The sequence below is a fragment of the Pteronotus mesoamericanus genome, unplaced genomic scaffold (genome assembly GCF_021234165.1).
Source record: "Pteronotus mesoamericanus isolate MK-2021 breed Mesoamerican mustached bat unplaced genomic scaffold, CSHL_Meso_final contig_438, whole genome shotgun sequence".
Lineage (NCBI taxonomy): Eukaryota > Metazoa > Chordata > Mammalia > Chiroptera > Mormoopidae > Pteronotus > Pteronotus mesoamericanus.
In genome coordinates this window covers 1,456,578-1,565,884 of record NW_026555165.1, presented here as the reverse complement: position 1 = coordinate 1,565,884, position 109,307 = coordinate 1,456,578, and the positions used below count along the sequence as shown (strand labels likewise).

The following is a 109,307-nucleotide window of genomic DNA, read 5'->3' as shown; positions in this document are numbered from 1 at the left end:
AAGGAATGGCAGTTCCCGAGCCAATGGGAGGGGAGGCCGCCGCGGCTGCTTCCGGTGGGGCAGCGGTCCGGCAAGTCGAGGCAGGGTGGTGCGGGCCGCGGGCCTGTGGGGTCGCTGCTCGGCCCCCCTTTACCTCGGCTCCCCAGGGAGGGGCCCGCAGAGTCCGGAACCCTCTGGTTCCCCTCTGCCGCGGACCCACGCCCGACGAGGGTTTGTTCACGGACCACCAGGGGCCGCAGCGGCACCGCGTCGGCCTCGGCACCCGCTCCGCGGAACCCAGACTGGACCGCCTGCCGTGCCGCCGCGGGGACCGCGGTACCGAGGTGAGCCCCGCCCTCCTGCCGCCGGTCCCTCCCTCGCCAGCGATTGGCCCCGGGCGGCTGCGGCAGCCAATGGGCGCCTCACCCAAGGCGCCAACTTTCCCATCTGTCCCGCCGGGCGCGAGACTCCCCTCCTGGGAGGTGTCTGAGGGGGCGGGGGGCACGGGGTCAAGATCAAAGTCAGTGACCTTGAGTTGGGATTGCACACAGAAGGGCTTAGGAATCCAGGTCCAGACAAGCTTTGTTCCTGATTTCAGAGGCTTGAACGTGCCCGTGGGACTCTGACCCGGCTGCACACGCTGCGCTGGGAAAGCGGTGTTGCTGCTGTAACCTCTAGAGTGTCTCTGTTCCCCATTAGTGTGTGAGTCGTCAGGGCGGGCAGCCGTCCTCTTCCGCCCGAAGTGAAGGGTCAGTAAATGCTTGCGGAATGGATAAATGACTAGATGGGGTCCAGTTGAAAACCCACAGATACCCACGGTCATTTTTATCAACTCGAAGTACTGGCTGTAGGGAGCTCGTACCATGTGCTTATGATGGCAGGTGCCAGCCCTTGAACCTTTTACGTGCGTCTATTCCGAACAATTCCACAAGATGGGTACGGACACCCCCCTCCCCTCCTTCCACCTTTGTAAAACTGAAGAAACTGCCGTGAAATTAAGTGAGTTAGGTAAGGACCGAAGGCCCCGTCAGCTGCAGAAACAAACGTGAGCCGGAGGACAGGGAAACCGCCCCACTCGGGACAGCCCCGGATTCTCCTGAGTCTGGAAGGGCTTTAGCCAAGGCTCCCGCTCAGCGAACGTTGTGGAAGGATATCGCTGGGCTTTCTGGTTAAGAGGGTGGTACTTTCCCCATCTTACAGGCGAGGCGGCCGTACTGTTGGGTTCCAGCCCCGTCGCGCGCCCCGCCGGGAGGCGGCCGGCAGAGAGCGCTGCGAGGGCATGGCCGCGGAGCGCCGCGGCTCCTGGTTCGGCTTCGGTTTCTGCGGCTTCGGGCAGGCGCTGGGCGCGGGCCACGGGCGGCAGGTGCACAGCCCCGAGCCGCTGTGCGCGCCGAGCGCGGGCGCAGACGTCTGCGGCGTGAGCGCCAGCTGGAGCTACACCGCGTTCTTGTGCCGTGAGTGCCGCCCCCTCCCAGCCCCGCCCCCGGCCACGTGTCCCCGCCTCCTGCTCAGCTGGCTCCCGGCTCCCTCAGGTGCCGGCCAGGTGCAGCTGTCCGGCTCAGTTGGTGGCACGGCAGACGGCTGCCGAGACGCGTGGGCCTCAGAGACGCTCCTCGTGGTGCTGCGCGACGGGCGGGGACCTGGGCCTGGGGCCGAGCTGCAGGCTTGGGCGCCCGGCTCGGCGCTGCGCGGGGAGCCCCTCTGGACCCAGACCGTGGTGTCGGAGGCCCAGCGGGAAGACCGAACGGGCGACGATACCCGTGCCCGGCCGCTGCCCCTGCTGCCCGGCGCCCGCGCCTACGTGAGCCCGCTGCCTCCCCTGTACCGGCCTCTGGCCCCGGAGCTGCGGGCGCGTCGGTTGGCGCTGGGCACAGAGCACGTGTTGCTGCTGGATGAGGCTGGCCAGGTGTACTCCTGGGGTGGGGGCAGGTGAGTGCGACTGCGGGAGGGACAGGAAGACACGCTGATGTGACTGGGACCGACCACGGGTTCCCTCGCTCAGGCATGGACAGCTGGGCCACGGGACTCTGGAGGCGGAGCGGGAGCCCCGGCTGTTGGAGGCGCTGCAGGGCCTGCGCATGGCTGAGGTGGCCGCCGGTGGCTGGCACTCCGTGTGTGTGAGCGGTGAGTGGCAGGTGCTTCTCCAAAGAAGCTCGGGTCTTGTAGGCTCCAAACCCTCCTCCTCTTCCAGTTCTGGTAGGTGTCTAGGTGGCCATGACCCGTGGTGCACAGTGGACACCCTGCTGGTGGGTAACCTGAGACCAGGGTGAGGAACTTCACTTTGAATTGTGAGCCTGGCAGGCAACCCAGGCGCCTGTGATTCCCGGCTCCGAGCCGGTGATTCTCAAGGATCTGCACCTGGGCCTCTGGCTGCTGCTTAGGTCCCTGGCGGCTGTTAAAACTACCTACGCACAGCGCTGCTCCTCCCCCCATGGAATGGGCAGACAGGCTGAAGAACGACAGGGCTGCGGGGCAGAGAGAAGACGGTGGAAACAGCCCAGTTAGCAAGCCCCACACTTAGGGTCTGGAAAGAATTTGAGGCCTTAAGTTTGGTGTCGTGGCTGGAGCCCAGATGCCTCAAACCCGACTTCCCAGGTTCAGATCGGCACCGTGCGCCTTGCGAGCTTGGGCAGAGCACTTATCCTCTCTATGCCTCAAGTTTTCTTGGGACTAAAACTGGAACATTGTAAAATGGGTCATGTTTGAGAGGTGCTTAAAACACTGGCACAGATGAAAACAGTTGATGATGATTAGCTGTTACTGTTAGTGAATTTTTAGCGTTGTAGCCATTGCTCCAACAGCGAACTGTAGTGCAGTGGAGGCGAGAAAGGTGGGCGCTTCAGGATGAGGCCTCCTTCCACGGGACCAGGGGCGGATGGGGCTGAAGAAGCGGGCAGGGCTCGGGGTCTGAGTGGAGACCACGGGAGGACTTCCAGGGACACACTTCCGAAGTGTGTGCGTGCGTGTGTGTGGTGGGAGCGGGGAGGGCAATTTAGCAACAAAGGGCAAAGGAGAGGAAAGCCCAGCAAGAGACTTCCTGTAAAGACAAAGGAGCCCTGGCTGGCGATCCTCAGTGGATGGAACACTGGCCTGTGAACCAAAGGGCCGCAGGTTCGATTCGCAGTCAGGGTACCTACCTGGGTTGGGGGCAAAGTCCCCAGCAGGGGGCACATGAGAGGGAACCACACATTGGTTTCTCTCCCTCTCTTTCTCCCCCGCCCCCTCACCTCTAAAAATAAAAAGTTTAAAAATGTTAAAAAAAAAAAAAGACCAGGGTGACCCAAAGGCACTTTAGGGGGAAGAGCACTTGGTAAGACAAGGACGCTGCTGGGTGCTGGGGGAGGCACTCTGTCCCCAGAGCGCTGACTTGGGCAGGACTGGCTTCAGTTGCCCAGGGTGCTAGTGGGGTGTAGGGGAGTTTGGAGACATGCAAGGGGCTTAGGAGTGGAGGGGTCACAGTCTGTTTACTGGGCCTCCTTTATGTCTCTTTCAGAGACGGGGGACATTTATATCTGGGGCTGGAATGAATCAGGGCAGCTGGCCCTGCCCGCCAGGAGCCTGGCCGGGGACAGCCAGCCCGCCCCAGGGCAAGGTGAGTCTCTACTCTTGACTTTCACACTTCTCCTTCCTGACTTCGGGCTGTAGCTTGGCCTGAGAGCTTACAGTGCTTAGAAGGGACATGTGACATTCTTGGGACCCCAGGACACACCACAGGAGCCCCTTCCGGGAGGGAGCGCGGCAGGGCCGATGCCCACACACCTGTCCACTCCAGCGCTTCCCGGGGACGGAGAGGTTGGGAGCAACATTTCGGGAGGCGGAGGGGATTGTCCTTCACAGAGCCGTTGTGTCAGTCCGCGTGTCAGGCTCGGGGAGCATGCGTCATTGTTACCGACACTCTTACTGCTTCTCTGAAGCCACAGGACGGAGTGAACCTGGTTCTGACGCGACAGGTGCCGCCGGGGCCGAGGGTGGAGCCCCTGCCCCTTTCATCGCCGTGCAGCCCTTCCCCGCGTTGCTGGATCTCCCCCTGGGTTCGGAGGCGGTCAAGGCCAGCTGCGGGTCCCGGCACACAGCCGTGGTGACCAGTGAGTGGGGCTGGGGTGGGTCCGGGATGGAGCAGGCAGTCTGCCGCTCAGTGGTGGGTGGCTGCTGCAGGCCTGGGACGTCCGTGTCTGGGATGTCAGCCGGGTAGCTGCCTCGCCCAGAAACAGGGCCCCATCCTCCCTGTGTCCCAGCAGCCGTCGGGCCCCAAAGGGACTTCTGGAGGCGGGCCAGCGCGGCCCAGCCTCTGCACAGGCACCGCCGTGTCCCGGGCCAGGCCCCTCCTCCAACAGCGAGCCTGTCCTGTCCAGCTGCTAAGACTCTTGAACTTAGTAGCTGTGAGATGCAGCTGGCAGATGGGAAGGCGACCTTTTCGAGCCTGGACCCGTTACCACCCCAGATGTGGTCGGACAGTTGTCAGAAAGAGACAGAGGGACGGTTGAGCTCTGCCAGGCAATTCACACGGTTTGCAGGTTGCGGGCCCTGGCTCAGGGCCAGCCACGCCCGACAGCAGCCTTGTCGGACAGTCGTGACGGCCCCTTGCTGTCCTTTTGGTTGCAGGAACCGGGGAGCTGTACACCTGGGGCTGGGGTAAGTCCCAGCCTCGCCTCTGGGAGGCCGAAACCAGGGGCAGGAAAGCCCGGGGAGGGCAGGGCAGGGCAGGTGACGGAGCCACGATGACCCATGGGAGGACCAAAGAGCTGCGTGTTCTCTCCCTTCTCTAGAACAGATCTAGGCACACTCAGGTCCCATATACCTTTCTGAAGAACAGTTTGTCTTAAGGGAATATCCAGCCGGCATTGATGAAACACCTTTTGGTGTGGCACAGGGTAGAGAAAAAAACAAAAATCCCTGGGGTGATCGTCTGGGCCTAGGAACGGGGAGCCCGAGAGGCTGCTTGTCTGGAGTGACTGGTGGCTGCCCCCTCTGGCATCCCCGCGGACTCGCCTGGCCTGGAGGTCCCAGCAGACCCTGCAGCGTGGCGGTGGCTTAAGCCCAGCACAGGGGTAGTTGTCCTGCCTGGAGGGGACAAGGCCCGGGGTCCAGGGGAAGGAGGGCTGAGGGCCCGCTTTCGCTCTAGGTAAATACGGCCAGCTCGGCCACAAGGACACCACCAGCTGGGATCGACCCTGCCGCGTGGAGTACTTTGTCGATCAGCAACTCCAAGTAACGGCCGTGAGCTGCGGGCCCTGGAACACCTACGTGTATGCTGTGGGGAGGGCGAAGAGCGGAGGTGTATGGACAAAGGCATGAAGCATGTGCAGTGTAGTAAAAATTTGTAAAGGTAACTAACACCTGTGAAACTCCCACCTGTTCAAGAAACACCGTTACCAAGCCCCCTAAAGGCCCTGTGTTGGCCCCTCCCCCCTCCCGACTTTGGATAATTTTTTCTTTTAAAGATTTTATTTATATTTAGAGAGGGGAAGGGAGGGAGAAAGAGAAACAGCAATGTGTGGTTGCCTCTCATGCACCCCCTACTGGGGACCTGGCCCACGAGCCAGGCCGGTGCCCTGACTGGGAATCGAACCGGCGACTTGTCGGTTCACAGGCTGGTGCTCAAGCCACTGAGTGACAGCAGCCAGGGCAGATTTTGTCTGCTTCTGTGTGGCTTCTGCGAGTCCTCTAATATCAGGTCACTACTCCACTTCTCTAGGAGATCACTTCCTACGTTACAGGAATGTCTAGTATATTGTACACCTGTAACAATTTTCAATGTCAAGTATAATTGAAACACACAATTTAAATAAATATACATTTAAAAAAACTTTATAAACTCATTTTAAAATACAAGTCATAAACTATTTATTTTTAAAATAAAGTCAGTTTCCTTCTGTAAGACCTAGTCATCTATTTGTGAGAAATACCAATGAAGCCACAAGTTTCGTAATGTTAACTCACCTCTTTATACATCAAGACTTAGGCCTTTGTTTCCTCTCAAAATCTTTTTTATCGTATTTACAGATGATCTTCATTTATTTACACATGTACAAAACAACATAAAAAATTCACACTCCCAAGCAGAAATTTACCTTTACTAATAGACCAAACCAAAACCTTATTTGGGAAAATTTGAAGACAACAGGCTTTGTTTTTTAACGTACATACACACATTTTAATTTATTCTTAACAATATATTTATAGTTAAAAAACAGGACATGTACACAGGACTGACCAGCGGGTGCGTGTGCAGGCCGAGCCGCCCCAGCGGCCGGGAGCCGTGTAGTGCCAGCGGCAGCACAGGCGGAGCAGGAATAAATAAGAGTGCTTCCGGGGGAGCGTAGTGACCGACAGGGTAGTAAAGAAGGGGCCCCGCTGTGTACGCCACAGTGCGAACAGCCCCCAGGACTGACGTGTGCAAAGTTCTGGGTCTCCCCAACAGCCTCCACACCTGACCGCCAGCTGCAGGGGGTGGGCACATGCAGGCATAGTGAGCCCAGGTAATTGGGGTGGGGGGTGCGTGTTAGACACAGAGAAAACTAAAGAACTCAAGTTCAGACAAGCATGTATGTCTGCACCCTGTACGGTAACCGTACACAAAGGAGCCACTGCCCTGCCCTCCCTGACGCACAGACACTGTCGCCAGGAGGAAGGCTGTCCTGCGTGCTGTGGACAGGCCCCTGGGCGAGGGCGAAGCCATCTTAGCTACAGGGCTGCTAGGAAACCCCGAACAGACGTTACACTGCTAACTGCGTGTGCACGGCTGGAAGCACTTCAGGTCCCACCTCGCCCCCGCGGGGCAGGCGGAGCCATCGTTTTCTCACTTGCTGGTGACACACGAGCCCTCGGGTCGTGCTTCACCTGTGCAGCGATGGGGACAGGAAAGTTAGGCCCATGTGCTAAAGTCTGTACTTGGTGCTGTGAGCTAACTTCTAATGTATTTCTTGAGCCAAAACTGTGTGTGAGGACCTGCTAAGCCTAGGAGGGCCTTCCATCTGCAAGAAAGGCAGGCCCGTGGCCACGGCACCTACCCAGGGTCGGAAGCACACCTGCAGTGAAGAGAACCAAAGCCACCCCAGCACAGGAGGTCCAGTCTAGGCACAGGAAGCCATGGCGGGCGGGCGGGCGGGCAGATCAGGGCTTCTCAGGAATGGAGGTTGGTTGAATTGAGGATTCGAGAAGTGGCATCAGATCTGGAGGCCTTTGAAAGTTCTCGCTGTTGGAAAAACAAACAGTCAGTGGCTAACGCTCCCCTCCAGCGCACCCCCTGCCCCGCCCACACAAGCACACAAGCCCGGGGCAAGTGTCAGCCTGCGGCTGAGGGCGGCCACCCTGACTAGGAGGTGCCCAACGCAGCTGCGCTGGAACAGACAGTGAGGCACCCTGGGCACCGTCCTTTTAGTCTCCGGTGAAGCAGGTGCACGCTGACCCTTGACCCCTCTCAGCCAGTCCGTTTTGTTAGAACCCCACAGTAAACCCCTTATCTGTCACAAAGTAGTGCAAGTTGTCAAGGTAGGTGGGCAACAAGCTTTGGTCTTTGAGCCGTTAATAGAACAACGGGCCAGACCACACGTCTACCAATCCCTGGGGCTGAGGGCCTTGTACCTGCTGGTGATGTGATCTCATGCCGGAGCACATGGCACAGAGGGCGGGGGCCCGCGTGGACGGCCAGAGAAGGACAGGTGTTAGCAGAGGTTAGTCACTGGCTTCAGGGCTGCCTGGTGGGCCTGCCACCCACAGCCACCAAAACCACATGAACCCCTTCGCAGGCTTCCCCACGGAGGCACGCAGACATTTAAGCTCCAAGCGGATGAAATGGGGCTTGACTGAACAAGCGAAAAAAAAGGAAACCTGGACCCCGAGTCCAGCAACCAGCCAGCCAAAGCGACATGCACCCACCGCGACAGCTAGAGCCATGCCAGTCATGTAATTTGAAAATGCCAGAATGTGAAGCTAACGTCCGTGCTCAAACCGAGCTACAGCCGTGGACAGCGGGGCCCTTCTCCGTCCCTGCAGCTGGGAGAGAGCTGGCACCTGGCCTGCAACTCAGCCTCCCCCGACAGAAAGGCGGCTTACCTCTCACAGGAAGAGACAGGGAGAAGAGCGCACACCCAGTGGGTTAAGGGCACCGCAGTTAGGTGTTGGTGAGTGTGGAGGAGGAGACTAGGAGCCGGGGAGCATTCTAGGAAAAGCACTCTCTGGCACAGCCTCATACATGCTTCAGCAGCTCAAGTGGAAGAAACAGGCCAAGGCAGGCCAGGACCCGCGCGTCGGCCCGGAGGGGTTAGGGAGGCACGTACTCCGGGGGACGATCACCACGCAGGCCAAGACCCTCGTGAGAGGCAGCACACAGTTGGGGCTCCCCGTCCCAGGGCCGGGGGCCCCTCTTCGTGCCAGCACATGGGAGGCCTTTGCTGTCACTGTTGGGGATGGTGAGAGTTTTCTGTTGTGAATTACTGTGAAAGTATATAAGAACTTTGCCTGACTCTCATAGGGCTGAGGATCCAATTCAAGTCTGAACACGTTTTCTTGTTAATCAGCAGGTTAGTATGTTGGGAACTCAAGCCGGACATTTATCACTTAGGCGGCCAGTATCGGAATTCCTGCTTCCTATGTAAAAAGGACAGTGCAGCGGAAGGTTATGGGTTAGTACAGCCCTGTGCCCAGGTGGGAATGAAGCCAGCAGACTGCAGACAGGTTTGAAAAAAGGTCCATGAGACATGCAGGGGTTGCCACACAGACCTGAAGCCCAACAGTGGAGCTGTCAGAGGGGGACGGATCCTTCTAAGAACAGAGAATTAAGACAATTACCAAGGACTCCACCAAGAGAGCACCAGGGCGGCGGTGAGAAGGCTCGCCCCTGCAGCCAGGGACTGGCAGTTCTTTAGCAGAAGGGTCCGGGCTCACGTCCAGCTGCTACTGCCAACTTCCCTCCTATACGCGCCCCTGAACCCACCCCGCCCCACTGCCACGGGTCAAGGCAGGAAAGGGATTCTCAGCCTCCAAACACTGTGCTGGCCAAGAGCCTGGGTTCCCCCCGAGAACATATCCGCTGCCCCAACTGTGTGCTCCCCAGAGACTGGCAGATGTCAGAAAAGGTCAATTACCGCAAACTCAGAATAGGTGCTGGCAACAGAGTTAATGCTGAAGTTGCGCCGGAGGGGGGCTGAGCTGGGGTACCCACCGCTCAGCAAGCTGCCATTGAGCTCCACGTTCTCCTTGTCGGCTCCATGGAGGCCGGCACGGGCCTTTTTTTTCCCTGAACAGGTAGACGTGAGGACTGGCTGTGGAGAAAAGGCAGATTGATGTTATCCTTACAATGACCACATACACTATTTAATTCTTCACAGGTTTGTAAACCTATATAGCACTTTTAGGGTAAAAAAAAAAGATATATATGAACGCAATGGTTTGCAGTTAAAGATATACCTATCTTGAACATCGTCTGGAAAATAACTGAAAAACTGAACACGTTTAGCACAGACTCCCCCAACCTGTCCCCTCACGGGAGCACCTGACTGCCTAGCGACCCAGCGACGGGGCCGGCGTCCGGGTGCGGGGCCCGTGCTCAGCAGCCCCTGAAGGCCTGGCTCTGACCTGGGCGGACGGGCCCAGCACCTCTCTTCCGCTGCCCAGTCCCATCCCAGGGCTTCCCCGTGACACCAGTGGGGCTCAGCGCGACCATTCTCTCACTGGGTTTCTTAGATTAACCAGCTTCCATCTGTCATCTCTCTGCATCTCCATGACAACTGGATCCAGGGGTCCTAAAGACTGGAACAAGCAGGGGCGGGGGCGGGCGTGGACTGGGACGCGCCTGTACACAGCGCTTACCAACCTTGCTGCCCGAAGGTGGAAGTCGAGACACCGGGGAGTGGTAGACTGTCCCCCCAAAGGCAGGCCGAATGCTGCTGTTGGCCGTGGCGTTGGACATGACAGTGGTGTTCAGCTGAGGAGGAGAACAGATCGCCCATTCAGGAAGCACGCGCGGCCACCTGGCCCTACACACCAAGAGATGGTGTGGGAAGCTGTCCATAAAAGACGCATTGACATGAACAGCTTCAAGAAGACCTGTGAGAAGGGTTCAAAGCCTATTTCTGTCCAGCATGTGTGGCTGTAACATGGTATGACCGCTCTGTTTCTAAGAATGGACAGACACATATCGCACGAGCCCGTCCTGTCACTCCCAGGGGACGTGAAAGCACAGCCCGACAGAGAGACTTGTACAGATGGGCACGGCAGCGCCGTCTGCGACAGCCCCAAGCCGGAACCAAGCCAACACATTCACTGCCGGACGAAAGGACAGGCAAACCGGGGCAGTCGTACAATGAATGGAATGCTGCTGCTAATAGAAAGCAGTGACCTGCTGGCAGCACATGCCACAAGCTGGGTGCTGCAACTCAAAAATTAGCTGCAAGAAATTATGCTAAATGAAAGCAGCCATTTGAGTCTATAAAATGTTACAAAATGCCACCTAGCCAATAGTGGCAGAGGGAACGTGTGGCTGCCAGGAGCTGGGGGGAGGGGGACACTTGCAGCGGGGGTGTGTTCACATCGGGCCTGTGGTGCGAGTTTTAAGGTGCACACATGGGAAATGTACTAAGTGTATATTTACATAGTAGGTGTCAATAAATCTGTCAACATTTTTTTAAATTAAAAACTCTAGGTGGATTAAGAACCTTAAATGGGATAGTAAAGCTATTTAAATACAAGCCAATAAATGGATAAAAATGGAGACATCTGTAATAGTATAAACAATGAAAATAAAGTAAAAGAAAACAGATGAATGGATAAAGATGTGGTATATACATACGATGCAGTATGACTCCGACGTAAAAAAAGAATGGGGTCTTGCCCCCCGTGACGGCCCAGGGGCCCACAGGGTGCGGTGCTGAGTGACGCACACGCCAGTCAGAGGGGCAAGTACCACCCGATTTCACTTACATGACGGGTCTGAAGAACGAAGTACATGAACAAACGAGAGAGAGACAGACCCACAGACACAGAGGGTGTTTTGACAAGTGCCAGGTGGGCAGAGGGTTCAGGGCCGGGGGAGGCCACAGGGCTGAGAAGCCCAGAGCGACCGTCACAGCACCGTCACGGGGACGGGGACGGCGAGCGTGGCAGAGGAGCAGGGCCAACAGCCCGCAGTAACGGGGTGGCGGGACGGGGGGTGCTGGGCTTTCGGGGCGATCACTTAAGTTACATAAATTTTTAATCTCTAGGTTGTACACCTGAAACTAACATAATCCTGTCCACCGACTGTAGTTTAAAAATCAGGCGGTCTCACCAGCACGCCCGGCGCCCAGCGCAGGGGTTTTCAAGCTTGGAATTAAAACACACCTTTCTAGAACTGAGTTTTAGTGTTATAATGTGTGTTTCTAAAAGTTCATCATGTTATTTTCATAGTAACATTGAACACTAGGGAGCTAGTTTAATAAAATGTCAAGAGGACAGAATAAGTAGCTAATAATGAGCAAATGATTGAAGAAAGTTTGATGCCATGAAAAAAAACCCCTCAACCAATGTAAAGTAGGCAAACTGGCAGAAATCAAAATTATATAATGCGATCTCTATTTTGTAAACATATATTATTTTTAAGAGCTATTTAAAAAAGCAAGATGTCCTGGCTGGTGTGGCTCAGTGGACTGAGCGCCCACCTACGAACCAAAAGGTCGCCAGTTCGATTCTAGGTCAGGGCACATGTCTGGGTTGCAGGCCAAGTGCCCAGTTGGGGGCGTGTGAGAGGCAACCAATCACTTTATCTCACACATTAATGTTTCTCTCCCTCTCTAAAAATAAATAAAATTTAAAAAAAGGAATTGAACCCACAAACTTAAAAAAAAAAAAAAGAAAAACACCAAGTATTCTCCGTGGTTCTCTTGGCTATATACTACAGATGAATTTTAAATGTTTTGCATGTTATAAATGCAAATACAGGGAGAAGGAAAATAATGCTCCACTCTCAAATGGATTCACCTGGAAGTCTAGAAAAACCCTTCCCCATCCCTGCAGGACAGGAGGGAAGAGAGAGCCGTGAGCCCTGGCCCCCCCAAGCCCCACTATTAGAGGCCCATGGAGCCTCTCGCCCACCTTGCGCAGCTTCCCCGGTGTGGAGGGTGGCAGCCCGCGCCGCTTGTTGGGTGTGCGGGGGGCACTGCCGTACAGCATCTCTGTCTCTGTCTGCTTCTTGTTCTTCAGTTGCTGTGTGAAGGTCAGAGGCAACACTGATACACCCCAGGGAGAGGGCAGGTCTGGGACGGGGGTGAGGACAGACATCTGGTGCCGAGTCTCAACCCACAGGCACTGCCAGGGTCTGGGCTGCTCACAGGGGGGACCACCCTCCCCCTGCCCCAAGCTGGGCCCACTCACCCTTTCCTGCTTGGCTCGCTCCTTCTCCAGTCGGTACATCTCCCACTGTTCGGCCACGTACTCCAGGAACTTCTGTCCGTTCACCACAAATGCCTTCGAGTGCTCCTGTTCCCACACTTCAATCTGGGCCTTCAATTCCTCTTCCAGCTGAGACCAGACACAAGAACATGCTACTTACTTCAAACCTGAGCTGTGAAGCCCAAAAGAAATGTTTCCCGCACCCCAGAATGAGTCCTCCTTCCCCGGAGCATCACTAGGCTGGGCCGCTCGGGGAAAGGTCAGCGCGAGGGCGTGTTCACAATGCTCATGAAAGTGGGGAAGGCGAGGCCCAGCGTGGCCGCTGCGGTGCTGGTGCTGCAGGCGATGGAGCAGGAGCCCTCAGGAAGCGGTGCGCACCGAGCGCAGCACCACACGGGCGCCAGCTGGAGCCTACCTCCTGCCAGCGGCGAAAAGGTGGGCAAGTTACTTAAGTTCTCAGTGCCTCAGTTTCCTCAACTGTAAAAACAGAAAGCACTTTCAAATAGTTTCTGGCTCTTAGTTCAGTAAGTGCTGCTAATATTACATTATTAAAATAGAGAATAGTACTGCCATGGCCAAGTGGCTCAACTGGTTGGAGCACCATCCTGTCACCAAAAGGCTGCAGGTTCGATCCCTGGTCTGGGCATGTATGGGAGGCAACTGATGGATGTTCCTCTCCCCCTTCCTTCCTCTAAAATCAACACATCCTCAGGTGAGGATTAAAAAAACCCAGAGAACAGTACTTAAGCCCACAGAACTTGTTGAAGAGCTTGCCTTGTGTTTTCGGCTGAATTGTGCTCCCCACCTCCCTGTTCATATGCTGGGGTCTCAGCCTCCAGTTCCTGAGAATGTGGTTTTATTTGGACATAGAGGTAATTCAGTTAAAATGAGGCCATTAGGGTGGACCCTAAGCCAAGAGGATTGGTGGAAGCCTTGTGAGACGAGGAAATTGTCACGGACACACAGGGAAGACCACGTGAAGACACTGGGCGAAGATGGCCATCTACAGGCCTCAACAGTGACCAGTCCTGCCCGGACCTTGACCTCAGACTTCCAGCCTTCGGACTGTGAGAGAGTGGGCGCCTGCGGCCAAGAGCGTCCAGTCTGCGGCGTTTTGTTACGGCCACCCCAGAAAACTCCTGCCTTGCTACTCTTGCCTGTGCTGGGAAGGCCCAGTATTACTCACCATCCTTGCCTAACCTTTGGAAGAGAAGGCAGTTTGGGGCAAATGATTCAAAGTAGATATAAAAAAAGTGCAGTTTTTTTGTAGCCAAGCACCAAAACTCAGGTTTTGGTCAAACAACATTACCTTAGGGAGGGTTTTTTGGAGCCTGGCTCGTTGCTTTTCCTCTTTTAGAAGATTTCCTCCACGGTTTGTGAATCGACTGGGATCTGACGCTTTTCTCTGTGAAAACACATTTTAATCAGCGTAAACCCTGGGGCAGGCCCTCAGGCCAGTTACCTCTGCTCGGGCTCCCGCGCTCAGGCTCGGAGGTGCACCGTGCAGGGGACTCGGGGTTCTGCGCCCTCACTCTCCCTCAGCAGGGAGGCAGGCGGCCTAAGGCAGGGAGCTGGGTAGGAGCATGTCCACTGGGGTGCAGGGAAACTAGTGTTTCCTTTGCCACCTAAAAAGGACGGCGGGCTTCAATATTTAATGCACAATGTCACTGGCTCCCTTCCTCGGTTTGGAAGCCAGGAGTCCGAACAGTCACCTAGAGGAAATGAGCGCTGTGGAGGGAGGGACCGGGGAAAGGCATCCACGCAGAGACTGGTGGGCGCCCCACGTGCCCGTTTGCTTCCGGCCTATTGGGACAGCCTAGCGTAAATGAGCAAGGTTAGAAGTTATAGATCATCTGGTTTTCATTAAATTAACCCTCTCAAAATGGACAAGTCAAAAAATGTACTGTGTTAGGCTTCTTGTTCTAGCTTTCCCCCCTTCAGTTTCATTACGGACACTCTCACAGGTGTCCCGGTTCCCCCACCCCCCCGCCCCCGCCGCCCCTCCCCTCTGACGGCTGTCAGTCTGTGCCATGTAATCATGTCTCTTCTTTTTTTTGTTTATTCTATCATGTATACAGTGAATCAGAATAATATAAGCACATAATTTGTAATAAATCAGGTGTATACACTTAAAATTAGGGGCAGAGAGTCAGAAAAATACAAATCTCGACAATTTGGGGGCAAAGCTCGGAAGGAAATCCCACGCCCCGCCCAGGCTCCTTGGCTGGCGAGGGCCCGTGGACAGCGTAACTGAGGGGCTGGTAGTCAGTCCCTTCTGGCTCCTTAGGTACAGGCACGTGGGCAAGCGTCACTTATTTGGCTCTTCAGTGACATTTACTCCTCCTCCTCACTCTCAGGCAGAAGTAAGGAGTGACTGAGGACAGGACACATGCTCCTAACCGGTTGGATGGCCTCCCGTGGGCCTCCCACCGGTGACATGAAGGAACTGAACCTGGGATTCTCTGAAGGACCCCTCAGGCTCTAACAGGGCCAGCACAGCCAAGACCAGCCTGCTTCCATTTTGCGTCTGCCACGCCTCTCCAGCCCCGCGCTCAACAAGGCTCCCAGGGAGCCTGTCTGTGCCGTGTGGACCCGAAGAAAAGGAACTCAGTAAAGAAAGGCGTCTCAACACCCAGGCAATTTAGGAAAACAGCAGAAGCTGGAATGGCAGAGAATATTAGTTGCCTGGCCCGATATTGACCCTCCTCTCCCTCCCCAGCTGCAGAACCCGAGTTCCTCTGTGGCAGCCCTGCCAGCGGCCGGTGGGGCAAGGGGCAGAGGTGCTGGGGCGAGAGCTTGGGAAGAGCCCTTCAAGGGGCTGGAGGGACAGAGACTTTTGTGTCCCTTCCTCCGCTACGCTGCCTGCAACACTATGTAGGGAGCTCTGGGGACACCTTGGCCCTTAGGATAAGGGCCACCCCTGATCGGCGGGGGAGCCGTGAGCTGGAGGAGCCCGGGACACCACTGGCTGCAGAGCAGCCACACCTGCCCTGCACCGCCCACCTCTGGGCTTCCTCTGTGCTGGAAACATCTGCCTATTGACGCCATTTGTCTGGGGTTTCTCACCTATGTGTTCCTGTACCTAAACCTCACATGTACTGATGGGTCAGCAGTAACCAGGGACTTGCCGACGAAGACGGGTATCAGGAACCCAGGAAAGAGCAAAGGAGACTGGGCGCGGCCTCTGCATAGGACGTGCTGTCTTAACACCTCACTGTCCACTTAGGGAGAACAGGAAAGTCAGGGCAGTACCTCGAACTCCAAGAAGAGCCTCCAGCTTTCTTCCCACTTCCGCACACCTTCAAAGAGCTCTCTGTGAGCCTCGTAGTGGTTTTTTAATCGCACAACCTCAGCATCGTGGAGCTGGAGCAGGACCTCCGTGTAGTCTTCTGCAAGACACGGGCCCGGCATTTTAAAATTCCTCTAGTGGTTAGCGCCTTAACTTATAACACTAACCCCTCACCTCCTGAGGTGAAAATAGATTATTCTGCACTACAGTACAAACGGCACATGACTGAGCACACACTGTGGGCAATAAAAGCCAGGCTGGTCACCAACTGCCAGGAGGGACCAGGGAGTGAGGCATCAGGGTATGGACTAAAATGCCTCAGGTTCAGTCCTGTGCCACCTCTCACCTTGTCTTCGGAGCCTTTTATTTCCTTCCTTTCCACCCTGCCCTGCGGAGGCCTGAGTCACAGAAAATACCCCCAATGTGGAATTTAGTGGACAGCCTCATCTTTATATTCAGTTCAGGGCAGACTAGGGTTCTCCTGGGTTCTGTGACGCTCTGCGGTCACACTCTGGGTCCAGATGTTGAGCTCTGCCCTTCGCCTGCTGTGCCTTTGGCTCATGCTGCGCGGCTCTGACGCCCCTTTGTGTCCGCGTCTCCTGACCTGGGGACTGGGGTAGTGTTGTTAAGAATTTCAGTGTCCCTGGCACAGAGGGGTAAGCACCCGATCAACTTGAGCTTCACAACCATGGGCTCCAGGGACACCCTGCTTCAGAAACCAAGACATCCCTTATCTCCTAGCAGCATTCGCCAATGCTCATATATATATATATATATACAGGAATGGCAATTTAGGCCAAGTGGCTTAGGAAGGCAGTTATATCTGTTCAGCCGAGGAAGTATTTCCTGGGCAATGTGTGCATTTTTTCACAAGAGTGGGCCACGTCAAGACCATCACTTCTGTGCTAACCATCATAGTAGGCAGCAAACGCTCGTCTCTGCTCCTGGCTGTAGAAACACTGGTCCCAGTACTGAGCCAGCTCCCCTCGTATTGCCTCAATCACCGTCTTCATGTTTTGTTTTTTCAGCTCTTCCAAGCGATCCACTTCTGACTGCAGCTGAAAAGAGTTATCTGTTAAAGGCGTTTGTTATACTTTTACATTCATGGCGCTTTGCAAGTCCCCCCGCCCTTTTAAAAATAAATTTACTTATTTTTAGAGAGAGGGGAAGGGAGGGAGAGAGGGAGAGAACCATTGATGTGCAGAAGATACACTGATCAGCTGCCTCTCATGCACCCCCTACTAGGGACCTGGCCTGCAACACAGGCATGTGCTCTGACTGGGAATCAAACCTATGAGCTTTTGGTTCTCAGGCCAGTACTCAATCCACTGAGCCACACCGGCCAAAGCAGAAATTTTCCTTTCTAGTAAAATTGCAGCACAAAACCACAGAGGTAAGTCAACGCTCGTTAGAGTAATGCTATTACAGGAGGCAGAAACCTACGGAATGTACAGGAAGGAGAAAAGATGAGGTGGCTACTGCCACCTCTTCTGGCACTTGCTTTAAAATAGGTTTACTTGACGAAGAAGTTGATAAAGACACGAGATCAGACACAAAAATGCTCGTAGGGTGGGCTGACCCAGCACCCTTTGGGTTTCCTACCATTTTCTTGACCTTTGCCTTCGACCCAGTCATGACCGTGGCCAGGGCTTCTCTCTCTTCTGCTGGTATTTGCAACCTGTCCCAGAGCTCCCGGATCTGAGCACGGAGCCCCTCACACACTGCTTCACTTTGAGATTTTTGCATTTCCAGCTGTAGCAAGAAGGACAGTAGTTACGGCAGAGGCGGCAGCACGGAGGCTAATCCTCTGGCCTCCCCTGAGAAATCCCTGGACCGACATGCAGAGGAAGCACTTTTATAAGACTGGGAAGAGGCGTGTTTTCATGACCTCTGTACACAAACTGAAAGGCTGTCACTATGGTGATCTCAGATGCCAGGAATTAAGATTCAAATTTTTAATTTTTTTTTCAATTCAATACTAATTCAATTGTTTCATCAATAATTTCAACTTCATATTCTTAGAGCTACATATAAATTAAGGTTTTTGTTAAAAAAAAAAAAATCAAGCTGTTTACCATATAATACTATCATTATCGTCCCTCATTCTCTTAACTTATCAATACACTGGCTCCTTCTGTGAGAGTACAGGGGGAAAACCAGCGCTGCTTTTCTCAAATCGCTGGACCCTGTGGAGGTGAGATCCTGGGCCGTTGCCTGAGCAGACATTACCTGCTGCAGCAACTTCTGTAGTGTTGCAATATTCTCCAAAGATAAACAAAAGGCATCTTCGTCCTCACACACCACGTCTCTCTCGAAGCTCGTGTCCGGGGTGTGATCCAGTTCTTCCATACACAGTATGATCTGCCTCTTTAGGTTGACAAACTCCTCACGCCGAGATGCCTATAAAACACAATGATTGTGAGATCCCCACAGCAAAGCCAAACCGGCCTTCAGACGCAGGGAGGCAGGCAGTGCACCTTTGTCTCCCTCAGGGCGGCCACGTGCTGCCGGAACTGGCTCAGCTCTTCTAAGCTGGGAACGGAGTCACTGTCAATGTCGTAGTGTGGCATGCAAAGCACTTCACACAGTTCTTGATCTTGTTCTTGAAGCAGTTTCAATTCACGTTTTCTCTCCTTTTTCTGTTTTCGCATCAGTTCTACCTGAGTTCGCAAATCCTTTTCCAGTTGCAAGATGGTCGGCTCTCCCTCTTCCTGTATAGGACCATGTATTACTGTTACAAGGTTCCAAGATTTCCTCAAAGGATGAGGACAACAAAACAGGGCTAAAATGACAGACTTTTAGTTAAACTTACAAATAAGTCAACTTGTACAACAGGACATGGCACAAAGAGGGTCCCCGCTAAGGAAAGGCACCCGGGTGCTTTTGCAGGAGGTGAAGATAGGTTAGCTACACAGGCGGGTATATTTAGCTCATAACTAAATGCTCACCCAGTAATCCTAAGAATATCACCTAACCAACGAAAATCAATGCAGTACTTCTTGCACTACTGACTGACAAACAAAGGGGACTGTTACTTACCCTACGCGTTTTACTCCACACTGGTGAGTGAAAAACTGTCGTATAATTTAAGGGACATGTACCAGTGCACACCTAACTTCTTACCCAGTTCCACAGTGAACGTTTGGGGGGGGGGGGGGGGGGGAAAGACTAAGGAAAGAAACTGCCCATAGTCTATGATGTGCATGGCCTGGCCTGCCCAGCTGCCCTTGGCTGTCGCATGCGAGTACCCCTGATCCTGCAGAGGCAGAGCAGGGACCGGGCAGTGAGCCCCTCCTGCAGGAGGGGGCGGGGCCTGAGAGCTCAGGGAGACCCCAGGAACCGCCATGGGCTGTCCCTGCACTCACAGTTATTTTAATTACCCTCACAAGATCCACAGTTGCCTCGTTTTTATGATCCCAGCATCGTTTTTACTGGTTCTAACCAGGGACAATTTGGGGCCCTATCTGTTACTACTGGTTTCCTCCTCGCTGGTGTCCTCGTTCCAGTCCAGCTTGTGCTGGGGCACAACATAGCAGCCTCTCGGCGGCAACCTTGATCAGGGCGCCGCGAGCCTGACTGCGCTCTCCTGACACCCAAGCTTTGGGGCCATCTCTTCTCAAGTGGCAACTTTGGCTGGCTCCCTGGTGTGGAGCTTCTGGATATGAGGAAGCCCACAAAGGCAGGGTTTTGGGTAACCTTCCCTTATATCATGAGACACTTTAGCTTCCTAAGTAGCTCTTTCCATTTCCTTGCCAAGAAAAATAGCACAGTGTCATCTATGCCTAACTTTCCTCAGAGTTAAAAAAAGGTTTTTTATGCCCCACAGACTGACAGCAAGAGGAAGTGTGTTCTGGATTAAAGCTTGGCCACGGTCACTCGCTGCTCCGCCTCTCAGAAGGGCAGCGCTTCACATTAGTGAAAATGACTGCTGGGGCCAGGGACGAGGCAGCACGGTTCCCCCCCTTCCCACATCCAGCACCCCCCCAACATGGACACCTCCCACAGCAGCCCCAAGGCAGAGGCCCTCCCTCCGCCTCAGCCCGGCGGAAGCCTGGTGCTCTCCTGTGCACCTGAAATGGCTCGACGTGCAGCTCCCTGCACAGGGTGGCCAGCTCTTTTTGACAGTTTGATATGCTTTTGATGAGCCTTTCCTTCAGGCTTTCCTCTTCGGCAATCATCATATCCAGGAGGTCCTGCAGGAGAAAATAGTCCCATAAAAGCTAAAAAGATGAAACAAAACCCCAAACCAACAAATAACACCAAAACACTAATAATTTCAAGTTTTTAAGTACGGATGTGGAAACCAGGCAGAGCCCGTGATACCTCAGTGTCTCTCGGACCTGCCGTCTCAGATGAGACGCAAGCAGCCTTACCCGCGTCCCCGGCAAGGACAGCGGCACCACGCTCACCTTGATATGCTTCTTCACAACCTCGGTTCTTTGTAACCGCTGGTCCTCGGGAATCCCAATCACTTCCCATATTTCCCGAAGGTTAATCAGGGCTTTCTGCAGACACAGAATGGACTCCTCCGCGAGCACCTCACTGAAGAACAAAAGAGAAGCCGCTGCATGAGCTCCTGCCCCGACATACTGCACAAAGTATTTGCAGGAAGTAATGGAACTGTTAGAACATGTGATCTTGGCTGTTCTGACCCATCCCGATGAATACACCTACTGGTTCCTGGGAAAAGCAACAGAATTTCTGAATAAAGTGTGCTGGGAAACCCCTCCAGAGGAGGCTGCTTGTATTGCAGAAAGCCAGAGGACCTTAAGCAGGGCCGTGGAAAACTAAAACGGGACTGAGAAAACAAAAGATCCCAAAGCAGGGAGGGCTGCTCAGAGGAACAGGAGGGGGCATCTCCCCTGCGGCTCACTGGGGCTGCAGGAAAAACTGCAATCACCATGAGACGGTAAATTACTAAGGCCCTTGCAGACACTGGGGCTGCTTCATCTGTTCGTCACCCTCCCCAATTGAGTTGCCCTCTCCCTTGGGGTGAAACTTCGGTGCAAATGGTAGGGATAGATTATCAACCACTGCCCATTCTTAAAACAGAACCTGTTCTTTTCCAACTCCTGAATATATTTTACTAGTCCAATCTGCCCCAATTCACCTGACAGGACAAGATTTTCTTGAAACCAAGGATTCTCGCCTCTGCTTTTTTCCAGAAGGGTGGACTGTATTTAGAACTAAATAACTCAGATACTGAACCTATGGGGAAAATAATGATTTTAAAGGAATCCACGAGAAAAAACTAATCTTGAAACCGACAGAACACTTTTTATAGGACATTCCAATACAACTTCAGGCCTTTTCCAGTCACGAACATCCTTCATGCCAGAGCTGGAATTCAGCCCATTACACAAGACCGCCTGAAAAAGAGCAGTTTGTGATTCCAAGCATGAGCCCCTAAATTTCTCCTGTCCTTCCAGTAAAAAACACAACACCCAAGCGGGAAAGGCTGGAGACTCGTACGAGATCCCGCAGCTCCAGCGGAGGAGCAGGGGCGGGGAGTGCGCAAGACTCGTTCCCTCTCGGCGGTGCCACGCGGGAGGACAGCGGAGGCAGGTGGGTAGGGGCTCAAACCCCTCCTGCAGCCGGTGAGACACAGGCGCTCGGGGGCTGCGGCCGCCGCCGGGGTAGGGGGGCGAGCAAGTCCGAGAGCGATGGGGCTCGGGCCCCTTTACGGCCCGGGGGGCCCTCCCAGACCCCTTAGTGAGAAGGGAAGAAGGGACCCCCTCCCACTCCAGGAGCCCCGTCAGCAGCGTCCCTGCCACTGGGGGCGTGGGGACGGCCGCGGGAGGGGCACGGTGCGGCTGACAGGGACGTCAGCCGTGTCCAGGAGCAGAAGACCGCACGCCCGCGGGTGAGAGGGGCCGCCGGGACGCCAGACCGAAGGAAGGCCCCCCTGCCCCCCCGGCCGGCCCGCCGGGGCCTGCGGCGGCGGCTGCGCGCGGGGCGGCGGGGGCCTTGGAGCCGCGCCAGCAGCGCCCGCGCTGCGAGTCCCGCTGAGAGAACCGCCTCGCTCTTAACACACAGCTGCCTCGTGCAATTTCCACCGCGCGGGTGAAAAAACTCACGCCCAGCGTCTTGCTCCAAGTCGCAAGGCCAGTAAGCGACAGCGCGACGAAATCCGGCCCCGGTTTCAAGCCGGGCACTCCTTCCCCAGCCACTGGCTGAGGAGCGGTTAAAACGACCAAGGAATTAAACGGAGTTTCTTAACTTGCAAGGAAACCAAGCTTTCTCTTTCCGTTAAATGTTAAAACATGGGGAACAACGACAAACTCCGCGGCTTTATTCAAAGACAAACGAGACACGCAGACCCTAAGATTCAGGACTCCACTAGCAGCACCAGACGCGCGCAGTGCGGGCGGGGAGGGTGGGGGCTCCGGGCGCCGGCGCGGACCCCGCGACCCTACGGGCCCGACGCGCCTCCCCACCCGGCGACCTGCTGCTCCTCCGGGCAGCCGCGGCCGGTCCCAGCCTGGCGCCGGGGTCTGGGCGAGACCTGAGGTCGCCGGGAACCTGCGCGTCCTGCCCGGCCTCCGCCCCACCCCGTCGCGGCCCGAGACCCGCGCGGCCCGTGCGCCTGCTCACCGCCGCCTGCCCTGCCCTGCCCGGCCGCGCCCCGGCCTCACTCGGGCGCGGACGGAGGTGACACCCTAGCGCCGGACCCGAGGGGGGCGCCTCTTGAAGCCCGAACCGGAGCCGCACCTGGGACGGGCGTCGCTCCCTCCCGCACCCCTCAACTCCCCCGCAACCCGCACCTTCTCCTCATGGCGGACGCTCCCAGGGACCGGACAGGGAAGTCCAGGACCTACTCCACACCGAACCGACCGCGGCAACCAACGGCTGGCACTGTACAGCTCGCAGAGGATTACCACTCGGTGAGCCGTTGGGCAGCCGCGGGATTTCAAACCAAGCCTGGAGGAAGAGCAGCCCTGCGATTGGTGTCCTGGCCCGTCACTCCTCGCGGCCCCACCTTCGCCCCGCCCCCAGGGCGTGCGCGAGTGCGCAATCGGGTCTCGGCTGAGGAGACGCGGGTGGAATCGCAGCCTGCGCGTGCGCGCGGCCACGCCCGTGCGACCCGTTTTCCTCGCTCCGCCGCAGGTGACGCTGTCTCCTAGCGGAGCCCCGCCCCGCCGCGCCGCGGAGTAGTTGTGCTTCCGAGCCGAGAGGCCGAGGCCGTAGCAAGCCGGGTCTCCCAGCTCGATCGTGGTTGTCTTTAAAATCCCACAGGTTTATATAATTGTTATGAAAACTTTGAAACTCAAAATTGAGAGTAGTTTTGTACCTTTTGCTGAACATATGCTACATTCCAAAATGATTATAAATCAGTTTTTTTCACTGATTCTTGGTTGCATAATATCTTGGCATGTGGATACCTCGTAATTCAACTATTTTGCTATGGATGGATGCTTAGATTGTAATTTTTACACATAAATGTCTAAAAACATAAACCTTTGCATCATGCACTTTTTTTAAGGTTGACTGCTAAAGTTTAGCTACTGAACGCTCCCTTTCCCGGGAGGTTTATTTATTAACGTGCCCTCCTCACCAAGCAGGGTACTGTCCACTTACACGTACCAGCTTTACTACTGTCCTTTGAAACCTCTTTGCTAGTTTTGTAACGGGGTAACTTGGTCAGTGTTTTAATAATATTAAAACCTGTGCCTGCGCGGAGCCAGGTAGTTGGGCATGACTTGGACCCATGATGTGGCTGGGAGGCAGCGCCCCGATTGCAGCCCCTGCGGGAGCTTGGAGAGGATTCGCTGCAGGCCACGGCCCACGCCTGCGCGGGCTACGTGTGGCAGCCCAGAAGGGCAGGAAACACAAGAGTTGCTTGCAGGTGCAGCCGATTGTGAGCGAAGTCGGGAATGGGGTTATAGAGGAGGCTTGGGCTGGGATTTAGACAAAAAGGTGGGCTGCCAACTGGGGCCCTGGAAGGACCATGCAGGGAAAAAGGGATGAAAGGACACTCGCTAGCCGGCCACGAGGAGGTCCCACGTAGTTTTGGATTAAGTGGAGATCGCGAGGACACAGCTGATGGCGCTGGGAACCACGCGAGGCCAGCTCAGCCGCGCACAGATTACTGGGAGGAACCAGAAGTGAGTTCCGACTTCCGTTTTCTGTTTTTTTTTTCCTTCTGGAGGGTGGTACTTCTGACTGCTATGCCCTGAGACTGGGCCAACTGGGCAAAGGGGGAGGGCAGGACTGTGTGTGGGGGGGGTCTATCTTTGTTTCTAAAGGCAGTGACATTTAATGGTGCGATTCACCATTATTCTAAACCTGTACAACTTTTAATTAAATAGTTCCTTTTTACCAACTCTGGCATTGAGAGCCACAGTTCCTACCTGCGACAGGCAAAGAATCATAGAACAAAAGACCCCGGAGCAGGGGATGTTTTCAGTAAGTTTCTTAGGTAAAAAGTGGCACTTCCTTCTTTCACTCGCATTTGCTCGATTACAGCTGAAACTGCACATTTTTTCCCCATGGGTACTGGCCAGCTGTAACTTCCGGAAATTGTCTTCCTTTGCCTTTCCCATGAAGGAAAAGTAAAGGATGCTTGCTTGCTTCGCGTTCAAGACCACATTTTTCTCTTGCAGAAGAACCCCAATGGTGCTTTCGACATCCTTCAGCTTGTCAGCAGAGTGACGAACCCTCACCCACTACCATAGTGGCCCTCAGGCACTACTTTTAAATCTTGTGGTACGTTTTGTTGGTTAACTTGAGAGGTTTTCAAAAAGCTTCGAAAGTCTGAGATTTCAGACATGCTCCCAGGGCCAGCACAGTAAGGATGCAGAGTAAGACAATTCTGCTACTATGTCCCTTACACTGTAGTTCTGAAGCTACCCAAGTCACAGAGCCACCACACAGGCACTGTGAGCATGCGGTCAGCATGTAAAACACAGGTCACACGTGTGTGAGTGTGGCACCCTTTTACAGGGACGTACTACAAGGCCACGGCCAGCGCTGTTTGGCCTGTAGGCGCAACGCACACACTGTCACTGTTCAGTCACTCAGCCACTGAGTCTGCCACATATTCCTTCTACAAACTAAAAGCCCTGTCCACAGTGCCTTGGTCTTGCCCAGCCGCTTGACACACGACTGTCCAAAGTCTAGCTAGACACTTGAGGTGTGAATTTTTCTTGGAATAGACCCATACAACATCATCATTCTATGGAAAGAATACTTTTGATGATCCAATACCGCAGGTTTGGTTCTTTCTTTTCATAAGTGGCAGCACTATGGGCTGGGGAACAGATAGGAGGCAGAGCAACCTGAACAGTCTGGCTAAAACCCAGGCAAAAAACAGTAAGCACTTCTGCCGGGGGGACGGCGAGGAGAGGATGAACCAGAAGCATTTAAAAGCAATGGGTAGAGGCCTAGGTGAATGCGTGGGATAAAGAGAAAAAGAAATCTGAGGTCAAGGATATAATTCCTTAAAGAAACAAAACATGGGCACGTGATGACAATGTCAAGGGAATACAGGCAGAGGGACAGATTTGGGGACTTAAAGCGGGGCGAGGATGTCGGTTTAGAGCTCACTCTAGACACGTGGTGTGAAGGGCCCGTGGAGCGGCCAAGTGGAAATGCTAGTGTGGGGCTCGGCTCTGAGACAACAGCTTGAGACCTGGAAGTGGGTGACAACAAGCAACAGAGAGAGAGGAGATGTGACACCAGGGACAGGAGGGGAGGAATCAAAGGAGACAGGCCCAGCTGAGGAGACTGAGGGAGGACAAAAAGAGAGTCACGGAAGCGAAGACAAGAATTTTAAGAAGGATAGGGCGGTCGTCAGTGAGATCAAATTCAGAGGGGGCTGAGGGCCCGCTGATAGGTGCGGTTGTAGATCACACCTTTGGAAAGGTAAACGGAGAGGAAGGCTGCACCGGTGACCCGCACAGGCGCACCTCCCGCTGATGCCTGAGATCACCCTAACGGGACACTGTCCTTCATACTGTACTAAGAAGCAAGATGCTGAAAATTAAAGTGCCCCCTTGAGGTAAACAATAGCAAACATTTTTTAAAAGTGTAACGAGTCACAATGTGAGAAATGGAAGGGTGCTGACTGATCATCTAGGAAATCCACCTCCTCATTTTATAGTTCAGGAAACCCCAGTGTGGGCAAGCTTCAAGGGAGAGCCAGAGCAGGCCTGAGGTGACGAGAGTCCAGTCCGCAGAGCACGCGAAGCCCCACATGGATGGAGATGGGGGGCTGCTCCAGGACTAGACGCACTACATTTCAAAGCAGAGGCTTTATTTACAATGATACTCAGACAGGATTTAGCAAGAGAGCCTCCTCCTGCATATCTTATCAGCACGGGCTGTACTTCACGAAGCAAGAAGAAAGACATCCTGGGGGATGGAAGTGAACTCTCCCCTCTCACATGGTCCCTAATCCCCAGCCCGAGCTCGCAGGGCAGTGGGGGAGCCCGCCCCCCGCGCCCCCTGTGCCCCCCGCCCCTGGGAGCGTGTCCAGGGAGAGCTTCAGGCCTTCACCTCACTCATGGCCTCCATGAGGCGAGCACTGTTGGTGACTGCTGTCGTCAGAAAGATGAACCTGTACCCTGAGGAGCCAAAGCACCAGCACCTGTGAGTACAAGGCCAGGGGCCCCCGACACTGGCCGCGCCACCGTGGAACCCCCCCCTTCCACAGACCAGGCTGCACCGGAGCACTGGGGCACAGACGCAGATGCGGCAGTGCCACGCCAACGGTACCAGAAGGCAGCGGAGGGGCCTTGCCAAGCGCTGCCCTTTGTCCCCCAGAGCCAGCCCGTGGAGGCTGGTTTGTCACCTTCCTGTTCTCTCCTACCTTTCTCCCTGCCCAGGAACCGCAGAGCTGAGATCTCAGAGAAAGTGCAACCACCCAGGAACACCACCAGGATGAGGCGCAGGGACTCGCTGGGGGCCTTGTCTTCCTTGGTCACATCTGAGGAGAGCGGACTGGACTCAGCTCTCGGCTGGCACGCTAGTCACTGGGGACGCGGCCAGCCCTCGTGCCCGCCCGGCCCCACCTGTCACGGCCATGCACCTGTGAATGCCAGCTCGCTGCAGTTGAGCAGCCGCAGCACCTCGTCCAGGCCCTGCCAGCTCCGCCGCTCCAGCACCTGTGGGCACACGCGCTAGTTTCAGGTTTAGGGATCGGATTTAGGGAAGGAAGGTCGCCGCGGCCAGCCATCACAGTTCTTGCCAGTTACCAGGGCAGTCAAAACTGGCGACCAGCGGGGACTGGAGAGAGCAGAGAGTGGGACACGAGTGGGAGCGAGGGTCACTTGCTCTCACCTGCTCGATGACACGGCAGCTGAGGGGCACATAAGCGCCACTGAAGACATATGCCATGTCACGTGGCACCTTCAGATCATACTCGCCGTCCACGCGTGGGATCTAGAGGGCAAAGGGGACACCATGAGGCAAGTGACAACTCAGCTCTCTAGTCATTTACAGGGTCAGAGAAAAGGGGCAGGTCCCTGGAAACAGTTCTGACTTCCACTAAATGGAGAAGCAGCCATGGCCCGAGAAGAAGACTCCATAAAAGGTTCCAGCTTCTGTTCAGTACCAGCTGATTCTCCTGCGTTCCCACACCCCCTGGAGGGAAGGGCCCCTCTGCAGGGCCCTCGGTGACATAGGATGCGTCCGTCACTAAAGCAGCATGTGGCCTATTCTCTGGCATTGTCAAGCCCTTGTGACATGTTTACTAACCGCATGACTGTGTGTGTCTTGCCTCGTTAGTAAATGAAGCTCACGTTACTGTGCTACCAAAGACTGGATCTTGATATAAACGAAACAGCAGAAGGGTTTCTGTGGATTCGAAGTCCCCCCGGAGGACTGAACCCGTGGCCTCCCCGTCCGTCCCTGCTCCACATACCAGATTCAGCTTCTTGCTGATGGCACGAAAATTGCTCCTCTTGGCCAGCGAGCTGAAGGCGTCAGTGATCTTTCCTGGGGAAGAAATCTGTGCTGGGTTCTACCTGAGGTCTACAGGCTCCGACGCTGCTGGCGGCAACGCCACTCAGGAAGTGACAGGCCCGCTTCCCCTCCAACAGCAGGGCCTCTCGCTGCTCGGTGCCCGCCCACAGCTCCCTGCAACTGAGCAGGGCACTCAGCAGCCTCCCCACTGTCCCGTCCTCCTCCTCCTGCTGGGGGCCAGCTCCCCACAAAATGCCATCCACAGGGTGACCGTGGCTTGCTGGTTGCGCGTCTGGGCCGTGGGGTCACACTGACCTGGGTTCTAATGTGACTTAGTAGCGGAGGGATCTCAGAGAAGTCTCTGAAGCTCTTTTACAGTTTTCTCCTCGGTGAAATGGAGATAAAACTAACCTGAGAGGAACTGTATCTAAACAGCTTAGCACGTGGCGAGTGTTCAGTAAAGGGAAGCAGCTCCTACTAGCAGAAGTAGCAGCAGTGACAGTAACAGCAGGAATCGCGTGCCCCTTCGGCTCCTCCTCTCCCCCAGGGCGCTCGGCCCGCAGAGAGGACGCCTTCCTGGGCTCCCTGCTCACCTGCAGCCTTGTCTGTCACCAGCTTGCTCACTTTACTCTCCACAGCCGTGAGGGTGTCCCCAGGGGCCTGCTCGGTGAGGAGTCCCGCTCGCCGCAGGTTGGAGAAGGTCAGCAGGTGCTCGGGGCCATAGCTCTGAAGGAAACGCAGTCAGTGTTTACTGGGCGTCCGCTGGGGTCTTGCACTGGCTCCACAAAGTGGCGGGGACAGAGGGGAGGATCAGCGGTCCAAGCCTTGAGGCGCCCATGCTTTTTTGCATGAAAGGTTTTCTTATCAGAAATAACCAAACCCCAAACCCAAGAGAAGAAAAGCAACGTGAACTATTAAAGACCAGAGGTTCCTGACAGAAGGATGGTGGGGAGGCTTCACAGATGAGGTAAGGCTTGAGAGAAAGACCTGGAAGGAAGGCATTTCTCGACGCCTCCCCACGTGCTAAAGGGAGGGACAGTTGGGGGCAAGAACTTAACACCTGGTCCCACAGCTGCAGGATTCCGTCTTCTCAGCACCGGCCCCCCGCCGGGAGGGCCGGGAGGGGGCGACAGGGCAGCAGGCAGGGTCGCGGTGCGGGACAGTGACTGGCCCCAGAACCTCCCAGAGGGAGGCCAGATGGAGACGGGATGGGGACAGGGACAGGGAAGGGGCCATTTCTTCTTCTGCCTCTTTCAAAAATGTCCAGGGCCCCCCTCCACCAAGTTCCCTCACAAAGATGCTCTCCTGGCCTTACCTGCAGATACTGTGTTTTCAGGGATCGGTAATCCTTGGGGATCAAACCTGAGGGCGAGGAAGGCAAGACAGGGCCGTGAGCCAGCTGAGGCGCCCTAAAGTGTGTGGCCCAGCCAGCCAGCCAGCCCTCCTCCCCGCAAGAAAACTTCAGCCGGGAGGAAGGATTCAGTCAAGGGTGTTCGCCTTGCACCCTACCGCTGATTCTAAACGGACCCTTCAATAGAAGCTTACTGAAAGGGAAAGCCTGTATCGGGGAGGCAAGGGAGCACCCTGAACCACTGGACGCTGAGGGACACTGAACTGAGTGGTAACCCTGGCGGGGATGGGGGGCGGGGACGGCAGGGGGGGGCGGAAGCAGGACTTCCCTGCCTCTCTCTCTGGCTGCGGGCCAGTTCTGCGGGGCACCTCCTGGCGCTGCTGAGGAACAGAGGGTTCGCCTGGCCCCAGGAGCCAGTGTCGGATGTAGCCCTCCATTGAGGTAAGAAGAGATGGGCTTCCAACCACAATAAAGGGGACTCACAGTAAGCAAACCCCTGCTCTGGGCAGAGAGCACCCTCAAAGAGGCTCCCCAGCTGGGTGCCTTCAGCAGTAAAAACAAGCTGCCATCAAAGGCTAGAGAATCTGGGCTTCTGGAAACGTTTATGAAATTGCTTGGCTGTGACTTTCCGGCGGACGGCATCTTTATGAAGGAACCTGGTGGGAGGCGGCAGGCCGGCCGGAGCAGAGACAGAGGTGCCACCCTGCTCCACGCCTCTGCGGCCCTAAGACATGGCAGCCCTGGTCCAGGGTTGGAGGGCCTGCACGTCGTCCTGCGTAGGGTGAGGACACTAATTCACTCCACGGCCTGGAGATGTTTTGCTCCAAACAAAAACTGCTTAACTTTACAGAGGTAAGAATCCACAAAAGTGTAGGGAAATGTCCTGTCTGCTAGGGTATTTATTTCTCCTATCCTTTGGTAGTTTTCGACCTGGGATCTTCTGTCTCTGGAGCTCACCGTTCTCAGTGATGGACAGAAGGCACATGAGGCGAAGGCTTTCTATAGGTGACACCTATACAGGAAGAGAGAGCCAGGGAGAGTTCAAGTTTCATAACACACGTTCCCCTCCCCTCTTCCTTCTGCTGGAGGCCGGCCCCTGTGAATGGCCCCTGTGAACACCACGCCCTGCGTCCCGGGCCAGCCCACCTGCCGGTCAATGTGCTCTTCGATGTAGCTGGTGCTGTCGCGGACGTTGAAGCCCTCCAGCAGCGCTGCGAGCAATCAGAGGACAGCCTGTTACCGGGGAGCAGCTCAGCTGCCGCCAGCTATGCTGATGGGTGTCTGTCTCCCCATCTCCTTCACCATCCTGGATTAAGGGACCCCCCACGCTTCTAGCAGGAACAGGCAACTGCACAGCCAGCGTCCGCTGGAAAGAGCCAGACAGTAGCTTTTCAGGGCGGGATGGGGCAGGGGCCAGGGAGGCAGAAGCGAATGCCGCGAGGCACAACCAGTAGTCACCATGCTCGGTCTTGATGAGCTCCTGGAAGTCCTGCTTGGTTTTCTTCTTCATGATGGACTCACAGGCCCCAATATCTGCAGAGAGGATGAAAAGCCAGCTGACATGCTCCTGGTTCTAGAAGGATATTCCTTCATTGTCCACTAAAGACCTCAAGGCAAAATGCAGGAGCACTTCCCACTTTGGACCGAACGGGAGCATCGTTTGCCAGATGAAGGGGGGGTCTCCCTTCCGGGCCAGATGGCCTCCGTCGCGTCCCCCTCACTGCCTCCCAGCCACCCCCCAGCCGAAACCTACGCAGACTCAGCAGGCGGTGCTCTTGTTTCAGTCCCTTCAGCTCCTGGGACACGAAGTTCTTCATCTGCTTGATGTCCATGCCTCTGCGGCGCTGTGGGGAAGCCCCCAAGGTCACCTCTGCCCGCCCTCAGACAGGAGGAACCACTGCCCGCCCTCAGTTCAAACTGATCCGCGAGAAACGCCAGGGACCCTGTTGTGGTAGCAGGGGGGAGCCCAGCGCAGCAGCCTTGGAAAGCCACCGAGGAAACAGAGCAGAGGACCCGGGCTTGGAGCCTCACGTCGTACTGGGCCTGCAGGTTCCGGGCCTTCTGGCTCAAGAAACCGAAGACATTGGAGAAGTGCTCGTTGCGAATCTCGTGAAACACCTGTGAGGGGAACAGGAGAGGGAGGACTTCCTGAACAGAACCGCCCCTCGTTCCTTCCTGCCCCCTCAACGGAATGATGCGCGGGGGAGTGCTCAGCTGGTCCAGCACATGGAGGAGGGGAGCCCAACTGGCAGCACACGTTCTGTGTCAAATACCTGCTGTGTGCCCCAGGGGTACGCTCTGTCCCGTGGACTCAGCCTCTCCTCCCCGGGGGGTTGGGGGGTGCGCCCTTGGCCGAGTGGGAGCACAGCCCCTGGGGAAACGCACTGCGAGCACCCACACCCTCACCTTGTCCTCCGCATTGAGCAGCACCTTTAGGCTCTTGTCCGAGGATGTGATTTCTGGGCCAAAGTCGACACTCCCTTTGAGAGCAGAGGGGACAGCTGTGAGGTTCTCCGAGGAGGCCCTCCCTCTCCTACCCTTCCCAGGACTGCCATTAAAGGGCCTCCAAGCGGCCTGGAGGCCAGCGGCCCGCTCAGAGCCCGGGCCGCCCCCACGGGCCGTGCCCCACGCAGGAGGCCCCGGAAGCCGAGGACCAGCCCCAGCCGAGGTGCCACGTACCACACTTGATGCGGAAGGTGTCGTCCACCAGGCCTTCATAAACCACCTGGGAGCAAAGTGCCGTCACAAAGTCCACATCTGAAACCAAGAGCCCTGACCATGAGGGTCCCCCTGACACCGCCTGCTACCCCGGTTTGCTCAGCGTGAGCTCAGGTGCCGCCCCCAGGCCCGAGCGCCCGGGCTGCCATCCACGGTGCGTTCCCAGCCCCGCACGAGGGTCCTCTCTGAGCCACCACGGTTCCCACATTCCCATGGCCTCTGGGGCCCAGGGACCGGAGTACTGAGCACAGTTTACCTCTGTCCAGGAGAAAGATATGTCCAATTTCTGGCCTTCGGCCCTTGCTTTCACCATCCTCCTCCTCTTCCAGTTTCCGCCACAATTCGTATGACATCTGCCAGGGATCAAGACACTTTTTTTTTCCCCTCAAACTTTTATTTTGTTTTAATTCAACATTTTTATTTTGAGATGTTCACAGATTTGCATGCAGTTGTAAGAAATACAAGAAATTCGTAACCTCATGTCCAAGGCCCTCCTGCAGCCCTGCTCCTACAGACACCAACCCCTCCCATGGGACACTTCTCCTTGACCCCAAGAAGGAAGCGAATTTTTTAAAGATTTTATTTATTTATTTTTAAAGATAGAGGAAAGGAGGGAGAAAGAGAGGGTGTAAACATCGATGTGTGAGAGAAACACCCATCAGTTGCCTCTGGCACGCCCCCAACCAGGGACCGGGCCTGCAGCCCTGGCACGTGCCCTGACCAGGAATCAAACTGGCGACCTTTTGCTTTGCAGGAGGACACCCAATTAAGTGAGCCACGCCGGTCAGGGCAGGAGCTAGTTGTTAGCAACGTTACCTGTTCTGGTCCCATTTGTTCCAACCCCGCCCCCTGCACCTGCTCCCCCGGCCCCATTCCCACAGAGACAAAGACCAAGAGATTCAGGGATGCCGCCCAGGGACCGGCTCTGGCCTCCCTGTTAGCCACACAAGCCCTCCTCTCCGAGGAGCTGTTCTGCAACAACAGAAGCACGGGAAAGAACAGACCTCTGGCTGTAGGTGCCCCGGGGCCCTCCCAGCACTCACCTTGGCACACCTGCCAATTCCGTAGCAGTTCGGAAAGGGGCCGTAGAGCGTGCTGAGGAGGTGCAGCGCCTGCGCCACAGTGTTGATCCACCGCTGGTCTCCTTCCTGCAGAGACCACCGGGACCACAAAGTTGGAGGCCAGCCCGACAGACCCGCCTAGAAAGCGCCAGCCCGCGGGCCCTGGGGCAAGAGGCAGGCCGCGGGGATGCCTGAGACAGTTCACTTGGATTGTCCCCCAAGGAAGTCCCATGCCCGCCCATCTGTGGCACTCCACCTCCCAATCGCTGTCACGCATAATAAACTGTGGGAGTTGGATGAAGGTACATCAGTATTGCACTGGACCCCTGCTTGTCCCCACCCGTCATCGATGCCAACGCCCAAGGGCCCCGCATTTACCAGGAAGTAGTCCCTGAAAAATTCCGGCAGCTCCATGCTCAGCAGATCCACGTCGAGAGGCAGCAGAGAGAAGGCCCACTCATCACAGCTCACATCTGTGGGCAGAAAGAGCCTCAGCCACCCTGCAGAAGGCACGTGGCTCCACGGACGTGGGCCTGCACGCCGGTCACCCTGCGACGGCTCCAGGGCGCCCCGCACGCCCGTGCTGCGCTGAGCATGGCTGCTCAAGGTCGGGTAAGCCACAGCCTGAGCCCCAAAGGAGCCCAGAGTCTGGTAACAAACGAGACCAGTACACAACAGCTCAAAATGCGATGTGACCAGGCGGGTTTCTTCACTAGAGTCCCAACGAGAAACACCGCAGAAACACGCAGTCACCATGAGACAGGTACTGGCTGAAAGGCGCACACATGCAGGCACTAGGCTAGGCACCGGGGACATGGGGGGCAGAGAACAAATCTGCCCCCAATCTCCTGGGCAGATTCTTACAGTCCAGTGGCAGACACGCACCAGGCAGACTTAATTACAGTTGTGCCCCAAAGACTGTAACAGCAATCCACGAGCGCAGACATTTCAGGGCCTAAGCTCAAATAGGGGCGCAGGAAAGGCAACCCTCAGGAAGTGACAATCAGGCCTAGGCTCTAAGTAAGACTGGGGTGGGGAAAAGTGCAGGGCGGGGGCTGCTCCAGCCACTTCAGGGCATGACGCAGGCAGGGCCGTGGCCGGCCAGGGCTGCGTGGGGGATGGGGCGTACGCAGCACAAGGGAAGGCACAGCTTCTCTTTAGGGGAGTCGTGGGAGGTAAGGACAGGGCCATTGGTGCCTCCGAGGATGAGCCCTCGCATCCCCTCTTACTGTTCCCCTCATTGCCAGCCTCAGGCACGTCTCCTCCCACTGGGCCCACGGGAAGGGGACAGGAAGGGGAGGGGACGGGGCGGGAGAGGGACAGTTACTCCTTCCGCATCTGCTGCCCCCTTTCACTCTCACTCATCTTCTCTCACCTCCAAAGATCCCCTCCTCCTCAAGCACCATCTCACAGGCATGGAACTGCAGGAGGAAAGGAAGCCGGTCAGCAGACGCCTCTCCCTGTCCTGGCCATCCTCGCGGTCGCTGATGGGGACAGCACCTGCTGGACCGCGCAGGAGGACCCGGACGCTCAGATCTGGAAAGGCCAGCGGAGCCACCTGCCTGCCTAACAGTGTGTTCCCTGTCATCCATTTCCTGTTTGGATCAAGTCTGCCGGTCTTTTCTCCCCAGAGGCTGGAACAGCCCTGCCGCGGCTGTGCGGGAAGGGCAGTCCTGCCGGCAGGGACGGGGAGGGCGTGACGCCACGGAAGGTGGGCAGTGAAGAGCGGCGGCGCAGAGAGGGCGCTCGGGTAGGAACCCGTCCGTGGGGCCCCTGGAGACACTGAGGGATCTGGAGGCACAGCCTTGGAGGTCAGTGACACGTGTGGCATTTAAAGTGGGTGGTCTGTCCAGGAGAAGAGAAGACGTGGGGAGGAGGGCGCTCAGGGCCGGACCCTAGGGGACACCAAAACGAGGCTGCAGGCGGAGTAAGCAGACGCAGAGGCGGGGCTCGGAGAAGACGGCACCTCCGAGGGCGGGAGGTCGGAGTTCAGGAAGAACCGGCAGGAGCATCAAACGCCAGAGCCGTTGAGTGGGACGAGCATGAACCAGGCGTCACTGGGTTTGACACCAGCAGCTCAGATGTAAAGGCGGAGGTGGAATGGGGACAGAAGTGGTGGCAGCAGAGACTCCTTCACAGAAGGAGAGCCCCCGACAGGGAGGGAGATGAAGGGACAGGCATGGTGCCCACGGGAGAGAGAGGACCTGCCCTAGGAAGCGGCAGCGGACAGGGCAGGCAGGGGCGGGGCCCCGGTGCAGCGAGCCCACAGCGAGGACGGACGCGGCCTCCCTCTCTTTCCCCCAAGACAAGTGGGAAAAGGCGGAACCTCCTGGAGGCGATGCGGGAGGAAGGGGAGAGCCCCCCACCGGCTGATGATGACGACAGTAACAGGGCCTGCACCGGGACCGTCACACGGAGCAGGCACTGAGGCTGGTGTCCCGCAAGGATTGCCCCTCTTCTCCCCCACCGCAGCTCCGAGGTGAGGCAGGTGATCGCCGTGTGCGCCCTACTTTACTGCCACAGAGAAGCGTCCTCTTCATCCCTCACCCGTTTGTCTCAGCGAAACTGAAGCCCACAGCCCTGCTTTTCATGCTAAAGGATGGAATTCCAGGGCCCAGCTTGAAACCCGCCCCTATATCAACAAAGGGGACCTCGGGGAGGCAGCGGCTCCTCTCCCCTGCAGCTGCTGAGGGAGAGCTCTTCCTGTGACACAAGATTAGGTCAAGGAATCTGATTCAATACAGTGTTCGATGGAAAAAACTCATAAAAATGTCAGTTTGGTTTTGCTGTGTAATATAGAGGTCTGTATTCAAACCTGTTACTACCTTGTTCTCATCCTTGTTTAAACAAATGTCCTTGGAAGTATAATTTTTTTTTTTAAAAGGGTTTTGTAAGACTTCAGTAACTAGAAATTATTGCCACAGCTCTTTTAATGACATTCAGAAGTAACCTGTAATTCCAACCGATTTTCTTATTCTGTAGTTTCTTGCCCTGGAAGGAGTCACACTTGACAAACTTGTGTCCCTCAACAGGACCCAGAGCAGGAAGACTGTGCTCGCAACTTTCAAATGGTCTTCAAAGCAAGACCATTGGCTCTTTCCTCTTATTCCTTTACATGAGGAAAAAGGCCATATAAGCCTATGATTCCACTCAATTCCTTAACAGAAACTGAAAGTCATCGCATGCAAGAGTTAAGTAGCATTATCAACTCCATTTTATAGATGAGAAAACTGAGACACTGAGCAGTTACCCAAGGACCACACTTCAGCTTCGGAATCTTTAGGCTCCTGTCGTCTCAGGAGCAATCCCTGGCCTTTCTGCTTTAATTTCTACCCGCTCGAGGCTGAGCACGCACCTCTGACGCACCTCGCTGATGCGGGGTGGGGGGCGGTCGGAGGAATCAAGCGGAGCCACTACAACAGCTCGCCGAGCACTAACATCACCGAGGGAAAGGTGGAAGGGACCTAGCCCAGCTCCGCCACCTCCCGGTGTGACCGTGGGCTTGTTCCCACAAGCTGGGGGGGGGGGGTAAAACGGTCTCTGCGGTTCCTATCCTGTGTGAGGAAAGGCCCAGCAACGATTTAGTGTATTTATTATTAAAGGGCTACAGGGAGAAAGTCACTGAAAAGCACCACCATCGCAGGCCATTGACGCGCAGGAATCTGTGTGAGAAGGGAAACAGCAGCTTCCACCTCAAGGGTCAGCCTTCTCACTTAACGTGCGTGGAGGCCCCTCCCACAAGTCCCACAGTCCACATTTGGGGTAGGTTGGTGACAGGCCTCTGCTAAACAGTCAGGGCTACGTCAGTGAGACACTGACAGGGATGTGCTCAGACACACGTAACTTGCTTTGAGGGACATGGAGCTGTTGGCCCATTGTCCCAACCCAGGCCTGAGCCCGGTCCGCCCTTATCCCACTGCCACCAGGGTCCAAACTCACCTTCTGAGGGCTGAAGATCACTTTGTATTTTCGGGTTCGGCCGGCCAATTTGTCAGCATTGACAAGATCTACGGACAGAAGGAATGCAACTCAGAAAGCCCTGGGCCATGGTTATTTGAGAAGCGAGGAGGCCGCTATCCCCCACACGCAGCGTGGCCAGCTCCAGCAGTTTCCTTACGAAAGGGTCCTTGTGGCCAAGGCCTTCGATCTCGCCACCCCACCCCAGGCGGAAGTGACACGCCGCGCCGTGGCATGCGTACTCACTGGCAATGTATCGCATGTTCTTGATGCGGGGTCTGACCAAGAAACACAGTCTGTGGGAGAGAAGGGGAAAAAACTCAGTGAAGGGAAGTCACGAAGTTGGGGATAGCACCAACTAAGAAACTGAAACAACGCCAACTCTTTCACCATTTGCCCCTCTCGACAGGCCTACAGGTCTTTGTCTCACCACAGCCTGCCCCTCGCACTCAGGGATACTGTGCTCCTGGGGGACACTCTCTGGCCCTACGGTGCACCCGGGAGTTCCTGTTCTCAAGTAACTTACAACCTACCAGGCAAAATAGGTTGCCAATACATATAAAGCATCACACAAGTGTTAAGAAATGAAACAAGAAGGTATATAAAGCAATGTTTTTTGAACTGGGGTTCATGGATGCATTCTCCACGTATCCGGGGAATTCCTCCTCTAAGGGAGGGTGTACATTACTTAAGAGTGAGAAATATTGAAAAGAAAAACAAAATCCAGAGAGCGGGCAGTGTGTGACTGTGCCAAGGGGGACAGGACCTGTCCCACATGCCCTGGAAATCCAGGGGAGCTCCATGGAGGAGGTGGGGTGGTGTGTGAACGCCGGGCGCTTTTTGCAGGAGCAGCAAGGACGGGGGGGCATTCGGGGCAGAGCGACTGGAGGGGCCAAGAGGGCGAAGGCACATGCATGGCGTTGGGGAGCCCAGGCAAGCAGAGGCCTGGCTGGCAAGGCCGCAGGAGGCCCCCTGGAGATGCCCTGAGCTTCAGCGATGAGCTATTTGGACTTTACTCAGTAAATAAGGGAAGCCTTGCTGTTCTTGAGAGGAGCGCAGGGAAGATATTTTTGAAAGCTTCATCAACCTGGTTAGAGATGGAAGACTGGGTTAGAGCGAGAAGAGGACAAGGGAGGGAGATGCTGCAGAAAGAGGGAAACTGAAGGGGCTGAGGCAGAACCTAGCAGGCAACTGGGAGAGGGCAGGGAGGGGAGCCATACGGCAAACGTCACAGGGCGCAAACATCATGGGACCAGATCTCAGCCACGGACGCGTCCAGGGCAAGCGTGCAGGGACTTCCTCCAGCTGGGAGCAGACTCCCCCGGGCACTCACTGTTCACTGGAGCTCAGGGCTGGCCTGTTCTCCACCTTGTACAGCTTGTCTACTTCGTGTTGCTGCGGAGAGAATCCAGCAAGACAAGGGACATGGAATGCTTGGAAACCCAAAGCATGACAGACAGAGGACTTGGGCTCCCACTGATGCTAATTTGGGAAATCAAATGGCCTCCCTGACAACCATTCACTGAACCTTTGTCAAACTGTCAACAGAAAAACTAAAACACTTCAAAAGCAATGTGGACAACAGCATCGATCCCCCTTTGCGCACCCGATCCAGCTACTCTTTCTTGGTACTGTTCACCCAAAGGAAAAGTGCTTAACGAGGAAAGGGTGGCCCAGGTCCCCCTGGAAGGAAGGGCAGTTACCTTCAGGATGGAGACGTTGGCAATTCGATCCAAAGGGCTCATGAGATCTGCCTCGATGAACAGGTCTTTTTTCCCTGGAAGCTGAAGGAGACACCGTATCCTGGGTCACTCAGGCCACACAAGCTCCTGCGGTGAGAGCCCGTGCAGCCGCACATTGAACAGAAGCACAGTCTCTGAGCAGGAAGGGCACAGACATCATCTACCCCAGAGCCTTAATTTGCTGCTGCTATTACATCCACAGTGGACATTTCTCTATATGGTCACCTATTTTGTCTTCTCATTTTCTGTACCAGCAGCAAAATATCTTGCCTCCTTCCTAAGGTTAACTCCCTATCACTCAGCCCTCCAGCCTAGCCTGTGACCTTGTCTTTCATCGCTGCCCCTCTTCTTCACTGTGGGCCTCCCAATAACCCTGGTCCTGCAGGGCAAAGGCAAACAAAAACACACCCCTCCTTGTATTCTGCAACCCCTTCAACTGCCAAATCTCTTTTTAAGCAGCTTTTTCTTCTAAGCACAAAATGAGTCTGTTTTCAACACATTCCCCCCCCACCCCCACCCCCACCCCGCCAGATCCCTGTCATCTGATTCCGGCATCATCAATCCTAACGAGGCTCTCACCTGGGTGGCGGAAGGAAGGGTCACACCGAGTGGCCAGTGGTGCAGGAAGGAACTCACTGCGAGTCTCCTCTCAACTAGACCCTGACAAGTGGTTGGGCGGGGGCGGGGGGGCGGGGCGGGGGGAGCTGCTCGCAGGGATACAATAAGAAGGCAATCCAGCAAAGGCTGGGGAAAGAGAACAGGCTGAATGGTCGGAGCAAAACAAGCAATTCAGCGTGGCTGAGGCTTAGGCACATACAGGGCAATGGTACTCAGTCTTGATGTAAGGGAACATTGAAAGCAGTTGTCTAGAATTGGAGCGTGAAGGGCCGGCCCCAAATGCCAGGTTAGAGAGTTTGGAACTGATCCTCTACCACACAGGGAAAAACAGGAAGCTTTTGTACCCTGAAACCTCCTTTTCAGTGAGCTGAATCTGGGAACTGCAGGTAACAGAGGTTGGAGACAGGAGAAACTGGAGGCAAGGAGTCCTCTTTTGGGGATAGAGACAGTCCAAGCAGCCCACGCATGTGGCAGTGAGTGAGGACCTGAGTTAGGCTAGTTGGTGGTGTGAACATAATAGGTTATTTAAGGGACACATGGAATGTGTAATAGAATTTTTAAAAAATAATTGAAAGAAATGAACAGTGTTAACAGTGCTTGCATCCAATGGTAACAATATAAGTGATTTTTTTCTTTGTACTTTCCTTTATCTCGTACATTTCCTATGATGTGTAAGTATTATTTTATAATCACTATTTTAAAAAGACAGGTGGAAAGAAATATCCATAGGACTCAGTAACTGGTTCGGTCCAGTATGAGTGGGGAAGGGGAGTCAAAGCCGATTCTGAGGCTTCATGGCTGAACAGCAATGTCCATTAACAAGGATTAAGAGAGAAGACGTTAATTTGAAGGGGATGTCACTGCACCAAAACCCACTTTGGCCGTGGTGAGTCGCCCTTGTGGCTACTTGTCCCCGCCTACACTGCATTTACAAGTTTCTCTCCTTGGTCTCATTTACTCTCTTTCCTGTGGCTCTCACCTGTGCTAGTGGCTTTAACTAGCACCTCTTCAATTCCTCACATTTGTTGAGCGAGTTTCATGTGCAAATCAGGGCACAGAAAAGTGAAATAAAATACAGTCCTAGATTCCCTGAGGTCTTGAAGTCCCCATCCTCATCCTGGCTGCAGCTCTACAGCTCCATCTGCTGGACGTTCCAGGCAGCGTTTCCTACCAGCATCGTAACGTCACCGGGCCCGAGCCCAAACTAAGAACTTTCCCCACCAAACCTGTTTTCCTTTCCAATTCTTTTTCTTTTTTTTTTTTTTCATGTCCACCCAATGTTCCTGCAACAAATACTTACTAATGTGCCTGCCTCTCACAAGGTGTAGTGTGTTAAAACAGACACATTCCCTGTCCTTGAGGTCCTTCCAATCTATTGGGGAACATGGACATTAAATAACTATGTATGTAACAATTACGTTCACAATTATAGTAGGTCTTATTTTCCTATTAACCTAAGTTTAAAACCTCAAACTCAGCTTTGCTTCTCCCTCCACCTTTACAACCAATCAGTAAGTCTTTGAATCTTTTTCCACTGTGACTTAAAATTCCCTCCGTTCCCTGGGTCACTGATTTTGGACGGGCCTTTATTACCTCAGTCTGATCTATGGTCTCCTAATTGGCCTTCCTGATGCCCATTTCCCCGCCTCCACTCGCAGCTACTAGAATCACCTTCAGGTATTGCTTCGTGCCACAAATGGGGAAAAATCCTTCAGTGGCTGCCCACTGTGCAACGTGTAATCACTCTCTTCCCTGTAAACGCCTCGTCTTTCCCGGGTTCCTCAACTTTGCTCCTACCAATCCATCTCCCGGGAACATGGTCTCCCATCTCCAAGAAAAATATGCGTATTCTTCACATTCTAGCTCCTTGAAACACGTAGATCACTCCAGCTCAAATGGCTGCTTCTTCTGAAAGCTTCAGGCACCCTAGCTACCACTCACCACACCATACGCTGTGTGAGACGCCTCCTACTGGAGTGCGAGCTCCCTCGTAGCGAAGATGTCTTAACCACCCTTCCCTCCCAGGGATGCCTGGCAATAGTGCTGTGTCCCTTGCTCTACGGGAAGAAGGTGGTTTCCATGAACTCCCTGGCCCGGTCCCAGGTTTTCCTCCCTGAGTGCTTCGTTTCGGGCCGGCCACAGAAGTTCCAAGGACAAGACCAAAGGCCAAGAACGAGCTCAAGGGGGACTCAGCAAAGAAGAACCACGCGTCCAGTGCGTGCAGCAAAGGCCCCCGGCGCGGCGGGCACTGACCTGCTCCAGCAGGTAGATGAGCTGGTCTCGGGCTAGCCTCTTGAGCATGGAGAAGTCAGGCAGCTCCGGGGCGTCCGGCCGATGGGGGAAAGCCATGGCCGTGGGGTTTAAGAAGAGGGTCGCCCTCTGCTCTTCACAGGGCCGGCAGCAGCCCAGGGTAAGCGCAGGGTCGCTCTCCTTCAGGCCTGGGCACGGGCTTCAAAAGAGCCCCCGAAGGGGCCCTCACTCGTAAGCTGCGCTCGAGGGATGAATGGCCACCTCCCTGCCAGACAGCAGCAGCCTCAGGCTACCTTCGTCCCAGGCCCGCAGCCTCCGTGTCCCGACCCGGCTCCAATTGCTCCGCTCCTCGGGTCGGAAGGATTCCTGTCTTCGCGGCTGCAGAGACAACCCCGCCTCCTGACAGAGAAAAAGCACTTCCGGGACCTTCCGGAAGTCCTCCTCCCTCGGCCGGCGTTTGGCGTAAGGAGAAATGGACGGCGTCCTGGAAGGGACAATTGAAAACGGCAGTCAACCCGTCGAAGTTCGCGTCTCACTTCTGGCCAGAGAAATGTGTTCCTATGATAAAACTAGTGTTTAAGGGTACACTCGGTTCTCCTAGCTCACTCAAGCGAGGGTTGGGCACTTGCTCAGTTTTCAGAACTTCATACAATGAGTGAAACCAATTGGAGACTGAAGGGCGCTGATCACTGGAGATCTTGACCGTCAATCAAACCTCTGTATCGAGCGCTAGCTAGCAGCTCTCCGGCTTCCGAGCTGCAGGTGAGACGCGAAGAGATGGGGGTCGGGTTGGGGTTGGGGGAGACGAGAACGCGTTAGGATCCCACGGGAGGTAAGTCCCGCCGGCTGTGACCTTTGGATACCGGGGTTTCGACTCATTAATGCCCTTCGTGGGAAAATGGATTAATAAACTGTACCGTATTTATAAAAATAAATGAATAAACAAAAGCAGCCAGACGGGAGTGTCATCGGTGTGCTGCTATTTACATGAGGTTCTAGGACAGGACAAATTAACCTGTGTTGAAAAATTTCTGAAAAGTGCTTGACTTAAGGATAACTGGGAAGAGAAATTAGGGAATTTTCAGGGCTGATGGTAATTATCTGCATCTACCTATTTAAAGAGTGGGGGACCTTAGAGTCTTAAGGGATAGATCCGGCTGACAATAACCTGAGCTCAGTAATCAATCGTAACGTCACATCCTCATCTCCTGGTGAGATGCACAGGAAGTACAGAGTATCAGCCATTGCCAAAATTTTGACCTGATTAAGTCTCAAGGCGAGCTGTCAGTTCATAGGAAACATAGAGGGTGATGAGAACATGTGAGAAGACATCGTAAGGATGAAATCAAAGTGAAGGAAATTATATGGGATAAGTAACTTGTCAACTAAAAGGGGAAAGCACTTCAGAATAAGAGATTTCTGGAACTTATCAACACAAAGCACCGTTGCAGCATGGACCTTATTTGGATCCTAATTCAAAGAAGTAAACCATAAAAGCCATTTATGCAACAATCAGGGAATACTATCATGGTATTAGCTGAAAGTAAGGAATTACTAAAACTTAAGTGATAGTAATGGCATATATATGTTAAACAGGAGTGCTTGTATTTTTGAGATCCACCCTGATGTACTTATAGATGAAATATGTCTGGAATTTATTTTAAGCCGGGGTACATGTGCAGCAAGTGCAGGATAGTAAGATTGGCCTTTTGTTCAATGTTAAAGCTGTGTGATGGGTACACAGGGGTTCATTGCATTACAATATTCTCCACTTTTGTATATTTGAAAAATTCTGTAAGATCAAGCAAAAAAACTTCTGTGCTCACCATGGGCTTCAGGAGCTCATCTAGCAGTTTATACTGAGCTTTTTCTCCCCACCCTATCTCAGACTGAATCTCAGCAACAGAGGTGGAGGATGCCCGGAAGAGACGACACACACACACTCCAGAGCACCAGAACTCAAGTCCGTTCTGTTGTCCAGTTTACCAGCCTCTTGAGCTTGCCCCCCCCAGGTTTCTCTGAGATGTCCGTTCTACTCACAGCTGCTTTTGCTCCAGTTCCAGCAGAGCCTTGTCATCTGCTGCTCCCTCCACCAGACACTGCACCTGTGCTCCTGCGGGTTAGAATCTGAGATTGACAGGATGGAGCAGGAACACGTCAACCCAGAGGGAGCTTAGGCCTCGTGGACTGATTTCTGCATGGGTGGGCTGGCAAGGGAGAAATGCAGGGCTTTCTGCCTCCGTGGACTGGCTAGTGTAAGGTTCCCCAATCATTCCTTCGTTCGTTTTAAAATGTGTTGGGAGCTGGAACTGCAGGAATACAGACACGTCTCCTGCCCTCATGGGGTCTACATTCTATTGGTTGAGTAATGACAAATACAGTGGTAGTATTTTTCAAATACTGAAGAAAATTAAACAGGGTATGGTGATAGTGAGAACATGGAGATGCTTTAGATCTGGTGATTAGGGAAAACCTACAAAATAACATTTGATCTGAGTCCTGAATGACAAGGAGACAGCCATGTGAAAACCTGGGGACAAAGAACCAGTAAGTGCAAAAAAGCCTTTGACTGACATTTACAAGAATGGAAATATTTAAGCTTAGTGAACAATAGCAGAGAATGAGGCAAAAGGAATACCTATTCCAGTTGGTAACAACAGCTATAATTGGGGGAAGGTCATGGTTAAACAATTTGCAGGAGTTAGAAATGCAAATTTAAATAGTCAAGCAGCATCTATACCTCTTAAATGACTAAAAGGTTCTAATAGCAAACGACCATATTCTTTAAAATCATAATATTGATAAGCTTTTACTAGAAGCTACAAGACCAGCAAGAACAGGAGCTTCATCTGTCCAATGCTGCATTACCAATACCTGGATTTCCTTTGACTGGCAGGTGATAAGGCCATTTAAACTGAACAAATGCTCTAGGTTAGCAGTAAAACAAGGATGTTAAAATTGCTGTTGATGACATTTGAAGTAAGATTTCACAAACAGGCCATCAATAATAGGTTTGGAATTACATGTTTTCATTAAAGATTCTGCATATATTTAAACTCTGAATAACCCATTTTTGCTGTCAATTGTTAAAATGAGACATGGCTGAAAACTGTCTTTGGGCTCCTGCTGCTTGCATGTCTCATTCTATCTCTGTGACAATCCCTTTCTGTTATAAAAAAGTATCTCTAATTTTAAAAGCCTTAAATTAGGGATCAGTTTTGGGTTCAAGTACCAGTGTTGCTACATACTAGTAGCCATGTGGCCTTAGGCATATCCAAACCTTTGAGATGGTGCCATTTGTTAAAAGAGGCCTATTATCTGTTCTTGCCCACGTCGTAACACCCTTGCAAAGATGTGATGAAAAACTGAAAAGACACTATTTCAGCTTTTGAAAGGGGTTCGCAATTATTTTGAGGGCCCCTGAAGCCTTTGCCTACTTCGCATTTTAAAAAATAAAGTCAAACCCCATACACGCCTCAATCTTTTAGAACCTTAGCAACTGAGAGAAATCACATCCTTTTTACTTGTCAAAATCCAACACTGAGCAGTGACCTGCAGAGCTCTCTGCTGGGGATTCTCCTCTGGCCCCATCTCCCTCCCAATGTGCATTAAGAAGGAACCCTTTGCCTCTTCCCTTCCCTCCCTCTCCAGGTTTCACAGGTAAACCCTCCCACCCCACAGAGTACCAATCAACAAACTGCTACATTTCACTTTATTTTGCACATAATGAAAACAACCAATTGACTAAGCAGTACCAGAACTGTTAGTGTTCGTTAATCAAGAACCAAACAATGTCAGAAGGCCAACTTTTCAATTCCTCCCAAATATATTTTGCAAGTACAACAGAAACTCCTAACACATGCAACACAGGCTGGTTTGGACACAAAGCCTAAGCAAGAAGGTAAGTATTGAATATCCACATGGGTCAGGAAGCTGTACCGTACCCAGCCAGTCATTCACACTGCCGCCGCCCCCATATACATCTGCCCTGTGAAGTCCACTGCCCCTTGTCAGATGGAAATCCAAGCACTCTCTCCTCCACTGCCAGACTCGTCACTTCCTCTTATTCCAAGGTGGATAATCCATACACAGAAATCCAGGCAACTAAAATATGGTTGCCCAGCTATGTTTCACGCAGCATCTCCACAAGTCAGGCTCCAGTTCAAATTCTATACAGGAAGTTCCCGTTGTCGTCAAAGAACTCTCGACCCCGCTGCACTACTTTGCTGCTGAAGTTCCGGCCACCCAGCTCTCCTGCCTTCAACTCTTCCAGCTCATCTGCACTTGGCAACCCATCACTGCCGGTTCCCCTGGTAGCCTCACAATTGGTGGCGGGATGCTTCTGCAGCTCTCTCTGATGACCTCGGGCTGCTGCGGCAGGCACACAGCTTTCCTTCTCCGGGCTCTGGGTTCCGTGACTCCTCCCCTTCTGTCTCCTTGGTGCGTATGTACTGTGAGTATTCGGTCTTATCACCTTCAAAGCTGTGCTGTCACCCTGGCCTTGGCATGAAGCTTCACCTCCTGACATGGAGTGGCCTGCAGAAAGCAGGTTCCAGGTATCCCCAGAGCCTGGAAGCCGGTGGAGTGAGTGGGCAAGCCCAGCTTTCTTAAGGACTTTTAGATCCTGCTTCAGTTTCTGCTCCAATGTGGGTACAAACTTGCTTTTTAAAACCCTTCGGATCACATCGGTGCTAACATCAAAGCCTTCAGCCAATCTGGGAACTGACCAGGACTCTGCAAATTCCTTATGTAAATACCTATAGGAAAACGAAGCAGTTTTTCAAATTGTCAAGTCTTCTGTCAGAATAGCTAACTGATAATATTAGTGATAAATACATAAGAGCTGCAAACATAGGCTGTGTTCCACTCCATTGTGTGAGCAGCAACACCCAACCACTCTTAGATCACTATTTCACATCAGCTGACCTCCTCCCACCGCACAGCGGCCCCAGTTAATGCTGGTGAACGCATGAAGACTGCCCTTCCCTTTAAAGAACCTAAGTCCAGTGGCCAAGACAAATAAATATGTTAACATCCAACAACACTGTGGTAAGTCACAGCACAGGATGCTGTGAGAGCGCCCACAACAGAGACCCAAGACAGGCTGTCACAAGACTTGCAGTGTAGCCTAGGAACTGCTTCAGGATGTCGATGTTAGAGCTGGTCTGAAAGGATGAAAAGGAGCAATAAGCTGGCAGAGGGGAGGAGGGAAGAAGAGATCAAAAATACTGACGGTAGAGTGAGCATGTGAAATGCAAAGACCACCACCTTTATGGGGAATAACTCAATTTGTCTGACAGTGAGGACAGGAGAACGATCATGCCATCTTAGGAGTCTGGAGTTTATTCCAAAGCAACAGCAAACCAAGGAGAGCTTTTAAGTGGTAGAATGCCGTGAGCCAATTTTCATTCTGAAGCTCAATCCAGTGGTAGTTCTTCAGTGGCAAGACTAGAGGTAGGAAGACCAGGCAAGAGCTGTCAGAATAACCTAGGCAGGATGAGCTGAGGTGGTGGCAATGACAGCAGAGGAGGAACGAGACCTGAGAAATATTTTAGGAAGGTCAAGTAGTAGAACTTGATAAGCGAGTAAGCTGGCTGAGATTCAGGACTTTAGCATGGGTGACTTGTGGGATCATTCAAGGGCTTTGGAAAAAATAGGAGCAGAATTAAATTGTCCAGGAACAGTGATAAAGTCTATTTTGTACACACTGAGTTGGGGGAACCTGTGTGACATCCAAACAGAGGTATCTAGTGCACAGCTGAATACAAATAGAGTTCAGAAGAAAAACACGGACTGAAGATGATGGCTTTGGAAGTCATCAGCCAACAGCAAAGGTGGCTGAAGCCATGTGATTGGCTGGCATTAGGCAGGGAAGTATGTGGAGTGAGATAAAATAACTGAAAACACAACTATTTAAAAAAAAAAAGGCAATATTTGAGATATAGGAGGAAGAAGGGGTGTTCAGAAAGGAAAGAAAAGCTGCCCTAAAAATAGAAGCAAGTGGTACCTGGGTCAAGGGAGAAAAGAATTTCACAAAAGCTGACTATGAGGTCAAATGCTGCAGAAATGTTAGGGAGGCTAAAGACCAGAGGGTCAGTTAGGCCTAGATTTATGGCAGATGTGCCTAGATTTGCTTCATAAACAAAACAAAAAACAATGGCAGGCAGCCTGCTCAGAACAATAAAGGAAACACTTCAGTTGACAGATGTAGGTGCCTCAGGAATTAAGTAGGGCTGTGACCTGGAGCACACAGAGCAGTAGCCCTGGACAAGTCTCCTCTTAGATGTAAATATAGTGTGAGTATAGGATTGAGATGGAAAACAAGAAGGAAGACCAAGAAACTCTGAAGGAGTCCTACCTAACAGCCTGTTTTCCTTTGAAGTAAGACGACAGTTACAGGCCACGAAAGGGGATGGGGCAGGTACGAAGATTTGAAAAAGCTTTTGTTCCAGACAGGAGAGGAAGCCAGTGGCGAGAGGCGCTGCAGGCTCACCAAGGCTTCTTGATCAGCTCTACCGAATCTTTCAGTCTCAATTCCAGAGTCATTCTGATGAAAATGGATTGTAACACATAACCCACTGATGGCTATTTAGGAATATTTATCAAAATGCAGATCCATTTGCCCTTGGACCCAGCACCTCTACTTCAGGGAATGCACAAAACAACTACGCCTAACAGATATGGTGTTTGCACAGTTACTCACTAGAGCAGTGATTTTCAATCTTTTCACCTCATGGCACATATAAACTAATTACTAAAATTCTGTGGCACACCAAAAATAGATTTTATTTTTTTGCCAAACTGACCCAAAAAGGCCTATTTTGATTCACTCACAGAGGATGGCTATTGTTGTTTTCGCTGTTGTCACTTTATTTGACAATCTACGGGAAAAGAGGTCAGTGCCCTTGACTAAACAGTCAGGTACTGCGCATTTTAAAAATTCTTGCAGCATGCCACTGAAAATTGCTGCCCTAAAGCACTATTTGTGGTAGCAAATGAATGGAAACCATCCAGACACACACCATAAAAGGCTGGTTAACTAATCTAGGATTTACTCTGCTTCCTATAAAAAAAGAAAAAGCTTTCTTTTCTGAAGTAGAAAGATATTAAGTGAAAAAAGTATAGACACCACAAATTTATAGCATCCTAGTGTTTGTGATTAAGATGAAAATAAAAATCTATAATCATATATGCTGTATTTGCTCAAGGAAACCTAGGGAAAAAAGCCCAAAAACCTAAATTTGAAGCATTTGAAATGTAAGAATCTCTTTTAAGATTTTCTAAGCTATAGATCCTCTCCTCGGAAAAATGGGCATACCCATGAAAGCTCCCATCCCTGTATCTTAGATTAAGAACGTCCCAATTTTCTATCTAGGGTTTACATGTTGTGAGGTCTGCAACCAACTATTTTAAAATTTCAGCAAAATGAACCAACTGTGTCACAATGTTTAAAAAACTACTAAATCAAGACAACAGGCTTCTGGCAGTTCATTGTACTACTTTAAGAAATCATAAGGGAGCCCTGCCCGGGTAGCTCAGTGGGTTGGTGTGGGGTCCCAGGCACCCAGGTTGCTCTCTGGTCGGGGCACATAAAAGAAGGGACCAATGAATGCATAAATCAGTGGGACAACAAATCCATGTTTCCCGTTCTCTCTTCCTCTCTCGCTCTAAACAAAGGAGTAAGTAATAAAAAAGGAATCTGAGCCCTGTCCAGTGTGGCTCGGCGGACGTAAACTCAAAGGTCAAAGGTCCAATTCCCAGTCAAGTCACATGAGTAGCTGGCCAGACACGTCTCCAGCTGGGGGCATGCGAGAGGCAACCAATCCATGTATTATCGATATCTCTCTCTCTCTCGCACATCGATGTTTCCCTTCTTTCCCCCTCCCTTCCCCTCTCTAAAAAATAAAAAGTATTTTTTTTTAAAGCCTGAAATAACAAAAGAAAACAAAAGCTATATCGTCCGCCCCAGTAGCCTTCCCTCCCCAGCGCAGCAGATCCAAACACCAGGGGGACGTCTTACCGGATCTGCTCCATGGCTTCCCTCGTCAGAGTCCTGGGCGGAGCACCACGCGTCTCCATTTGCCTCCGAATTTTCTGGAGCCGGATGGCTCTTTTCTGTCGTTTCAGGGCGCTGGAGAAGAGAACCAATGGCAGAAGCCATGCGTGGAAGCAAGGTGGGTGGCTGAAGAGTCTCGGGCTAAATCACGGAGCGCCCAGCTCTCTTCTCTTTGTTCACTGCCCCAGAAATCTAACACCTAGAACAGCCCTTGAGCAAGCCGAACTCTCTAAACGGGTGATGAAATACGTCACTGGTGAAGGGACTTGTGGTCCCAAAGGAGCTGAACACCTGCCCCTGCGCCTCTGATAAGGGTAAGATACAAGGGCCGCTGCGAATGCGGCGGCTGGACGCCCGGCGCCAAGGGGGCGCGGCCTGGACTGCCGGGACGGGAGGCCCTGCTTCAGGCTGAGGGCCCGGGAAGGAGCCGGTACCTCTCCACCTCCTGCAGCTCCCGCTCCTCCGGTTCCCAGTCGGAATCGGGGTCCGGCTCGCGGCCGATAGAGCCTGGGCCTGCCACCCCTCGGGTAGCGAAACCACAGCAAGCGACGGCAGCGCGGACGCGCCCAGCGAGCAAGAGGCTCAGGGTACCCGCCATGTTGACAGAACTGCCTCTAGTCTGAAACGCGGCAGCAACGGAAGCCAGAGGCCGGAACCGGAAGTGGGAGGACGGAAAGGAAGCGGGGCGGGGGGCCACGTCCTTCCGGCTTCCGTCGGAAGGCCGGTCCTCTGGGCTTGAAAAACTCCACAGCCCACCCTTCCCTGGTGGGATTATGGGGAAAGCTTTCCTAATACGCGACAGTCTGAATGAGGTGGAGGACGATCCTGCAAAACGGCATAAATTTTAATAAAAAAATGGGTTCAATTGCCGAGAGCCAACCCTTCCTCCCAATGGGCAGGCCGGCCAGTCTCCCCAGCGGCGGAAGGACGTCCCCAAGGCGATCCACTGACAGCGACAGCCCCCCGTGTCTTGGGTACTTGGCTCCTCGGGGGAAAAGGCTCCTTCTCGCGGGGATGAGGTCCAGCCCCGGGACGCAGCAGGGTTCAGGCCCATCACCCAGCGATAAATCCAGGTTCAGGTTTGAAGGGCAGAGATGAGTGCATGGCCGGCCCTGGCTATCTTCATTGTTTATAGTCTTTTCTGGTCCAAAAATAATCTTGCGGCATTGAGGAATTCTTGGTGTCTTTGTGTTTATGCCTTATACAAACAGGATTCCTGGCCAGGGCTTTTCACACTCACACTTGGTGGCAGTCTTTCACTGAGCAATGCTTGAAGGCCCTTTGCCCCTTAGAAAACCTGAGGGGTTCTCCAGCAGAGGTTGAGTGCTGGGCTTCCTTCCTGCATTTACCTGTGGTGGCTGCTGTCCAGGAGCGCAGTGGTACTCTACATCAGGGGTGCGGAGGCAGGGCAGAGGGGGAGGTCCTGGGCCTTGGCTGCTTTGTGTTCACAGTTTACCGTGGAGGCCAAGGTGCATTCACTCCATGGGCTACTTACCACTCTTTCCCGTTGCAGGAAAAAGCCCTGCTTTGGGGTTAAAGAGGATGGCACTGATCCTGCCATGGCTCTGTTTATGGCTTCTAGCCGCCTGCTGGCTTGGCCTTCTGCAGTGGAAACATGGATTCCCTGAGTTGCTACTCACAACTCTTTCCCAACTGTTGCTCAATGACCAACACAAAGGAAGGGTATCCTATGCTTCCCTCCAGCATCTTTAGCACACTGTATTGTAATTGGTGCGTCTACTTGTCCATTTCCCTGTTATGTCTGTTGAGTGCTGGGACTGTATTTCTGCCCTAGCACCAGGCTCTAGCATGTAGGAGGCGGCAAATGGGTCCCTCCACTGCCTCCCGTATTCCCCACACTGCTGGAGGTGCCATATTACATTTTGGGAGCATCCCAGCTATAGTATCTGCTAGTGGGAATTTAGTGACCAAAGCTAGTTCTGCATACTTACGGCTGTTGGGCCTGACTCTGGGAATGGGAAAACAGCGCCCTCCAGATTTCTTCACTGACAATGAACAGGGGCGAAAGGTGGCTGGATCTCTTATCCAGTTGAAGTTCCTGGGCTGTAGGTAGCACCGGGCATGATACAGAAGTGCAGTATTCGTGCTTGGCAGTGGCCCTGAGATGCTGGGGCCCAACTCGTGGGGTTGAACTGTATGCAGGAAATGAGGAGGGCCCTGCTCTTTGGCAGACCCTCTCAGGACCACCAATGGGAAGAGAGTCACAGACGGCAGTTCCTGACTGCTCGGCCCATCCTGGTGAGATCTAGGCTAGAGGAGAAAAGCAGCCTCTTACCACATTTCTTGTGAGGCTGGATGGAGTGATGGGAAAAACAGATAACTGAAAAATCCCTTCTAGGCCATAGCCACTACCTAACCCGTTATTCCTCTGGGGCTCAGCAAAAACAGGACCCAACAGGTTTGCTACTACCCCAGGGAACAGTGAATGCAGCAGCTGTTTTGGAGGCCCAAGGCTTTACTTATCTCCCCTTAGAGCCACAGCACTGGCAGTGCTAGGGAGAGATTACACAGAAGCCACTGAAGGTGGTGGGTCCGTCATGGGTTTGGGGTGATTGCCAGATAGGACTATAGCAAACAAGTCTCTCGTGAGAAGGTTGGGAGCTGCACTTTGCTGGATGTCATTACTAAAAGCAAGGGAGTTTGGGGAATAGACGTAGAGGGAACCAACAGACCCTTTCCTAAGGCCCAGCATAGACTGCTTCCCCAGGTTCCACTGCCAGAGACTATCACCTCAGCCTCCTTGGCTTTAGTCACCACCAAGTGCCGGCACTGCCCTTGTTCCCTGCTGTGTGAGATGCTGCATAGTGACCCTCACCCAATACTCATGAAACTTTTTCTGGTCCTGGTGGCTGGGGTGCACCACGCTGGTGATCTGCTCTACAACACCCATGCTTCGGATGAGATTCTCCCTTCGTAGCAGGGCCTTCAACCGCTCCAGCTCCTCCTCTTCCACAATTTCTTGAGGCTGCATGGTGTCCAGGTACACTGGTAGCAGCTACAAGGTACATGAGAGATGCATGCAGGATCTCCATTGAGTCCCAACCATCAACAGGGACGACTGCAGGACTCCTGCCCACTCTACCACCATCCCTTCCCTGATCCTAGTGCCAGGTTCCTTTTGCTATCCATTCTCACCTCCTGTTCCAAAAGGTCAGATTCAACGTACTCATTAGGAACTCATCTCTCTCTCTCAAACAAGAGGAGGAGAGGACAGCAGAGAATTCCCTTCTCTAATACTTCCAACCCATTTTCCTGCAGAAAGTCAAGAGCCACAACGCCCCTGACACCTCTTTCTTCCGGTTCCGGTTCCTGTAAGCCAAGTGGGTGGGAATGCCCCGGAGCCTGGTCCTGCAGCGGCTCTTCTCCCCTGCTGATTCCCCCTGGTTCTGCTCCTTGTTTTCCTTTGTCCTCTTAATGTCTGTGTTCTCTTGCTGCTCCTGCTTGAGGCGGATCTCTTCCAGTTGCTGCCTGACAAGATACGGCAGCTTCAGATACTGGAGAACTTACGTGGGGAAGAGTGGGGAGGGGGTTGTGGGAGAACAGGGATGGGAAAAGAGTAGGAAATGATCTGTCTGGGGGACTGACAGGAGAGGAATGCTGGGGAAGGTAGGAAACCTACTAAACTGAGTGAGTAATACTGATAGAGTTTATAAGTCCATCCGTCTTTCCTCAAGTGTCTGGCATCCTCTCCACCCCGCTAAGGAGCAATTCAGCTTCAGGATCTGTCCGCACCCCAGTGGACAGAGGAGCAGGCAGGGCAAAGTACCTGGCGCACTCCTCTCTGGCCTTGGAGGCCGCTGTCTCCTGGAAGAGGGAGCCACTGTGCTTGAAGAAGGGTGCATACTTCTCTGTGTCAGGCCCAGGGTAGATCCTCCGGTAGCCCCCAAGGTGGGAGTCCTCATAGCATTCCTGGTCCAACAGTGCTGCCTGGGACAACTCAGTTTGTTCACGCCTACAAAAACCAAGCTTTGGGTAAGGCAGGGGAGGGCTGGGGGAAGTCTTGAGTTGGGAAAGGAAGGTTGGCTGAGGCTCTGAGGACCTCCTGATCGCTTCACAGCCTCTCTGGCCCCTGCCTGTGGGGCACAGCTGCCAAGCCCATCTGTGGCCAGTCCTTCCTGTGTGTAGTAATGTAAATAGGCTTGACTTCCAGAAATCTGGTTTTCATCTTCAGTGCAGTGGGGCCCACTCATAAGCCAGCACCAAGATATCACCATCTTACAGGTTTCTGATCATAGAAAATTGGATTTCTAATTACAGAAAATCTCGAGCAAGAAAAGAAAAACTGCACATAGTCTTATGATGAAGTTCATATGTTCGTTATGAGCATAGATTCTGAGGCAGGACCTTCTGAGTTTGAATCCTGGCTTTGCCACTCACCACGTTTTTAATTCCTTCCTTCCTCTCTCCCTCCCTCCCTCCCTTGTTTTAGATGAAAGCGGGATCACACAACATTTTTAAATTACTGCCTAGTATTCTAGTGTATGAGCCTATTTGTTCATTAGGTCCAGTAGTTTGAACCTTTTATCCCCATTGAAAGGTGTGATTCGTAAAGTCACAAGCACAGTGCTATCTTCCATGAACATCCAGGGCATGTACAGTTATGCTTCACCTGCAGTTGCACAAACACTGAGGAGTGCCTACTGTGCACAAGGCCCTCAGGATGGCATCACAAGTCAAATACACACTGGCCCTGCATCTTGCAATGCAAGTGGGCAAGAGTGATGTTATTATTTTAATAATCCTAAATCTACTCCAATTCATGTATCATTAACACATTGTAATTTAGTATCAGCAACAAATTACCATGTTTGTAACCATCTTACAATTAAAACAACAGTGGGTAAACAATAATGATTTAAACTGTCCCCTAAAAACAAAAAAAACTGTCCCCTAATATTGAATGAGTAAACTGTTTTGTGTTTCATTACTATACATTTTTCTTTTTAAATATTTATTTTTAGAAAGAAGGAAAGGAAGGGAGAAAGAGAGGGAGAGAAACACTAATATGAGAGAAAAACATCAATCAGTTGCCTCAGACCCGCAACCCAGGCACATGCCCTGACCAGGAATTGAACTGGCAACATTTCCTTTTGCAGGACATCACCCAACTAACTGAGCCATACTGGTCAGGAAATGGTTTCTAGAGGATCTTCATTTCAAAAAGAAACAGCTAATCAAAACACATAAAGCTAATAAAGCTAATGTGCTAATATAAAATAGTTCTTAAATATATTGCTAAGCAGGGCACAGAGTGCGAATGTTATATTACTGTCTGGGTAGTAAAGGGAGAGAAACAATTTGTATAAATACATGTGCGTATGTGCATTACGTATTTGTGAAAATATATGAATGACTCAAGGAACACGGATTGGCTCCAGGCAGGAAACTGAATAGCTGGAGAAGGGTAGGAAATGCTAGTCACTCTATCTTTTGCACTTTGAACATAATTATCTATGATATATGATGTATTATCTATGCAAAAAAAATGTTTTTAATAGCAAACAAGCCCCAGGCTGCCTTCTCTGCCTAGAGAAGTTTTATTCTCAGAAAAGTGGTAACAAAGCAGCATGGTACACAACACAACACGTCGGGCACTTGGAGTACCTGGCTTCTCGCTGCTCTTGGTGGCACTGGAAAAGCCGCTCTTTGACTCGCCGCTTCTCTTCCTCCTGCACCTTCCTTTTGTCACAGCCCCGGAGGTTGAGGAGGACCATGGCGTCATAGAGGAGCGCGTCTTTCACCTCCTGATCCAGGCGTGAGTCAGTGGTGAAGCTTGGCGAGTGGTTCACCTGCCGGGAGGAGTCATTATCCACCCCCTTCCTAGGTCACTTGAGCAGGTGGTAGTCTTGTGCAGGCCCACGTGGAGGGTGCAGGACGGACACCCCCCTCCAGAGGTCTCAACCAAGGAGGCTGGATGTTCCGACTGCCAAGGCCGCTAATACACAGGCTGGTGAGAGCCAGACTAGCTGTGTAAACACACAGTCATTAACGGCAAGGCTTACATGAGCAACACTTGGGATCCAAAACCTGAATTCCTATGGTGGAGGCCAGAGACCACCAAGGTTTGATTCAACAGGTCCAACGTATAGAGAGCTTATGCCCCCTGCAGTTCCTCCCCACCCCAGTGCCGCCGCACCCCCCTTCTCAGCTCCACCACCTGAGTGTGCTCCAGACCCAGGTGTCCTGTTCAAGGAGGCCTCTGGACCTTGGTTTTGCAAAGCCCAGGAGATAATCCTCACCTCCAGCAGCCAGGGCTTCAGCTTGTGGTCCAGCAAGACGTCAAAACCAAGGATCTCAAAACAGGCACAAGTACCTCCACTCAGATATTGGGGAAAACAGGTTCGGTAGTTGTGGCGAAGAACAGAATGGGCTGAGATGATAGTTTTGATGATGATGTCCTCGATGCTCCCCCACATCTCTCGGGGGTTGTAGCCATGTTCTCGCAGCCAGGCGTTGAGTGTCGACAGCTTCCTGTGAGGCCCAGTGCTCAGAGAAAGACCACCTCCTCGGCCCGCGGGGCTGGGCTGCAGGCAGGAGGCTCCCTAGCCCTCACTAAGGCCATGCCCACTAGGTTCCTTGTGCTTCAAAGGGTGGCCACCGGCTCAGAGCAGGGTTTAGTTATCAGGGTGGGGTTGGGACCTCACTTGGTAGTGGTGCACAGGACAGGGGTCTGGAAAGGTTCCGTTTTCCTGAGCAGCCAGCCTCCCAAGAGCCGGTCTCTGTTTCATGGGCCGCTGAGACTAGGGCTGAGGGACAGGGGAAGGAAACAGAGTTGGGAGTACCTCTTACTGCCCACAGCATCATCCCGGACAAAGTTCTCGTTGTGTTTGTTGATAGCATAGTTGGTCAGGTGCATGCAGACATCCTCCTGGGAAGACAGAGGCCCTGTAGGCTCAGGGCCATGTCGTGCTTCTCACCAGCCCTTCGCTGCCTTTTGAGCACCCAGGACTGCTCATCTCCTGTCCCTCTCTGTCCCCCACCCCCGGGGAGGACTGTGCTGGCAGCTCCTGGGGAGGAAGGTGTGCTGTTCCTCCAATCCCAGCCGGGTGCTTAAGTGTTCACTGACTTCACTCCTTGTTACGGGCAACAAGCTGGTTGCATGATGGGACTCTCTCCCTGGTTTCCCCCAAACACCTCAGCACTTAGCAGTGGAAAAGGCCAGGGTGCTGCCCATCCACAGGGCTGTCCCCAGCCCCTTACCAGGTTGCTGTGATTGGGCTCCACGTAGGGCATGGTGGCAAAGCGGGCCAGGCCCTCCTCATACATGAAGATCCGAAGGGGGTCACAGGACGTAAGCAGGACATAGATTCGCATGTCAAACTTGAAGCCATCAATGAGGAAAGGCTGAGAGGGCAGAGCCAACAGGGAAAAAGAATAGCGCTTTGAAGTGCTTACTCTGTATCACAAAGGGTCCTGCATGCTCCGAATATTTAACAACTCATTTAAATTTCACCATAACCATACAAAGTAGTTACTGTTATTATTCCCATTAACAAATGAGGAAACTGAGGTACAGAAAGGGTAAGACAGTTGCCCAAGCCCAGTGTATCTAGAAAGTGGAAAAACTCAGATTCAAACCTAGGCAGGCTGGCTCTGAACCCGGGCTCCATATGGCTTCCAAAATAACAGGGGATGGCAGAACTGGCAGGAGCCTGAAACCGGCTTCCTCCCTGGTTTTGGGAGAGGCGGGGCACCCCAGTGCTGGCAGAAGGACTGAAGTCCTGAGGCACCCTTCACCTTGGAGATGTACTGCTGGCAGATCATGTGCTCTCCTGGCTTGATGTCCCGGGGGTTTCGGGTGATAAAGATGCCGCGGCCCTGACAGCCACTGTCTGGCTTGCAGATAAACGTGCGGGTCTTCCGCTGACGACCGGAGGCCTGGAAGTCCCCGTAGCTGCGTGCAGACCGAGGCTGCTAGTCAGATGGATCCTGTGCATCATGGCTGTCCCAGAGCCCCATGGAGCCCCGCTGGCCCCCCGGCCCCTGCTCTCCCTGGAGCCCTCAGGCTCAGAGCATTCCTCTTCCATTCCCTGAGACGTTCCAGGTTGCAAGGCAAGAGTCTGCAGGGACTGGAGACAGCGACCCCTTTCCAGCCGGCGTCCCACTCACTCTGCGGGGAGGCACCAGGTACGCGGGAAGATGTTGTACTCTAGGGGATAGATCTTCTGCATGCGCTTCAGGTTCCGAGCCAGCAGGTCTTTGCGGCAGATTTCTGTCATGCCAGGGAAGTGGTTGATTTTCTGAAATGGAGCCGGTTGGTTATACTACCCCCCAGGGTAGGCGGCTGTTCCTGGGGTCTGGGCATCCAGAAAGCAGTAGAGAAGGACTAGGGAGGTCAAGGTAGTCAGCGGAAGTAAACCCTACCTTGTATGCCAAGGGAAAAAGAGGGGAATCCCCTAAGACAAGTGAGAAACCCCTCCTTGGCCTCTCCCTATGATGCACATGACAATGGGTGAGGAGATGGGCGTTAGTGGGAAGGGCAAGACAGGATTGTGGGCCATCTAGAGCCACCTTACAACATCCTTCAGACCACCAGGGGCTATTTCTGTAAGAGTGATTGGTGTGTGGCGGCCCAAGGCCAATGAGAGAACACTTCCCCAGAGAGAAGAGGCCACCGGGTAGCAGCCCACAGAGTGCACTACCCCAGTGGTCACGGTGCTGCCTGGACCCCTGCCATTTGTCCACAGCAAGGGAGGCAGCTTGTCACCACGGCTCAGGGCTCTCTCCTGGCTGTCCCGCTCGCTAGCTGCATGAGCCTCTGAGATGCAGGGTTCTCTTCTTAAACAAAAGGCGTCTACCATTCAGGGTCATTTTTGCGGACTTAATGAGGGAAGAATGTACAGGCAGAGTCTGACCGGCTCTTCTCGTCGTGGGGCAGGCTACAATCTCCTTAACGAGCAGGTTATTTTGAGGTTTCCTCTCAAAATAAGCCTGCAAACGCTTTTTGATTATTTCATCTCTAACCACCACAGAGACCCAATTAGAGGATCGCAAAAATACCACAAAGAAGTTATATTCATCTCGTGGACCCTGGTCCAAACTTCTTGACTTTCTTGCGGCCATGAAGGCCCCGCGCGAACTGAGTGGATGTAGGGCGCTGGGCTGAGCTGCTGGGAAGGCTGGATCACTGAGCTGGCTCTGAATCTGAATGAGTCTTCCCTCTGTGACGGGCTCACCTGCCCTGGAGGGGCCCAGCTGGGCACACGCACATGCCTCCACGCAAAGAGCAGGCAGTGAGACCGGATGTGCCATGGGGACGGTTCTTCAGATAACAGAGGCTCCAGAGTCTCAAGAGGAGAGGATTTCCACTGGGGTAGAAGCCCCTGGCCATGGCCCTCCCTGCCCTGCACAGGTGTATGGCGACCCAGTGACGGCCTCAGGTGCCCGGCAGAACAGGTGGCAGCACTCATTCTGGGGCCATGGCCCTTTTGGGATCTTGGGTCAGGAGGTTGTACCTGAAACCTCTTCATGTCCATGACTCGTTCCAGTGAGACAGAGCAGTCTGTCCAGTACACGGTCCACTCTTCATCTTCCCCCACCTCCTTCAGGCCGCACATCTGGGCTGCCCGACGCACTGTGGAGAGAGGGAGGTCATGGGGCCAGCCTGGGCACAGGCAGAGGCCTTGGGACTGAATCTGGGTCGGGTAGGGAACAGCCCTGACTGGACAGCGGGTTGAAGAGGAAGGTAGTTCTTACCCCAGCCTGGCACTTTCATTGCCGTGAGACAGCTCCAGGTGCCTGAAGCTGTCAGGGCTCTTCCCAAACCTGACAGAGGACACTAGAGCCTGGCTGTCCGCTCCTGTCACTCCCTCTCTCAATTAGGATGCTTCCTGGCCTGCAGAGCTGACCCCTGGGTGGGGTCACACTGGCACCTTGTCCTCTGGGTGGTCTCTTGCGCAGATGACAGTGGGGATAAGAAGGGAGGAAGAGTTGGCTGCCCTAGCTGGTATTTTCTTAAACAATTACTGAAGCCGCCTCAAGAACTTCCTTGAAAAGTTGATTTTAACCTGGTTTCATCTCATCTCCGATAAAAACTGCAAAGGGTGGAGCATTGGTGACCCTGAGTCATTTTCTTCTTGTCAGCTAACTCAGGAGATTCCCAACCTGCCAGTGGCTGAGCTGGGGGCGCGGTGCCAGCTACGGGCCAGCCTAACACGATCCTGGGGCTGGGAGCCTGATTGGGGACCATCCCCAGAGTGAAAGGGACAACAGAAAGTGCCCTCCTAGGCACAGGGGTGTGAGTGATGAGCCCGGCACTTACCACTCTCATACCTGCAGTTGGTCAGGTTGATGGCCAGGGCTCTGGAATGGAGGAGCAGCAGAAATCAGGCACAACTGCGACAGAAGGGCAGATCCTGGGCTGCCCAGAACCCAGATGGAGAGACACCCAACATATTCACAATGCATTTCATTTCCTCCAGAAGCCACTTGAAAACCAGGACACAAACGTGCTGAAATTCTATACTAGGCCAGCCCCAATGGTTCTGAATTTTGTTTTTGTTGTACCAAAAGGTTAATGACACTCCAGTCTTCCCCGTCACCCTTCCCAGGCTAAAAGGAAGATCCTGGGTCCCAGCCCAAATGCAAAGGAAGGCCAGGGGGTGACTCTGGGGCTGTGCAGGTGAGGGGTCCAGGGACCGTTTACCTGCATTTCTGCCTTCTCTTTCTTCTCCCAACCCCTAAATCACCTAGGCCAGCTGGGGTTGTGACTTTTTCCAGAATTTTTGTGGCTACAATGGATAAGGCAACTTCGTTCTGAATTGCCTTACAGTCGGTCTTTGAGAGTGATTGCTGAGAAGGGTTAGGAGGGATGGTAACTTCCCCCTTATCACACTCCTCCTCGGATTCCTCTTCTTCATCATAGTCTTCCTCTGATTCGCTGGTCTTACAGGTACTTGGCTCCATTCTTTAGATTCTGAGTGGACAGGGTGGGAGTGACATGAGAGACTTCCCTCCAGGCCTGGGAAGGCCTGCAGGAGTCTGCCCTAAGGCCCTTAAGGACCTTCCTGGTGTGCTAAGGGAATGTTGCTGCTCCTCTAGAACAGGACAGTCTCATTCCAAAACAGGCTGTTTGCAAGTAGGTAACGGGGTCATGGGACGCCTGTGATAAGCTGGGTTGCTGACAAATCCCAGTCACCCCAGATCACCCCACACCACAGACCAGGGTGCAGCAGGAGCAGAACAGCGCAAAGGACATGACATAGAAGGGGAATGACTGGAGGAGGGGGACTTTGCCTTTAAAATACAGCATAAGACTACGGTCCCCTAGGCTGGCCCTGTACCCACCCCATGATTCAGTTTCTCTGTGTGTACACACTGGGGTCGGGCACCCACTAGCTAGGGCTCCTCAGGCCCTGACGGCGGAGGAGGAGCCCCCTCCGACTCTGCCCACCCGGACTGATGCATCCGCTCTTAGTGTCCTGGAACTGGATTCAGCTGGTTCCTCATGTCGCCCTTCCTGCCCAGGTGTGGCCGCGCCTCCGGGACCGCCTCCTTGTTCCTTCCACAGGACTGCTGTCCCCGCTGATCACGAGGAGGAGCCCGCTCCCCACGGGGTTCACCACGTTCAGCTATATGACCCCGGAGGCGCTAGCGCCTCCTTCCACAAGACGGCTTCCACTGCCCACCGCCCCACCGTCGCCATAGACACGAGGACGACCCCCACCAGAGCAGCGTTCTGAGGGCGGAGCCTCCCGAGAGCCACACCCACTCAACCGCCCAGTCTTTCTAGCAGTTGACCGGTGGCTCGTGGGACCCGCAGTCCTTCCGCTGCCACACCTGCCACGCTGGTTCATTCAACCCCATTCCCTCCCTGTTTTGAACTTTCGGGCAATGCACGTAATTTGGCCAACGGTGTTCGGGAGACACAGCTGCTTGACTTTCTTACATTTTTAAAAATAACCATGCCTAAGCGGTCTGCATCCGGTCTGCATCCGGGAGGAGCAGCCGCGATTAGCACACCCGCCCCTGGAGGCGCTCAGCCCGCTGGGCTGGGATAGCTCCGCTAAGGAATAACAGCCGCCTTATCAGACCTCTCCTTCACTGTCTCCCTGGCGTCCCTCCGCTGTATCTGACTTCTAATGGCCACTTCCCCCACACTCAGCTCACCTCGTCCCTTTAAGATCATCCCATGTGGCTCAATCTCAGAAGACACTTTGAAAATTTCCCTTCTTTAAACGGACACGCACATTTTCTGATTCACAGGCTTCTCCATCTTTTTTCAGCTTAAGATACTTTCAATTACCCACTCCTTGAAATGTTTTAGAGTCCTTTGCCTTCCAGGATACTCATTTTTCTTATTCTTTCAACAAATATTTAGTGTCCCAGGCACTGTTCTAGGGTCTGAATCATCATTTCTTGCCTGAACTGTTAACATTCAGCAAACTCTTAACTGGACTCCCTGATTCAATTTATCCATCCATCCCTCCATCCATGCAATGCGGCTAAAGTTTTCTTCCTAAAATGCAAATGTTACTCCCCCACTGAACCCTCTTCAGAGTTTCCCATTAGATCAAACCCAAAACCTTAGTACATGAGGCCTTTCATCAAAAAGCAAGCAAAGAGGTGAAGAGGCTCCGGGGCTGGATCAGCCCTTCCTACCACGACCCCCAAGTGTTCCATCCTCAAGCTTACAAAAAGCTCCCATCTAAATCCCCTTCTAAGAATTTACAAAGTACAGTACCACCCTAAAGGAAGCCTACTTTTTCCCTTTTCATGAAAAAACTCATTGGACCAGAGAAGGTGTTCCTCAGAACATCAGTCCTATGGAGTAAGTGGGAAAATCCTGGCATTTGGACCCATCACCTTGGATGCAAAGTCCACTTTGTTGTAACGGTCACATGCTTGTACATGCAGAGGGCTGCAGAAAGAGGCATTAAGCTAAAATGACTGCAGTGTGCCAAAAACCTGAGGGTAAACCAAAACTGTTGGTACAAATTTAAATGTTCGACACATACACATTCAAAGTTAAGCTACAATGTTTTTCTTACAAGATGGGTTGTAGTACATATTTTGCTTTATTCCAATGAGACTTTATGTCTTTTGGGATTAAAACCTCTAAAACTCTAAATATATCAAAGTTTCATGGAGGCCTGGGGACCTGAGCCTTAGCTTAGGGCCAGTGAACTGTGAAGAGCACCAATGACAGGAGCCACTGCCTGGGGGTGCAGTCACAAGTGCTCACTCACAGCTCAGCTTCTGGCCCTTGCAGTCCTGACTCCACCACTGATGAGCTGTGTGACCTCGGGCAAGTTACTAAATCTCTGTCCACTTCCAACTCATCTATTAAATCGGGGTACTAAGAGAATCTGTACCTTAAAAGCTGTGAGGACCACTTGTTTTCACATGAGACGAAGTAGATAAACTCTCAGCTCCGTGCTGGGGCTGGAGAATTCAAGGTGGTCAAGCAGGTGAAGGATGTGCTATAAGGAGGGCACCTGGATGGAGCAGGGCCTAATGCAGAGCAGAGATAAAGACACAGAATGCAGCAGTAGACTAAGAAGGCACAAGTAGAGGAGCAAGACCAGAGAAAGTGGGGGCACCATGCCAGAGGCACATAAACTATCACGTTTCTAAGACTTGATTTGAAACGAAGAGTCCATAAAGTCAGGATTGTATCACTCTTGTGCATGCCCCTTTCTCAATGATAGGTTTGACATCCCGGGGGTTGTCCAAAAAGAAAGATGAGAAGCAGATACATCCATGAGCACTCATTCACTCCATTTATTTCAAGGTTTCTCTTTAAAGAGACCATTTTTATCAGGTTTTGGCCCCTCCTCTTAGGCTGAGACAGGTGAGAAAGCAGTCATGAAAGCGCCCAGGTGACCGTTATGGGCAGGTCTCCTGAAAGGGACACAGATCAGTTGGAAGAATAAGTATTTCCAGATGGATTATGGCTCCTCCTGGGCTGTCAAGGCCACCAGTGCTGCCTGTACCTCTTCTGCCTGGGCTGGGGGCAGCATACAGTCTTGAATGAGGGCCAGAGCGGCCGCCTCTGTCAGGCTGCCAAAGTCCTGGGACGTTTTGACAGGGAGATGCCCAGCCAGCTCACAGAGGGCAACATTGAATGCCTCACTTTCCTTTATCCCAAAGATAGACTTTCGGGCCCAGAGGATTACCCGGACCCCTGTGAGGGTTGAGGAAGGTGAAGTCTTTCCAGGTGGGGCTCCCCGGGTCACAAACAAGTTATGTGCAATCTCACGGTCAGTCAGATAGTCTGTGACTCGACATACCCTGCTAATCAAGGCTTCCAAGTCTGGCCCTGGCCCGCTGGCGTAGAAGAGGAAACCAGGAGCTGGAACAGCCTGCAGCAGGTGCAAGTGGCCCGCAGGGTCCAAGGGCTCACTTGGTGCCCTCTCCACAGGCAACCTGTGGGCCAGGTAATAGCCATGCAGGTGGAGGTGGTTCACAGAGGCCAAGCCGCCCAGGCTATTGAAGCCCACTCGAAAGCCAGGGTGTGAGCTCAGCAGCACAGCCTCCAGCCCAGCCCGCAGTGCACCCGGCAGCAAGCGCTGGGGGAGTCCCTGGGCCGGCTCGGGCACCAGCAGCACATGGCCCCACTCCAAGGGGCTGACATTGATCATCACGAGGATATCCTCCTGCTGGGAAACGCCTGAGAGATCCGGCTCCCGGCGCAAACGGAAGAGGACTTCTCCTGGCCGGATTTTGTTGAAGTTGAACTGTTCAGGGTCAAATGCCTGCTTCACGCTGCTGATGCTCTGGGGGCGCCTCCTCTGCACCCCTCGCTCCACATTCAGCTGAGCCACAAAACCCACGGCACCAGGGAGGGTTTGGGTCTGCAGCTCCCCCAGGCAATAGCGAAATAGCCCCAGCTCCATCCGCTGCCTCCAGGCAGAGCAGACTGCAGAATCAAAACGAGATCGAGGCAGCGGAAGTGTGTCCGGGAGACAGGGCGCGTTCCTCGGCCACTGAACCCCTTCCCACAGAAGTTCCTGTTGTCCATAGACAAAGTCAGGAACGCCTTGCTCTTCCCAGTCCTCCGTGTTTGGAGGTAGCAAATAGGAAGCTTCATTTGAACCACGTGAAACAGCCATAGGGCTGACCTGAAACAATCATAAGGGGAGAAAACACATGATGCTATTCCATTTCCAGAGATTTTACTTTTATTTTCAAATCACCTTTATTTGTTCTTCTCATTACAGAAGCAATACATTCTAAAAATTATATATGTTGGGTGAACTTTCTTCGTGGAGAAAAAAACAACAACACACAATTCATTTTAATGTCCAGGGAAAAGTTACAATTCACGTTTGGCCTCGATCTTTTTTTCTTTAAGTTTTTTTCTGATTTTTTTTTTTTTTTTTTTTTTTGAGGGGACGCGGCCCCACCCTTCTACTCAACCTCACCACCTCCTCTCTTGCAACAGTGTAAGTTCATTCATTCGCGCATTTGTGAAAGGGAACCTACCTTGCAGGGCCGCTGTAAGAACGGGAGTATGCACACGGTTTGGCATTCAGTGGGTCTTCAGTAAACAGCCTCCGTAAGCAACAAGTTTATGGTTATTTTGAGGGAGGCGACAGGGGGGTTGCAACACGTGAGGCAGGGGCCCGGTAGTACGCCTGACGGAAAAGCCGTCCTCCCGCACCGGGGCAGCCGACGGCCTCTGGCCGCTCAGCGAGTTTCCCGGTTACTTCGGTTCCAGAGACTTCCTGCTGCCCTTTACGGGAGCCCGACCAAGGCGGCCGCCGCCACCTACTTCAGGAGAGAAGGACTCACCGCGTAACCTGAGCCACGTTCCTACCGCTGCCAAACTGAGGTAGTGCTGTCTTCTACGCATGCTCCGCCTGAACGCAACGCACGCGCCGTGGCTCGCCCCGCCCACCTTCCGGAGGCGGGGTGGGCTCCGCCGCGGAGCGTCCGGCCCCGCCCCGGGCCCCGCCTCCAGCACGCCAGGGACCGCCCGGAGCCGGCAGCCGGCTGCGAAACCGGCTGGGAACTCCTTGGAGCTTTAAGGAGGGGGCGGGCCCGGGGGCGGTGGCTCCAGAAGCGGTTGCTGCGGGGACGGAGCGGTGACGCGGCCGGAGGGCGGAAGTGAGAAAGTTGCCGGCGTCCCGAGACGAGTTAGCGGAACTCTGCGCGCGGCGCGGCGATGGGGGGCTCGGGCAGTCGTCTGTCCAAGGAGCTGCTGGCCGAATACCAGGTGCGCGGGACACCGGGCCCGGGGGAGCTTGCGCGCGGGCCTGCGCTCGGGAGCGGTGTCCCGGAGCCGGCCGCAGGGCGGGCGCGGCCTCTGGGCGGCCCGCTGACTCCGAGTCCTGTTCTGCCTTCCAGGACTTGACGTTCCTCACCAAGCAGGAAATCCTCCTGTAAGTGCCCTCTCGAACCTTGCCACCGGGATCCTCTAGAGCCGGCCTCGGGGGGCTCTTTCTTACCGACGGGGAAACTGAGGCTACCCCGAGGGAGCGGCAGGGGCCCGCCTGAGGTCGGCGGCAGAGCCGGAACTGGAGCCCAGCGCCCCGAGCCTGGGCTGCGCCCTACTGCCGGCACGCCCTCCCCGCCCGCGCTCGGGACCCAGCTGTACAGCCTCCGGCCAAAGTTGGGCGCTCTTTGGCCCTGTGCTCCGCTGCCTTCTGCAGAACCGAACCTCCAGCCCCAGTCCGGCGGAGGCTGCTGTGGCTCTCCAAAGAAGCCTTGGGACGTGTGGCCCCTTCTCGCAACTTTACCTAAATAATACAGTAACCGTTAACGCTTATTGAACACCTACCCTGCGCCAGGAACGGTGCTAAATTACCCTACATTACCCCATTTAATCCTCCCGAGGGAGGTACGGGGACAATGAAACAGGTCCAGAGAAATGTGGTACCTTGCCTAAGACTACACTCCAAGAACGGAAGTGAACTGGGGCCAGACTCCCCTTTCTGGTCGTTTGGCAGTTTTACGGGGCCAGGGCTTCCTTGGCTAGAGATCCCAGTGGCGAGTAGGTAGTGCTGCGGCCCAGAGAATTCAGCGTAGCTGCTAACAAGAGGGAGGCCTTGAAGAACAGGAGATCCCTGGAGTTTGGCTTATTGTTCCCTGTTCTTCTGAGCCAACTTCTGGCTCCTTCCCCAAGCCTTCCATCCCTCAGGGAGCTCTAGAACCAGTGCCCAGCACAGGGCCTGGCCCACAGTAGGCCCTCCGTAAATAACCAATTGCTAGAACAGACTGCCAGCCCGTACTATCTTGTGACATACCTCCCTTGAGCTTATCAAGCCTAATGACTCAGAAATTCCCTGGACGAGGCTCAGCTCACCTGGTGGGTAATGGGCAGCCAGGCGGGGAGTGGGGATGTAATATACCCAGGAAGGTGGGCCAGCAGGTTCCCCTCCTTCCACCAGAGCCCACAGGCGGTTCTGTGAGCTGCTTCCCCAGGAGCACCGGAGCGTGGAGGAGTCACTGCATGCCCGAGTGTCCTTGGAGCAGATCCTCAGCCTTCCAGAGCTCAAGGTGCCAGCCCCCTGCCCTCCCTCTGCTGTTCTTTCAAGATCATTCAGTCACTCACCCCATTCTGGCCTTTTCTGTTTAGCCTGAACTTCCTCGGGGCGAGAGCTTTACCTAAATCACCCGGTGGAACTACTAGAACCATGTTTTCCAGATTGGGATTTGAGGAACACATTCTTAGTTTCAAAAGAAGTTTTGTCCTTTAAGAAGAGTTCAGTTACCTTGAAGTTTGAGAAGCACTGTTTCGGAGGCTGATTGCCTCTCCACGGGGCTGCTGGGAAAATTTCTATGCAAAAGGCCTGGCCTAGTGCATGTAACACAATGAACGTTTAATTAGATGTTCGTTCTGCTTAGGATGGCTTCCTCTTCCATCTCTGCCCCTAGGCCTGCCTGTGGGTTAACCTCTGACTCCCAGTGGCCGTCCCTGCCCCTGCCCCCGCCCCAGCTGGGTCACTGGTCCTCCTGCCTTCCGAAAATGCTGGTCATTCTCCCCCTCCAGCCTGCACTCATAGTGCAGACTCTGAACTGCTTCCTTCAGTTCCCTGTGTGGTTTGAGCGGGACCTGGGCTGCGTCCTGCAGCCTTCACAGATGCTGTCTTCCTAGGCCAACCCCTTTAAGGAGCGAATCGGCAGGGTCTTCTCGACGTCCCCCACCAGAGACAGCCTGAGCTTTGAGGACTTCCTGGACCTCCTCAGCGTGTTCAGTGACACGGCCACACCAGACATCAAGTCCCACTACGCCTTCCGCATCTTCGGTGAGGACGGGGAGGAGCCTGGGGGCACACAGGGACTTCCCAGTGGTGCTGGCTGGGAGCTGGGGTCGCTGGAACTCATCCTGACCATGTCCTGTTGGGCTCCCTGTGGCTGCTCTCTAGATTTTGATGACGACGGAACCTTGAACAGAGAAGACCTGAGCCGGCTGGTGAACTGCCTCACGGGAGAGGGCGAGGACACGCGGCTCAGCGCTTCAGAGATGAAGCAGCTCATTGACAATGTGAGTGGCTGGGCCTGGGGGGTGGGCCCGGGAGCCCAGGGACGGCCGTGGCCTGACGCTCTCCCTTTCCCAGATCCTGGAAGAGTCCGACATTGATCGGGACGGGACCATCAATCTCTCTGAGTTCCAGCACGTCATTTCCCGGTCACCGGACTTTGCCAGGTATGACTGTGACCCCATCTGTGGCATCTGGGTCTGGGATGTGACTGTGGGGGGGGGGGGGTGCCCGGTGAAAGCCCTGCCTCCTCTGGGTGTCCCAAAGGGGACTGACGGACGTTGAGACACAGCCAATCCTAAAGGCTCTTGGGGGGCAGTGGGTGAATTTGGGCTTAGCCCTCACCCTCCTCTTCCAGCAGAAAACCCAACTCACTCTTCTCTTGTTCAGCTCCTTCAAAATCGTCCTGTGACAGGAGACCCCGCCTGCTGCCCGGTGCCCTGTAGAATGGCCTCTCCACTGCCGAGCGTGGCCAAGGTGGCGTCGGTGTCACCAGGGCCGGCCAGGCTGGCCCGGTCGAGCTGGCACCGTGAAGTCTTGTCCCGGGCAGGGGAGGACCCTCCACGTCAGGGCCTCACCCCTTCTCCTTGCTGTCATCATCGCTGTTTGTTTCTACTAATCAATAATAAAGGCTTAGAAATTTTGACCGTGTGTGTGATACCGGAAACACCAGTGTAAGAAAAGACTAGACTCCTAGGAGACTTTGGTCATACTGGGCCCGACCAACGTCTGCAGAAGGGACCGGCAGTAAGTCCTCGTGGGCGCGGTACATGTGAAGGGGTAACATGGGGGAAAGAACCCTGCTGTTCCCTGACTGGTGGTGGTGATCACATGAGTTTCTACATGTGTTAGCATTTACAGAACTGTTTACCAAAAGAAAAAATAATTCGCTGTGCAAGCATTTTAAAAACAAAAATTTTAAAGACACACACAAAAAACCCTGGCCCACAGCCTGACCCCAGAACAGAGTAAGGGGCTGAGATGTCATCAGCTGGGCGAGGCTGGCTCTGGCCCACGAGCCCCTGGAAACAGGAGGTTCAGAACCCCCCAGAACTCAGAAAACTAGACCAGCCTCGAGAAGCAACAGTCCTTTCAGAGGAAGGACCGTGATTCAATTTCAGTTCTTTAGATTTTATTTAAAAACAGGCGTAAAGTGCATCTTATAAAAATATATAAAAGCCACAAAACTGGAGCCCTTGTGCCGGGCAGTGTCAATATCCCTTAAAGTGGAGGCAGGTGACGTACGAGGGTGCAGGGGACTGGGCCGCGAGACGAGCCTGCTGTGGGCGGCGGGACAGGGGACACACAGGTTTTCAGGGTGGATGGAGGCAGGGAGGCAAGTCCCTTCCTAGAATTCCAAGGGCAAGGTGAACATCGTCACAAACTCCTGAGCTCATGCTACCTGCTGCTGTGTGGCCGCAGCCTGATACAGGCCGGACAGGTCCGGAGCTGGCTCGAGCCCAGGGCCCCACCAGGGCTGCAGGGCCAGACTAGCCCTCTGTCCCTGAGGCGGCAGGATGATGGCTGTAACAACTTGGCCAGCTGGCCAGGCAGGACCACAGAGCCTGAGGGGGCCCCTGGCTCTGTGGGACGGGCCACCTGTGGCAGCAGAGTAAGGCAGAGGTTGGAAGAGGCCAGCTGGTGAGGGATTCCCAACTCTTGTCTCAAACCAGCACGCCGGGTGAGCCCCCCCGGACCCCGCGAGGCCGCGAGGCTGGGGCAGAGCTGGAGCGGCTGTGCGCGCGGCATTCTGTGTGGTCTCATCCTCGTTTCACATTTTCAATGGTTTTTTAAACAAAAGGCTCAGTTAACACCAGGAGCACTGTTCTTCCCAGCCAGGCAGGTATCCATCTTCAGCCAGGACCTTCGGGCCCACGGCTGTCCAGGTCGGAGGGGCCTCGGTGCTCGAACAGCAGGCCAGCGGGCCCCACTGTCCCCAAGGGCTGGGGCCCAGGGCTGTGCGCCATGAGGAGCGGAGTCCAGCCAACGCCCTCTGAGCATTCACGGCCCCTGAAGCCAGGGTGAGCTCCTCTCCAGGTCAGCTGTCACACCACCGAGTCCCGGATATCAGAGCCCAGGCGGACCCGGGGCCGGGGGCACACCGGGGACACCTCTACGAAGCTGTCTTGGACGCTGAGCGGCCTCTTCTCTGACTCAGTGAAGACCCGGGGCCCCGGGGAGTTATCCGACAGGGCCTGGTAGCCTCGGTGGTCAAGCGGGGTGCTCGGGGGCCCTAAGCCATTGATCGGCCGGGTCTCGGGGGGCAGCACCACAGGGCGGGTCTTGGGGTGCACGCTGGCACACTCCCCCTGCTTCAGGAAGAGTTTCATGCCGTCCCGGTGCCGGTAGAGGAAGAATAAAATCAGGAGCACTATGGTGAACACGAACAGTGTGCTCATCACCAGGAACTCAGTCCAGTAGGACTTGGCCGCACCCCAGCTGGCCGTGCCGTGGGCTGGCGCACTCACCCGCGACGTGAGAGCCACTTTCCCACTCCGGACCGGCACTGTGTCCTCCACCTTTGGGCAATAGCTGGCCACCAGCTGCCGGAAGTCTCCCTCCAGAGACCAGCACTGGAACATCCCTGGCTCCTGCTGGCTGCCCACAAGTAGCAGGTCCCCGGTGGGCAGCACCCGGCAGGAGGCAGAGCCATTGACAGGGATCCCGTTGTGCAGCCAGAGCCGGGTCGCCAGGTTGGAGAGCAGCGGGCAGGCCAAGGTGTTCACCGTATTGGGCTGGAACCAGACTTGCTCACATGGCTTCTTGCCTGTGGGCAGGAGCAACACAGGGTAAAAGGGGCCTGGCACCCACAGCGGCCCCAGCTCGCCCTCCTCCCTCTGGGCTGTGCCCATCAGGCCGCAATGGCAGCTCTGACGACTGTGGGGATTGTGACTCTCACATCCCAGCACCTTGCCTGTAGGCTGAAGGGACAAGGACAGGAGGACAGACATTTACCCCCACCATTGCCTGAGTTCAGGAACCTTCTACGCAACTTAGTCCCTGCCTCTCTCCATCCTTTGATGGGCACTTACCCGATGGTCCAGCAAACCGGGGCTTGACCAAGGAAGCGTTGCAGAGGTACCTGGCATTAGCCCCCTCAATGTCCTGGATCCATGGCCTGAGGACCAAAGGGAGGCTCTGATAGGCTGGGAACGCCCCGTGAGCCCGCACCCCCACCTGAGGTGCAGCCCTGAGGGCCCAGGCCCAGGGACCACCAGGCCCAGAGCAGTGTTTTGTAAAAGGCAGGCCAGCATCTCCTCTGTCTTTGCAGTGTTTATTTCAAATAAAAGTCACTATAATACTCCCCTGAATTACAAAAGCAGCACGAGCCTTTAGAAAAAGTCTGAAAGGACACCTGGCTGTGTATGTACGTAGCTGTCTCATTTAAATCAGTGCACGTGTACTGACTTAATAAACAGTAATAAGAAAACTAATTCTTGATGCACTCAGAAAAACTCAACCAAGCACAAAGGCTAAAAATACTGCAGGCCCTGACCAGGGAGCTCAGTTGGTTAGCACGTTATCGCGATACGCCAAGGTCGCGGGTTCAATCCCTGGTCAGGAAACACACACAAGAATCAACCAGTGAATGCATCAACAAGTGGAACAACAAACTGATGTTTCTCTCTCTCTCAAAATCAATGAATTAATAAAAATAATAAAAGAATACTGTAAAAACCACCCACAATCCAGCAGCCAGCAACCATGACAGGGAGCATTTTTGGTGTGTCCCTCCCAGGGTACAAGTGTGTATTCACATCTGCTTTTGTGAAGTATAACACTGGTACCCGCTGTCCCCCTGCGTGAAGCAAGGACACCCCACAAGTGGGGCTGGTTCCATTTCTACATAAAATGTTCGTTTTGTTTTTTTTTTTGGTACACATATGTTGAAAAATCTGGGAGGATATACATCCAATTCTCACTGTGACTCTTTGGAGGTGGTAGGATTAGGGGTAGTTCTATTTTGACTGGGCTGATCTCTGTTTTCTATATGGACATTTTATAACCCAGACAAGTTCTGCTGAAAACAACTTTCAGCGGGTTCTCTAACGGACTGGAGTGCAGCCCTTACTTTCTGTTCTCTAGATACACTCACATGCCAATCCCGATTTTCCCTCCAAGCTTTTCACAGCTGTGACATTTCATAATTTCCCAAATCACATCCCCACCGTACAGGTGAGTAAGGCAAACAATTTACTGTCTGAACCATAACACTTTTTTGAGAGTCAGAAGCAGACCAAGTTAATAATCACATTACGCCAAGACCATGGCGACAGGCGAAGCTGCGCAGTGGCCCTGCAGAGGGCCTGGGGCAGGCGCTCTGAGGCCAAGGGCACGGGGGTGGACAGGCGGGGTGGGGCCTTCAGAAGCTCTCACCTGGAGGCCGTCTTAGCGTGGTAGAGGCTGACGTGCTGGCAGCTGGAGCCGCTCCAGGCACAGTAGGGGTCCCGGGCCAGGAGGCAGTCCCCACAGCTCTGGTACAGGCTGCAGTTGGCCACGGGCACCTGGACCACGCCCAGGTGAGAGGCAGCGTACAGGAGTCCCTGCACAGGCACAGCCACGTGAGAGGAAGCCAGGGCTACCACCCACCGCTGCACCCGGCTCAAGCGCCCAATCAGAGCCACTCCCAAAGGGCCTCCTCTCCTGCCCCCAGACACCCTAATTTCTGATATCTGTCCATACGAGGGGCACCGCAGGTGCGCTGAGCAGCCGCTTCCGCTGGCTTACCCTGCCGGGATCCAGGAGCAGGTTCTGCACGGGCTGTCCGGGTGAGAAGATCTGCAGCTCCTCAATGATGTGCATCCTGGGGCCCACGCCCACCGCCTTGTGCAGCCGGCCGTCCCCTGCAGCGAGGACGGTACTCAGGCCCGGGGCGCAGCCTGCTGCCCACGCCCCACAGCCGCACCCCGTGGTGGCCTCTGGGCCTGCCCTGCTGCAGGCACTCACCGGTGCCCAGGAAGAGAACGTCATAGGTGCCATGGAGGCCAGGGACACGGTGGACAGCCACGCGCTGGTAGCGGGCCTGCGGCTGCAGCAGCAGCAGGCGGCTGCGGACCTGCCCGTCCATCAGGAAGTGGTCCTTGAGGAAGTTCAGCACGCGGTCGGGGAGCTGCAGGGATGAGTTGATCTTTCTCTCCCGGGTACTGTTGGTGATGCACTGAAGGAGAAGGTGGTGGCGTGAGGCCAACGACACGCAAGGCGGGACGGGGGCTGGTGGGGCCCACGGATCCTGCCGCAACTGCTTCTCCAAAAGGTGGCAGGGATGTCTGCCCCACCCTCGGAAGCCGCAGGTCTGCAGGGCCAAGGTGGCAATCCGGAGGCCACAGGGCAAAGCCCAGGGTGCAGACACCCCAGAGCCCCTGCTGGCAGGTTTCCCTGCGGTGCTCCTCCCTGCCCCGTCCCCAGGCCTGGAGCAGCCGGACCACACTTCCTGTTCCATTAGCATCCTCACGAAGGTGCCTGCAGTTAGTTCCCACGCTGCCTGGGCCTTCCGATTCTTACTGAGAGATCCCTGAGACTTAATACCCAGACGTGACCCTCAACCGATGAGGCACAGGGTCAGTGGTAAACACCCCGGCAGAGCAATGGGGAGGCGTGTCCGTGCGCCCATGCCCTGCCCCACGAGTGCTCTGTGGGGAGCCTATCGGACTAGAAGGAAAGGAAGAAGAACCATCTCTCCACAGCCTGGCTACTCCACACTCAGTAATTAAATAAGGAGTCGCTGCCACCGGGAGGCACACGTGAACAGAGTCACACAGGTGGGCAGTAAGTGACCGGGACACATTGTCCACCCTGAGGCAGATTCGAAGGCATTCTGACAGTCACAGTCACATCTAACCCAGCAGACTATCAGGCCTGGACTTTTGTCCCCACGTTAAAGATGGGAAAACAGACTTGGAGAAGCCAAGTGATCCCAGCCCGGGAGACATCCCGTCCGCCCGGCACCGCGCCCCAGTACCGGGAGCAGTGCTCACCGCGCCAGGCCGGGGCGTGGGCACCGCGTAGGTCACGGTGTACCACTGCTGCGTCTCCCGGTTCACCTCCTTGTAGAGGCCATTAAAGACCCTCTGCACGTCCTTCATGGAGAAGACGCAGACGGCAGAGCCCTCCGTGGTCCCTCTGTGCCTGCATGAGAAACGGCCCGTGAGCCCAGGAGCCCGGCCACCCCTCCCCTCTCGTCCCCAGCTCGGTCCGGGGGCCCTACCACTGGGATGTGAAGACCCCGTAGAACAGGGTGTCCTGCCAGGCCTGGGAGCTGGAGCTCAGCGTGAAGACGTCCTGCAGCACGTTGAAGGGGAAGCCGTCTTCAGGCCGCGAGCACAGCAGCTGGGCCTTCAGGAAGGATGTCCAGCGCTGCTGCAGGATCCGCCCACCGCCCTCGTCACCCTGGGGGAGGGAGAGGGAGGCCGGGCTCAGGCGCTTGGTGGCTGGGGGGGCGGGGGTTGGCCACGGGGCGCTCCTTGCTGCCCCCTCCCCAGCAGTAGCTGAGATAGACACCAGGGAGGGTGGGCAAACCAAAGCCAGGCCTGAGATCCGTATAAAATCAAGAAGACTTGGCCCTGGCAGGTAGCTCAGTTGGTTAGAGCATTACCCCAATGCGCCCAAGTTCAAGGTTTGAAGCCTGGGCTGGGCACATTAAAGAATCAACCAATGAGTGCGTAAGTGGCACAACACATGGATGTCTGTCTTTCTCTCTAAAAATCAATAAAAAATAAAATAAAATCAAATCAGAGGAGACTTGGAGGCAATGTGCAGGCACCATCCCCAGGCTAACACGTGAATGGCAGTGCTTTCTTCACTGTGGAATTGCACAAAAAACGGACAAATGGGGAGTCTACCTACAAATGTGGAAAGAGGTCATGACCTTCTGCTCAAGAACTGCATGTATAGTATAACTCGTTTCTGAGTAGTTTTCTTACAACATAAATACACGTATTTACACATATGCCAAAAAAAAAAAAAAAGGGATTAGCAAGGAAGTTCCTAAAACGTTAACAGTGATTGGTTCTTATGGTAGGGAGGTAGGAACGCAACCTAATAGTTAATATTTAGTTTGTTGCCCACTACATGCCTAAAAGGTTTATTACATGGATTAATTTAATCCACACAGTTCTGAGGCAGGTTTGGTTATTATTCCCACTGGACAGACCAGGGAGCGGGTGAGGGACCTGCCTGAGCTCACAGGACTAGCAGGGATTCAGTGCAGGCAGCCTGGCTCCAGACTTTAGACTCTTTTTCTTTTTTAAATTGATTTTAGAGAAAGAGGGAAAGAGAGAGAAACACTGATTTGTTGTTCCACTGACTAATGCATTCTTTCGCTGATCCTTGCACGTGCCCTGACCGGGGATGGAACCCACAACCTTGGTGAGTCGGGACGACGCTTTATTTAACCAACTTCAGCCTAGGGCCGAGTCTAGACTCTTAATCACGATGCTACGCTACCTTTGTCTTGTGGTATCTGTATATACTTTTCTGTTCTGTAGTTCCCCTGTTTTACGTAACAGAAAACAGTAAGCAGCAACAGCAAGAAGCAGTCCCACAGAAAGGGAGAGAAAAGTCGTTAGCTAAGCCATTCTTCCTGGAGGACAACAGGAGGTCACAGAAGCGAGACCTCCTGGCGCTTCCTGGTCCCGGAACCAAGGCACCTGCCGGGGCTCAGGGTGGCCCTCCCCTCACCTTGCAGATGCGGGCGACTCGGGACACGATAGTGTTTTCAAAGAATTCAAACTCCTTGCCGGTCTCGCTGAAGAAGAAGTAGATCTTGTCGTCGTCCCCTTGTAAACTGCCCAGGCTCTCGGGAATGTAGGCCGAGGCCACGAAGGCCGGGTCTGGGGGAGCGGGCAGGGAGCGCAGCGTCAGCCCAGGAAGCCTGACCGCGGAACCCCAGGGCTCCAGCCCCTCCCCCACCCAGGGGCGGTGGCAGGGCTTCACCTTGTAGCCAGTTGAGGGAGCTCTCGGTCTTGGTGGGGCGGCGGCTTTGGCTCCGGGAGATGGCTGGGTCATTCCCCTGGAAGCTGCTGACCGTTCCGGTGTAGAGCTCGCCGTCTGCCAAAAACACGTTCCCATGGGAACGGTCCCTCGGCAGGGCCCCCTCTTCCCACTCAGACCTGCAGTGGCCCCAGCCCTGCCCCTGCATTGGGGTGCGTAGAGGAGGGAGCGGGAAAGGGGAGAAGCCAAGGACAGCCCAAGGTCACACCTGCATTTCACCCCCATGGAGCCCCAGTGGAGTTCTCCTGCCCCTGACACTCACCAACCATTAGGGCCGTGGACTTGAAATTGGGGTCAAAGGGACAACGGCCTTTGCCATCTTCCAGAATGACGTTCCCCGCCTGGTCCCGTGCCAGCGTGAAGTTCTCCACATTCTGTAGAGGGGCAGACAGGTGGGCACCAGGGAATGAGTGGGCTCGGCCGGAAAGCAGGGGGATGCTGGGAAAGGCAACTCCGGGGGGAGGGGGGAGGAGAGGTCAGACAGGCCTCCCTCCCCACCCCTGCACCCAGGTGCAGTCATGTCTGGCAGTGACCTCTGCAGCAGGCACTAGAGGTCGCAGATGGCAGAGGAGCAACAAAGCTTAGAAAGATATGGGCCGGGAAGGAGCAGCAACAGGATCCAAACCCATGTGTGTCCGGCTCCAGGCTGGAGGTCCGACCTGCAGCCCCTGCTAAGGTGAGCCTAGGGCAGAACTGCATGGGCGTGAGGGTGCTGAGGAAGGGTGCACAAGGTGGGCTGGAGGAATCTACAGGGCGTGGGTTGGGGTCAGCCAGGGTCTTAGTGCCTGGGTGGTCAGAGGCACCACTCCTTCCAACGGGCTGGGCCAAAGGGCACTGGGAGCCCACCGCTACCAAGAGGCCTTGCTGGGCCCTGCCCTGCACCAGCAGTCAGCAGGAAGTAGGGCAGCTCCCAGGCCAGCTGGGCTGGGGAAGGGCACTTACGATGTAGGTGCACAGGGGGCTAAAGGCCCCGGTGCCGCAGGTGAACAAGTGGCTGCTGTTGAGTGGCAGGAGGATCTTGATGTAGTTTTGACAGTCACGCTGGGGAAAGACGGAGAGGGTGTCAGGCCCAAGCCAGACACCAGGGGGCACCACCGAGACCCAAGGCCAGTGTTGGGGGTTGAGGCCTGAAGTCGGGGGACACTGGAGAATCCAGAAGCAGGAGCCTCCTGGACTGAGTCCTGAGCCAACCAAGGACCACAAACGTGTCCATGTGCGCTGGAGGGGGACCTTGAGGCTCAGCTAGTTCTGTGGCTGGCAACCTTTTCCTCAGCCTGGGGTGAGGCAGAGAACGCCTCCTTCGGGTTGTCTTGTTGCAAAGTCCTCTTCAGAACCACAGTGCAAATGGATGGCCTTGTCCCAGCCAACTTGGGGAAGGAGCCACAGCCCAGAGTGGGGGGAGGGGCACTCAGCCTGCACCGTGGCCCCAGACTCACGGGCAGCCTCCACTGGCAGCGCCCCAAGCAAGCTTCTGACAGCCTCCCAATATCTTCTCCCCTTGAGACCTTCCCCGTTTCATTAATGGCAACTCCAGCCTTCCTTTTCTAAATGAGTGTGTAACCTAACTACCTTTTACATGGACTAATTTTTGTCCATTGTTCTTTCTTCTTTATCACAATGATACATCCAGTGTCTAAAAGTACCTGGGCACAAAGCAAGGGCTTCACAAATACTACGTGCAAAAAAAGAGAAGTCAGGGAACCTGTGTCTTGACCCCAAGATTGGTGGTGCTGGTTTGCCCCTGCTGGACTCAGGACCCGGAGGCTTCTGGGAATGGTGGGGAGTCCTCCAGAAAAACCCAGGGCTGGATTGGACCTGCCCCACATCAGTCAGGCCAAAACCAAACCAGGATCTGTCAGGCCTGCAGCCTCAGGACCATGTGCAGAGGGACACAGGTCCTGTCCCCACCCAGTTGCTGCTCCTGCTGGCAGCTCAGGTTTATCTGGCACTGTTTTGGGCCAGGTGCCTTCCCTCCATTACCTCATGGAGTTGCTACTCACACTAGGTCCAGCACTAGCCCCATTTTACAGGTGGGGACAAGAAGGCTCAGAGAGGCCAGTCTATTTGTCCAAGAGTCAAAGCCGAGCCTGGCCATCTCAGCGCCTATGTCCTGCCCACCACAGCTGGCTGTGCCTGCTGCTCCCAGCCTGCTTCCGTCCTGGGTTTAGGTCCAGCCTGCGCCCCGCCCGCCTCTCAGGCTGTCCTCTGGCGCTGGCTCACCTGGGGGTCCTTGCCTTTGAAGCTGCACTGGTGTTTCCTCTGGGCATCTGCGCCCCACAGCAGCTGGGGAGGGAGAGGGCCAGGTAAGTGTGCACGTGGGAACGGAGGGTCCCCACCCCTCCACTCTCTCCCCTTCTCCGTCTGCGTCATCCCTGGACCCAGGAGGTCAGCCCTCCTGCCCCCCTTCCCCAGGGCCACCCTTGGCCCCGCCTACCCAGCCCCAGCACCCGTCTCTCACCTCCTGGTACCCCCCGCCTGGCAGGAAGCTGGCGCTGCTGTTGAGCGCGAAGAGGGCCTCTCGGGCACCAACATAAAGGGTCTTCCCGTCACTGCTCAGCAGAAGGGCCGTGTAGTTGGAGATGTTTTCAGCTTGGAACCTGAGGAACGGCCGCTCTTCAGAGTCTGGAGAGAGGAAGACTGAAATTACTTGGGGACCACCCAGCCCACAAAAACCCAACCTCTAGAATGGACCAATCAGAGTGAAGGTAGGTCAGCCAGGCAGTGGGTGGCAAGGGGCTGGGGACAAGGAGGTCAGGCTGATGGGGGAGCAGCATTCCCGCTTCGCAAACCATATGCAAGAAACAGAGGCACACAGACGAATGGAAAAGAATATTAATTACAGTGCCGTTCATGGTAATGAAACATTGAGGCGACCTGTATGTCCAACACAGGGGACAGAACATGATCTCTGGATAGAACTGATGGTAAAAATGGTTTTTTTCAGAAGCCCCAGAAAAACACACAAAGTTACATAAAAAAGGACGTGGTCGAAATACAAAGCGAACTAAAACACAAAGTGATGATTGTGGACTTTCATTAAGGAAGTCCGAATGTAAGAAAGGAAAGGACTTTCATGGAACATAGGAAAGGTGACGACGACCTTCGCGGGCACCTCAGAGTGGCAGGAAGATTCGGAAGGACGCCCTTCCACCCCCGATGGCCCTGCAGGGACCACGTTGTCATCGGCACAGAAATGCAGGCAGTGGCCTCCAGCCCTCAGTGCCACCTCGCAGTCACTCGTGGAAGATTTATGGCCATTAAACAGGATGTTCCTGTTATCAACCTCGGCCTTGGGGACTTGAACGTACACCAGACAAGAAGAGAGGATGAAGAAGAAAACGGAAATAAATACACACACCCTTCTCTACCAGGGCACTGTCTGTGCTCTGGGTGACAAATGGATTGGCAGAGAAATTATTTTAAAAGTTCTATGCAGCTGATATGAAAAACAAGCACAAGGCAGCCCCCTGCCCACCCTCAGGCCTCTCCCAACCACGCAGACAAACATGGTCTCGTGAAGCGGAGGCAGCGAAGGGTCACATGCCAACAGACAGCTGTGGAGACGGCTTCGTGTGTGTGTCCATGGTGAGTGATTTTACATACCCCCAGCCTGGTTCCACAAGAGTGAGGAAACACAAAGGAAAGAAGGCAATGAAATATAAACACTAAAATCGGGAGCAGAGAAAAAAACACATCTGAAGAAAACAGTGAAACCAAAAAGGAACGACAGGGTCCCATAAGCAGGGCACAGGTCCCCGCTCATTACGTGCTGAGCTTCCCAGCAGCCAAGGTGAAAAGGGAAATGGAGTGACCTTATCCTCACAGCCCAAGAGGAGGAACACATACCAGTGACAAGCCTCCCTCCTACAACCAGAGTTGGAACTGGGCTGCATTGGGAATTCCCAGGGGAAAGTCCTGCCTAACATCCAGAGCCTGAACGTAGCTGCTGAAACCCTACAGGGCAGCTGTGGTCGAAGAAATTAAGGCCTCCCTTTGGACTCGTAAGTGCAGAATCACACCAGGCACTCGGTCTTTGGTCTCAAATTCCCAACTCCTCCCCACTTCCTATGGACACGCCGTGCAGGCCCAAGGAACGTTCCCAGCACAAACCTCCCATTTCTCCCAACTAGAAACTTCCCTACACACTGGCTGCTCACTGCTTTGTGCTGACGACAAGCTGGCCTTTTTGTACTCAGCCCCTGGGAAGAACTACCGCCCTGAAGAGAGCCCCGCCGCGGGCCACCAGAGGTCCACTGGGGAAGGCGCGCGCTACGTGGGTTGTATGCCCACAGCTCCCTGCATGCCCACAACCACATCAGGAGGCGGACTGCTGTCCTCCCCGCTTTACAAATAAAAGAAATCAAAGCTCAGAGAGGTTAAGGAAGTTATACAAAGACACACAGCCAAAAAGAGGCCGCAGTGGAGACCTCCTTCCTGAACCCCCTGTCTACACACTGCCGGATGCGGCAAAACCACCCGCAAGATCTCAACTCCGGATCCAGGGCCTGCTGGACTTTGATGTCGCTGACCTGGGACAGGGCCTAAAAACGTGCAGGTGGACAAGTCCCTGGCGATTCCAGAGCAGAAGGTCCAAGGAGCACACTTTGAGAAGCGCCACGTAGGCCCCCTGCAAGGGAACAGGCATGTCTTCTCCCTGGACTTTGGTTTCCTCAAATGCGTCACAGGGATAATGCACATAAATGACCTCATGGCAGCCCCGCAGGAGTCAGGGAGGCGAGGGCCCGCGGCTCGGCGGTCCCTCCCTCCAGCTGCCTGAAAGCAAGGGCGGGCCCGAATCTGCCCATGCCAACCTGCCGGCAGAGGGGCACCTGTGTCCGGGCAGGAGGCTGTTCTTGGAATCTGCCCCGATAACACGGAAATGCCAAAGGTCAGAGATAAAAGCCAAAGTCCAGGTGGCGGCTCAGCCCCACTCAGGCCTGGAAGGGAGTGGAAACCTGCCAAGGGCCAAGCAGACAGAGCGTGGCCGGCTGGAGGGGCAGCCGGGACGCCCGCCGTGCACCCCTGCACACAGGTCAGATGCTCAGGGCCCGCCCCCCCCCCCCCCCCCGGCTCCTCCCGCAGTCCTACTGGGAAAACAGGGACGTGGCACAGCGACAGAAATGCCTCGGAGAACTGGGTGCAGACTTCAGAGACAGAGCCCTGGGTTCAAATCCCACCTCTGCCACGAGCCCTCTGCCACCAGGACAAGCCAGGTAACATCCTGGAGCTTCACTTTCCTTATCTGTAAAGTGGGGATAATAGCACCTCTCGCCTCATGGGGTTGTTATGAGAAGGAACAAGATTATGTATGTAAATAACAGCACTCATAATAAGCCACGTCTGCCGAGTGCTTACTCAACACAACTGCACACACGTTACCCTGAGCTGGCACGGCGTCTGGCACACGATCAGCCCTCCAGTGGCTCGAAAACAAAACCCCAAGCCCTGCAGGAAAATCCAGCCCAGCGAGCACGGCCAGGGAGCAGGGCGCAGAGGAGGAGCCGCGCCTCCCGTCCTCCGGCTCAGTCACCACGCGGCTGCCGAGCGACTATCACCCAGGCCTGCGCCGGTCACACCAGGGTCTCAGGCCAATCACAGAGCAGTAGGAAGGCGTCTGTCATGTGTTATGTGTGTGACCTGGTCCCCACGCTGTGGTACTCTGGAAGCTGTTCTCGTCCAAGCAGCCAGTGCCTGGGGTCACCTCCAGAGTCACAGCACAGGCGCCTGTGCGGTCCCTGCCTGAGCCTGCCCGCCCGTCTCCACGTGCGTGTGCGCGCGTGTCCCACCGCAGGGCTTGTCCGTGCTTGCGTGCGCTCTGGGGTGCTGTTTGCGAAGAGGTGACAGGGAGGAGGTGTTGGTGTTTGTATGTTCGGCTGCCCATGCGTCCCTTGTTGGCTCCTAGCTGCGCCCCGCGTGGCAGGGGGCGCCCATCCGGCCACACCCATCCCCTACCTGTGCGTCAGCCCAGAACGCAGAGAAAGCCAGGCCGTCTGAGGCTGTGGCCCTTTTCCCAGGTGGGGTGAAACCTTGGTACCCACCCTAGCAGGCCTGGGCCGGTGGCTTGTTCACGGCTCCGAGGAGGCCGGATGGGGGCTGGCCTGGGGCTCACAGGTCATGGGACGTGGCGCATGTCAGAGACCCCTGCAGGGCCCCGCTCCCCCACATCGAGGGCGGGCCCCAGGGTATCAGCAGGAAGTGATGCGGGAACAACTCAGCCCCCAGCCTCACCTAGGGGCTCTCACCTCCCCCGTGACTCAGTGGGGAGCCTGCGGCGATCTGGAGTAAGACTGGGATAGGGCTCAGAGCCGCCCCGTCCCCCGCCGGCAGGGACGTGACTCAGAGCTCCACCCCGCCTCTCTCTCCTCAGCGGCTGCCCGCACAGCACCGCAGCTGACCTGTCGCTAACATCCCACCCTCCACAGGCCCCGGCAGGACGAGGCTGAAAACACCAGCTTCCAGTGGAGTCAGAGCCAGGACAGGGCCCCCCGCGGGGGGGGCAGTCCACGCACTCCCCCTCAGTGGGAATCCCAAAGTCCCAGGCAGGGGCTGGGCCCGGGACAGTCCCTGAGCCCCCAGACGCTCAGAAGGAGCCTCTGTTCCCCGCAGTCCCACCAGACCTTTGGACCTGCTTGTGCCGGCAGGACACACCTCCTGGGCAGGGCGCTGACTCAGTGACTAACTAGGGCAGCCAGTGACCCGGCCACGGCCACACGTCGTCTCTCTGCACCACCCAAGCGCAGGGCAGGGCACCCGAACGGGCAGATGCGGTAGGCACACGGGGCTGTCAGCAAACTAGTGCCAGGGCAGAGTCCCCAAGGGGGGCCCGGGGTTCCGTGCCAAGAGTTCCCCCCCACGGCCTGCGGTGACCAAGAAAGAGGCGTGAAGGCCAGGGCGCCCAGCCTCACAGCATCGGGTGTTCGGGGCAGGTCCCTGCTATGTCCCCATCCACCCGGTCAAGAGCTCCTGCCCGTAGCCCCTGTGGCCCCCAGCCCCTCACAGACCTGCTTGCGCCTCTCGGGCCAGTAGAGCCCTAACCCAGGACCTGCCATGAGCTGCCATCACATCGGGCACCTGACCTCTCACTGCCCCACCCAGGACCAAGGCCGGCTCCTCCGGCCTCTGCAGCGTGGATGGGGGTGACTGCTCCTCATGTCCCCTCCTCCCACCTGGGGCCCCAGGGCCCACCTTTCTCCTCACGGATGCTTCCCCTTTTTCTAAGGAAACTGGGGCCACCAGGCATAGCCGCTCTCAGCTTCCCACTGCTCCCCCGTGTCCACAGAGACTAGGCTGTGTCATTAACCTCTGCCTTGCAGGAAGCAGCTTTTTCTTCACTATTTATCTTAGAAATATGTGTGCCTCCCTCCTCCCCTTTCTCCACCAAATCCTCCAGAGAAGGGCCGCCCCGCGCCAGCTCCATCTGCGAGCTCCCACTCCACCACCTCCACCAGCCCCACGCTCGCCCCCGGGGGCGCCAGACATCCACTCACCGCCCGACCCCAGGTGCCAAGGGGCGTGGCCTTGTGGAGGTCCCCTGCCCACTGGGTATCTGCCATGCCAACCGTGAGGGTCACTGCCTGTCTCCCTCACATTCCTCTGGGCCCCCGTCCCTCCGAGAGCTAAGGATGTGCTGTGACACTAAACGCTTTGAGTGATGAACGCCTGTAATCCCAGCAAGGCTGCCGTGACCCGTGGGCATGCGCACATGTGTTCCTCAGGTACGAGGACCGGGCGCGAGCAAGGTAACGTGCGTACTGACGCAGCGGGGAAGAGCGGGGAGCTGGGTTTCGACCCTGGGTTTCCCAACGCCTGTCTGAGACGCTTGCCCCCGGACGAGGCTGCTGGGTTGGGCCTATTTCTAACCACAGCACTACCATCGGGGCCTCAGTTTGTCCCATCCAGGGAGGGGCTGCGCCAGATTCCTTGACCAGATGGAGGTATACGGCCTGTCGATGACTGCCGGCTGGCTGGGGTGCTGGGCTGTGTTACTGTACGTTCCATGGGTGAAGCAGGAGGCAGCAGTGCGGGGGGAAGAATGCGCCCCCGGGCAGCCAGCTGTGGCCCGAGGCTAGGCCCCCAGCCTTTCCAGCTGTGTGACCTGACAGTGTGACGTGGCTTCTCCGAGCCTTGGCTCCCCCACCTGAGGGAGGCGAACGATGCCACCACCGGCACACCAAGGGAAGCGCCGGCACACGGGGGCCACCCCGGGGGGTCTGCTCCCTCACGCCGTTCGCACTGGTCTCAGAGGGCGGGCCAAAAAACGAGGCAGTGAGGGGGTGCATGTGACCCCTCTTTAGGACTTCTGATAAAATGATGTGTGTCTGCCTACTGTCCCCACTGAAACGCCGTCGCCACGGGGCCCCGCCTCTGTGAACCCCACTATGTTGTCCAGAAGGGCTTCTCCGAGGACCCACAAGTGCAGAGACCAGAGAAGATCCCGTGGGGGACAGGCCAGGACACAGGCCTGGGAGGCCGAGGTCTCTGACTCAGACAAAACACGTCCTCTCTCTTGGAACCTAAGCAACCTGACCTGTGCAGTGGGGATAATCCCAGCGGCCAGGCAGGTGGTGAGGAGACAACTAAAGCTTCGTGCTGGCACAAATGTGAAGACACCGGCAGTGTCACCCGAGGCTGGAGGGCTGGCTCCTGCCTTGCAGCGGTCACATGAGAGTGATGGCTACAGTGTCCAGGGAGATGGCACATGGCTAGGAGCAGAGGAGAGGCTTGTGGCCGCGGGAATGGCAGGAGGTGCCATTATGGGACCTCGGGTATATGTCCCAGGACAGCCCCCTCTGTGGGCCACTCTCCACCCCGGGGCACAGGGGGGCGCTGCCAGGACGGGGAGGTCCGAATGCAAGGCTGGGAGGCCGGGAGGGCTCGCTGGGGCGGCGGGAGGGGTCGCTGAGGATGGGCCGACCCGCAATGCGGGAATCTCACGTTCTGCTCGCTTCTCTCGCCCCCTGGCCCCCAGGGAGGGCCATCTCAGAGCCCTCTCCACCGGTCCTGAGTGCCTGCCGGCGAGGGGACCACAGGCTCTAGGAAGGGGACGTGGAGCCCTGGCTGGTGCGGCTCCGTGGACTGAGCGCCCATCTGCGAACTGGAAGGTCGTTAGTTCAATTCCCCATCAGGGCACAGGCCTGGGTTGTGGGCCAGGTCCCCAGCTAGGGGCGTGACAGGCAACAGATCAATCTTGCACATGCGTCTCCCCGTCGCTTTCTCATTCTCTTCCCCTCTCTCCAAAGATTAAAAAAAAGAAAATCTTTAAAAAAAGGGGGGACATAGAAGGAGTGATAGGCAACCTGACCCAAGTCCAGCCCTCTCTCCAAGCCCTATGCCACCCTCTGTCTCTCTAGTCCGGAGGATGCACAAGCCGGTGTAGCCAGATGTGCCCCAAAAGTTGTGCAAGCTTAGAGCTTTGTTGGGCTGACACACCCGCATCTCAACACCCAGCTGAATGCAGGTTACACAGAGGGCAGAGCGGAGCCAGCGAGGGACAGGGAGGAGGGGGAGTGGTCCAGCCCCAGGCAGAGGAGGTTCTCCGGGCAAAAGGGGGCTTTAAAAGAGCTGAACCAGGAGCACTTGAAAAGTGCGGCAGCCGTGGCCAGGTGGCTCAGCCTGCTGGAGCATCGTCCCGTACACAAGGCTGCAGGTTCAATTCCCAGTCAGGGCACATACCTAGGTTGCAGGTTTGATCCCTGGTTGGGGCACGTATGGGAGGCAACCTATCAATGCCTCTCCCCCCCCCCTTTTTTCTGTCTCTACAAAATTAATAAACATATTTAGGAAGGAAAGGAAAGAAAGAAGGAGGGAAGAAAAGTGGGCTAAATGAAGGAGAACCCCTGAGGTGACCTCCAATCACCTTTATCTTCTCTCCCAGGGCAGTGGTGGGTCTGCACCATTTCCTCCCTTGGCCTGGCGGTCTCGGGACCGCCCAGAGGGGCTGCATACAGCCAAACTCCGACAGCATCTAGCAAACGAATGCAGATAACCCTCCCAGGCAGGGCGGGCCGGACACTTCCACCAAGAACAGGAGCTGCTCCCCTTCCCTGGGGATGCAGCCGCACCTGCCAGGCGGCCGCCGGACTTCAGCTCCGTAACTTCACGGCCTCCTCTCAGAACCCCGCCAGTCGGTCCCTGCTGCTATTCCCATCTCGCCAACAGGAGCGCGGGCCTGGCAGAGGCGGGAGCTCGCTGGGGCTGTGCGGTGAGGGAGAAGGGCAGGTCCGCTGTCAACACCAGGCCCGCAGCGCCCACACTTACAGCTCCATCCATGTGGCGTTGCGCCAGGCGGATGCCAGCTCAAGGGGCAGCACTGAAGACAAATGCTGGAGGGAGACCAGGGACCAGCCAGGACAAGGCTTCAAAAGTGGACTGGCCCTGGCCCTGGCCCGGTGGCTCAGTTGGTTGGAGCGTCGTCCTGTACACTGAGAGGTTGCAGGTTCGATTCCCAGTCAGGGCACAGACCTAGGTTGCGGGTTTGGGTTTGAGTTTGATCAACAGTTGGGGCACACACGGGAGGCAACTGATTGATGTCTCTCCCTCTCACATCGATGTTTCTCTCTCTGTCTCTCATTTCCTCTCTCTCTAAATTCAATAAACATACTCTTGGATGAGGAATTTAAAAAAAAAAAAAAAAAGGCGGCCTGTATCAGGGGCTTCTCAGAGCCGCCGTGACCCTGGGTGTCCGCCCTGGGGTCAGGGGACAAGCAGCTGATCCGGGCCTGGGCCCTGTTCTCCCGGCTGAATGGGGTTTTGTTGGCTGCAGGGTCCAGGCCTGCGGATTTATTTCCACTCTGGTTTGGAAACACTGTGTCCAGAGCTTCCCAGGCAGGCACTTCGGGGCAGAGGGAAACTAAGAACTCCTTTTAATTGCCCAAATAAGGGGACCCAACAACACTTCCAGGAGTCAGAGGAGCAGGTTTTTGTTTTTTCCCACACGGCCACCGCTCACTGCCTTAACCCCCCGGGCGGCCGTCGCCACGCAGCACCCCCTGCTCCCGCCACGGCGGACCCCTCGGGCCTGGAACCCCAGGTCACCCGGCTTCCAATGCAACAGACCCTGAATCTCACGCATGGCTTTGAAGAGCATCTTTCAGATCCAAGCCACTTCCTCTTCAGCCCTCTGCTTGCTCTCCGCAAGCCTGGCCACAAGTGGGGCACCCCCTCCTGGTGGCCCCAGAAATCCAGTGGATGGTCATGAGGGTTCGACAGGAAGGATGCTCCCCTTCCAGGGGTTTGTCTGTAGGCACCCAGGCCCTTGAGGGGCTCAGGCAAGGAGTCACTAGGGGAGGTCAGGCGGCAGGGAAGGGGGTGTGGGCTCTAGCTCCATGCCTCTCTCCCTGTTCTGTGAGGGAGGGGCCCCGGGGCCCAGCACCCCATAGTCACCATGGGCCTGCCCGGATGGGCAAGCTGCCAGGAACATCTAACAAGCCCCCAGGGAGGAGGCAGGAAACTGCCTCAGGCCAAGCAGGGAAGGTGAGCCTGCTCAGTCACTGGGATATTCCCCTCGGGGGCACCCAGCCCAGGAGAAGCGCAAGCACGTAGACAAAAGGGCAGGGGGAATCCAGGGCTGGGGAAGGCGCGGCAGGCACTCTGGTGGGGGCGGGGGGGGGGGCAGCTCAGCAAAGTGTGGGCTGGTGCTCAGTGCACAAGCCCAGCGGCCAAGGTGCTGCTGAGCTATATACCAGGGCTTCGGTGGGACTAGGGAAGGAGGTCCCCTCCAGGCAGACCCAGCCTCAAGAAAGGGAACAGTGGAGGATCTCTTTCCTCCAAGACCCCACAGCTGGGAGAGCCGAGTATGGACTGCGTATCCCGCCTCCCCTCGCCCCGTCGTGCACAAAACGTGTCATCTCAGGGGGTCCTCACAGGGGAACCCAAGTCCTCTGGGGGTGAGGGCTTCAACACGTGAATTTTGGAACAACACAGAACCCCTGCCTATAGCATCAAGTGGCGTGTGGCGGGGGCAGGCGTGTGGGCACAAATTTGAGGAAGTGGGCCACCTCTTGGGGCTGTGTGGGTGGAAACATGAAGTATTCTAGGCGCCCTCAGAAAGCAGGTCCTCTCGGTTCCTCCTCACGGCTCCCCAATCTAGTCACCCAAAGAGCGGTTCCCTCCAGTTCCAACAAGTGACGTGCCCCTTGCGGTAACCCAGCTTTCCCGGGGCCATGCATGGAATTCCTCTGAGCATTTGTTCCCCACCTCATGTCACTTGCTGTCAAAGCTGAGAGGGTTTGAGGGCAAAGGGCAGTGGTGGTCACACCAGAAAAATAGCAAAGCAGCCAGCCTGGGTCTGGATACACCTGTTTACCCTCTTACGAGCCGGAGCACCCAAGGGACTGTGGTCAAAGCTACACATCAGCACCGCCGCTCCCCAGGCAAAGTCACCCCTGCCCTGAAGCCTGTGCTCAGCAAGGGTGACAGCTAACCCTTCCTGAGTGGTTTCTATGGACCAAGCCCCATCCCAAGGACTCTTCAAGCATAAACTGGATTTACTCCTCACAACCTCAAGGCAGGCCCTCCCAGCACCTCTGTTCTACAGATGAGGACATCAAGGCCCAGAGAGGACAGGCAGCTTGCTCAAGGTCACATGGTTCCTCGTAGCTCGGGTAGGACTTGAGCCAGGACACCTTCTCAGCACTATTGGGCCATGTTTTAGATGGGGTTACTCAGGGCCACAAAGTTAATGTACGTGCTGATTCGGTTCCTCGTTCCCTTTGTAAAATAGAATGCTTTTCAGGGAGGGGATCTAGCGCACGGCTTTCCTCTGCTAAGAGAAGGAAGTCTGGTACAGTTTCAGCCTGGAACCTCTACGTTGTAGGTCCTTTTTCTGATTCACACAGTGGGGCCACCAGCACATGAAAGGGCTTGGAGAAACCACATGCACTGGGCACCCAAGGCCACCAGGCCCACATAACACACCTAGTTCCATGAGCTCTCCAAGACCGTCCTGCCTATCCCTGGGACCTGTCACTGTGCCCATGTTCAGGAGGAACCAACTGCGGCTCAGGGAGAACGGACGGACTTGCCCAGTAGCAGAAATGGGCTCAAACTCCAGGTCCCTCTGATTCCAAAGAGGAATTGGAAAAGCAACCAGGTGAAAGGGGAGTAAGGAGAGGGGAGAGCAGAGGTCTGTGGGGTCCACACAAACAGACATGAGCTCGGGAGACCTGGCTCATGAGGATGGTCCTCCTGGGTCACTCGAGGACCATCCTGGCTTCCAGAGCCGCAGAATTTCAGCGCCCAGACTGTCCCCAGCCCTAGTTTGGTCGCTCCCAGGCTCTGGGGGGATCCCAGCGTGTCCACTGGGGTGGAGGACGGGGCGCCGTCCTGCCGCGGCTCCCGAGCCCTTTGGCGACTTGCTGGCACACCAAACCCCGGCGCTTCACTGCGGCGAGCACGGCCCCTCCACCCGCGCTGCCCTGGGGGGCGGCACCGAGCCTGGCTCTGGTCAGCATCAAAGACAAGCAGATGCGCAGGCAGATCTTGTGGGGGCGGGGGTTCTGGGGAGGGGCGGTGAGGCGGGGGCCGCCACCACCGACAGGGTGCCCTACAAGCGGCGACAGAGCAGACGAGGACCCCTTCCTCCAGCATTAAAAGAATGGAAGAAAAGGGCCCGCGGCTCCGCGCGCTCGCTCTCTCTCGCTCGCTCTCGTTCGCTCTCTCTCGCTCTCGCTCTCTCTCTCTCGCTCTCTCTCTCTCTCTCTCGCCCGGTGCCCGCTTTGAAAGGAGGAGGGGTCCCAGGGAGCCCCTCGCCTCCAACTGCCCCCTGCCTCCTTTGTCACGGCGACCTCCGCACGAGGCCCTTGGGGCCGCCTCCCCTCCCCCGGCCTGCACCCCCGCGGGGTCGCTCCGCACTCACCCAGCGGCAGGCTGATCCGGGGGACGAGCGCCCGAGTGCCCGGCGGCGGCGGCAGCAGCAGCAGCAGCAGCAGCGACAGCAGCAGCGACTGGGTCCCCGGGGCCATCGCGGAGCGCGGGGCTCGGACAGCGACGGCGTCCTGCGGGCTCCGGCTCAGGTGGCTCCCTTGCACTCACAGACCTGGGGGTTGGGGGATGGGTCACGTGGCCGCCGCGAACGCGCCCCCTCGGCCCCCCGCAACGCAGCTCCGTCCCGCCGACCCAGCTCGGCAGAGGCTGGCCGGCAGCTTGGCGGCTTGGCGGGGAGGGCGGCGCCGAAGGAGAAGGAAGTGGGCGAGCACGAGCGTCGAGCCTCTCCCAGATCCCTGCCCTGCCCTCTCTTTACCCCTTCCTCCTCGCTGCAAGCACGAGGGGGACCAGATGGGTACGAGCCCCGGGAGACCAAGTCAGGGGGACCCTTGAGGCGGCTGGGGCGCGGGGAGCAGAGGAAAGCCGTGCGCTAGATCCCCGCCCCCACCTTCAGACCCTCCCACCGCCTCCTTAGCCCCCTTCCGGTCGCTCTGCGACCCTCTGCGAGCTGCCGCCACCGGAGGTTTGGGGAAACGTTGTGGGCTCTACACTGTGCCCCTCCTGGTGAGGGTTTGGCCTGGGTCCTGGCCCTTCATCCCCGCCTCCCCAGCTAATGCTCCAGGCACCCACTTGGCCGTGACCACATGAGCTCTGCCAAGCTCCAGCGGACGCCAGGGCGAGTGGCTCCTGAGTGTAATGTCTGCACTGGGCAGCCCACCTTGGGTCCTGGTTGTGTTCCCTGCAGGCCCACCACTTAGTCCGCTGCCCTGCGGCGCGTCTGCGCTTTGAAGTCTGTGTAGGGAAGGCAAACCTCGGGCGGGGGGAGCAGGGCAAGATTAGCTTACGTGGAATAATAGGATTTCCTATACAGCCAGGGAGGCAAGACCTTCTCCACAGCCTGCGCGTGGCCAGGCGGGAGACAGCACCGTTCTCCCTAAGGCGGGAGGCGGGGGGTGGGGGGGGTGCGGGGCGGGGCAGGGCGGAGGCAGCCCAGAGGCCCCCACTCAGAGGAGGCACAGCCCACCCAGCCACCCCCTAAACCCTGGACCCCTCACATCCCCAAGGATGGAGCTCGGTCCTGCTGACACCAGGGGCTTCAAACTGCAATCTGCACCCCTTAGTAGGTCCTGAAAACAACTGCATGGCTCCCTTAGCAGAACCCAAAAAGGAAACAGTGGGACGTAAGTGATGGGAAACGCGCCCCAACTTTTTCTAAGTGCAGAGTGGACCGCAGCAAAATGCCGTTCTTCCTGCAGGTCGGGGCTGAAGGAGTTTCAGAACCTCACTGGTCATTTCCATGGCAGAGGGAACGGGTGCTCCAGGAATGAGCCGCGGTCCTGGGAAAGTCCTCCTCACCCCCAGCCAAAACCAGCTTCCTCCCAGCCAACGCCTTCTGTCCTGGGCTCTCGCCCCTCCCCCTGGGGCCAGCGGCAACCTCTCCAGGGTGGGCACCGCACTCCTGCGGCCCCACGGCTCCTCTCTGGCAGCCCAGCTTCCTTGAGTTCCAGGACTCGTGCCCCTGCACCATCCTGACACCTGTCTGTGGGCAAGGGCGAGGCTGGCAGCGCCCATTTTAAAGGGGCTCCCGAGAAAAAAGGGAAACAGAAAAACGTAGAGGGGCTCCCAGCACCGGACACAGAACCGCACGTGGGATGGGGGCAGCACCAAAGCACCGTGGCTCTCGCCTTGCCGAGGCCTTGGGTGGCACCTTCGTCAGCACTGCCGATCCGTTTTCAGCCAAGGATGCCCACGCTTCTCTCTGCAGTCCGGACCTCCGCCCTGAGCTCCAAATGGCCTCAACATTTCCACCAGCTGCCTGGTCTGCCAGGCGTCCAGCCTGTCCCAAACCGAGCTCCCGGCCTCTCCCTTCTGCATAAACCTCTTCGGCATCTCACTCAGTCGCAAGTCCACCGGGAAGCAGTTCGGGTTAAAACCCTACTCCTTGCTTTTCCTCTCACTCCCCACATCCAACCCACTAGCAAATCCGTAAGCTGACTACCCTCGCCATCACCTTCTTCCTCGTGGTTCTGGCGAGGTCTCCCTGCTGCCCTGAAATTTGTACGCAAGTGCACAGCCCATGTGACTCAGAGCCAGCCAGGTCACGGGGCTCCTCTGCCCAGGCGCCTCCATTGGTTCCCGGGCTCCGTTAGTGGAAGAGCCGAAGAGCCAAAGACCTCAGCAGGAGACTGCAAGGCCCGCATAGTCTTCATGGGTGACCGCTGCCCTTCCCGCGCACCCTCCCCCGGGATTACTCACAAGTGCTGTGCTGGGACCTTTGCCCTGGCTACTCCCGCCTCCCGGGGCCTTCCTCCCTGATAGCCACAAGGCCAGGTCCCTTGCTTCCTCCAACTATTTGCTCAGAGATAGCCTTCCTGAAGAATCCGTACCTCCCCCAGTATTCCCCTTACCCTGAGATTTTTTTTTCCTAAAGCATTCATCACTTTCTAACAATATTGGATTTGCTTATTCGTCATGGGTTTTATTGTCTGAACTCCCCACCGGCTCCTCTGTGCCCGAAATGTTGACAGAGGAGGGCCGGGATTTCTGCTTCTCTGCTCCTTAGTCATCCCAGGGCCCTGGAACACCGTCTGGTGTGCGGTAGGCCCTCAAGAAGTATTGGCTGAAGGGAAGAATCGATGGCCGGACGCAACCTAGGGATCATGGAATGCTACTGGCTCCTGTCAACCAACAGCCTGAGCTGTTTTTTAGTATCAGCTATGGTTCAATGAAGAGTTCCCCCATTGCCCTGACTGGTGTGGCTCAGTGGGTTAGGCATCGTTCTGCAAAGAGAAAGGTCACCAGTTCAAATCCCAGTCAGAGAACATGCCTGGGTGGTGGATCCTGTCCTGATCAGGGCATGTGCGAGAGGCTGCCAATCGATATTTCTCTCGCATGAATGTTTCTCTCCCTTTCTTTCTCCCTCCCTTTCCTCCTCTTTAAAAATAAGTGAATAAAAATCTCTAAAACAAAAAGAGTTCCGTGGAACCTGAAATTATGCAATTATCATTTTCGACTGAAGTACAGCACTTCCTACTGACCTCTTTGAAATCTATTGGTTCTGGTTCAGACTCCCTCTTATTCTGAACCAGAACCAATCTTCTTCTGAATGTTGATACCAACATACATTTTGCTTCCCCTCCCAGCTTTGAGTTATCTGTAAACTTGACAATCATTCTTAATGCCTTTAGTCAAGTCATGGATAAGATACTGGGTGAGCACACCTATCACTCGGTTTTAACTATCACTCTCCAATAAAAGGTGCCGAGACTCTGGGGAAATGAAAGTAAAAGGCGAGCCTGGAACGTGTCCTTGGGCCAGAATGCAAGGAAGTGGTTAAAGACTAATGGGGTCACGGCAAAAGGACAGAGGGCCAGCCCAGTGACTAAACTTGGGGCAAGCTGAGCATCAACAATGAAAGAGCAGATTCTAACGCATGAAATAAAAACAACCCATCAATCCACAGTGACATTCAGAGAAACAGAGAAGCGACAGAAAGGAAGCTTTCTGGTACAGAAGAATGCTAGCTGATAAATGCAGAAGAAGTGACAGGCTTGGAAAATCTAGATTCCAGCGAGAACCACCATTGGACGCTAAACCAGTGGGTGGAAGGTGGTCAGGGAACCACGCATGCACACGGTCTCCAAGTCTGTCCCACAGGCGACTTGGTAATTACCAAAGAGAAAACGCATCCCTGAGGTGGCTCTGGCTGTCACCAGCAGTTGAAAGGAGCATCACTAGTAATGGGACTTCTTACATCACTTACATCCTGATGTGACGCAGTAACAAATACACATCACAGTCAACCCTTGCTGCTTCCTTGCCAAAGGTGCGGAACCAGATCGAACAGTGAGGACACAGCCGGAGGCCCCCAGTGTTCCCCAGACAACTGGCCTGCACACTCCGAAAGCTCCCTCTGATGAAAGGCAGAAAAGCCAGGGGACTATTGAAGGTTAAGAAACTAATAGAAGGAGCTGATAATCAAATGCAACATGTGAACCTTCCGTGAACCCCAGGGAAGAAAAGCTGCCGAGCAATTGGGCAAATTTTCGCACGCCCTGCAGAGGCTTTCAGAGGTGAAGTGTCATGATGTCGGCAACTCTCTTTCAAATGATTCAGCAAAAACGTGTGCGCGCGTGTGCATGTGTGTGTATTAGAAGGAGTGTGAGTGCGTCTGTGGCAAGGCTTTAACGATCGGTCAGTACAGAAAACCTATGGGTATTTTGTAAATCTGGGGGTGGGGGAGGGAGGAATTGGGTGAAACAGGGTCAAAAACAGAGAGACTTACATCAAGCTTAAAAGTGACCCACATCCACCCCGGCCAGGTAGCTGAGTTGGTTAGAACAGCGTCCCCACAGGCCAGGGTTGTGTGTTTGATCCCGCGTCAGGGCGTCAAGGCACACGTGGGAATCAACCAAGGAACGCGCAGATGCGTGGAAAAACGAATCAGTGCTTCTCATTCTCATTCTCTAACGCCCCCCCGCCCCCATTTCCTTTCTCTCTCTCTCAAATCAGCACGTGAAAAAAATTTTTTAAGTGATCAACATCCTCTGCCGGGAGAGCAGCTAGCTAGGCGTCCGCCCCGCTGCGCTATTCAGCCCCCACTTCTCTGCGTTCTCCATTGACTCTATGAAGTTGCAGGAGATCTTGTTGAAATCAGGGAATGGCTGCAGCACTTCCTCTATCTTCTGCTTCAAGCTGTCACCTAGCACAGGGCCGGATGAAGGACAAGGGCTAGTGCCCGAACCTCCACAGCAGGTAGCTCGTAAAAGGACAGCCATGCTGCTCTGCCCTGTGTGTATCTGCTCTGCTCACCCCTGAGGGGCAGAGGCAGAGGGTGATGCGGCCTCGCTGGTGGTTAATTATATCCCGCTCACGGCTGCTCAGATGCTTTAAGTATGTCTTATGCCAAGTGGGTGACAAGCCCCCCAAGGACAGCGGCAGGACTTCCGTCTCTGGAATCCCCACTGCCAAGCTCGGTGCTTCAGTAGGACCTCCGCGGGGCTGAGAGAATGAGGGACCCAGCTGCTGGCCGGGAGGGGTGCCCTCCACGTACCCTGCATGGCAGCCTCAGCCCTCGTGGGCTCCGCTGTCGTCCATTTCTGTGCCAATTTGTTCTCGCCGGGCTGGACGAAACAGGAGGATGGCTGACAGGAATGAAAAAGAAAAAAAAAGCCCTCATTTGAGCTGACTTCCTGTGGGTTACAGAGTGGTTCCCAGGCCAACGCCGTGTCTCCTGTTCCCCTTTGCCGCTCTTGGACACGGGCACGTCTTTCTCGGCCAGAACATCCGCACTTAAAAAGAGCAAAGGGGGCGGCTGGGAAAGGGAAGATGAGAGGAGATGGAGAAAAAGAAACTCTGCGTTTCCTCCGTGCCCCGCAGACGACGAGATGCAGGCATCGTCCAGCCCAGCCCTCGTCCGCCTTCCACGCGCCCCGGCCTTGCCGTCCTCCCCACCCTCACCCTCGTGCCGCTCGCTCAGGCTCGGGCGGGCACGCGCACGCGCACACACACACACGGACAAAAATGCAAGAATGAGGGATCCAAGGTGCCTAGGAATACACACACAGAGGCCAAAGAGAACTAGTCTATGGTGGGAGATGCCAGACTAGGAGACGGACAAGAAAACATTCTATACCTTGGTCTGGGTGCTGGTTTCCCAAGCGTGTACAAATGTTAAAATGTTTCAAGCTATACACTTCAGATGTGTGCATTGTCCTGTGTGTAAGTTTATACCTTCTACCTGTTATCATGGGGGGAAAAAATACCAAGAAGCCAAACAGTTAAAAACAAAAAAACAAAAAAACACCTCACCTGTGGGATCAGGTAGAAGAATAAAAATGAGAAGAGCCATAGGAAAGGGAGAGAAGGAAGAGACATAAGAAAGGCTACTAGAGAAAGAGAAAATGAAAGGGGAGCACAGTTCTAAATGCAGGCCAACGAGCACCTGCATCCGCTGCCTCTCTGACCAGCTCAGCACAAAGGAAAAGGCAATGGCCCGGGCACTGGGCAAGGCCTGGCAGTGGGATGGTCAGTCCAGGCCGTAGTGAGCCTTGCCAGCGATCAATACTCACTAATCATCTATAAGTTCAGCCTCTGTCCAGATGCAGGCTGGCCACATGCTTGGCCACAGAAGGCCCTGGCCGGGCAGCCCCCGGCCAGGCCGGCCTGTTCCCATTCCCACTGGGGGCTCCTGGCTCTGCAGCACCCACAGTTCTACCCTGGGAGTCTCTGCTTTGTTTCCTGGCCGTGGGGGAGGGGCTTCCTGCCAAGCCCAGTGGAGCTTGAACCCGAAGGTCCCAGGCGCCCCTCCTGAGGTAGCAGTCCTCCTCCTCCTCTTCCTCCTCCTCCTCCTCCTCCTCCTCCTCCTCCTCCTCCTCCTCCTCCTCCTCCTTGTTCCTGGGTTCTGGCTGGCAGGCTGCCCGGCAGGCCTTGCAGACGTTCACTGGCCCCGGCCCAGCTCCCCAGGCCTTGGCCCCCGGCCACGGTCCCCCTGGAGCCCTGAGCCTCCTATGCCAACATGCAGCTGCAGCTCCTCGCCCCGCCCTGGCCAGGCACCGCACTGGTGTTTCCTCCCCAGGGCTGGGCAGCAGCTCAGCTGAAGCATCAGTACATGTTGCTGAGGAAGCGACAGCAGCTGGCACGCCCTGTGTGTGCTTTTAAATGAGCCAATGACTTCCAGAGCCTGGTGGCAGGGAGCTTCCTCAGGGCAGTGCCCTCTACTGCAGAGGGCACTCGCAGGCCAGCACCGGGACGGCCTCAAGCCGCGCACGCGGCCGCTCACCAGCTCTGGCAACAAGTGCAAACGGCCTCGTCCCTGTCCCCCAAACCCCAGTCCCCTCCACCAGTCCCTTGTGCCTCCTGCACTGCTAAGTGCCGGAGGAGAAACTCAGCCCCACCTGCGCTTTGGGAGCAAGCCACACCACCTGTCTGGACCGCAGCTTCCTTGTCTGTGACAGGGAAACGGACAGACTCCACGGCGGTCAGGGGAGCCGATACGCGGGCACATGCGGGGACTGGCATATGGCAGGTGCTCTGGGGACAAAGCCGTGCTCGTGTTTGTGACCGATTCCCCTCACGTCTCTGAGTTGCCTCTGCCTCCGTAACTTAGACTCCCAACTCTGAGGCCCCTCTGGGCTCTCCCTCGGGTTCAGCTGCCTCCCTCAAACCAAGCGCTGAGGCTGCAACTCTCGCTGGGAGAATGAACCAGCCCGCCTGGCCCGGGCCCAGGCCTGGGGTGCGCCTGCTGTGGGCCTGTCGGGGCCTGAGCCGGCCACTCCCTGGGAGGGGATCACCCGCCACAGGGGGCTGTGGTGCAACCAGCAGGGCTCAACCTGTCCTTGCCCTGGCAGGGCAGAACACGCAGCTGCTCCTGTCACTCCCCTGCTCCCCACACAAGCTCAGGGGCGGCTGTCTGCCTGTGCCCTCAAGCCCGCTCACCTGGGGGCCGCGGGAGCCCGGGGAACTGGCCTGGGTGACGCCTGGCACCCTGCCAGCCTGAAGGGGCACGACTGTGTGGTGACGCCCTTTCCCCTGAAACCACGACGGCCACTCGCAGTGGGGAGGTGGATGTTCTCGCTGGGTGGGGGTGGGGAGCGAACAGTGGAAGGGACGAGGAGGGAGCTCGGGCTTCCAGTATGGCTCATCAGACCGGAGGCCCCTCCGGTCCTAAGGTCCCAAGAAATCAGGGATCTGTGTCCCCGTTTTCCCACCAAGTTCTTCCTCCCTAAACCCCTCTCTGAGCCCCAGGCCCCTGGCCATTGCCGCGAGGAGGAAAGAAGGCCCCAGGCAGGGCCTTCCTCTGCCTTCCTTTCCAGAGTCCCAGGGTTCTCCCCTCAGCTCCTCGCCCCCCTGGGGGAACGGCTCTCTGACCCCTGCAGCTTCCCAGTCACCTCAGGCCTCCTGACCGCTGCCGGGCCCCAGACAGAGCCTTGCTCTGCGTTGCCACACTGCCCGCACACAGCGGGCTGAGACAGGTGACCGGGCAGCGTTGTGGGGGGAGGCACAGGTAGAGGTTCCATTGATCTGCCGCTCCAAAAGCCGCACTAGCAACCTGCTTTGCCACTGCGTGTGGCGATGTGCCCACCTGCCGCCCTAAAGCAATGGCATCCCTTGCAGAAAGCTGGAGTGAGGGTGGCCCCAAGCCAGGCTTTGGCAAGGATCTCGCAGACGAGCCACCAGAGCCCAGGGCTGCTCAGGACTCTTGGAGGCATGACTTCTGCGCTGCAAGTGAGCGCTGGGCTGGGGGTCACCGTGAGGCACTAAGCAGACCCGGCTTGGCCCCAGCGGAGGACAGGGCTCTGAGGGCCTGGACTTGGGGCCTGGCCCACCCAGACGCAGACAGAGGCTTATCTTCAGCCCCTCCACCTAGTGGTTTCCACAAGGACCCCACAACCCCCTGAAAGGGAGCGTTCCCACCTTGCCCCTTCCAGACCCTTCTCCCATGACTGCTGCCTCAGTTTCTTCATCGCAGCCTGTGAGCAGTCCGGCAGAGCAGGGAGCCCTGAACCCCAAGGCTGGGCTTCAGGGAGCTGTGAATGGAACCCCAAGAATGACATGCCGGTCTGTGAGAGGGATCAGAGCTTTCACCTGATTTCAAAAACCATCCCTGTCCCGCACCCCGCTGCCCCCCGCCAAAAACAGTGAAAAAACCCATTTATTTAAGGGTTTCTGCAGATACAGGGCACTTTCAAAATTAGCCTTTATCAGGAAAAAAATATATATTCCCCCTTTTGGAATAGTTTTAGAACCTTGACATGAATTATTTGACATACTCTTCCACCGAAAGCCCAGTTGACATTTACAGGGTGACGTTTATGGAGCACATTATGTGAGGCTCTGAGCTGAGCTTTCTACATCCCACCATTGATGTGATTCTCACGACAGAGTGAGACAGGAATGATTCTATTCCCACTTTCATAGGTGAGACGCTGGCGCCCACAGAGCTTCAGGGACTCGTCCAGCTTACACAGGTGCTACGTCAGGGCTGGGACCAGAACCCACGTAGAGATGCTCTGCCTGTAGCTCCAGGTATAGCCGCTCTCTTCCTGATAACACAGCTGCTGTTACGTTCCTCCCTGCCTCTTCCCTTCCTTCCCTCCCTTTTTGATTCACGCAAGTATTTCTCCTGCACTTGCTGCCTTCACAGAGCTTCTGCTTCATAGGAATCCCTGAGGCTCCTTTCTCCAGAGAAAACGCATCCTGACCACCTCCCTTGGGACACACTCCCTCCCTCCTGTCTCCAGCACAGGTGGGGGCCAGGGACGCCCTGGCCCAGCCACAGGCCTGCTCCAGGCTCCGCAGGCTAGAGTCACACTGGCTCCACAGGCTCCCGGCGCCGGCACCGGGCCAGCCTCCACCAGATTTTCATCCCCAGCCCCCCGCACAGCGCCTGCCAAGAGCCAGGCCCCCAGCGAATGTTTACGAAGTGAGTACACGAGTTTTCTGCCGGAGCTGGCCGGCTCCCATCATCGCCGAATGATTCACTGCAGGGTCCCTTCCCCGGACCTCTTCACCCACCTTCCTCTGACCCTTTACAAAGGGAAAGACACCTCACTGATGCGTGATGAGGGAAGTCCCACTTCCCTGCTTTGGGGCCGCCGAAGGGTTTCTTGTTCCTGCAGCCTCTACAGATGGTTTGCCTTCAGAGGAGACTATACGTGCAGAGCCAGGGAGGCTTGGCTCTGGGGGCGTTATTTAGAGCCATCCCCTAGATACGAGGGGAAAGTAAGCCCCCAGGGGCACAGCATGGTCGGCACCCCGGCTAGGGGCCTTTTCTGAGGTTCTTCCCGAGGCTCCAGCCTCCTTCCCTCACCTTTATTGCCCTTGCCGGCTTCAGATCCCCTGTCCTCTAGCCTCCCAGAGCTTGAACCCCAGCTTCCAAGGAGGCATATCACCAATGTTCCTGAGTTTCACTAAGAATCATCATCAGAGGAAACATCCCTGGCCTGGGAGTCAGGGGATGGGGTTCAAATCCTGACGGTCCCATCTCCCTGTGTCATCTTGGGAAGTCATTTAACCTCTGGGTCCAGTTTCTGCCATGAAAACGAGGGGTAGGACCAGATGGATTTTCCCCATGTCTTCCAGTCCTACAGCATCCATGGGAAGGAAAAAACACCTTAAAAAAAATTGTGCGTTTCCCTGTCCTTAGGGCATTCCACCTTTACAAGAATCCCATGATTTGTAAGTCAAGGTACATACATTACAGGTGATGCAATGTGACTAGAGGTTAATGACCTTCCCCAGGTGACCCAGGGCACCTGGGTCCTTTTGCCAGACCACACCTGCTCCAGGGAGGCCACTAGAGCTCCCTCATTCTCAGGACCCTAACTTCCATTCTCTCCTCACCCATAAATCCACCTGTCACTCAAAGAGAAGCAACCAAGACAAAACACCTAACTCAAGAGTCATTCCCATGATGATTCTGAGAAAGGGCCCCGGACTTTCCCAAATTGCGAAGTATTTCCCTCCAGAGCCAGGGCTCCTGCCTTTCGGTTTCAGGTGTGGGAATCGGGGATGTAGGACGTGCTGAAAGGACTGAGCGCAGAGGCCCGGTGCCAGGGGAACAAGGGCCCAGCCTCCCGCGCGGCGGAGGCAGCAGGCTCCCCGAGTGGCAGGCACCGGTGCCCATCAGAACTTGCAGGTGGCGTCCTCTTGGAGACCGCCCGGCAGGAAGTGGGGGCGGTAGCATTCCCAGCCGCCTCACCCTGGTCCGCCCACTCCCAAGGCTCAGCTCCCGCCCACCTTGTCCCCTGCGCCTACCTGCGCTGGCGCGCGCGACCACCGTCCCCGGCGGGGTCACCTCTGCAGCGCACCCCCACTTCTTGCAGTGTCCCCAGCTCCTCCCAGCTGCCAGGCCAACCCAACGCCTTCCCTGGGGATTTGGAGTTTCGCCACGAACACCCTCCGTTGGCTGCAGTGTCCCCGGAAATGCGGGTCTGCTGCTAAGCCCCGCCCCGCCTCGCCCTTGTTTACTGGAATTGCCGGGAGGCGCCCAGCAGGCCCCCCCAGCTACCACCCGCTGGGCGTTGAAGGCCACTCTGGGCGCTGCTATCCGCCCTTCCCCCGCGCCCCCCGCCCCCCCGCCGCCAGAGCCTGCCTCCACCACAGCTGGGCAGGCCCCGTAGTCCACGGGAGCTGCAGGGCCAGGGGACAGTGTCACTAGCTGGACTCCGACGGGCCCAGGTTGGAACCCCAGAGCTCCTACCACCTGTCTGGTTGTGTTACTTAGGGCGGGTCCCTTAACCTCTCTGAGCCTGCAGTTCTCCATTTGCAAAGTGGCCATCAGGAGAGCCGGGACCGCACAGGGTGAGCAGCGCAATTCTGTAGGCACACACCTGGCACCTGGTCAGCGCTCTATAATGACAGACCTGTTTACGGAGGAGGAGGAGGGCGAGGGCGAAAGCGGCGCAGAGCCGCCGCACGAAACCACCCGCGACTCCGCCCGCCCGGGTGGGCCGCGCGCACGCGGTAACACAGTGAAACGCGGTAACACAGTGAAACGAAGCGAGGAGATCTTCGCGGGAGGGGTGAGATACGGTTATAAATATCTAGCACGTATCAAGTGACCTTGGCTCGGCGCTCCCCGGGGCTTGTGAGCTGGCTCTGCTATCTCCAGGAAGGCCAGAGCCGCTCTCAGCTCTCAGGGCGGTTCCTGAAACAACGAGTTCTGGGCGTGTATGCGGCTGAGCTGGCCCCAGCTGGCTGGTCAGGGGCTGGAGAGACCCGAGGCCCCAGGCCAGCATCGCCCAGGGCTGGGCGAGGGGTGACCACACACCCCAGACAGTGCTCCCGCAGAAAAAGAAACAATTGGCGATGTTGTCTCTCTGCCAAAGCGAACACATTTTTACTACAAAAAGGTTGGAAAAGAGAAAAATAATTTTTTTCAAAATCGCCCATACTTTCACTCTACCTGGAGACCACCAGTGTTAATATTGTCTAAAACTGTTTTCTGAGATAAAATTTATATGTAAAGTACCCACATCTTCAGGTTAAGGATGTCAATATTTTAGTGACTATCCCCCTGTCTCTTTCTATGTAGTTACGTATCTTTTAGGAAAATTATTTCAGGGCCCTGGGCTGGTAGCTCAGTTGGTTAGAGCGTCATCCTCATATGCCAAAGTTGCAGGTTCAATCCCAGGTCAGGGCACATACAAGAATCAACCCATGCATGATTCATCAATAAATGGAACAAAAAATTGATGTTTCTCTCTCTCTCAAAGCAATCAATAAATTTTAAGAAATTATTTTGTGCATAATTGTAAACTTTCCCTAGAACAGCAATATATTAGACATTTCTCCGTAACATTAAAACTTCTCACAGTCCTTCATTTCAGATGTATTCTAGCATACTATGTATCATACATTTTCAGTCCAGTCTCTACTCTTAGGTCCTTAACTTGTCGCTAATTGTTCGTTCTGGTAAGTAACGCCCAGAGGAACATCCTTATCAATAAGCCTCTAAGCACTTCCTCAATTATTTCCTTTTGTTCCCAGTATTCTTCCTTCCTCTCCAGAAGCTTCCAGTTTGTTGCAAGACTCTGCGTTTCTGAGCTGAAGTCCCTCCCTGCGACTTCTGCAGTGACTGGAACAATCGTGCAACCGTTTCATTGGCTCTGCCTCGCAAACAATGAAGGCAGGAGACTAGGCTAAGATGCAGCACTTCCAGTTCCCACACAGAGCACATCCTGTCCTTTCACGCACAGGCTGCTCTGAGAAGCTCCTGGAATCCAGGGCATGGGAGCTACAGGGGCTGAGGCAAGCAAGACCCGTTCCGCCTCCGGACCGATCCAAGACCACTGTCCATAACCCTCTACCCCCTCTTTCCCTCCCCAACATGCTTTCTTCCTTCTTCTCCCTCCGCCCTCCTGCATCCCTTCTCCCTGACCCTTTTCCTGCCTCTCCTCCTCCTCCAACCTTCTTCTAGCCTCCTATTGAATAAAAGGAAAAGCTTTACTGTATTGAGAAAAGGTCTTATCTGTAATGTTATTGATCCCCCTCCCCGCTACCCCCTCCCCTGGCTGTGGACCTCAGGTGCAGGGAGGCTAGACTTAATTACCCTGTCAGTTCACAGCGCTGTAACCATGGGTCTGTGCCTGGTCCCTTGACGAATGGAGCTGTTTATTCCCTTTTGTCCTTTCCGGCTCTCCTCCCCCACAGGCGGCCATTCCAAGGTGTTTAATATACATGCTTTTGTTCCGCTGCACTGCATTCCGCAAAAGGTGCATTGGATGAGTGTATCCATGTGCTTTTCTTTACCTTTTTATTTTGAAACAACTACCAGCCCACAGAAAGTTATAAAACAGCACAGTGTCCCGTGAACACTTTGCCCAGCTTCCCCAAATGGTGACATTATAGAACTGTAGTTCAGTGGCAATGCCAAGGAATTGGCAGGGGTATAATAATACTGTCAAGTAGACTGCAGACCTTATCATTCCGTTTCACCCGTTTTTCTATGCCCTTATTTGTGTGTGTGTGTGGGTTGTGTAGTTGTATACTATTCAATCCCATGAATAGGCTTGGGTAACCACCGCCGCAATTGAGATACAGAATTGGCGCCCTATGGTTCTCACACGCCCCCCGCTCAGGCCTTCTCTGTCTCTGTAGTTCTGTCACGTGGACGAAATCTCCTGGGGAGGTTCCAGTTTGCAGCAGAGGGTGGGACCTGCACCTCCTCCGTCTACTGCTCCATTGTACTTTGTCTCCTACCCCCTCCTTCTCCTCGGATTTCTTCCTAAAAGCTTTGAAGCATGCTCAATTCTCTCCCAGGTAAAAAAAAAAAAAAAAAAAAAAAAAGTTTCTTTCTATACACACACGAATATCCCTTGACTTCCATCCACACCCTGCGGCAAGCTCCTGGCCACCCTATGGATCTTTCCCGGGGGTTCTCCTCCGCTTCCAAGCTGCGCCTAGTTCAACAACACCTAGCGCAGCCCCTGCGCTTCCGTACGCACACAGACGGCATGGCGGGCTGTTAACTCACAGCTTTGGACACTCCAGGCCTGGGTGGGGACAAAGGCTCTGCATTTTTTTTCATCCTCACTAGAGGATATGTTTATAGATTTGAGAGAGAGAGAAGGAGGAGGGTAGGGGAGAGAGAAAGAAATATCAATGTGAGAGAGAAACGTCCATCGGTTGCCTCCCGTGCGTGCCCTAACTGGGGGTCAAACCCAAACCTTGTGGTGTACAGGGCCACGCTCCAGCGGACCCCAGGGCCAGGGCGAGGCTCTGCATTTTCCTAAACTTCCAGATGCAGGTGCTGGGCGCTCTCTTCCATCAGCAGAGCCTGACATCCCTGCCTGAACATCTCCCCCAGCGTTCCTACAAGAAGCCCGCCCACCCCGGGCCCTCTCTGCACTGCTGGCGCTTCCCAGCCCCCAACCCTCCCCGCCCCCCCATCCCATGTTCATAGTGGCCCCTGCGCCGATCGGATTGGTCTGCGCCTCCAGGAGTGAGTGTCCACAAAGGCAGGGGCTGTTATCTATCTGGGTTTACCTGGCCGTTGCATCGCCAGAGGCTGACCCAGTGCCTGGCACTTAGTGGGTGCCCTATAGACAGTTGTAGGATGAATGAAGGAATGCATCGCGAGTAGTCAATCAAAGCTGCCTGCTTTGTTCCACTCTCAGCTCCAGTCCTCCCTTTGGGCCCTCTTTCCCGTTGCCCAGGGCTCCTCCCCTGAGACCAGGAACTGTGAAAATGACTCCAGAGGTCTCAGATGTCTGGGCTGGCCAAATAACTCAGTTGGTTAGAGCATTGTCCCAATACACCAAAGTCACGGGTTCAATCCCCGGTCAGGGCACATCCAAGAGTCAACCAATGAATGCATAAAGAAGTAGAACAACAAATCAATGTTTCTCTCTCTCTCTCTCCCTTACTTTGTCTAAAACTCAATAAATTTTTTTTTAAAAAGTCTCTTCTGCGCCCCCAGGTGTGACCTACCTCCCCAGACAACCCGCAGGAAAACAGGCCCAACAAATCTTTCTAGTTCCTTGGAAACGGATCTCGTTTTTTGTTTTCTTGCTCAGGGCTCTGTGGAAAGGGTTAAAGCGCTTACAGAGAGCGAGGGACCTCCCTCTGGCCCTCCCTGACAACTCTTGAGATGCTCTGCAAAGGTCAGATGTTTCCAGAATCTCAACAGACTGCCTGTGTCTGTTTAAAGGGAAAGACGAGTTCCCGGCCCCCGGCCAGCTCCCCAGCCAGCCCTCGTGGGCAGTTCTCGCCTGGTTCTGCAGGCAGCGGGCCAGATGCCCGGCAAAGAGCACCCGCCCCTCCCCCTCCCGATGGCCCCGGGCGGCCTGAGTTCTCCCAAGCCCAGCCTGAAGTCTGGGGGCCTGGGGAAGGCTGGCACGCCAGAAACAGGGCACGACTGTTTGGGCCTGCGGTGCCCCAGGAATGATGGAGGAGGGGTAGCTCCCTGTGCACACTAACTGTGTTCAGCGGAAAGGGACTGTGTTCTGAACTGTCCTCGTAGCGATGAGGATCAGAGAGGGGTGGCCATGATGCCATGGAGAAGACCCTGGGCCCTGGCAGGTGGCTCAGTTGGTTGGAACATCACCCCGTAGGCCCAAATGCTGTGGGTTCAATTCCCCGTGGGGGTACGTGTGGCAGGAAACCGATTAATGTTTCTCTCTCACTCTCCCCATCTCTCTCAAATCAATAAAAACACATCTTTGGGTTAGAAAGAGAGAGAGGAAGGAGGGAAGGTTGGACTTGGAATCAGTACACTTGGGTTCAAAGTGCAGCTCTGATGCCATGAACTGTGGCCTCTCGGGCACAGTGTTGGTCCTTTCTGTGCAGCTGCACCCACCTGTGACACATGGGGACACAACCCTCCCGCCCCAGGCAGCTTGCCCAAGGTCACACGCAGCACAAACCAAGGTGTCCAGACCCCAGTCACAGGCCCAGCCTGTCCCCGTGAGAGGTTAGACATTTACCTCAAGCACTTACGCGAAATAAAAAGTAGCTGAAGATACATTTAAATAACCTTTGTCTTCATTATGTACTCATGTTCTTTATTAAAAAAATTATACTTAAAATTTGTAATTTTAAAAAGAAGAGTCATGATTCACATTCACACAAATGGGAGCATAATATACTCATTGCTGTGCAACGTCTCTTTTTCCTAAAACCCACCATTTCCTAGGTCATTTTACATAGATCTACCCCATTTTAAAAAAAATTTATTTAGTGATTTTTAAAGAGGAAGACAGAGAGAGAGGGAGCAAGAGAGAGCAACGTCAATTTTTTGTCCCATTTATTGATTTATTCTTGCATGAGCCCTGACCGGGTTTGAACCTGTAACCCTGGGGTATCGGGAGAATGCTTTAACCACCTGAGCTACCCGGCCAGGGCCTTACCCCATTCTTTTTAACAGCTGTATAGTATTCCAATCTGCACAGATACACCATAATGTATTATACCTGACCACTATGGAGTGACTCATAGACTGTTTCTGGTTATTCACAAAATACACACTCTACACCATGGCTAGCCTGCTGCAACATCTGTGGGAAAGGAAGTGCTGATATTGATTTTTTCTTTTTTGGTTCTTCTCTGGGAGTTTACAGCTCAGCACTCAAGAGGATGCACAGATGAATAAGCCGAGCCGCTTGCGCCCTTCCCAGGATTTGCGCTCGAGGGGTTGGGGAGTGCCTGCGTGTGTGCGCGTGGAGTGGGGGGCCGCCCCAGCACAGCAGGCAGGGCAGGAAGTCATGTACATACGCAAGTTGGGCTGGACTGACCCTAACCAATGGGTTCAGGCATCTCAGGTTAACGGCATAGAAAACTCCCGAGCTCTGAATAAGTTCTGACTCACGGACAGTCATCCGTAAACAAGTCATCTCGAGCTGGTGTTCTCCCAGCACAGGGCAAAACCTTTGGGAAGGGCTTGTGATGTTAATCATTAGCATCCTGAGAAACAGGTATGAAGGACTCTTCCCGTTTCTTTATTTCAATTTAGGGGCTTTTTTCAATTGCTTTTCAAGTTGAAAACGGCTTTTTTTTTCTTAGTATAAAGGAAACGCTTGCTCGTTGTGGGGGAAAAAAACATCAGACAATACCAAAATGCATAAAGAAGAGAAGAAAAATCACCCAGAGGTGCCACTATTGGCGTCTGGAAGCGCATCCCTCCAGTCTGTCTGTCTGTGCACCTGCACACCCACGGGGAGCACTGATGGGGGTTCCTGCCCTCCCGCCGGGGACTGCCAGGTGTTCCACCACAGGGGGCAGCCGGCATGTTGTCTCCTCCCTCCCTGCTGCAGATCTAGCAGAAGGTCATAGGAGCCCTGGCTGGTAGGGCTCAGAGGGATGAACACTGGCCTGCAAACTGAAAGGTCGCTGGTTTGATTCCTGCTCAGGGCATGTGCCTGGGTTGCGGGGCCAGGTCCCCAGCTGGGGCCACGGGAGAGGCAACCCACAGATGTTTCTCTCCCTCTCATTCTCCCTCCCTTCTCCCCTCCCTAAAAATAGGTAAATAAATAAATAAAGTCTTAAAAAAATAAATGGGCATAGCAAGACTTAATAAGCCCTTAATTGAGTTTAATAAAGGCATTTAAACGTGGCGTTATGATTTCAACAATTTACGCCGGGAAGAACTCCACCTTCCGCGCAGGTGGGAGTGAATTTGCGGACAGAGGAGCAGGGTGAGAAGGACGCCCTGCCTGGGTTGGACCAGTTGGTTCAACGGTTGAGTTCTGGACCGGCCTTTGCCCCTTTCCTGGTGGGCAAGTCCCTGCCCCTCTCTGAGCCTCGCCTGAGGCTGAACACATGTAACCCTGAGAGGGACGGGTGGCTCTGTGTTGTCCTAAGTACTCAGGGCCAGGGGCTACGCAGAGGCACTGCCGGGGTCCGCAGCAGAAGAGGGAAGGCGTTGAGATGGCTCAGCCATGGAAGACAGCAAGGATGACAGTGTTTGCCCGGGTGAGACGTAAAGGGTACGCATATCACGGAACCCTAGGAAAACTCGGAGCAGAAGAGAACCTCCGAGGTGAGGGTCCTGCTCCCCAACACAGCACTGTGTGTATGCAATGCGTGTATGTCACCAACGTCACCCAAGGGAAACATGGGTTGGAAATGTGGGTTTTCGCTTTTAAGGCCTTCCCATGTCGGGCTTGGAGTCCTGGGAGGGGCTTCCTGAGACTCTGCACTCCTGACACACAGGGCTTTAGACAAGCACTTTACGCCTCTGGGCGCCTCAGTTTTCTCATCCATAAAACGGAGCTTCTGATCTTGTCCGACCTGTCGTGCAGGTAGAACGGCGTGAGGTGGCAAGGAGGCACCCGAATGTGAAAGTGAGTTGGAAATCTGAAGTGTTTTCACTCCGGGAATGCTGCCTCATCAACATCTCTGGTTCACTGCCCAGCACAGGGAGGCTTCACGCTGTGACTGACTTCCGTGGACTTACGGGAAGGGGGCTGTGTTCACACAGAACCCCTGAGCACCAGGCGCTGCTCTGGGGCTGGGGAGACAGTGGAAGGAAAGACAGACAAGGGCCTTTCTCACAGAACGTAGATGCCGGTGGAGAGACACACAATGAAAAGGGAGACAAAATTGGCGCTGGCCGGGGGATCCGTGGGCTATGGCATTGTCCGGAGACGCCAAGGTTGTGCGTTTGATCCCCGGGCAGGGCACCTACAAGAAGCAACCAGTGAGTGCATCAATAAGTGGAACAACAAAAAACCAACTAAAAAAATAATGAAGTCTTTTAAAAAAGGGCAAAAAAATAGAAACAAGATAACTTCAGAGACAGGCATATGCCCCACGAGAAATGAAGCAGGATGAGGTTGAGCAAGAGGGACAGGGCAGGGGCTAGTTTAGGGGCTGAACAAGGCTTTTCTGAGGAGGTCACATGTAGGAACTAAGACCCAAACAACAGGGACGGCCATGCCAACCCCTGGGCACGAAGTGTCCTAAAGCAAAGAGACAAGAGCAAAAGGCCTGAGGCAGCAACTCACTCCAGTTCAAGGAACTCGAAGCAACAAGAGCAGCAGCAGCAGCAGCAGCAGGAGAAGGCAGCAGTGGGGGTGGGGAGGGCCGGAAGGCGGGCCAGGGCTTGCGGCAGGTTTAAGCAGAGGCGCCACATGATCTAGTTTGTGTTTTACAAAGATAACCCTCCATGGAGTTTGGGTTTGCCATCCCACCTCCCACAGGCTGTGTTGGGCGCCCCAGAAAAATGTTAGGGCCTGCAAGAGCTTTATCTATGAACCAGCCCGACCGTCTGAACTACATACTAAAAAATTGGGACGCAGAGAGAAAGGCGGCTTGGCTACGGTCACCCTACTGCTACTGGCATTCAAGCCCGGGGCTCTGATCCTGGCCCCTGGGCCCCAGCCTTTCTGCCCAAGGCCACCCCAGCAGAGCAGGCTGGGAGGGTGCTTTCCCGAGGCCCCGAGGCTTCCTGGTTGGGTCTCAGCCACTGAGACCCCCAGGCTGGGCTCCAGAAAGAAAGGGCATCGCCCTGCTGGGCCCTGTCGTGCATCCCCAGGCCCAGCCCTGCCCCCTCAGCCGTGGGGGCAGGGAGGAGGGGCCAGCTCCACCAGCCCAGCCAGCCAAGAGCAACCTGATCGAGCAGGAAACCAGGAAACAGGGCCTTCAGCCAGACAAAGCGCGCCAACTGAGCACCTGGAGCTTTTGTTCCCTTTATTCCTCTTGCAAACTTTCCCAGG

The 109,307-nt window shown here is 55.0% G+C and overlaps 8 protein-coding genes across 14 annotated transcripts; 2 read left to right on the top strand and 6 right to left on the bottom strand.

Annotated features, from left to right (window-relative positions):
* The first annotated feature begins 1,238 nt into the window (after positions 1-1,238).
* Positions 1,239-5,746, top strand: RCCD1 (RCC1 domain containing 1). 4 transcript variants are annotated; one of them, XM_054577604.1, is made up of 7 exons: positions 1,239-1,433; positions 1,512-1,908; positions 1,982-2,103; positions 3,473-3,571; positions 3,894-4,064; positions 4,582-4,611; positions 5,102-5,746. In XM_054577604.1, exons 1-7 carry the CDS (start codon positions 1,259-1,261, stop codon positions 5,272-5,274), a joined length of 1,167 nt encoding a protein of 388 aa, XP_054433579.1. In that variant the 5' UTR covers positions 1,239-1,258; the 3' UTR covers positions 5,275-5,746. The 4 variants fall into 4 exon arrangements, with proteins under 4 accessions (XP_054433579.1, XP_054433581.1, XP_054433580.1 ...); XM_054577606.1 differs by lacking the exon at positions 3,894-4,064; XM_054577605.1 differs by lacking the exon at positions 4,582-4,611.
* Positions 5,747-7,102: 1,356 nt separating this feature from the next.
* Positions 7,103-22,509, bottom strand: PRC1 (protein regulator of cytokinesis 1). Of its 3 annotated transcripts, XM_054577602.1 has the most exons (15): positions 22,399-22,509; positions 20,044-20,176; positions 19,705-19,827; positions 18,112-18,345; positions 17,864-18,034; positions 17,237-17,386; positions 16,545-16,692; positions 15,598-15,734; positions 13,655-13,750; positions 12,328-12,474; positions 12,049-12,159; positions 9,794-9,904; positions 9,066-9,242; positions 8,701-8,742; positions 7,103-7,174 (listed from the first exon to the last, which is right to left on the bottom strand). In XM_054577602.1, the coding sequence occupies exons 1-15, from the start codon at positions 22,407-22,409 to the stop codon at positions 7,103-7,105; spliced, it is 1,863 nt and encodes a 620-aa protein (XP_054433577.1). In that variant the 5' UTR covers positions 22,410-22,509. The 3 variants fall into 3 exon arrangements, with proteins under 3 accessions (XP_054433577.1, XP_054433576.1, XP_054433575.1); XM_054577601.1 differs by lacking the exon at positions 8,701-8,742 and having other exon boundaries at positions 7,119-7,174; positions 9,143-9,242; XM_054577600.1 differs by lacking the exons at positions 7,103-7,174; positions 8,701-8,742 and having other exon boundaries at positions 9,025-9,242.
* A 3,402-nt stretch (positions 22,510-25,911) lies between these two features.
* On the bottom strand, positions 25,912-41,622 carry VPS33B (VPS33B late endosome and lysosome associated). The gene is made up of 23 exons (XM_054577570.1): positions 41,239-41,622; positions 38,329-38,409; positions 37,959-38,020; positions 36,872-36,921; positions 36,608-36,675; positions 34,044-34,089; positions 33,047-33,141; positions 32,651-32,755; positions 31,864-31,960; positions 31,569-31,646; positions 31,296-31,369; positions 30,921-31,007; positions 30,643-30,733; positions 30,348-30,422; positions 30,036-30,100; positions 29,847-29,901; positions 28,854-28,900; positions 28,132-28,264; positions 27,498-27,571; positions 26,915-27,016; positions 26,664-26,739; positions 26,445-26,561; positions 25,912-26,199 (listed from the first exon to the last, which is right to left on the bottom strand). The coding sequence occupies exons 1-23, from the start codon at positions 41,332-41,334 to the stop codon at positions 26,120-26,122; spliced, it is 1,854 nt and encodes a 617-aa protein (XP_054433545.1). The 5' UTR covers positions 41,335-41,622; the 3' UTR covers positions 25,912-26,119.
* Positions 41,623-44,946: 3,324 nt separating this feature from the next.
* NGRN (neugrin, neurite outgrowth associated) lies at positions 44,947-49,939 on the bottom strand. Its single transcript, XM_054577599.1, has 3 exons — positions 49,726-49,939; positions 49,256-49,366; positions 44,947-45,992 (listed from the first exon to the last, which is right to left on the bottom strand). Exons 1-3 carry the CDS (start codon positions 49,887-49,889, stop codon positions 45,398-45,400), a joined length of 870 nt encoding a protein of 289 aa, XP_054433574.1. The 5' UTR covers positions 49,890-49,939; the 3' UTR covers positions 44,947-45,397.
* Positions 49,940-50,675: 736 nt separating this feature from the next.
* TTLL13 (tubulin tyrosine ligase like 13) lies at positions 50,676-60,217 on the bottom strand. Its single transcript, XM_054577598.1, has 14 exons — positions 59,958-60,217; positions 59,574-59,614; positions 58,768-58,886; positions 57,422-57,552; positions 57,050-57,206; positions 56,513-56,656; positions 56,095-56,180; positions 55,552-55,783; positions 54,917-55,101; positions 53,079-53,264; positions 52,600-52,780; positions 52,128-52,307; positions 51,244-51,355; positions 50,676-50,893 (listed from the first exon to the last, which is right to left on the bottom strand). Exons 1-14 carry the CDS (start codon positions 60,215-60,217, stop codon positions 50,676-50,678), a joined length of 2,232 nt encoding a protein of 743 aa, XP_054433573.1.
* A 2,300-nt stretch (positions 60,218-62,517) lies between these two features.
* On the bottom strand, positions 62,518-65,093 carry GDPGP1 (GDP-D-glucose phosphorylase 1). 2 transcript variants are annotated; one of them, XM_054577568.1, is made up of 2 exons: positions 65,048-65,093; positions 62,518-64,374 (listed from the first exon to the last, which is right to left on the bottom strand). In XM_054577568.1, the coding sequence occupies exon 2, from the start codon at positions 64,363-64,365 to the stop codon at positions 63,202-63,204; it is 1,164 nt and encodes a 387-aa protein (XP_054433543.1). In that variant the 5' UTR covers positions 64,366-64,374; positions 65,048-65,093; the 3' UTR covers positions 62,518-63,201. The 2 variants fall into 2 exon arrangements, with proteins under 2 accessions (XP_054433543.1, XP_054433544.1); XM_054577569.1 differs by lacking the exon at positions 65,048-65,093 and adding an exon at positions 64,739-64,764.
* A 256-nt stretch (positions 65,094-65,349) lies between these two features.
* CIB1 (calcium and integrin binding 1) lies at positions 65,350-68,366 on the top strand. The gene is made up of 7 exons (XM_054577567.1): positions 65,350-65,471; positions 65,603-65,637; positions 66,646-66,754; positions 67,353-67,503; positions 67,624-67,742; positions 67,816-67,904; positions 68,128-68,366. The coding sequence occupies exons 1-7, from the start codon at positions 65,421-65,423 to the stop codon at positions 68,147-68,149; spliced, it is 576 nt and encodes a 191-aa protein (XP_054433542.1). The 5' UTR covers positions 65,350-65,420; the 3' UTR covers positions 68,150-68,366.
* A 462-nt stretch (positions 68,367-68,828) lies between these two features.
* On the bottom strand, positions 68,829-100,455 carry SEMA4B (semaphorin 4B). Its single transcript, XM_054577597.1, has 16 exons — positions 100,408-100,455; positions 94,703-94,793; positions 89,582-89,761; positions 78,185-78,348; positions 77,947-78,009; positions 76,669-76,767; positions 75,989-76,100; positions 75,670-75,783; positions 75,415-75,566; positions 73,943-74,124; positions 73,713-73,863; positions 72,685-72,895; positions 72,466-72,581; positions 72,115-72,281; positions 70,770-70,855; positions 68,829-70,504 (listed from the first exon to the last, which is right to left on the bottom strand). Exons 3-16 carry the CDS (start codon positions 89,685-89,687, stop codon positions 69,783-69,785), a joined length of 2,445 nt encoding a protein of 814 aa, XP_054433572.1. The 5' UTR covers positions 89,688-89,761; positions 94,703-94,793; positions 100,408-100,455; the 3' UTR covers positions 68,829-69,782.
* Positions 100,456-109,307: the final 8,852 nt, after the last annotated feature.

Excerpts from the sequence above, each read along its gene's own strand:
- PRC1 (XM_054577602.1), bottom strand. Across the intron at positions 18,035-18,111 it reads CCGCCCTGAGGGAGACAAAG|GCATCTCGGCGTGAGGAGTT; the intron begins GTGCACTGCCTG and ends TGTGTTTTATAG. Across the intron at positions 9,243-9,793 it reads TTCCACCTTCGGGCAGCAAG|CCAGTCCTCACGTCTACCTG; the intron begins GTTGGTAAGCGC and ends TTTTCTCCACAG.
- NGRN (XM_054577599.1), bottom strand. The coding sequence starts at position 49,889 with ATGGCGGGTACCCTGAGCCTCTTGCTCGCTGGGCGCGTCCGCGCTGCC. Across the intron at positions 49,367-49,725 it reads GAGCTGCAGGAGGTGGAGAG|CGCCCTGAAACGACAGAAAA; the intron begins GTACCGGCTCCT and ends TCTCTTCTCCAG. Across the intron at positions 45,993-49,255 it reads GAAGCCATGGAGCAGATCCG|GTATTTACATAAGGAATTTG; the intron begins GTAAGACGTCCC and ends GTTTTCCTATAG.
- CIB1 (XM_054577567.1), top strand. The coding sequence starts at position 65,421 with ATGGGGGGCTCGGGCAGTCGTCTGTCCAAGGAGCTGCTGGCCGAATAC. Across the intron at positions 66,755-67,352 it reads TCAGCCTTCCAGAGCTCAAG|GCCAACCCCTTTAAGGAGCG; the intron begins GTGCCAGCCCCC and ends CTGTCTTCCTAG. Across the intron at positions 67,743-67,815 it reads TGAAGCAGCTCATTGACAAT|ATCCTGGAAGAGTCCGACAT; the intron begins GTGAGTGGCTGG and ends TCCCTTTCCCAG.
- GDPGP1 (XM_054577568.1), bottom strand. The coding sequence starts at position 64,365 with ATGGCTGTTTCACGTGGTTCAAATGAAGCTTCCTATTTGCTACCTCCA.
- SEMA4B (XM_054577597.1), bottom strand. The coding sequence starts at position 89,687 with ATGGCCCCGGGGACCCAGTCGCTGCTGCTGTCGCTGCTGCTGCTGCTG. Across the intron at positions 78,349-89,581 it reads CCGGATCAGCCTGCCGCTGG|ACTCTGAAGAGCGGCCGTTC; the intron begins GTGAGTGCGGAG and ends TCCTCTCTCCAG. Across the intron at positions 75,567-75,669 it reads CTCCCTCAACTGGCTACAAG|ACCCGGCCTTCGTGGCCTCG; the intron begins GTGAAGCCCTGC and ends CCGCTCCCCCAG.
- RCCD1 (XM_054577603.1), top strand. The coding sequence starts at position 1,259 with ATGGCCGCGGAGCGCCGCGGCTCCTGGTTCGGCTTCGGTTTCTGCGGC. Across the intron at positions 2,104-3,472 it reads GCACTCCGTGTGTGTGAGCG|AGACGGGGGACATTTATATC; the intron begins GTGAGTGGCAGG and ends TGTCTCTTTCAG. Across the intron at positions 4,065-4,581 it reads GCACACAGCCGTGGTGACCA|GAACCGGGGAGCTGTACACC; the intron begins GTGAGTGGGGCT and ends TTTTGGTTGCAG.
- VPS33B (XM_054577570.1), bottom strand. The coding sequence starts at position 41,334 with ATGGCTTTCCCCCATCGGCCGGACGCCCCGGAGCTGCCTGACTTCTCC. Across the intron at positions 36,922-37,958 it reads GCCCTGAGCTCCAGTGAACA|ACTGTGTTTCTTGGTCAGAC; the intron begins GTGAGTGCCCGG and ends TCTCTCCCACAG. Across the intron at positions 31,961-32,650 it reads GAATTGGCAGGTGTGCCAAG|ATGTCATACGAATTGTGGCG; the intron begins GTGAGTGCTGGG and ends GATCCCTGGCAG.
- TTLL13 (XM_054577598.1), bottom strand. The coding sequence starts at position 60,217 with ATGGAGCCAAGTACCTGTAAGACCAGCGAATCAGAGGAAGACTATGAT. Across the intron at positions 53,265-54,916 it reads CAAGAGCAGCGAGAAGCCAG|GCGTGAACAAACTGAGTTGT; the intron begins GTACTCCAAGTG and ends TGGTTTTTGTAG. Across the intron at positions 50,894-51,243 it reads CAGAGTCAGGCCCAACAGCC|AAGGCCAAGCCAGCAGGCGG; the intron begins GTAAGTATGCAG and ends TTTCCACTGCAG.